This window comes from Sciurus vulgaris (genome assembly GCF_902686455.1).
Source record: "Sciurus vulgaris genome assembly, chromosome: 7".
NCBI classification, from domain to species: Eukaryota; Metazoa; Chordata; class Mammalia; order Rodentia; family Sciuridae; genus Sciurus; species Sciurus vulgaris.
In genome coordinates this window covers 138,834,262-138,978,440 of record NC_136467.1, presented here as the reverse complement: position 1 = coordinate 138,978,440, position 144,179 = coordinate 138,834,262, and the positions used below count along the sequence as shown (strand labels likewise).

Below are 144,179 nucleotides of genomic sequence, written 5' to 3'. Positions count from 1 at the left end.
CCCAGGTTGCTTTAGTCATGGTACCAAGACCTCTGCAGATATTGTTAAGGCTGACCTTACAGACTCAAAGCCATCCCCTTTTCCTCAGAGGAGACCCTAGGAGCTGCTGGGTTAAGACCTGGCCTATGGCCCCAGATATTTACTAATGTCACAGTTGGGAGTATTCAGGGGTAATGAAGACGAGTAGCTGGAAAACGCTACCAAGAGTTTGATAATTATTCTCTACCTTCTTAAGTGCCTGCGATTCTTAGAATCACAGAAGTTTATGGCTGGAAACATCCTGTAGAGGTGGCCTGGACTCATCCTGCCCTGGAGAGAGTTGAGACACAGGTGTGCTTTGTTCAAGGTCAGGCCATTAGTGCCGACCCAGGATTAGGTGTCCTGCTTCCTTGCCCAATGCCCTGTCTCCACATCCCAGCCCCAATGTTCACACTAATTTATTGCAGGTTCTATTGCCACAGTCCCCTCTGATTGGTTTATGCTCATGGACAGTCTCTTGAGGATAAGATTACACTTTTTTCCCCCACGTAATTCCCCACTATACTCCCTCCTTCCCGGCGCCCCAGTGCTATAGGTCACAGTCGCTGAGATTCTGACTGAAACCAGTCAGAAGGGACTGCTTGCCAAGTGGCTTTTGCCCAGGCAGCAGGTCTGAGGAGCTGGGTGTAAACGAGAGTCTCAGTTTTATTTTTTCTGATATGTTTTTTACATCACCCTTGAACTGACTTGGTCAGGGTCAAAAATGTGCCCCAGTTATTCTGCAAATGCTTAGGATCACCCAGTGTCAGGTCTGGAAGGAGATTTAGAGAGAATCTGGTCCTGTGGTTCTCTAACTGAGCTCCAAGGAACCCTAGAGAGTTTCTAGGAGGTACCTTTCATTTGACCTGGAAGAACAGGTGGGCTAGGGGGCTGAGCAGACCCAGGTTTGGGTTTTGGTCCCCTGTCCTGAATTCTTTTATTTGATTTTGGTTGTGTGTCAGATTTCTTGTGAAGAAAGGACTTTGATGCTAGAAAATGACTGAGAGGTATAGATCTAGTTTGTGGTCTCATTTTCAAGTTGAGAAAACAGGTTTGGGATGAGGGCCCTGTGATCAATACCCACATAACTGCGCACCTAGCTGATGACAGAAGCAGGGCTGGAAACTGTTGACAGATGTCCCCTCGCTATCCTGCAGGGATGGTCCTGGCCCTCCAAGAGGCTGTATTTGGGGCTTGATTGAGAGTTGAACTTCAAAAGCAAACTCTGTTTTGACTTTTCATCTGGGAAAGAAAAGGGACAAAATCCACACTTATTGATGAGTACTGTGTGACAGCCATGGAAAATGTCTTCACTGATCCTGAGCAGATGCCACCCCGCCTGTTGTGGGCTTTCTCTCCTTTAAGCCTTACCAGGAGCCTGCAGAAGCCACACCCCATTCGAGAGAGGGGAAGTGACTTACAGGGTAACACAACTCCTAAGTAGCAGAACCACATCCAAACTGACAACCTTTTAACTCCAAGCTGGCTGTGCAGTGCCACATCACACGCTAATACAATTTTCTTTCTTTCTTTTTTTCTTTGAGGCTCACGATGTCTGCAGCTGCCAGTTGCATGTAAGACTTCCAAAGAGTTGGACTCAATTGAAAACAAAACAGAACAAAACTTGAATTTCCCTTTATCCTGTTTGGAAAACCATGGGCACCCTCCCCGCCTGCTCTCATGGGGAGATGCTCTTTGCTAAATGCAGTGTGTCGGGTGTCCTAGTCTCTCTCTCTGCTCAAGCTTTTGTGACTCACTCACATGCGACTTCAGCTTGGTCTTCTGCTCACAGTGGAAAATGCTGCTCATCTTGCCACTCGGAGGCAGGGTGGGTCTTGGAGCAGCTGTCCCTCGGGGGCATGGGTGAGGCAGAGCTCTGTGCATGTGAATGCCAGCGATGGAGAGATAGCAAATGTGCCACGGAGGGAGAAATTATTCACATGCACAAGGATGCCAGCTTTCAGTGGTGCAAGACATTCTCAACTGTCCTAGGCTTTCCAAAGACACTGTGTCCCAGTACAGTGACAGCGACTTCTGAAGCCATTGCAGGTCGTACTCGTTGATCATATTTTAGGGTGCTTCCCTGGTGGGCTCTGGTCAGTTCCTGTTTCTATAAATAAATATTCTTCAAAAAGATCAGGAGTCATTTGGAATAAAATGGATCGATATGGTGCTGGGAGGGAAAGAGACAAGGGAAAGGGAATGGAAGGCTTTGAGGCAAGTTGTTTATTGTCTGTTTCAGTTTCTGGGTCTCAGTACTGAGAAATAAGATGGCTGCACTCTTTTGAATATTTGTGTTTTCAGCCTCGGTGCCCAGGATCTCTCCTCTTGCTCTTACAGGATGTGGTAGAAATTTAATGGTTTTGATACTGCCGTTTACTGGTGACGAGTTCTGCTCCCTCTAATGTTGAAGTTTGAACACTATTAAGCAGGTTTTATTTAAAAGTAGTAATAATACAGACTTCTCTGGGGAGGGAGAAGGGGGCCATGGCTGATGTTCTAAAGTCCCAAGAAGTGAGCACACCCTACATCTTTTATAGGTTAAGGTCTCTTTTGTTCTCCAGTCCTCTCCCCCCTTATCTCTCCTTCCTACCTACATGACTAGGCCTGGTTTTGCAGGTGAGATGCATAAAGTGAGAGCGAATGAGGCAGGGGGTGGGCCAAAGTGATTCAGCCAGGCAAAGGCCCAGGGGGCGTTAATTAGCAGCTCCTTGCTTGCAGTACTTGATAAGGGCAGGTAAATTTGGTAACCAATGGGCTCCCGAGATCCTTGACATTCCATTCTTCCAGGGGCAGTCTCCAACTTCCAGAGGCAGATGGCTGTCATGGCCTCCATTTCCTCGATTTGACCCAGTCCCCTATTTCTACACTAACTGCCTGTCCCCAGTTCTACCTTCAGTTTGGTTGTGACTTGGGCCTAGCCAGGTGTTCTGAAGACTGAGGTTTATATTTGATACTTTATTTCCAGCTCAAATCATAAGCATTCCTGCCCTTCAATTTTAAAATCAAATTGACTCTTTTTGAGAACATTTGAACTTAAATCATAAACTAAATAAATTATTTCAATCGAGCACAAAAATGATTAAGAAATTAAAACTACAGCATCATTTGGCATCATTCTCATTCATGTTGAAGTTATTAACTTCTGATCACATTCTTTCCTGAGGGAAAGGCATAATTTTCTATATTACTTTCGAAGAAGAATGATGCACTTTCCTCCGGGGCAGCGAAATATCTCAACATTACATTCTTGGAATAGAAGAAAATATTTGTCAGATATGCATCTAACAGAGGGTTAATATCCAGCATATATAAAAGACTTAAAAAACTTAACAAAATACAAGTGATCCCATTAAAAAGTTGGGAAATGATCCCGAATAGATACTTTCCAAAATAAATATACAAATTGCCAATAGATATTTGGAAAAAAATGCTCACTATCGTTAGTTTTTAGGGAAATGCAAGTCAAAACTACAGTGAGATTCCATCACATCCCAGTTAGAATGACTACCACCAAAGAAACAAAAAATAGCAAATGCTGGTGAAGATGCAGAGAAAAAGGAGCCCTTAGGCACTCTTAGTGAGAATAAAAATTAATGGAGCCTGTAAGAACTCAGGAAACCATGCCAGACACGGGAATTGACATAAGAGGGTTTATTAAGCAAACAGTGTCTCCCTGCAGGGTAAGAGAGAAAATGAGAGGAAAAGAGAGAGAGTATGCGCAAGAGAGAGTGTGAAAAGCAAGGGGGAGAGAGAAAGAAAGTGAGTAGGAGAGAGAAAGCATGAGAAAAGATGGCGGGGAAGCAGTAATTCCGCCAGGCTAACAGGGGACCAATAACAGAGAAGGATACTTGCAAGCTGACTGATGAACCAATAGCTAGCTAGGATGTTCACAGACTGACAGTAGTTGGGAGGCGGGGAAAATTAAGTTGGGGAGCAGCATTGTATTACAGAGCCACCAGAAAACAGTATGCAGGTTCCTCAAAAAACTAAAAACAGAACTACCATGGATCCAGCGATCCCACTCCTGGATATTTATCCAAAGAAAATGAAGCCAGCTACAGAAGACATACCTGCATGCCCATGTTTACTGTGTCATTACTCACAATAGCCAAGACATGGAATCATCCATCAGTCAACAGATGGTATATAAATACAGTGGAGTATTATTAAGTCATAAAGAAGAACGGAGTCCTGTCATTTGCAGCAAAATGGATGGAACTAGGAGATGGCATGTTCAATGAAATAAGCCAGATGCAGAAAGACAGGCATTCCATGTTCTCTCTCATATGTAAAAAAATAATTGAGAAAAATAAACGAATAAAAAAAGTTTCCCTGGAAGTAAAAGAGGGATGCCTAGGGACTGGGAAGTGTAAGTGGAGGTAAGTAAATTCCATTAATCTCTACACTAAAAATAAAATAATATTAAAAAAGAAATAAATGTTACATTCTTTCTTGTTGCTCCTTACCAAAGATGACCAGCAAAGACTCTCTGGGCGAGATGGACACCAAACACAAAAGTTTGGGAGACAGCTCGGCGTCCACAGACACCAGAAGGTGATTGGATCTGCTGCGTTTTTGGCGACAGAAGCGGCCCCTGCCCCCTGCATCCCCAATCTCATGTGAGCACACCCCTCCTCTCTGCCCACTCTCCTTTCCCCAAGGCTGCTCTGTGGCAATGAGGACACATTTCCCAGGGTAGGGGTCAGACGTCCTCCTGGCTTTATGTGCACCCGAGGGAGACGGGGGAGAACGCCCCATCAACATTCTGCCTTGGTGGGCTAAGGTTTGGCCTACAGGCTACTTCTGTGTGGGTTTTCTCACTTGAGGGTTTCAAGTGGAATCTCAGAGAGGACAGAACAGGTTGTCCCTGTCAGGGGACAGATGCTAGTTGTTAGTGTTGATATTCGTGGGAGATTCCTTCTGATTCTCGCTACTTTTTAATAATTGGAGTGAATTGAAGCATGGGGCCAAAAGAAATCACCTGGGGGCAAACCTTGCTTTTGTGATGTGCCACACAGAGGAAAGGTTTTCCTTGTTTGTTTATTAAGAGATGGCATCTCGGTTCTCTGGCCATGTGCTTTTTCACTCTCTCTGTCTTTGGTGTCCTTCTCTCTGAGAAAACCGTTTTACCTCACAGGACTGGGACTGTTAAAAAGGACACCCAGGAGCACCGGAATGGGCCAGCCTGGAACTCTCTGGGTAGCATTCCTGAGCTTAAGAGCTTAGAGGTTGGAACTGGTGGCAACTGGTAAAATTTTCAGTGTTTGGTAAACAGCCAGTATCCGGAGCTCTGGGAACAGCCTTATTTAGCTCTTTGTTTAAGTTTTGGGTTAGAGGCTCCCAAGAAGCTGGTGCATGGGAGACAAATTAACAACCACTGCTCGTTCACAGCTGGGCGGCCAAGTGGGCAACCCTGAAAGACTCAGGCTGACAGCAGAGAAAGGGGCCAACCAAACAGCCTTGGACCAACCTTTAGAGGAAAAAAAATTTTTTTCCACCCAACTGTTCTGCATCTGCCTGGAAGTAAGCCAAAGATCTGTGAACACTACAGCGTTGGTATGCTTTGGGTGAGGCTCGTGGCCATGGCGACAGGACTGGAGAGACCCAGCGCCTGGGAATGAGAAGAGTGGCTGAGATACAGATCAGGCGGGTGAGGGGTACGGAGGCGAGGTCAAGGTTGAACTTGCCTGAGGAATGGAGTCCCTCTGTGGTTGTGGGCAGAGTGCCTACAGTCAGGGGCTGTGTACGGTCCATCTCATGCTCCTCCCCAGCACCAGGTGTGCTCCAGTGGGGACCTTATTAGATTCGACGGCTGTGATCAAACCACTGACTAGTTCCTACCAGACAGAGTAAAGGAACTCTCTCAGTTTTGATTACATACCACTAACCTACAGTGGGCTTGCTCTGGTTGAAATATTTATTTGAAAGGTCATGGTCTCCCCATGAGAGGGTGCTTTTTATTTCCCTTGGCTAATTCTTCAATGAAGGGAAAAGATTAAAACATGCCCCAGGGGCAGAGATGCTCTGTATATGGACCCTGGGCTCAGCTTGAGGCAAACTCCCATCCCACAATGCCATCCCTGTCCACTCTGTGACCTCTGTGTGCCTTAGTTTCCTCACCCATAAAACAAAGGGGTTGGTGAGGCAAGCTACAGGACGTCTCTAGGCCTGACCTTCTGTGTGTATAGACCATAGAATGAAAGATTACAAGGCACTTTTATCGATTGAATCTTCTTTGTTTTCTATTTCCTTGAAGGCGTCAGCTGGGGTTGAGGTCATGAATAGATTTTTGTTTTAAAATAAAGGCTTTAATTTTTGGAGCAGTTGCAGGTTCACAACAACATGGAGAGACAGTACAGAGATTTCCCATGTAACCTCTGCCCCCATACATGCATAACCCTCCCCCATTGTTGACATCAGAGTGTACATTTGTTAGAACTGGTTCACCTGCACTGATGCATTAGCACCCAAAGGTCTTAGTTGACATTGGGGTTCTCTCTGGGTTTTGTTTGGTCTTTGGGTTTGAGCAAATGTATCAAGCTATATATCTACCATTAAAATATCACATAGAACAGCTTGTCTACCTGTGTTAGTTAGCTTTTTGTCATGAAGACAAAATACTTGAGAAAAACAACTTAAAGGAGGGAAGATTTATTTTGGCTCATGGTTTCTGTGCATGGTTGGCTGACTCCATTGTTTCTGGGCCTGAGGAGAAGCAGAACACATGTGGGCACGGTGGAGGAAAGCTCATCTCCTGGCTGCGGGGAAGCAGAGACAATGTGAGGAAGGGGCCCGGGACAAGATCTAGCCTTTCACCCCCAGGTCCCTGCTTCCTCTTACTAGGACCCACCTGCTGAAGTTTCCACCAACTCCCAATAGCCCATTCAGTTGTGAACCCACGGATGATTCTTCCTCTGGACGTTGCTGCACTGGGCTCCAGGACTTCAACACAGGAGTCTCTGGGAGCCACTCCAGAATCAAACTGTAGCACTGCCCTCGGCCCCACCTGTTCATCCCTCTTCCCTCCCGTCCCTCACAACCACTGATTTTTTTTCCTGTCTCCATAGTTTTTCCTGCCTCCTTTTCCAGACACCCTGCTGTTGGAACCCTGCAGCCTGTAGCTTTATCGAATTGACTTCAGTTGGGTTTCTTTTCCTTTCCTCCCTTCCTTTCTTCCCTTCTGACTCTTGCAGGGGTTTCCCTCCATCATGACTTGGTGGTTATTTTGTCAAGACAGGCCCTTGTAACAAGCCACTCATCTCTTGTCAGTCTTACCTGGTTACTTCCAGAATGGTCCAGAACTCCTTACGGCCTACCCAGACCTTCTGGCTCCCAGAACTGGCCATACATCAGAATCCAAACTATCAGGCCCCATACCTTCTTTTCCCCAGTGACCTTCGCCATAGACCCAGCATTAGCATTTGAGACTTTTCATCTGAGGCCATAATTCTCAACTACAGCTAGGTAATTGGATCAGGTGGGAAATGGAAAAGGAAATGAATGAATTCATTAGTTAACCCAGGCCTGGAGATTCTGATTTAACTGGTCTTGGATGAGCCTGGGCCATTGGTGTTTTCTTGTTTCCCCTATGATGTTAATGTGGGCTCATTCTGGAAGAGAGTGCATCTCCTGTTGTTGAATGAATGGCATCTTTGCCTCATGACCACGGAGGTTATTTTCTTGCATTCCGCTGTGGCTGCTCTGTTGTGGCATGGCTCTTAGCTTTGAGATCACTCCCTGAGGTTGGTGGCCTTGAAGAAGGTCCCCAGTCATCCCTAGTTCCTGGTATTCAGGGCCCTGCATAGCTCCATTCCCCTAAACCTGGGTGGCACCTAGTGGCTTACTTCTAACCAGTAGCACATAGCCGAAGCATGGAAGGTCACTTCCAGACTTGTTTGCAGAGTCCATGACTTCTGTCTTACCCTGCCTGTCTCTCCCCTCTCTCCCTCCGCCTCCAGAGCTCTTGCTCTGAGGGAGATAGGCTTATAGTTATGAGTAGCCCAGTGGTGGAGGATTGATGGCCTGCATGCAGTGAGGACTGAAGCCCCACTGACTCCCAGGTAAGTTCCTTTGGATGGGAAATGTCCCTGCGATGAAGCCTTGGAATGACTGCTGAAGATTTGATTTCAGCTTGTGTCAGAGTTACCAGGTAAGCCATGCAGACATCCCTGACCCACAGAAACCATGAGATAATAAATATTTCTTGTTTTAAACCACTCGGTTTTGGAGTCATTTGTTACACAGCAAAGATGGCTGATACACTTCTTGAGAGAAGAGGTAGCTACTTTGGACAGGGACACATTACTGGGAAAGGCAGGTTTTAAGCCACTTTTGAAGAGGGATGGGTCTAAGAGTGTGCTTCTGGGGGTGGCTATCAGGTGGGCAGGGCCCAATTTGCTGGGGTGGGAGGGAGTGGCCAGTAAGCAGCATCCTGGCTACACTAGTGCTTCTCAAGTGTGGGCAGGCAGACAGGCCTGGGGAGCCTGAAGATGCTCATCCTGTTTCAGTGGGTCTGGTGGGGCAGGGTTTCAAAAGCTCCCAGGTGATGCTGCTGCTGCTGCTGGGTCACCTATTAGGGGACAAGGAGCTATGATATTCGGAGTGCTTCTCTCTATGGATGCTTCCTTTTAAAATAATCCTCTGTGTTCCAACTCTGACCTCCTTGACTTCAGGAAGACAGGATGTTGCCCTTTGCCCTTTGGAATTCAGAAGGTGAAGCAGCACCCCCTTGAGGTCACAGGGTGGAGGATGTAGGAGGATGAGAATCGAAGATTTTGGGTGAATCACATGACGTAATAATTATGTGGCCAAATATTGGCAATTCATAAAGTCTCAGTTAGTAAGGGCTGAAAGTCTGGCTACCCATCCTCACCAGAGCCAGTCTTGAAGCCTCTGTTTTAATTTGTATTTATTTATTTATTTATTTATTTATTTATTTATTTATTTATTTAGATACTGGGAATTGAAACTGGGGGCGCTTAACTGATGAGCCACATCCTCAGCCCTTTTTATTTTTTATTTTGAGACAGGTTCTCGCTGAGTCGTTTAGGGTCTTGCCACGTTGCTGAGGCTGGCTTTGAACTTGTGATCCTCCCATCTCAGCCTCCCGTCGCTGGGATGACAGGCGTGCACCACTGTGCCTGGCTATTTGTATTTTTAAAAGGAGATGTTTCCTCAGCAGTTCTTCTCCAACTCTTGCAACCAAGTTGGTCTCACTACAGAGGGGCAGGAATCCTAGGAAACGAAATGAGAAAAGCCTGGGAAGTCCTTTCTAAAAACTGCCTATTTCATGTGAGATCGTGGAATGTGTCTATTGCAATAAATTGAATTCCCTCCCTAACTACACCTGTGGAATGCTGCCCCAGGAAGGTGTTCCTGCTCTACCAGTGTCTCCTGGAACCACGACTCTCCGGGCTGGAGGAGGGAGGCTCCGTGATACTCCACTCCCCCCAGGTCCGACTCTGGGATTCCTGCTCCCCTGCAAGGCCCCTCCACTTCACACCACCAAGTGCGTTCAGGGTCAAGCATTTGGGATATGCTGTTGCCAACCATGCCCCAGACCTCCCAGTGCACACTCTGGAGAGACCCCACCCTGTTCATAGACCCCCACCCTCCTGGAGAAACCTCCTCCTTGCAACTCCCCCCGCCCCAGAGATTCCTTCCCTCATAGACCCCACCCTCCTGACTGGACTCTAACTTCCAGGTAAGACTCTGCTCTCCAGGCTAGACTTCATGTGCAGCAATTAAACTGGCCACTGTTTTTCTCCTCATGGGCTTCTGGGTGGCAGTTTTGCCATGAAAGTTTTGTGATATGTACACAAATATATATATACATATATATGTATATACACACACGTGTATATATATGTGCATATATACAATACACATGTGTGTGTGTGTATATATATACACATACAAATATGTATATATATCATAAGAAAAGAAAATTACACATGCGTATAGAAAAACTAGCTGATTCCCCTCAACTTCACAATTTCCAGCCTCCAATGGGCTCCCCCTTTTGGGTCCTCAGTGCTTTCCCTCTTGACTTCCCCAGACGGTCCCTGTGGTCAAGTGCATCGGGAGACCATGCAAATGACACTGATTTTTCGTCCCATCCCAGTTCTATGAGATGCAAGTCCGGGGGAGTCTGGGAATCTGCACTTCCACACTCCCTGCTGGCGGCTTCTCTCGCAGGCAAGCTTGGGAGCACAGCTGTGGCGCAGCCCAGGACGCCCTATCCTAGATCCCCGGGTGGCCACCAGGGACTTCTCCAGCCCTGTCTCCCGTCAGCACCCGCCAAGCTCCGTGCCTCTTTCTCACTTGGAAGATTAAGGCCATCTGCTCTGTGCTTCCTATGCTTCCCACCCCACCCTAAAAAATTCTTTCCCATTCTTTCCCCTCTTTCCTCTTAGAAAATAAACATCTTCCCATGGCTGCCTTCTCTCCCTGGTGTGTGTCCCTCCCTGCCCCTCTCCTCTGGCACCAGGCCCTTGTTGACCCTCCCTCTTTCTAATTCATTCTTTCACCAATGGATGTTTCGTCTTCTCTTCTCAAGGAGCAAAATGTCTCACAGGAGCCTGGCTTCCCCCACGACCTACCAGCTCACCACCTCCTTCCTCTCCCTGGGGTCGTTTCATGTGTTTGAGTCTTGCTCCCCCTTTCTCTCTATGGGCTCATGTGGTGGTCTGCAGAGGGCTCCACAAGGCCTTTGGATGAGCCGAGGTTAAAGGCTGAGGAGGGTCCACCACAGCCTCATATGGCAGAGGTCGTGGTTGGAGAGTTGAGGACCAGGGACAGGAGGTGCTGCTCAGTGACAGAGTGTTTGCCAAGCATGCCTGAGACCCTGGGTCTGATCCCCAGCACATGGAGGGAGAAGGCTGAGCATTAGACTCTGGGCTTGCTCTTTGCCTGGGCAGACACATGGATTTTATTTTCCTGGCATTGCTGTTTTGATGCAAGCCTATATCCTTGGTGCCTTTCTACAAATACACAGGGTTTATCTTTATGTGTTAGTCAGATTTCTGTTACTGTAGCAAGATACCTGAGATAATCAACTTGTAAGGAAGAAAGGTTTACTTTGGCTCAGGGTTTCAGAGGTTTCAGTCCATGGTTGCTTAACCCTATTGCCTTTGAGCCTGTAACCAAGTAGCACATCATTGTGGGGAATGACTGGTGGTGACAGGCAAGGAGAGAGAGAGAGAGAGAGAGAGAGAGAGAGAGAGAGAGAGAGAGAGAGAGAGAGAGAGAGAGAGAGAGAGAGAGAGAGAGAGAGAGAGAGAGAGAGAGAGAGAGAGAGAGAGAGAGAGAGAGAGAGAGAGAGAGAGAGAGAGAGAGAGAAGGGGTCAGGGTCTCAATAGCCTTCAAGGGCACGCTCACAGTGACCTAAATTCCTCCATCAGTCCCCACTTCCTAAAGATTCCACCACCTCCCAACAGTGCCACAGGGTGGGGACCAAGTCCTAAACACACGAACCTTTTGGGGAATGCTGATTCAAACCATAGCAGTGTGCATAACTAAGGGGAGCCTACGGAGAGGGAGAAAAGGGCCTGTCTGCAGGGTGTGGAGGACAGGAGGTCACTGAGGCCTACAGGTGAGGTTCTTTGCACACCCTCTGGTGTAGGTCCCCAAGAAGGGCCATCAGGAGCTGCAGGGCACCTGGGCCAAATCCACCTCCAGACTGGGCCTCGGGACCCAGTGCTTATTATTCTCATTCTCACCTATGCCCACCAGTCTGACAGGCAGTTCTTGAAGTTAAAAATGGGCACTCAGCATTGCTCACCAGCCCTGGAGGTTGGTGTTTCCCACATTTGGCCAGATGGTGAGAACCTTGGGGATGGCGGACCAAGGATGACGGCTGGGCAGGAAAACCCATGTTGGTGGAGACGCCTGGCTGATTCTGACCAGAACCAGAGATGACAGCCAGGAAAGCCCCGTGCTCTCCTCTCTCCCCTTTGTTACTTCTGAAAGTCCTTCCGCAGCAGTTAGTTCACTGTGACCTGCTGAGGTGTGCTTGGGAGAATTTTCTGATAAGACTTTTTTTTCCCCCCCTGAATTCAGTTTCTGAAACAGAATAGGTATAAAGGAAGGCGTTGGGCTGACTGTTAGGTTCTTTTCTCTCATTTCATTTTTCTGACTTCAGAGTCCACTGTTGGGACAGATAGACCAAGGAGTCTCTTCCGTCTTTCCAAAGGCATCTTATGGAATCTTCAATCGAGAAAGAACCGACCAAAGACAGGAAGAAACTTGGATTTGGAGGGCAACTGACAAGTCTCATTAAATCAGGCCATTGAAGGAGATGTTGAAAGTGGATCAAAGACTTAGGCACTAGAACAGAGACCCTGTGTCTACGAGAAGGAAAAGTAGGCCCAACTTTCCACCATGTGGCTTAACAAGATGCCTAGAGCATCCTTAAGATGCCTAAAGCACAAGAAGTAAAATGAAGAATCAATGAATGGGATGGAATCAAACTAAACATCTTCACGGCAAAAGAAACAATCAAGATCATGAAGAGAGAGCCTTCAGAATGGGAGGAAATCTTTACCACCTGCACCTCAGATAGAGCATCCATCTCCAGGTCATATAAAGAACTCAAAAACTTAACACCAAAAAAGCACATAATCCAATCAATAAATGGGCAAAGGAACTTCACAGACACTTTACAGAAGAAATATAATTGGTCAACAAATATATGAAAAGATGTTGAACATCACTAGCAATTAGAGAAATGCAAATTAAAATTACACTGAGATTTCATCTCACTTCAGTCAGAATGGCAATTATCAAGAATACAAGTAACAATAAATGTTGGTGAGGATTTGGGGAAAAAGGCACACTCATACATTGTTGGTGGGACTGAAAATTGGTGCAACCACTCTGGAAAGCAGTATGGAGATTCCTCAGAAGACTTGGAATGGAACCACCATTTGACCCAGTTATCCCACTCCTAAGTTTATACCCAAAGGACTTAAAATGAGCGTATTACAGTGACACAGCCACATCAATGTTTATAGAAGCTCAATTCACAATAGCTAAGCTATGGAACAAACCTAGGTGCCCTTCAACAGATGGATGGATAAAGAAAATGTGGTACATATACACAATGGAATAGTACTCAGTCACAAATAAGAATGAAATTATGGCATTTGCTGGTAAATGGATGTAGCTGGAGAATATCATGCTAAGAGAAATAGGTCAATCCCCAAAAACCAAAGGCTAAATGTTTTCTCTGGTATGTGGATGATAATTCACAATAAGGGCAGGGGCTAGAGAAGAATAGAAGCACTTTGGATTAGACAGAGGGGAGTGAAGGGAGGGGAGGGGGTCTGGGGTAGGAAGGACAGTAGAATGAATTGGACATTATCATCCTATGTACATGTATGATTACACAACCAGTGAAACTCCACATCATGTACAACCAGAAGAATGAGAAGTTATATTCCATTTACGTATGATGTGTCAAAATGCATTCTACTGTCATGCGTAACTAATTAAAATAAATTTAGAAGATAAAAAAAATGAGTTGTTGCGTTTGCCTTTGCCACGAGTCCCACTGGGAACCTCAGGCAGAGCCATCACCATATGCTACTCATCATCCTTTTCCATGTCTGTCACAGAACCCCTCGTGGACCTCTGACCTCTGTGTGCATTGCTGCGAGTTTAGACAGGGAGTTTTAGTCAGGCCCTTTTGTGCATTATTCTTTTTTGCCTCTGTTAGTCAGTTTTTGATTTCTGAGACCAAAAAATACCTGACACGAACAACCTAAAGGAGGGAAGCTTTATTTTGGCTCACAGTTATAGAGGTTTCTGTCCATGGTCAGTCTGCTGCATTGCTTTGAGCTTGACGAGAAATAGAACATCATGGTGGAAAGGCATAGTGAGGAAGACTGCTCAGCTTGTGGCAGCCAGGAAGGGGCTGGTGGGAGAGGAGGTGGAGGACGAGGCAGGGAGGAGGAGAGGGAAAAGTGAGAGGAAGATACCAGGGAAAGGAAAAACCCTTCCAGAGCAAGTCCAGTGACCTACTTCCACCAATCAGATCCTACCTCCTACAGTTTCCACTGCCTCCCAGAAATCCATTCAGTTATCAGTGGATTAATCCAGTGACGAGGTCAGAATAATCCTGATCCAATCACCCCCCAAACCCTACATCTGAATATGATCCTCCAACACAGGAGTCTTGGGGGTACATTATACACAAGCTATTACAGTATCTATGCTATCACCATGCTTGCTTGTATTAGAGCAGGGTAAATGTTGTTAATGAATCCAAGACAGATGTGTACTTATTTGCTTTTGTGGATCTCTGTCTAATGTTAGCCAACACTTTAATTTTAAAAATTATGGCAAAATTCATGGCCTGGGAGAGGTATAGTCACTTATTGATGGATCACTTGATTTAGAGTTATGGGTAGACAAGACGAGCTTACATATTTATCTGGTGTCCTTACAGTGTGAAGATTCTTCTGGGTGGCCAGATTCCTCATGTTCCTGAAAAGGAGACTTGACTCAGGACTAGTGGAAAAGAATTTCATCATGTGCCAGAGATGCAGACAAAGGTTTATTTAGGCAAGAGAGACAGATTCAAGGGAGACTATGGACCGTCTTGAGAGTGAGAAGCCTCTCCTAGGCTTGGAGCTCCATTATTTATGGAGGGCAGTACTCAGGGTCTGGCCTGGAGGTGGAGCGAGGGTAGAGTAATTCAATTCAATTTTGTACCTGTTGCTGCCCGCAGCAACAATCTCATGGTAATTTATTGGAGGTGGACTGGAACTGAACTATTTCTATTATCTTTATTTGGGCTACTTCCTTGCTTGTTTGCTTGTTTATAGAGGAAGAGAGACTTTGCTTACTTTTAGTTTTAGAGGAAGAGAGGCTTTGCTTACTTTTAGTTTTAGAGGAAGAGAGGCTTTGAGAGGAAGAAAGACTTTGCTTAGAGGAAGAGAGACTTTGCTTAATTTTAGAGATGCTACTCTTTCAGAGAGGCTACTCTTATTAAAGAGGCTATTTCTTAGAGGTCTGCTTCTTCTTCTTAGAGGTGTGTCCTGCATCCTGCGTCCTAAAGGTGCATGCTAGAGATGCGTGCTATCAGAGGTGCTTTCTATCAGAGGTGCTTCTTAGTGGTGCGTCCTGTGACCTGCAACCCACGATCTAGAGGTGTGTTCTTAGTTCCACGTTCTGCGACCTGCGATCTGCGATCTGCGATCTGCGACCTAGAGTTGTCTGCTTAGTCCCGCGTTCTGCGAACTGCAACCTTCATTCCCCGATCCCCGATCTAGAGTTGTGGCTTTAGTCCTGCGTTCTGCGATCTGTAGCCTGCGACCCCCGCGTTCTGCGATCTCCTCCTAGGCCAAGAGAATGTCTTATACACCCTAAGGCAGCCAATCAGCTTAGGATTCAGTAGCACGGTTGGAGCATGCGCCACGGTATCAATTAAGAATGAGGAACATCTGTTGACCACTAGCGCAGAGGAGACGTTAACTAATCAGGTAAAAGTAGATCATGCCGTGTTAACACTAATTATGTGCCACCTCTTGGCTCAACGCCAGCCGCCATCCGAGGGCTCTCTGCATGTACCAGTTTTTCTAGCCCTTGTGCATTTCCCAGGGTGACCTTTGTAGGCAAGGGCATGAGCCAAGGGTGCAGGCTGGATTGCTCTGGAGTTGCAAAGGTTCATGGGTGGTTTTTTTTTTTAGGTCATGTCCAGCAACCATCTTTTCAAGGTCTTTATTGTCAATAATCCTGGTTAATTAATTGCATATCTCTCATGCAGCATGACCATTACTCATGGTGCCGTGGCTCTTCTGGACTTGTTTGTGTAGAAACCACACAGGTCTTCTTGCCTCTGCAGCTTCCCAATACCATGTATTTAATGGTGGTTAACTCATCACCCACGAGGATGCCTTGTCCTGTGTTATGTCTGGGCTACCGGCTTCCCTTGTCTCTCTCAAAGCCACTACTGTGCTTCATTAGTAACAGCCACCACAGGGGCAGAAAAGAGGGTGATCCCTTTCCTGTCCATCTAATAGGGTCACAAATGACAACCATAACAAAAGAAAGGTTAGGAAAAAGAATAATAATTTATTTAGACATAATTTTGTGTGACACAGGAAACTTTCAATGGAAGACTCAAAGACCCAGGGTGAAATATCCATTTTTATGCTCAAGTTCACAAAGTATGGACAGCCATGTAGAGGCATGACTGGACCAAAAAGGAGATGACGTATTAGTAACAGACAGTGGGAGGAATCCAACAAAGTCCATGTGTTCAGATTCTATTTTTTTCTTTGGCATTTTTTCCTTGGTATAAGGCAGGGCCTTTTCTGGGATGGGGGTCTTATGACCTAAAATCAAACAAGAAAGGTAGAAAATTCCTCCATGGCTAATGATTATACAGAAAAGTAGAGGAAACTTAGAGTAGGATTTTCAGGTTTTTATGGTTGGCTTTGAAGAAAAGGGTTTCTGGTTTCTATGACCCACCTATCTTCAGGGTACTTAAGACAGAAGGCACGAGAGTTCATATAGCCCTGAGGTGACACTCTGAAAATTGTTTTCTAACCTACACAGGTGCAAAATGTTTCTTATCCTCTTTTAGTTGAAAAGCACACATCTCCTAGGTCAGTGGCCGCACACCATGTCCTCAGGGCCTTATGAATCGGTTCTAGCATAGATACTATGTCAATGCATATGGAGTCACGGGCACTGTTTTTTAAATCTTTCTGTGGACTATAATAATTCTCTAGGATCTATCCGATTTCTGCAGAGGCTAGACTGGTGAACTAAAATGGAGATATGATCACGTTTCCACACTTGTATCCTTGAAGCCTTTAATGGTGGTTCAAATATCTTCCATCTTCCTCAGAATGTGGATATTGCTGTTTATTTACTTCCGTGAAGGATGCAGGTTTTTCCAGAGGTTTCTATTTGGTGTTCTCCATGACAATAGATCTTACATTGTGGGCCAAGGACCCAGTGTCAAAGCTAATCTAACTATTAGTACATCAGTTCCAACTGTGCTATTAGGACACAGGGTAAGTCCACAGTGTGACACCAGCCCAACTGTGACTTGGGCATTAGCCAACTGCACTTAGTTCCTGGCCCTGGGGGCAGCCACTCTAATGGGTGAGAGCACAATGTCACATTGGTTACCCATGTGTCAATGTCCACTCAGACTCTTCGTCCAGTAGCCTTTGAACTGTCTGGGTCTTCCCATTCTCCAGTGATCAATCACCTGAGCAAATGTCTAAAGGTTCCTTTGGGTAAGAACTATTGTAGGTTGAATTGTGTCCCCAAAAGATGACCCATTGAAATCCTAACCCCCAGTGCCTGAGAATGTGACTTTACTTAGAACTAGAGTCTTTGCAGATTTAACCAAGTGAAGAGGAGGTCATTAGAGTGGATCCTCCTCCCTAATGTGTGACTGGAGTCCTTATGAAACGGTGAAATTTGGACAGACTGTGCAGGAAGCCGCACGATTGCATGAGACAATGCCTGAGTGTGCGTTCCATTGAGGATGGCAAGTAAGTGCCACTCCCCTTCCCAGGCCCGGGGCACTTGTTCACAGTAGCATTTTTCCTTCAGGGGCCGTGATTCAGCCCCTGATCCATTCTCAAGACAGGAGAGCAAGTGGTCTCTGAAATGAGGTCTTACTCTCCAGCAGAACCTAGGTATGAGTCTGGCCCTCTGTCTCCAGAAAACTCTTTGTTGGGAGCACCTAGGCGTTTCCAGGGCCGATTAACTGGCAGCCCTGTTTAATGAGTCTACTCTGTGACTTCCAGGTATTCTGTTAGGACGCGCTTATCCAAACAGTCAAAGCAGAACCCGAGTTCACGGGACGACGTTCACTTCCTTGGGTTCTTTGCCAGTTTTTGTTTCGGGGAAGTAAAGGGTGGAGGCTTTGGTAACCATGGTGAAGAGAGGAGGGAGCTGGATGTGTGAGTGTGGCAACAGAGTGGGTGGGCAGTGGGGTGGGCAGAGGAGGGTCTGCTGTTCCACCAGGCGAGGAAGAAGGCCAAGGGTCCCCACAGGGTCCTGGGTCCCCGTCAAGTGAGTGAAGGTTGGGAAGTATTGCGTTACGGTATTCAGTCCCCAACTCTCCTGCTTTTAGGAGTTGAGTGAAGAGGAGGCGAAGGGAAATTTCTGTCTGCTCCTTTTTCTTTTTACCCTCTCAACAAATCAGACTAGCCCTGGGCAGCTCTGGGTACAATGCAAATAGGTTCTTTTCAGAGGAGTCTGTGTTGGGTTTCGCAAAGACAAGTGTTCGCACACATGCAATGGCCATGAACACTCATGTACGCGCGGGTGCACCCCAGTGTTTTTAGTAGGGTCCCTATAAGCAGTGTTGCAAAGAAGCCTGGAAGCATATAAACACAATACCAGGCTGTACTGGGCATTAATAGTTTACCAGTTGGTGTGCGCACACACACACACACACACACATACACACACACATACACACAGAGTATCTGATAACAACACCATCTTATTGTTTTATTTCAATATTTTTCTTTTGACAGAGAGAGGAAATGGACCATCTACTCCTTCCTGCCTCCTTCCTCCTAATTTGCTAACCACATGCACATTTCCCTTTTTAACTCTTGAGTGTCAAGAAAAGGGAATTTCTATGATTTTCAGGCATATACTCCTTCTGTGTCTAAGGCCTGTTGACCTTGAAAAAAATATATCCTGCTTGTCTTTGGTAGTATCAGGAAAACTTCTTTTCCTAGCCCTGACCCTTCCTTAGGAAGGTGTGTGTCAGGGATGTCCTTCTCAGTGTACACTGTAGGAGGTGGTTACTTGGATAAAAGTTGAGATTTATATGTTTTTCTCATGCTTCCCTTTCCTCCTTGGATGACATCTTCGGGACCTCGATTTCTTTGAATTATTTCCTATAAAGACCCTTCTGTATTTTGAGAGGCAGTAATAGCAGTGCTTGGTATTGTGTGTGTCAAGGAAGCAGGGAGAGGAAGGCATACAAGGGAAGAAAGAGTTTGCTGACTCCCTACTGGCCAGCAATTCCTTTCTTTTATTTTTTCTCTTCCCACATTTTTCATATCGGTGCATCATAGTTGTGCATGATGATGGATCTGTTACATATTCATATATGCACACTGTATAACAATATAATTTGCTCCAGCAATTTCTCCCAGTATTATGGATAAAGTATCCTAGGAAGGGCTTTCTAAGGTAGCGCTGAGGTGGAATAGGCTGCTGAGGATTTTGGCTGGGCTGGGATGCTCTGGGAAGGACAGAATTGCCAGGAGAGGGTACCTGTTACTGAGAACTGCAGGATAAGAGGTTTGCCTTTGATTGACGGTGAAGAGCAATGGAAGTGTTCAGGCAGGAAAGCCAGGTGCAGGTTGAGCTGGTGTGGGGGGAGCCTGGGCGTGGACAGGGGGCAGCTACGGAGATCCTCAGGCAGAACTGCAGTGGGGTGGAGGGAATGCCACAGCTCAGACAGATAGATGGGAAGGACATTTCAGAGCTCTGTGACTCATTTGTGACTGGATCAGGAATCCAGGAAGAAGGAATCAGACAGCTCCCAGCAAGAAGGGTGAGGTTTGGAAAGGGGTAGGACTCTCAGCCAGGAAGGTGAGATCGGGAAAGGGGTGGGGCCTGGAAGGGAACCATGAAGGTCAGGTAGAAGAAGCAAGCATGAGGGTAAATTCTGTCTTAGACTTGGGAGCTGACAGTGCCCAGCATGCCTGGGAGAAAGTGTCCAGTCTGTGACAGCAAACATCATTATGACCTTCAGGACAGAGATTTGGACTGAAGGTGTGGATAGGAGTATCTTCTCTCAGAGGCGAAAACTGGAACTGGAAGAGGAGATGAGATTTCCAAGGGACCACTAGTAAATAAAAAAATGAAGACATGTTCATTTGTTGGTTATGTATCTGTGCACACACATAGACACACATATACACACATATAATCTATATTAACATATATACACACATATATGCATACATACATACATACATATACATGTGGTATATCTCTTATGGGCTGATTCGTGTTCCCCCCAAAATTCATATGTGGAGGCCCTAACCTCCTTGTACTCCAGAATACAATCATAATTGGGGATGGGGTCTTCAGGGCGGTCCCTGATACAATCTGACTGGTTTCCTTATAAGAGGAGATTATGACAGAAGCACACAGAGGAAAGACTATATGAAGACGCAGGGAGAAGATGGTCAGGTACAAGCCAAGGAGAGAGACCTCAGGAGAAAACAACCCTGCCCACCTCTTGATCTCAGGCTTCAGCCTTCAGGGCCATAAGGAAATAAATCTGTGCTTAAGCCACCCAGGCTGTGAGATTTTGTGATGGCATCCCTGGGAAACCAGTGCCATACCCATACTCATTGCCACATCCATGTCCACACATACACACGAATAGCCGTAACACGCCCACATACACGTACACACCTATGTGGATGGATATGCATTAATATTTTTGCCTATAGCAAAGCAAACAATACTTAATGGTGTCTTTTTGGAGAGGATATTTAGGCAATCCAGGCTCCCAGGGACTGCCTGGAGGCAAGTGACCCAACAAGACATATCATGTTAGCTGAGATGATTTCCTGAATATGAAGGTAATTTAGAGTTTTCATGCTCAAGGGCTTTTCTAAGGCCTAATGCCCATCCTTTGAAGGACCTCACTCTCTTGGAATGCACCTTTATGAAATTAGATAGATGGGAAAAGTTATTGAGTACACCTGCCTATCATTCGCAACAGACGCATCCCCAAGACGTCTGCATCTTTTGGAATGAGGAAGCAGTGGTTGCCACAAAGAATGGCCATCTTCTCAAAAGGCCAGGTACTTTGGGGGTGGCTGTATAAAATGTCCATCTTACGCCTCACACTCAGCCCTCCTTGGGAGCCTCTAATTGTGGAGAGGAAAGATGGGCCCGGTTCTACGCGCCATGCGAGGCTGCAACCTGTGTATAAGCTCCACTCTGCGCATGCGCAGAAACCGAGCCCAAGGGCTATACCTCCGCGATCTCCAAAGGCCTTGATGGTGCTAATGTTCCACCAGAACTTAGGTTATTGGAAGGCGAGGCATTGTTGGAAAGGGGCTAGCACAGCACCCAGCATGTAGAAAGCCACTGATCAGTGCTAGCATTAATCATCACTCACCTCTTCCGGCAAGCCTCATCAGGGAAAGATTCCTGCAACCTTGGTGTTTGGACGCCCTACACAAGTCTGTCACCGAAGGGTCAACAGTGTGGACTGCAGAGGTACCACCCGAGGTGAAGTTGGATGAAGCAACTTTAAAAAGCAATGAGAAAAATTGTGAGTGATCTTCACGAACAATAAAGTAAAAATTGTGATTTTCTGACTTTCAAATTTTTGTCAAAACACTAAAACTTTTTTACTGTTGATATAAGGAAATTCAAAAATAGAAACATTGATACTTGTTTATTTATGAATTTGGCAGTACTGGGGATTGAACCCAGAGGCTCACTCATGCTAGGCAAGTGCTCCAACACTGAACTACATTCTGAGCTATTATTATTATTAGAATTAATATTTTAAAATTTTATTTGTTGTTTTAGATATACATGAAAGTAGAGTGCATTTTGATATATTATACATATTATAATTTTTTATTATTTTGAGACAGGGTCTGGCTAAGTTGCCCAGGTTGGCATCAAACTTGAGATCCTCCTACTTCAGCCTCCCAAGTAGCTGGGATGACAGGGTGCACCACGGCACCCAGTTCAAAAAATGAATATTTATTTAGCATGCTGTAATTTAAAACATTGGAGATATTGAGAAATAGTTTTATTTTAATTATTTATTTTCAAGGTTAAAAATCAGCTTTATTTTTGAGAATAACATAGTAGATAATGCAGCCTAGCTATGGTATCGAACCAAAATCCGAAATATCTCTTTTCAGTGCTGTCTCTTGAATGGTGTACCTGGTGGAATGCTTGGAAATACAGCATAGACCATCTCCCAAAGTGCTGCCTTATGTAAACACTCCCCTCCAGGGAGACAGAGAGGATTGGCCTCCCAATCTAGAATCTAGAATGTATGGTTATGTAGAATCTGGAATGTGTAAAGTATGACCATAATCTAGCAGGTATAATGTATATCTTGAATCATAATGTTTAACTGGGATCTGGCTACATATCCTCAAAAATGGAACAAAAGCTGGTAATACCATCCTACTCTCTGAACAGGCAGGTATACTACAGAGAAAGAAATGAATTGAGCCATCTGTGTTCTGTTAGAATTTTTTTTTTCTAAATTTTCCAAACAGATAAGTTACTCCTCAACCCCTAATGATAAGAATTTACAAAAGTTGGGATTTCCTTTGAAGAATTTTATTTTATTTTTGATTGACATTTAATAGTTGTACATATTCATAGGTTACAGTGTGATATTTCAACACAAGCATATAGCATGCAGTGATCAAATCAGGGTAATTAGCATTTCTGTCCCTTTGTCACTTCTCTGTTTGAAGCCTTTGTGTTCCTTTCTTCTAGATCTTCATAAACAGTAAAAATAGGTTATTGTGAACTACTGTCATCCCACTGGGACAGGGGCTGTAGAACACTAGAACTTCCTCTTTCCAACTAACTGTGTTTCTGTACTGGTTTATTTCTTTGTTTAAAAAAAATCTTATCAAGAGGAATTGAACAGTGCTTGCCTGCTTCTTGTAAAAAAAAAAAAAAAATAGCAGGAACTGAGTGTCTTTTATATGACTTGGCAAATTGTAGCACTCATTTCTAAATTTGGGTGAGTTTCCAGCATTTTATCCTTCATACTTTCAATACCATAAAACATCTCCAAGAGTTCCTTTAATATGAAGTTTTTTGTCAACATCTTCATCCTAAGGCAATCTGGCTACGCATTCAGAATCTCTCAAAGGACAGCAGCATCCACAATTCCACAGGAGCGTTTTCTTCTGCAAATCTATTTAGATCTGATTCAACTTTTACTTCCAGCATTACCATATTTTGTGTCTTTGTTTATCTTTGTTGGCAAATTCCCTCTTTTGGTTATCCCTGTTTGAAAAACGTCATGTGACTTAATCACTGGCAGACAAAGGGGCAGCACAACTACACTGTTTGCTGTCTGTGCATGAACTGATGGACTTTGAAGATTAGTCACTGAGCATGATGTGCGTTTGTCATTTGCATAGTAATTTGAGGTTTGAAGATCAAGCAGCAAAGTTTATACAACTGCTCACTGTGAATATGCACTGCTAACTGAAATTGGAACCCTGTTGTTGGGAACCAGTGTTAATTAATTTTAATTACCACCAAGTCATGGAAATTCATGAATTTGGGAAATATGCCATTGCCAGAATATTCCATAATGTGATATGTGTCTGATAAATGGTGCATATATTACCACTGAGATTTTTCATTAATCTTAACCTGGAATTTATAGTTCTTATTGATGGCATCAGGTTGTCTGTGTGTGAAAGAGCTTCATTCCTTTAAGAAATGGCATTCCTAATCCTCTTCTTCAAATTCGTTGTTCAAAAGATATGTGTGAGAAAATTTTATCCCATGCTTTCTATAGAAACTTTCCTGCGGCATTGCCCAGAGTGTGGTTTTACATGGTGATTAAGCATGGAAAGCAAGCATTTGAGTTAAAGAAGTTGCAGGCCTTCTAAAAGAATCAAATATATCATTGTGTATTGTGAACTTCCCTGAGACCTATCATGTTTCTTGGATTCTGAATCACTATCATTTTAAAAGTATTTCTGTTAGCTTTCTATCACTATGACAAAATAACTGAGATTATCAGCTTATAAAGCTCACAGTTTTGGAGGTTTCAGTCCATGGTCAATTGGCCCCGTTGTTTTTGGGTCTGTGGCAGTGCATCATGATGGAAACATGTGGCAAGGAAGGTGCTTACTTCATGGTGCCAGGAAGTCAAGAGAGAGAGAAAGGTTGGTGCACTATGATCCCCTCCAAGGGCATCCCTACCCAATGACCTCATATCCTCCCACTAGACCCAAACTCTTTAAGATTCCAACACTTCCCAATAATGCAACAGGATGGTTATCAATTTAGCACATGGGCCTTTGGGGACACTTACCTAAACTATACCAGTGTCATAAGGTTAATAATAGCTTTATAAGAAGTGCCTTTGCTTGTTATGGTTTCCATAATGAATACCACAGACAGTGTGTCATGAATCACATTTACCGTCTCCCAGATCTGGGTCCTGGAAATCCAAGATCAAGATGGCAGCAGGGTTGATTTCTCCTGAGGCCTCTCTCCTTGGTTTGCAGGTAGTTACCTTCTTACTGTCCTCTTCTGTCCCCACATGGCCTTTCCTGTCTTTGTGAGTATCCCTGTCTCTTGGTCCAAATTTCCTCTTCTTAGAACACCAGTCAGGTAGGATTAGAGCTCACCTTCATGATCTTGTTTTAACTTAATTGCCTCTTTAAAGACTTTTAGGACCTTTAAAGACTCCAGGACCTTAGATGCATTCTGAGGTGCTAGCAGCTAGGACTCCAGCATATGAATCTTGAGGGTGACATAGTCCACCCCATAACAAGCAATAAGAAAATATGGCACACAAATTTTAAGACGAATTCTGATTTTAGAAGCATTGAAGATGGGGGAAAGTGAATGTTTGCATGTAGTATAGTATTTGTCAAATTCATTTGGCTTTAGCACACTTTTTTCATAAATTGTCTCATTGAGGTGGCATTCTGTGGATCACACAATATAAAACGTTGAAGTGGCTGGTAAATAGAGAGTATGAAAAAGCTCCAATATTTTTGTAAAATGTAGATAAAATATTTATTAAAATAAAATTGTGTTTGGGGTTCTCTGATTGTCTAAATATGTTCATTGAGGTTAAACCATAGTAAGTCAGAAGTTCATGGTCTAGGCATCCAAACACAAGTTTAAAAAGGGCTCCTTCTTAATTGTCAATTCCAGGATGATCCTCAGGGTGCGACGGGTCCCTCCTTTTGTGTTCTTACTGTGTGGGCCTACTTGGGTGCTACATCCACACTCCATTAGTCTGAATTCTTTGGCTTTCACATGAAAAAAATTCTGGCTTAGAATGGTATAGGCAAAAAAGGCGATTCATTGTTTGCATATTGGATAGCTTATGACCTGGTGTGGTAGTTCATTTTCCATTGCAGAATACCTGAGATAAACAACTTACAAAGAGGAAAGGTTCATTTTGGCTCACAGTTTTGGAGATTTTGGACGGTGGTCACTTGGCCTCATTGCTTTTGGGCCTGTGGTAAGGCAGGACACCATGTCAGGAGCACACAGCGGAAGAGACTGCTCATCTCATGGTGGTTGACAAGCGTAAAGAGAGAGAGAGGAGGGCGTCGGGATCCAACATCCTATCCGAGGGCATACCCCCAATGACACGATGCCCTCCCACTAGGCCTCACCTCCTATTGTTCCACCACTTCCAAGTAGTGCCACAGGTTGGCCACCAAGCTCTGAGCACGTGGGCCTGGGGGAGCACTCAAGATCCAGACTTGTGTTTTCCTGTTTCACCTCTCATCTTGGCCTTGGCTTCACCACACTTTGTGCTGAGAGGTCTTCACCTCAACGTGGGCTGCTTTCAGCTTCCTACTGCAAAAGTCCTAAATTCGGGAGGAGTACCCTCAAGGACCCACCCAAAACTCTGCTCACTCTGTAAATAGAGCCAGTGGGGCTGGGGGCAGCAGCCAGCGGGAAAGCTCCCGTCTCTCATTCCCCAGGCGGATGATCCCCAAGTTCTGAGCATCCCAGGCTCCTTCTCCTAACAGTGCTTTGGTGGCCAGCTTGGCAACACATCCGCGCCCTGGCTCTTCCCTCACTCTCCTTCCGGCTTGCTCTTGGTCTTCCCAATTGAGCTTCCTGTTCCAGTTTTGCCTAAACCCCATCTAAGGCAAAAGGAGTTTCATGCTAGTCAGACCTGAGGCCTGGGCATTTGACTGGGGTCCTGAAATAGGAGAGGGGTGGAGAGGGTACTGTGGGGAGGAGAGTGAAGAGATGCAGGTGGCCCAAGGGACACGCACTCATTTGCAATGAAGTAGCCAGTCCTGGTGGGGAAAGAGGAAAGGAAACGTCTCAGGCCCACGGCTCTGTATCCCTCGTGCATGGACCAAAAATGGGAGTTGTGGGGGTAGATGGTAGGGAAAGAGGGAGGGTGGGAGGCAGGAAGCGGGAGAGAGGCGGGTAGGAGAGAGAGAGGGAAGGGGAATTATAAATACTTTTATAAAGGACTTAATGGTGGAAACCAGACTCCTAGGAATATGGGAGGGCCTGGAAGTTTACCCACAATTGTGTCCCTGTGGCATTTTGTATTTCCTCCACGTTCCATCCCACCAGCGAGCACAGGATAGCTGTCTTTCTCAGATTCTTAAGCCCCATAACACGCGTGAAGAGGAGGGGAAACCGAGGTAAAATTCCCATTGTAGAGAGGGGGAAACTGAGGTAAAATCAGTAGCTGACTTGCTAAAGCCAGACGGCAAGTCTTGCTGACTCTGGGATTATACTTCGGGCCTCCTGCCCAGTGCCGTGGGACCACACCTCTTACGGGAACCAACTCTTGGGAAGAAGGTCCGCTGGGCTTCCTGGAAGGCAGAGGTTTGCATCTGGATGCCGTGCGCCCTGGCATTTCGCTGGGTCCTGGAGAGAGTTGCAGCTCTGTGCCTAAAGACACGCGGGGACAGGAGGGGAGGGAAGCCCTCCAGCAGGCTGGGCTGGGGCTGTTCATCCCCTCTTCTGTGACTGGACTAGCTTCACCGAGGAAGAGCCTTTGACGCCATCCACGCACACGGTAGGGCAGGACTGGACTCATTTCTACAGACGTGAGTCATGTTCGTACACTGTTCTTAAAAAAGAACACTGGATGTGAAAAAGAAGAAAACACGAAATAAAATCAAAATCACCCTCAAGGTTAAGCGGTGGTTTTTGTACGTGTTGGTGAAAAAACATCATTCTCAAGAGAGTGGGTTCCCACCTGTGAATCCCAGTGAAGTATAGAGAAGAGCATGTGTCAGTGTTGTTTCTGTTTTTCTTCTTGGAGGGGTGGGGGCCGGTGGGCCTGACTTGCCTTCAGCCTTTGGGGTGATGTCTGGAACTGCACACGGAGCGTGGGAATAATGGGGTACTTGGTGTTTAATAGTGGTACTCGTGGGCATTACTTCCTCCTTATGACGGCCTGTGAGACACGTGCTACTACTGTCCTCCTCTACAGATGAGCAACTTGGAGCTTAGAGAGGTGAGGTACCGTGAGCCCTCACTGGGAAAAATAAATCAGAAAACCACCTTTCAGATCCAGCTGCGCCTGACCCCAAAGCCTGTTCTGTCCCCACCCCGCTGAGCCTCCCTTATTAATGCTAAGCATCTCATTCCCAGCATGGCTGACTCACTCTGCCCACCGGCTGGAGCTGTTCTGGAGAATTCACTGAGACAACAACCCCAAAGCATGGGCTTCTCATTTATTTTTTTGTAATGCATTTTTTCCTACTTTTTATTATGGATGCCAGCTTTCTCTCCTTTCCTAAAAGTTATCTTTGGATAACTTTAAATACACTAGTTGGCCTGTGTATAGCAGCACAATTCACAACAGCCAGACTATGGAACCAGCCTAGATGTCCCCTAATGGATGAATGGACCAAAAAATGTGGTAGATATACAAATGGACTTTTATTCAACCATAAAGAAAAAAAGAAATGATGTCATTTGCAGCACAATGGTTGAAACTAGAGACCATTACGTGAAGTGAAATAAACCAAACTCAGAAGGTTAAGGGTGGTTTGTTTTCTCTCATATGTGGAACCTAGAGAGGAGAAAGGCGGGGGTGAGTGGGGTCTCACGGAAATCAAAGGGGAGATCAGTAGAGGAAAGGAATCAGCGGGGGGGGGGGGGGGGGGGGGGAGGGGGACGTGCAGGGGAGCGATATTGGCCGAGTGATGTTGTTACATGGTGTGCATGTGTGGATATGTAACAACGAATCCCACCACTGTGTACAACTGTGATGCACCAATAAAACACATGGAAAGAAAAAAATAGTAAAAAATTTGAAAATAAATAAATATATGGGTTGGAGGGTTTCAAGGGAGAAGCAGAGGCAGAGGACAGTGACACGCACATTAAATTCGAGTGCCCTTATTTTATGGATTCTATCTCACTGTGCTTTCTCACTCTCTGACTGCTCTGATCTCCACCACTCACCTCGCTGTCGACTGGGCCACCCTGTGACCCAGTGGGTGCATCTCTGAGAACATCAAAGAGAACTTCTGAGAGTAGGTGTCAGAGGCTTGGAGGAAAGAGCACCAAGACCTCCCCAAAACTTTGGTGAAATCACCGGAGGACCCAGAGGACAACAGCGTTCTGGAAGACGTGGAAGTAAAAGCCGGAGACAGATCCATCCCACAGGGTCAGACCCTGAAAGCGAAGACATTCCAGGTACGCCTGAATCCATTGACTGAACCCATTTTTCCCTTTTGCATTTTGCAGAAGAGCCACGTGTGATGAAGCAGGTCCAGAAGAGCTCTTGCCACGGGTCTCAAAGAAAGTTCTGAGAGATAAGAACCTATGGGCACACATACAGGGAGGGATTGGGGTTTTTCCTTTCTTGGTCTTTCATTAAACAACCCCGCCTCTAGCCCAGATGGAGTTCTAGACAGCATGAAATACGGTAGTATTTGCGTCTCAAGTTTCAATAGTGATCAATCTGTTTCTAATATATTCGTGGCAAAATATGTGAGCCATCTTGCCACGAAACTATTTTTGAAATCTGGTGGAAGCCTGCCAGTGTTTCTCTCAGTGAGCTAAGAAACTCAGTTGCATGTGAGGGGTGAGGTTCTCATAGCGCAAGGCTTTATTTCTGGATTTTTTTTTTTTTGGGGGGGAGGAAGATTTTTGTCAATCCTGGCATTGTCTAGGGCACAAAATAAGTAAATAAATACATGAATCAATGAAAGGTGAGTGCCTTAAAAATGTTTGCATGACAAAATATGCTATCCAAGGAACAAAAAGTTAAGAGGGCCAAATTGGTAAGGCTGTTGTAAAAGCATTTAGATCAAAAGGCTTTCCTATTTGCTCCCATGTTGTCCCATGTTGATTGACTTATGATTAGGAATCTTTGCTTCTTTTAGTTCTGCTAGTCCGTCTGATGGCTGTAATAATGACCATATTTAAATGTACAATATGTTTTTTACTTTATCATTGGTGCTGCAGGTGTATTTATTTATATTATCTTTGCTTTTAGAAAAACACTATTATATCATAAAAATATTTCAACCTTGAATTCCTTCCCACAGTCTCCTGCAGCTCCTATCGAGGCATAAAGAGAAATCATATCTTCTGAAGGGCAATGGACTTTGGTTTCTGCCACAATTTTTCAGATAACAAATGCCCCACATAAAAAGAGACCCATTCTTTTCATTGCCTGCCATTCCCTTAGCACGGACACGGCCATGTGGACCGCAGACGGATCTGGGCCGATAGCAGTTTCTAGGCTTGCAGGAAATTGCACTTTCAAGAAGGCAGAATGCAGAGATCTGCAGGTTTATAAACATTTGCATTCAATAAAGTCCCCACCTAAAAGGGGACTGAAGGGGGTGTGGGGCTCCAGTGCCCTCTTGAACCAACAGTCCCTCACCCAGTCCCCGTGTCCCCGTCCACTCCCAATGTTGAAGCCACTAGCCTGGCCTGCACTCTCTGCCCGCTGTGCTGGGGAGCCCAGGCCCTTCCTTCTACTTCTGCCCAGCTCCAAGCTGTTCCCAGTCTCTGCAGCGCCAGGTCTGGTGCCCTGGAGACTGTTACTACTTTTGCGTTGCTTGAGCAGAAAAAGATGTCATTCTGTCCAGGTGGATCTCCACTGAAAAAGCCTTTACATGGCATCCTCAGAGCGAGGCCTAAACTCCAGAGTAGCTCCTTAGCTCCTTCACCACCTGATTGGGCCCCCTTCTCTCCCTGGTCTCCCTGTGGGTTCTCCAGCTACTTGGATGTAGCTCAGTTCCAGGTTTTCCCATCTCTGCACGAGGACTCATGTGGGTGCCGCTGGCTAATGAGGTGGTCCTGGAAACGCTACCTGCATAAGCCTCATGATTTGGATGGGAAAGCGCGTCCCAGACCCGTGTCAGAGCCTGGAAGCAGGGCCTGCACAGGCGTTGTTGAGAGTCCAGTCTGGGCTTCACAGCTGACTCCTTCCTGCTCCAAGACCCTTTTAGAGCTTTGGAAATTTCCACACGGGTGGCTCAGCCATTCTCTTCCTGCCTTGTAGGGCCTGCGAAAGTGGTTTAGAACAGGCCTGGGTGGACAGTGAGGAGCTCCACCTCAGTCCTAGAAAATAGCCCAAGTTCCCATGAGACTGTGGGGAAAGGACACGGTTGGTTATACTTAGAATCCCCAACCGTGGACACGTGGCTCTCCCACTCCCTCACAGAAGACACCTGGGGCTGTGGCGAGTTCATTCTCAGTAGTCAACGCATGTGGAATGGGTGTTATTAGCTGTGGCTTTCCATGAGTCCCCACCTTGCTCCTGACCTTGGCAGGGTATCTTCTCTTCCCTGGAGTTCAAATGTGAGCTTCAGCCTCTGCATCACCTCACAGTTTATGGTGCCACAGAAGGCAAGGACCCCTAGTCATGCTTATTGAGATCAGCAGGTGTTTTTTCTCTGACTACAATGAAAGCAGAGGCCTGCTCAGGGGAGCCGGGCACAGGGGGCCAGAGTCAGGGGTGCTGATTGAGAGGTGGCTGACTCCCAAGGGCCCTGTGCAATGTTTTCATACAGGTGAAAAAAGAGCTTTCAGGACATCTTTCCTGTGTGTGTGGGCGGGGGGATGTGTAAGCTGGTGGGTATGATGAGCCTCAGGCTCACTTGGCATCTTCTGGAAGTTTCCTCTGCCCTCTGACCACTTCCCTGCCTGTGATCCCTACTGCTTATTGGGCACTGACTTATGCATATGATCTCATTTCATTGTCACAACAACTGCCAGGTGAGGCCTGTTGTTCCTCTTTCACATAAGGAAATGGAGCTTCCAGGACTTTCCACTGCCTGCCCACATCCAGAAGTGAGGTCCCTCTGACACTATGCCACCTGAGCTGTTCTGCCATCCTGTATCTCCCCAGGACTCACAGGGACACGAAGGCTGCTTCCCTCCTGCAGAAGAGAAAGGAGCCTAAAGGCACATGATAGACTTTTCTGCAACATTCTTCAAAAAGTACTCAGAAATTCAGGAAAAATGACTTGGTGCTGAGACTCAAGGACAGAAAACATGCAACTTGAGACCTTCCAACACTTCTAAGTCCAATTAGACAGTTACTCCCCTGTTTAAGACCTGGTTCCCCTTAGGGTTGGGTCCACACACCTCCTTGTGGCTTCTCTTGTTCTACAGTTTAAAAGCCTGCAGTATTGCCATCGTAACCAAACATCCCTCAGGAAGCACTCTATGGAACCTGCATTTGCCTGAGAAAGGCAGTTGGGTCCTGCTGCTGGGAAAGCCTTTGGTGTGAGTGACTCAGGAGGAGGAACAACTCTCACCTCCACAGAGCACGTTATTCATCTCCTAGTTATTTCCTGCAGGATGCTTCCAGCCTCGACTTCACAGAGTTGGGCTAGGTCTAGCAGCTTGGCCGGGTACTCCCCCTTGCTCCTCCCTTCCCACCAGCCCGCGGGGGAGGTCAGATGGTGTGTGGGCTTCAGGGGCCCGGAGTTTTCTCACTGGGCTTCCTAGAATGCAAAACAGCCTTTTGCTGCTGAGAAAATATTCATCAAAGGTCTGGCGATAGCTGGGGGGAGTTTGACAACTCGAAAGGCCACAAACATTCTTTATCTGCCGGATGAGGTTAGTTTCTGTTTGGACCCGGTGTTTTTGAAAGAAGGAAATCATTTTCATAAGCATCCGATTAGATTCAGGAAGTGTCCTCCGGACAATGAGAAGTTGACCAAGGCAGGGAGTCTGGATTTTTGTCGTTGGTTTCTACCGCCACCTGCTGGCTGAACTTGTGAACTGCACGTCTCCTTCCCTCCCTGGCTCTTAATTCTCCTTGGTGCAAAAGGGAAAAGACAACAGTTGTTTTTTACAGCAGTTATTAGTGTATTGCATAGTTTCCATTATGATAAAGCAGACACAAGGAGGAGGAATAAAGCCACAGTGGACTTTTTTTTTTCTTTATTTTTGGATACTAGGGATTGAACTCAGGGACGCTCAATCACCAAGCCACATCTCAGCCCTATTTTGTATTTTATTTACAGACAGGATCTCACTGATTGCTTAGTGCCTCACTCTTCCTGAGGCTGGCTTTGAATTCGTGATCCTCCTGCCTCATCTTCCAGAACAGCTGGGATGACAGGCGTGTGCCACCAGGCCGGACCACACAGTGGACATTTCTCAGGAAAAAGTCCTGAGTCTCTAGGGCGAAGAATTTCTCAGGGTGATTAGTAGATCTTCTGATTTGGGCTTAACTTTGTCCAAAGTCACCGTTGAACCCATTCTGAATTTCTAAGAACGCTTTAGCAAATTTAGGGAGCTCGAATCATTTTTGAAATTCGGTGTAAAATCAATCCATTAAAAAGTGAAAATTGCAATATAAATATTATGGGGTCTTAGCCATCCTTTAAATTGGGTAAGAAAACATATAAGATTTGGAATCTGTTGTCTCCATTATTTCATGCTAGTTTTAAATATAGGCCCTTAATTTCCAGAAATTTAAGCAGCAGGTAAAAGATTCTTGTAGCATACATGTGATATGCTTGAACAGACAGACCTAAAATAGAATCTTCTCATTATTTAAAATTTATTTTGTGGGAAAATTTATATTTAATACTGAAAGAGCTGAGGTCTGTATGAGGATGATTTCAGAATCATGTTAGAGATATGAATACAGACTCCCCAGAATCTTTTCTTCTTCCTCTTGTTAAAATCCCAATTCTAGGGTCCCACATGTTAGTCTGAGTCCTCTGAGAAGAAGATGCTACCAAGGGATTAAACACGCAAGGACACCTGGAGAAGAGGGGGAGGGTCGAGAGGAAGGCAAGAAAGGCGACAGACCACAAGGTCAGACCTGTCTGACCCCAACTGCGGAGAGAGGGAGGGAAGGAAGGAGGGAGAGGCCGTCTGGATGGACCGTCTTTTGCAGAACCGTTGAGCATCCTTGTGACAGGCAAATTTCCAAAGTGACCCCTGATGATCCCTGCCTCCTGACAGCCTGTGCCCGGTGCCATCCCATCCCTTTGAGTGGCTGGCTTCTAATGAATGGAATTGGCAAAAGCGATGGCATGTCATTTCCACGCTGTCACCTTGCTGGACTCTCTGGTCTTGTTGCCCATCAGGGAAGGTTTACAACTCCCAGCAACAAGCTGACTTCGTATTCCTGATGGGCTCAGTTAGTGGCTGAGAGCGGCCCACACCAAGTGCCACCTCACTGCAGATGTGGTGATGGGTGTCCTCGCCCCCTCCCGTCTCTCTCTCTCCCCTCCTGCTCCCCTCTCCCCACTTCACTTCTGTCTGGTTCCCCTCCCTCCCTCCCTCCCTCCCTCCCTCCCTCCCTCCCTCCCTCCCTCCCTCCCTCCCTCCCTCCCTCCCTCCCTCCCTCCCTTCCTTCCTTCCTTCCTTCCTTCCTTCCTTCCTTCCTTCTTTTCTTCCTTCCTTCCTTCCTTCTCCTCCTCCTTCTTCTTCCTTTTCTCTCTCTCTCTCTCTCTCTCTCTCTCTCTCTCTCTCTCTCTCTCTCTCTGGACTTTTGCTGCTTTGCCCCAGGCTGGAGTGCCCTGTCTACAGGTGCAACCCCACAACTGAATGGCACATACAACCTCCTGGTACCCTGTCCCCTGGAAGGTCACACTATTGATGGCAAACTTTGTGCAGATAACCTATCAGCATAAGACACTGTAGCCCAGAACTTGCAATCCTCCAGCCTTAGCCTCCCTAGTAGCTGGGACCACAGGTGTGTCCATCTGCCCTGCTATGGTGAGGGATTTCGGAGAAGCTGCTGGGGCCCTCAGATAACTACATTCTCTCCAGTCAGGTATCTGAAAGGCATAATCTCATGGTTATCACAGACACTGAAAGCAAAGGTCACATTTCTCATTCTCCTTTGATACTTGGGTGGCTCGCTCTCTCTTGCTGAATTTTTTTTTCATAAAGCAGGCTGCCATGTTGGAAAGTTCCATATAACAAGGGACCTGAGTTATCTTCCGCCAACAGCCAGGAGAGACCTGAGGACCTCAGTTATCTGAGGTGGCCTTCTGCTATGTGTAGGTTGTATGTTTGACTTTTAGGAAGAGTTCCTAAAAGGAGGAACTCTTCCAGCCTTTCTTGCTGGCTGGAATATAATGAGATGGATCTGGAACAGCCATTTTGGATCATGAGGTATAAGCTGTGTGTGGAGAATGATGGAGCCAGAAAACACAAGAAATCCAATACCCAGTGATCGCGGGCCACCACAGACTGTCTAGATTCATAGGAGAGAGAAATAAATCTCTAATTTTCATAAACCAGGGCTTGGTTTCATTTCATTTTATTTATTTATTTTTGTTATATCAGAAGCTTCTCTTAACTGAAAAAAGAATTAACATTTTATTTTGAAAGTTTAAAGGAGCAAATATTTCTCAGATGGTAAATCATGGTAAAAAGAAAAGTATAATTATTCAGAACTGTTACTGGAAGATGATACTGCTCCAGGGGGTGGAGGTGGCTGTAGGTCTCCCCTCTCTGTTGCTACGTCGTGTTCCTCTTCATTAGCAAGGACAAGAGGAGGAAACCACTGATTCTTGTCATGGTGAGCTCTTTGAAAACAATCCAGGAGAAAGCAACTCAAACCCCCCCGACTGGGTGCCAGGCAGAGATCACTGGCCCCTGAGGCTTAGAAAGTTTGTTGAATGAAAGACCAAGGAGAAACCAGCTGGATTTTAATTGTCTGTCAAATCTGTTGTAAACACTTTCTCTAAGCTAATCCGTTTTGAAGCTTCCCAAGCTCAAGAACATAATAAATATTACTTTTGCTGGGCTTGTCATTCATTCAACCCAGCAGAGTTCTTTGGTTGTGGCATGGGGTAGGGTGTAGGGGGGATATTTTCTGAAAGGATACAGTTATCCTCTCTGATGACTTTCAAAACATGTGTTTACCCCATCAAGACTTTTTGGTGGACTGGGGGTGCTGCTCAGTGGTAGAATGCTTGCTTAGCATACCAGGGTCCTGTGTTTGATCCCCAGTACCAGGGAGGAAAACAACTTTTTGGCTGTTATCCACAACGTTTTTAGCCAGTATGTGTATTTAGTGTGTCAACTTAGAGTCAGCGCATTCTCGTTGTTCCACTGGTCAGGAGTCAGTGTTGAGGAGGGACTAAGGCCCCAGTCTGGAGTCTGGTTCTAGTCTTGACTCTGCCACTCAACATCTGGTGTCACTTTGGGTAAGTACTTAATCTGTGAGACTCCTTTTTTTTTTTTTATAATAGTCCCTAGTTTGGGGTTTGCTGTGAGGATTAATTTTGACAATGCAGTCAAAGTCTTAATGGCTCAGTAGAGGGTTATTAAGATTATTAATATTAATACTGGATCTCCAGTTATGTGCTATTCAATATGGTAGCCCCTATTCACATGCAGCCATTGAGCACTTGAAATGAGACTAGCCCAAACTGAGGTGTGCTATAAATATAAAATAGAGACTGAATTTTGAAGTCTTAGAATAAAAACAAGCATGTAAAATATCTCGCTAATACTTTTTAAAAATATTGATGATATGTTGAAATGATAACCTTCTGGATAGTTGGGTTAAATAAAATTTTTAAATATATATTTAAAATTTTAAATATATTTAAAAATTTATATATATAATATATAGTATATATAATATATAATATATTATATATAATAATATATATTATATATATTTTAAAATATATATTTAAAAATTTAAATATATGTTTAAAAATTTTCTCGACACAATCCTTTTGCATACTTTTGGGGTACGGTGTGATATTTGATCAGCACCTATTTACAGTGTGAGATCAGAGTAACTGACATACCCATGGCTTGAAACATTTATCATTTCTTTGTGTTGGGAATATTCAAAACCCTCTGTATTAGTTATGTTGAAATATACAATTAACTGTTGTCAACCATAGTTACCCTGCTGTGTTGTAATTGAAATAGTATTGTGCCATTATTAAAATTCATTTCACCTGTTTCTGAAATGTAGCTACTAGAAGATTTAAAGTGACCTGTGCAGCTTGCCTAATAGATTCTTTTTATGTAAGCGCTGACCTAGGCAGAGGAAGGGGGTGGCGGTGAAGTTAAACCAGGAAATTATGGTCCACCTTAACAGTATCTGGCGCTTGTTGGGGGATTGGACCCAGAAGATGGAGGTCCAAGGAAGGAAATCTACTTCTCAAGGGCACTGCAAATACTGTGGGATACATTCCCACAGATGTTGCCTGAGGTCGGGGAATGGTAGTCTCAGGGAATGGCACTCAGTCATGTCAGCGTGAAGATAGCCTGATATTCAGGTGGTTCAGACAGTTGGGGGTTTAGCAATGTGCAAGCGCCAAAACTCCAGATCCAAGGGAGGGGGTATCTCAGATCAGGATGGAGCACGTCACTGACAAAGGGCCTGTGGCAGGTAGTTATGGGGGATGCAGACAGAGGAGGCAGAGGTTCATTGGTAGGAGATCCCTTCCCTGAGGCACAGCTGGTATTCAAGTTCCAATCCACAGACATTGATTGCAAACCTACTCTGCTCCAGACCCTCTACCAGAAACTGGTGACAGCCTGGTTTTGCCTTCAAGGTGCTCACCATCCACTGGGGGAGACACGTAGATGAACAGACAGTGATGGGCACAGGGTGATCAAGTGCTGCGGTAGAATTTAGTGGGAGTTCACGGCAGGGAAAGTGAATCCACGGGGGGATAAGGGGCAGGTTCCTGCAGAAAGCAATGTCTCTACTAGGACTTGTGGGAAAGTGGCTAAGGAAAGAAGGGGGCTGCACGACCTGGGTTAGGGAGCTGCGGTGCCAAGGTTGGGAAGTGGGAGAGCACAGTGTGTGCCTGAGCTACATGGGGCTTGGTGAGGCTGCTGAGGATGGCTGGAGGCTGGAGAGAGGAGGCCAGACCAGGCGACGTGGAGATGGTGTCTCATGGGGGGGAGGGGTTCAGGGCAGGGGCAGGAGGTGCTGCACAGACTTTCATCAGTGGGGTGGGGGGGAGCATGCACAGACTTTCATCAGTGGTGGGGGGGGGAGCATGCCTAGATTTGTGTTTTAGAAAGACCCTTCTGCTTATATCCTGGGGTTCTGGTTCCAGGTATGATGAGTCTGCTCCTCAAAGCAGCTGTAAAACCTGGACAGAATGCATGCAGCAGCTATGCAGGACTCTGGAAATCAATAGTAGCAGGTGAATTGGGAAGAAGACTAGAATTTGAGGTAGTGCTGAACCAGTAGGATGTTTGCATCCTTTTTCCTCCAGTATTTTCTGCATTCAACACAGCTGGAAACCTGGAAGAGTTATCAGCACAGAGAAAGATCCAGGAGAAGCTCCCGAGGGGTGAGAAAGGTGCTTCCTAGTGCCAAGAAGGAGTTGGGGAGATTTCCACTTCTTCTTTTCTCCATTCTCTGGCATCCAGCCCCCAAGAAATCCAGAGACAGCATCAGGGACAGTGGCAACAATGGGACTCACAGAAGCCTCAGGGCTGGAGGGAGTGGAGATTTCTTCAACTGTGGAGACTGAATCCTTGTGACTTAAAAAAATTCTCCTTCCATTGCTTGGTTCCAGATATGGTCTCTGATGCAGCAAATATGAGACAAAATGAGATAAAACAGCCTCCAAATTTCTGGTGGAGACTGAAAAGGGAAACTTCAGGGAACCAGAAAGTATTAGAGAAGTGAGGAGAGGAAGAACTCAGGAAAACAACCTCATAAAACCATTTATGACCTTATGAACTCATCCCTGAGTTGCTAGTGCATGCATAGGACCCTAAACACAGTGTCATAGACATGGAGAGGTGAACTATGGGTAGACAACAGCCCCAAACACAGACTTACCACTGGGAGACACACATGTGGGTCACATCTAAATACTGAAATACTTTGGATATAGTACTGACATTGAAATCACATTAACAAGTTCAAGCCAGAAATTGCAACCTATAGCCAACAGAGTCTGCTAAACAAAGCAGTTTGCCTGCCTAAATGAAAACATCAACATTTTCCATAGAGTTTAAATAAGACCCGGAGCCTTAAAGCACAATATCCAAAATATCCAGGAAATCATCCAAAATCAGCATTAAAAAAATTTCAAATTGCCTAGTGGAGAAAACCCCAAAATACTATAGTAAAAATGTCACAGATGTTGAAATTATTGGACAAATAATTTAAAGTGGTTTTTACAAAAATGCTCCAAGCAGTAAGGGCAAACACTGTTGAAATAAATGGAAAGTTAGAAAGTGTCAGTGCACAAATAGAAGCATTCAGTGGAAAGAAATGAAAAATTTAAACATGGAAAATACAATAATAAAAAAATTTAATAATTAACTGGATGGGTTCATTGGAAAATGATAGGGGAAGCATAAGTGAACTTGAAGATAGATCAATAGAAGTGATCTAATATGAATAATGGAGAAGTTTTTGACATTAAAACTGGTTGAAGAGCCTGACAATAGAATGTAGGAAAAGAGAACATTTTCTAATATTTTTAGCTTCTATTTGGTATCTCAAGAATGATGCCTCAGAGTCTCAGATCTTAGAACTCATACCTTAGTGTAAAGAAGATACTTGTCTTAATAATGCAGCTGGGTAGAAAAAAGAGGGTGAATGCATCCCCTTTCATCCTGAGGGATAATTAGTGATAAATGAGGGAGAAAGAGACAGGAGAGTTTGACTATAAAATAAGCAAGTACATTTGCTTTTACTCAAATGTATAATTCATGAAATTATTTTTTCTAACAGTTGATCGTTTTTTTGTAGACTGAAGCTTGACCTCAATTTCATTTTGCAGATTCAAAAAAGACTGGAGCTTACGCATTTGAAGAATGGGAAGACAGAAACACTAAACCTCATGTGACACTCCATGAAGTGGGACTTTGTTCTCAGGCTGATAAATTCAGAAATTTAAAACCAAAAAAAAAAAAAAAAAAAATTGATGTTATTGGGGATTTAATCCAGGGCATTGCACATACTAGGTCAGTGCCCTACCTTTGAGCTACATCCCCAGCCCTTTCTATTTATATTGAGACAGGGTCTCACTAAACTTTCCAGGCAGGCCTCAAACGTGTGATCTTTCTGCCTCAGCTTCCCAACTAGCTGGGGTTACAATTGTGCACCACTGAGCCCAGACAGAAATTAAAATCTTGTCATTTCTTCCTGGAATAACCAGAACCAGAGAAAGTGGCTCATCTAAATCAAACTTAGGAGGAACCAGTTGATAAAAAGAATGCTGAGTTCATTTAGTTGGCATAAAAAATGTAACTGCTGGTAGACTGGAGTGCTCCTGATAATGTACAGAATGCACAAAGAGAAACTAGATCTAATGTAGCCCCAGAATCTGAGACCAGAGAAATAAAAACACACTCAAAGTTAGGAGCCTCATCCATCGCAGCGTTGGATCTCAAACACTGACTCGCATCCCTCTGCCATTTTGTATCAGGACTCTAGAAGGAGGACTCAACCTCATTCCCACTCCTCTTCTTGCACGTGAGAAGCCAAGTCACCACTGGAAAGCTGCTTCATGAACATGGAGTTAGACTATGAATTTATTTCCATTTGCTAAGCAAGGAATTCTCCATGGGCCCATTTTTCAGATACACAAATTTTGATTCCTCTTTGTCTAAGTTCCATGAAAAAATATTACTGGGTCTGTACTTGGGTCAGAATATGCTTACTGAAGGCCTGTTATTTCTGAGCTACAGGCTAAGCCTAACTGCCGTGGTAGGGATATGGCTTGAGTGTGTCCCTCAATCGGTCATGGCTTGGAAGCTTGGTCCTTAGTGTGCTGGTGGGAAATGGTGGAACCTTCAAGAACCTAGTGTGAGGTCATCTGGACATTAGACATAGGCCCTTGGAAGGAATTACTATTGTTCTTGCAGTCTCCTGGTTAGTTCTCCAGAGAAGGTTGTTAGAAAGGAGACAGACTGGCTCTCCCTCACTCTCTGCCTTCTTATCTTATGATGCAATCACTTCCCTTCTGTCACTGTGAGGTCATCAGCCACACCACTAAGGCCAGGCAAAACTGGTGCCATGCTCTTGGACCTTCAAAATCATGAGCTAAATAAACATCTTTTCTTTATAACTGTTCAGTCTCAGGTATTTTGTTATAGCAACAGAAAACTGAGACACCAACATACATCCTTGATTGGATTGAAGTATATTGTCAGTTGTTTAGTCATAACAATGCAGATCATTATGATTGCTTCTGTTGTTGAGCTTTTGCTGTGTCAAGTGTTGTACTGAGCACATTGTAGGCTCTGCCACTTTCTCCACATAGACATACAAACTGGTTCTTGGGGTGTACTAGTTTCCATTTCAGAATATGGTCTCCCCCCTTATTTGTGACCCTCTATATGTCTGTGTGAAGCTGTCTGGCTGCCACCTGGGACCCCACTATGCCTGTGCCTTTGGAGGACTCTGAGGACCTTGGGGACTCTTGGGAGAGCACCCTGCTCTGTCAAGCTGTTCTTGCCATTTCAGGGACTCGAGTGTCCTTGTTGGCTTGTGAATGAGCCTGGCAAGTGACTTTAGAAAGACTTCATCCTTGTTTTCTACAAAGAGCAAAGGCAGGAGGGAGGCACTAAATAAAATGGGGAGTGTTTATGGGAAATCTAATCTTCCGGAATACACACATCATAGAGCACTACAGGTGCATGCTTAGGATTTACGGTCCCAACCTTAAGATTTGGGGCTCTGTGGGTCCCTTCATGAGAACAAATGGTGGGAAAATCACCTGATGCTAACCAGAAGCTGTGAGGGAGGTGGACTGAAAGAGTGGAAAAGTACAGCAAAGGAGATGGGTGGAGCAACCGAACTGGGGTACTGGGAGACTCGGGAGGAAGAGCAACCAAGAAAAAGGGAAAGGAAAAGACAATCTGGCTTTCTGTCATCTCTGCCTGCTCTGACCATTTTGACCACAGCAGACTTTCGAAATGGAAGAACTGATAAAAATGAACCAGAAATTGATGAATGTACACTTCAAGAGAGCTTCTCTTTTCAGGATTTCTATCTCTGTGGTTCACATGAGAAAGAAAATCCATGAAGACTTTTCTTTATTTTGGTAAAATACATGATATAAAGTTCCCATTTCTAACCATTTACGCTTTGGTGTATTAAGTGCGTTCACAGTGCTGGTAGCCATCATGACCAGCCATCCCCGAAACTCCTCCAGCCTGCGAATCTGAAACTCTGTGTCTGTTAAACAACCCTTTCTTTCCCTCTCCCCAGCTTCTGATAACTATCATTCTACTTGTTTCCATGAATTCCACTATTTCAGGTACCTGTGTGAGTCAGCTATTAATTGCTGTGAACAAAACACCCAGCATGAGCAACTTAGAGGAGAAGTTTATTTTCGCTCATGTTTTTAGAGGCTCAGTTCATGGTCGGCTGACTCTATAGCTCTGAGTCTGAGATAAAGCAGAACATCATGGTAGAAGGGAGTGATAGGGAGAGTTGTCAGTTCATGGCAGCCACAGAGCAGAGAAAGAAGAGATGAGTCATCAGGGATAAAACATAAACCCAAAGACATACCAGTGAACTACTTCCTCCAGCCACAGTCTGCCTGCCTACAGTTACCACACAGTCCATTCGAATTATTAATCCACAGATGAGGTTACATTTCTCATAATATAATCATTTAGATTAGAACATTCCTGCACTTTTCTGAATTAACTTAGGAGCTTTTAAGGGATGCCTCATATCTAAACTATAATAGTGCCTCACATAAGAGGATTCATATAGCACGCCTTTTTGTGATTGGTTTATTTCACTGAGCACAATGTTTTCAAGATTCATTCATAGTTCTTCCTGAGTCAGAGTTTCCCTTCCTTTTAAAACTGAATAATGTTCCACTGTACAGACAGACCACACTTCTTTATTTAGTCCTCATTGGTGGGTACTTGGGCAGCTTCCACCTTTTGGCTATTGCAAATAATGCTGCTATGCATGTGGGTGTACAGATATACGTTCATGCTCTAATTTCAGTTTTTGGTGGGTGTTATGGTTTGGATGTGAAATGTCCCCCAAAAGCTCACATGTAAGACAATGCAGGAAGGTTCAGAGGAGAAATAATTGGGTTGGAAGAGTCTTAACCCAATCAGTGAATTAATCCCTGGATTAATTGAAGTGGTAGTGTGTGGCTGGAGGAGATTAGAATTGGGGCATGGCTTTGGGGTATATATTTTGTATCTGGAGAGTGAAGTCTCTCTGCTTCCTGAAGATGCAAGCTGCTTCCCTCTGCCACACTTTTCCACCATGATGTTCTGCCTCACCTGGAGCCCTGAGGAATAGAGCCAGCCTTCTATGGACTAAGACCTCTGAAACCATGAGCCCTCAAATAAACCTTTCCTCCTCTGTAGTTGTGCTGGTCAGATCATTTAGTTATAGCAGCAAAAAAGCTGACTAAAAACAGGGGATTCATACCCAGAATTGAAATTGCTGGATCCTATGGTAACTCCATATATAATTTTTTGAGGAACCACCACACAACGTGCAGAGTTTTATTCTTTGCCAGCCAGGACAAGAGAAACCTATTACCTTTCTATAACTGACTATGCACAATTCAAGATAATCTGGGACTTGCTGTTACTTGACAGCACTGAGCTTGAAAGCTTGAATATTTTAACTTAATGAGGGATTCATTTCCTTTTCTGAAAAGGTAGAAAGGGTTTCATCTGAGTTAGCCCCTTCTCTGACTTGTGTCTACCAGTCTGAATGGGTGAGAAAGTCAGAATATTGCCCCTAGGTGCCCAAAGTCCATATTCTTATCCTGGGCCCTATTACCTTGTCTAGCAAAGTGTTTGCAGGTGTGATCAAACTAAGGACCATGAAATGTGAAGGAGATCCTGAATTTCCAGAGGGGCCAATGTCATCATAAGGGTTCTTACAGGTGGACAGGGAAGCAGGAGAGACTCAGAGGAAGATGTGAGTATGGAGGAAAGGCACAGAGAGATGGAACATGTTGAAGGTGGAAGAGGGGACCATGAGCCAAGGAGCACAAGTGACCTCTAGAAGTTGGAAAGGGCAAGGGAATGGATTCTCCCTAGAGCCTTCATAAGAAATGTGACCCTGCTTATACCCTGATTTTCACTCAGCAAGAGCCATTTCAGACTTCTGACCTCCAGAAATGAAGATGATAAATGTGTGTTGTGCAAGCTATGGTTTGTGGTGCTTGTTACAGCAGCAATGAGTAGCTGATACAATTGGATACGATAGTGCTATGGTTTAAATGGAATTTGTTTTATCAAAACTCATACTGATGCTTGGTCCCTGATATAATGGTGTCAAGAGGGGATGGATCCTTTAAGAGGCATTCGAGGTCACGAGAAATCCAACCTCATGAGTACTAATGTTTTCCTTGTGGGAAAAGGTTATCTATTGTGGAATTTTGTCTCCCTTTTCCCTTCTTCTGCAGGTGCCCACTGCTCTTCCACCATGAAGCCCTCTCAAGAAGTCAAGCAGAGGGTGGCCCCATGTTTTTGGACTTGCAGAACCATGAGCTAAATAAATTTTTTTTCCTTATAAATCACCAGGTCTCAGGTATTCTATTATAGTGATAGAAAACAGACTAAGACATGTAATGTCCTTTGTTCGCAATCTGCACTCATTATGTGAGCAGACACTGCTCACACCAGATCCCTGCCCTTGTTCGTGCCTCACCCCCAGTCTCTCCATCAAGTGCTTCGTGGGAGAAGCTTAATGGACATTTGCTGAGGAATTCCAAGTGTCTGGGTTGTTCTGTGTGTCAGCACAGAGGGGACAAGAGCAAGTCAGCTTGAGCATGGGCACCCTGCTGCCCCCAAAATATACACAGGTAATGAGTGAGGCTCTACCTTCAGGATTGGGAACAGCAAGTCTGGTGGGAAGGAGGAGGCTGGCCCCTTCCTGGAAGTACACACATCTGGTCTCCATAATTCTCAAAAACATGTTAGGAATACATATACCTCCTTCAGTGACTGACCAGTTATTAATTTCAATCATGGTAAGTGGGCAATTTGTTTAACATCTTTCAACTTCATTTAAATGGGATAGTATTTCTTTATAGAGTAGTGGTGACTCTTAACTAATTTATGAGAAAGTATCTACATAAGCCTGTGATGAGCATGTAAGGATGGAGTAAATGGAATAAACTGCTTGAGGTGAATTCAGGCTGTGGGTTTTCACTGAAGTGTTATCTTCTGTTTTCACTCTTTCTAGGGCATTTGAGTCAATTTTTTGGTCTGTTTTGCATTAGAGTTCCCTGTTTCCTTCCTTTTCAGGGGTGGGGAGTGGGAGAGAGAGAGAGAGAGAGACAGAGAGAGGGGCAGCATAGAGAGAACCTTCTCAGTATTATGAGCACCCCCCGCACACACACAAGACCTTGATTCTGCATTTCTTTGATAGGAGATACTTTCCTGTTTCAGAGGTTCAACACTGTTCCCAGCCTCCGTTAAAGGGGCTGTTACCTTTGCACAGATCAAAGCATTTTAAGAAAAATTTAAAGAATACCTTTGAATGAGTTTTTATTATAGTGTCAATGTCTGCCAGCATTTCTGGATCAAAGTAATTTCAATAGATTTACACGATAGTGAATGCTTTGTAAAGGAAGTTAAGTTATCAGAAAGGGCATGTCAAGTGTGAAACATTCACAGATCCATTTTCTTTTTCTTGCCCACTACAGAAAATAAACTCAGAATAAGATTCTTTCTAGTTTTTCCAATTAAAACAAATTTAATATAAATGTTTCAACTACTTTGCATGTTGGTAAAATAAATAGAACATAAAATTGACCCTTTAAGCTATCTTCCTCAGCATTAAGACCCTCACAATGTTGTGTAACCATCACCAAGATCCATCTCCAGAACTTTCTCATCTTCCCAAATGTAACTTTCTAGTTTCCAAGATACAAGTTGCTTCAGTGAACTTAGAATTCACATTTTCTTCTTGACTATGTTAAAACTCATTCTCATGTTCTGTATATACAGCACATGCTTGTCTTAATGCAACCAGTAAAAAAAGGACTGAAAGGAAGAGGGAAGGGAAGAGAAGATTATATTTATTGAGTGCCTACCAAGAACAATGTGTCCCGTATTTCACACATGATCTGAGAGGCAGGGGCTGTTAGCCTGTTCTACAGATCAGGCACAGAAAAATTAAGATGCTCAGTGAAGGTCCTGCAGCCAGGAAGTGACAGAGCTGAGACAGACTGCCCTCAGTGACATCAAGTTCTCAAGTTTTGATCACCATTAGCAAAAGGAAGGAAGGGAGGGAGGGAGGGAAGGGAGAGGAAGGAAGGAAAGGAACACTTGACTTCAATCTGGACTTTAAAACTGTAGTTTTGCAACTTGCTGAAAATATACTTCCAAAAAAAGAGTATGAATTTCACTTTCTTAGGGATTTTCAAGGACTCCATTGCTGGTTATTCTTCTGCATAAGACATTTTTTTGCCCTAAAGGACCTCCGTCCTACTAAGGCATTTCTGTGATTTGTGGCCACGTTAAAGCAGCTGGTTATTCCTGGTCTTGGTGACACAGTGGCGATAGGGACACAGATGAGGAGGGACGGGTACAGAGACTGGTGTCAACAGAGTGCTGTGGCTGGGGGAGGTGTTCAGGCTGGGCAGCTGCTCCTGGACACTCCTGTTTTGCTCAGTATATTGTCAGAGCAGAGAGTGACCGGAGGCGGGGATGGAGGAGGACACAGATGGCTCTTTCAGGCATGAAGGACGGCTGTGCTTTGCAAGTCTCGTCCTCCATGGAGCACGAGGGAAGATCAGGCCTCAGGTTTGCTGCCTGCTGGCACAGCCCTGGTGGGGCCTAGCCAGAGTGAAATCATGGCATGATATTAGCTGATCTTGATCCACCTGTGTGTCACCTTATGTGGTAATTACTCTACTTGCATTGCATCCCAAGTGACAGGAAAGCCTGGTTCTGTAGTTGTCCCTACTTAGCAGATGAGGAACAGAGGAATTGTACCCTTTAGGTGGCAAGGTGAGACTGTCCTGAGGTCCATCCGTACCCCAAGTCCAAGTTGGTCTCCACCATGGTGTGCTGGTTGTCCAGTGTTGGAGCCATGCACATGGGCGTTGTACCTGTTCCACTAATTACTACTCTGCAGTCCCTGAGTCTCAGTTTCCTAATAAGATGAAAAATTGAAAAATTCAGGTGCAATGGAACATGCATATAATCCCAGGGCTTGGGAGACTGAGGCAGGAGGATTGCAAGTTCAAAGACAGACAGCCTCAGCAACTTAGCAAGGTCCTAAGCAACTTAGTGAGACCCTGTCTCTAAATAAAATATAGAAAAAATGACTGAGATATGGCTTAGTGGTTGAGCACCTGTGGGTTTAATCCCAGGTACCAAAAAAAAAAAAAGTAAGAAAGAACAAAAAAATTTGGAAGTAAACTCCCCACCTCATGGATTTCCATGAAGATTAAATAAAAGGACCCACTTGAAAATGTTGGTCTTTTGGTAGGCACTTGTTTTGGGGTGACTTCTCAGGTCGCTTCTGTCCCAGCAGAGGAGACAAATAAATAAACAAGCAAGGACAGTGGATTACGGCTGGTGTCATGCCGTGGTCAAGGCCAGGGAAGGGTGCTTCAGGGGCCAAGCAGGGTTCTTTAACTCAGCCTGAACATCAGAGGAGGGCAGCTTCTTAGAAGGAGCGATGTTTCCAAACCAGTGGGGGAGGAGCAGGGCCACTGGGGCGTGAAGAAGCTAATGAGTTTTGGCGGCTGTAGTGGAAGACATCCAGTTCCAGGTAACTATGGAAGCTGATGCAGAACACCCAAGACTAGAGGGAAGTCGTGTGTTTGTTCCACTGGATGGGTTTTCCTCCAGAATAACTTCTCGCTGCGATGCTTCCTTATTAAATTTTGGGGGTGGAGGTTGGTGGTGAGTGGGAGCTGGGGCAGGATGGCATAATGGCAAGATCGAGGTGTCAATCAACAAGCAGAGCCTGAAGTCTTCTTGAGGAAGAATAGTTCCTTTATTTAGCTCTCCTTCTGTAATATTTGTCGGGAAGATGGAAAAGGTTCCAAAGCTTCACCTGGACATCCAGGTTAGATCGTATAGGTCATGGCCTGCAGAAAGACCCCTAGTCAAGGGGACAACGAGGACTGAAATTCACCCACTTGCCAAGGCCATGTGTCCTGGTCTGCCTCTTTTCTTTGCTCAAAGGTACCATCTGCTTTCCAAGTTGTATGTCACCAACTTCTCTTCCAACCCAAAAGGCCACCGTTTTCTAATATACAAAGGTGCCATCTATGCTGGTGTGACTTAGGATCCAGTTGAAGGACCAAGCATTGTTTCATTGAAACAAAGGCCATCTACATGTTGGAAGGCTGCCCACGAGACCTGGTTGCACCTGGCTGTGTAGCAACACCCATGATATTCCCACCTCATTAGCTAAACTGCCATCTCCCAGTCCACTTGCCGGCTTGAACTTTCCTGTAGCTTTTGGCTCATGCATACAAAGTCAAAATCACATCTGGGTTTTGTGGAGTCTAGAGAGTCATGGGGTCTTGAGTAATGAACAAAAGTTCAAGTAATAAACTAATAAATAAATAGGCATGCAAATGAATATACCTATGTTTCTAGGACAATGTTCTCTACACATTTCCTTCCTGTCATGTGATTAAATGTCTCATACTTGGTCACCCTGAGTCTGGAGTTTCTTCTTGCCTAGACTTCTCCACAAATCTGCTTTGGGAGTAAGTGGACCAGACCATGCACACCCTGAAGGTCCCAGCGCTCATCACTGGAGGAGGGTGAGGAAGGGATCCTGTTTGTAACAGGGTGCTGCATCCTGCCTTTCTGAGAGCAGAAGAAAACGAGGCTTTGGGGGACAGGGCAGGCATTACGAGGAGACCCAAGTGGACTTCCAGATGGCCATGGAGGAGGGGACAGAAGGAGCTGGGGTGGAGTGCTTGGAAAGGAGATGGGATCCCCATTCTGGTGTGGCTCTGAGGGAGGGCGATCGGTTCACCAGCGACACTGGGAATTCTGGTGTGCCAATGTCTGTCCCATGAAGATACTTGAACAATAACAACTTAATTAAATGTCACTGACCTGTAATCCTACTTGCGTGTGACAGAAGCGCTTTAGGCCTCCCTCATATCCTGCCCTGGTTATTACGGGGACCCTCACAGCAGAGCTCTTCTTTCCTATTGCTGCCTTTAGTCCCTCCTCCCAGGTCTCTTGTCCAGGATCTTGCAGTTCCTTGACAGGAGGACCTCACTGGGCGCAGCATGGTGCCAGGCCCAGGTCTGGCTCACCCTCCCTCCCCTTTGTGTGGGGTCGCCCAGCTTCACGGAACAGCCTTGCCTTGTCCCACCCTCTGGCCCTTGTGCCATCTTGCCACCAGGGTGTCGTGCAATGCTGCAGCTGCCGTGGCATCTCTCCAAAGGCCCCATGAAGCCAGTTTCTGGAGACACTTCTCTCTCTTCATGGCTGTATTACAAATCTGGGGGCTGGGCCCTGGGATGCCAGGGTGTGTTCCCATTCTTTTTCTGACCCCAGGAGTCTGCCTCAGCAGGATGCTGACGCTTCCACCTTGAATGTTCAGAAGAGATGGCGCCATGTCTTTTGTCAAGGTGAGACTCAGCCTTCTTCAAAAGTTGTGCTCATTTTTTTTTTTTTTTTTTTTGCGGTGCTGGGGATTGAACCTAGGGTCTTGTGCTTGCGAGGCAGGCACTCTACCAACTGAGCTATATCCCCAGCCCAGTTGTGCTCATTTTTAATAATTTATTTCTTTTAGAACTCTTCAACGGGGACTCTTCTGAGTTTTTCGAGACCAAGAACAGGTTCAACTGAGCTCCCTATTGGTGGTTTCCTTCAGATTCCAAGATTCTGGAAACTGGAACATGACTGTGGACTACTGAAGTCTAAACCCATACACATCGATCAATGAAATCCAGTTACAAAAATAAACAAAAAAGTGAGCAACTTCAGACAGACAGCTTTCAGGGTGTGACTGTAGTGGGGTGGGGAGACTGACACAGACAAACAGTTTGCTACTTTGAGAGGCAGCTGGGCAAATCCAATGTGATAATAAAAAAATGTGACTCAGGACAAAGGCAAGAGCGACAGGTACCTTTTTCTCCAAACGACTTTGCTAAATGACTCTTCTGAATGTTATGGTATTTGCCTTCAGGCTTGAGAAAGAGTCCTCCCTCAGAGCCACAGAGGGGCAGGTCACATTGAGCGTCACACTGGTGTCCAAGCAGGGGAGTTTCGGAGTTAACCTCTCTCTCTCAATTCCTTTCATTTTGTGCTCCAAAATGAAGTGGGAAAAAGGAAAAAAAAAATAGGAGGAAAGAAGAGACGTTCTAATGACCACTACCCTGGTTCCTGGGAGGTTGTGGATCACACGTTTTATTTTTTATGAACCTATAACCAAAGCAGAAGAACAGAGTCCCAGATGGCCATGACCTGGCCCCGGCCTGTCCTCCTGCATCACGCCCACATCCAGGATCCTCCTCTCTACAGACCACCCTCTACACAGCAACTCTGGCCCTGCTTCTCAGACCCTCCAACCTCTGCCCCCTCCATGCAGCTTCTGTTCTGAGTTCTGATGCTACTTCTGTGTTCTGACACCCTTCTCAGGCTAACTGACCCTGTCCTCAGGGGACCTTCCACAGAGCTCAGCCCCACACCTTCTGCGCATTCCTGTAAATTCAGACTCTGTGAGTCAAATATGACAAGAAGGGAGGACACAGGAGGTCAAGAGAAATACCCCTGGCCAGGGAGGGGCATGGACAGTTGTTCAGGAGGATGATAAGGGGTTTATTGTCAAGGGACAGGCTTAGGGTGGCTTTGGGAGAACTGGGTTCTCTCTTGAACTTAATAGGTATTTGTCAATTCATCAAGTATTAAGAATCATGGCTAAGAATTAAGAGGAAGCTTTATTATATACTTTACTCTAAATTGGATTCATTGCCTAATGGTAACAGAAACACAGTGTGTCCCAGAACTTGAAACAGAAACACCAGGGTTGAAGCCTGGGGAGCCACAGCTGGGACTGCTTTCGGTTGTGGGCACCTCTAACAGCCCATTCATCCTTCAAGACCCAGCTCAGGAGCCCCCGACAATGGCCAAACCACCTGCCGTTCTCCACCTACAGCCAAAGATCTTTGTTGACCTCTGCATCTTACCACCGTGTCTCCACTATAAGAGATTTTTCTTTCTTTCCTTCTTCCCTTTTCCTAAAATATAAGCTGGCTTGACTAGGGATTCTATTACATATTTTTCATTTTCAAATGAAATAGTCTATATATTGTGCTTAATACAGTGCTCAAGGAGTAGTAGGCACTGAATATTTATGGATAGTTGGTGAGGGAGGAAGGAAAGAGCGAAGGAACTAGATTTGCTGGTCGGTTCTTCCAGGTGGGGCTGACCTTGAGTGACCTTAGGTTTTTGTTGAAGAGCACAGGGGAGTCCCTGCAGGTCACAGAACTCAGAAGTTCAACTTCATGATCTTTTTTCCTTCTGTACCCTTGCCCATGGGTTAGTCTCACCCTTTGTTAGCCTATTCTTGATGGTGGCTTGTTTGCTGCTTGCATTAACAAATTTGGTAAACCCACCACTAAAACAATAGGGTGCTTTTCTTTCTTCCTTAAAAGTTTTTTATTTGTTCTAATTGGTTACACTTGACAGTAGACTGCATTTTGACACATTGTACACAAATGGAAAATAACTTCTCATTCCTGTGGCTGTGCATCATGCTGAGTCACACCAGTAGTGTAATCATACTTGTATATAGAGTAATAATGTCTGTCTCCTTCTATTGTCCTTCCCATCCCCACCGCCCCACCCCACCTCTCACTCCCCTCTGCATAATCCAAAGTTCCTTCATTCTTCCCTACCCACCCTCACCAGCATCCACTTATCGGAGGGAACATTTGGACTTTGTTTTTTTGGTATTGGCTTATTTCGCTTAGCATGATATTCTCTAGTTCCATTCATTTACCAGCAAAGGCCATGATTTCATTCTTCTTTAAGGCTGAGTAATATTCTATTGTGTACATAGGGTGCTTTTAAACTATGTTGTCTCCAACCAAATAGCCTAGGCAACATCAAGTAGAAAGTGTGGATTCAGAGTCAGTTGAGTCCCAACTGAGTAAGCTCATGAGCCTGGGTCACATTGGGCCAGTTACACAACTTCTTAAAGCCCCAGCTTCCTCTTCTGAAAGGTGTATCTTTGTATTAGCCACCCATAGACTGTTCTGTTAAGTATTGACATTAAGTATTAAGATGTAGGTGAAACACCTAGCACAATGCCAGACACAGAGAAAATGCCTGAATTATTGTTAGCCTTTAAAAACATGTTTTAGCAGGGTGGGGTGGCACAACCTGTAATTCTAGCTCAGGAGGCTGAGGCAGGAGGATTGCAAGCTCAAAGCCAACCTTCGCAACTTAGGTCCTAAGCAACTTATTGAGACCTTGTCTCAAAAAACAAAACAAACAAACAAACAAAAAGCTGGGCTGGTGTTGTGGCTCAATAGTTAAGCACCTCTAGGTTCAATCTCTGGTTACCCCATCAAGAAAAAGAAAAGAAAGAAAAAATGTTTAAATGTTTTGTTTTTATTATTGTCATTCTGTCTTCTCAGATGTTATCTTTCTGCACTCACATTTTTTAAGTCACTTGAGTCCATCTTCATGTGGACTCCTGGGGGGCATCTATTCCCATTATTTTAATAATATTCTGTGGCCCCTTCTCAAAATTTCCTTCACCACTTTCAGGCAGAAGAGGAGGAGAAAAGTCACAATAAAATAATAAAGTCCTGGTTATTTTCTGTCTTCCTATCCTTGGTTGGATTTCAGGGAAATTAAAAAAAAAAAAATCACCTGGAGGAAGAAGTCATTATTTTTGGCCAAAGGAGTTGATGTATACACTGTTTTCCTAAGGAGGAGTGAAGAGATCAAGACATTGTCTGAGTCAGCTTTTTGTCACTGTGATGTAGTACCTGAGATAACCAACTTATAAAGAGAAAAGGTTTATTTTGGTTTCCAGTTTTGGAGATTTTAGTCCATGATCAATTGGCCTCATTGCTTTGGCTCTGTGGTGGGGAAGCACAAATGGGGGATGATTTAGAGCAAAATGGCTCACTTATCAGCCAGGGTGCAAAGGGAAAGAGAGCTGACTTGTTTCACATCCCTGATAATCTAAGGACCTCTCACTAGGCTCCACCATGTTCCAATAGCAACACAAGCTGGGGACCAAGTCTTTGGCCTATGGGCCTTTAGATGACACTTTCCAATCTACATCACAGGTAAAAGGAAAGCTGGGTTACAGAAAAAAAAATTCAGGGGGTAGCTGAAGCTTTCAGTTCCAAATTGAAAAACTGAAGATATATAAATCTAAGAGGTTAAATAACTTGTTCTTGACTCCTACAGACCCCTCTTTGCCTGATAAGTGGCTGGGAAATTAGGGGCACTGGTTTTGCCGACTGTGAAAAATCCAGCCAATTGAAATCTGAAATGAAACTGCTGAGATGGTAAGCTCTCTTCCCCCTCACAAGTCCAGATTATAACCAGGATGTGGTCCTTTCTGTTCTCTCACCAGCTATTTTGGGTTTTTGTTTTTTTCTGAAGGCAGACGTAATTGTTAAATTTGCAGATGTTACATTTAGTTCTTCACGTCTTGGCTGTGCGTCTTTATTTGCAGGAAACAAGTTTAATTAAAATATACACACATTTTCTTTCAAAGGCCCTTTTGGCCTGGTTATAGTGTTTCTGTTTGTGGGGAAACTTGTCCTTCTGTAATGCGAGATGTGTTTCCATTATGTATCTTTTAGAGTTATGACCCAAGCACAGAGCTCAGGGAGTATGCCCCCTCCCAGGTCTGATAAAGCTAGCTACTCCCGGAAGAAATCTAAGTGCCTAGGAACCTTTTGAGGACCTAGAAAGGAATGTGGGTTTCTGAGTAGGGCCAAACTTCTATGGTTGGTTGCCCCCAGATTAAGAGGACAGGAGATGGAAATTAGGCAACAGTGCTCTATCTGCATAGGAGAGCACCCACCCTAAGGTACTAATAGCTCACTTTTATTGAATAATGTGCCTAGAACTCTCCTGAGTGCTTTATATGCATTCCCTCATTTAATTCTCAGTTTCTCTATAAGTTTATTATAGCTGGAACTCAGAGATGAGGAAATGGAAGCTTAGAAAGTACATCACTTGCTCAGTGACATATTTTTATTAAAAACTGGCCTGATTCTGGACTTGTTCTCAATTTCTAGCACCCGCCTGGACTCCTCCAATTTCCACTTCGGGATTTGCCGGCGCCCCTAGAACTGACTCTCATTCTTCTGCAGGGGTGGAACATGTGACTTAGGCTAAGCCAATCAGTGCAGGGCCAAAGTGATTGGTCAGGAGTGGTCATGTTAACCAAGCCAGTCCAATCAGAGCGAAAGGCGGGGTTTCAGGGGAAAGGTGACTTTCATCCTCAGTTTTGAGGACAGAGTGGGTGTGAAGTCACCAACTGCTGAAATGTTTTGCTGTTACGGGGAAGACAGCTTGATGGTGAAGCCAATATTCAGGGAGGCCTGAGGCAGCAGATGGGCATAGAAATGGAGGTGAAGGGCTGGTGTCAGCACAACCTCCAAGCAAACCCTGGCAGATACCTGAGTCTCTTGAGGGCTCAGTGGTCACAGGAGCAAACCTAGTCTGCATACTTTTGAGCCAGGTTGAGTGAGTTCTCTGTTAGAGCCCAAACATTCTAAGTGATGTAAATCATGTTGTCTCAAAGTGTTTCTCCGCCTTCTGTCTGGATTTCTGCCTACCAAATTTTCCCGAGTATTGAATTTCCTTCAACATTATTTAAACAACGCCTTATAGACAGGGGTTGAAATTTCCCGCAAAATATAAATTGGGTTGGTAGGTGTCAAAATGATTGCAACTGGCTGATTTCCACGAGTTCTTTGGTTCTGGGGACATCAAATAATTCTGAACCAAACTCCACCCCCCCTTCACAAGCCTACTGTGAACAAATCTTTGTAGTTTTTTATGGTGATTTTTGAAACAATAGCAAACTGTGAGAAGGGAAGTAAATTTAGGTTATTTGATAGATTGACCCCCTCGCCACCTTCTGGACACCACCCAGATGGCTGGCCTGAACTTGGCTTGTGGTACCCGTTCCTCCTGGGGTGCCAAGTCCATAGTGGATCTTACTTACTCTGGATGTTCTGCTAGAGTGCTAACTACTGCTAATGACTGACCGTTCTTCCTATCAGTGAGGATTGTATTTTAATAGGAGACTCCTAAACACTGAAAAACTTCCCCAACTTGTAGGAATGATACTTATGAAAGTTAAGGCATATGACAGGGCATCAAGAAAAAAGCATTTTTGTGGATAGAGAAACATTTTCTTTTTCTCTTAAGTCACGTCCTTAGTGGAACTACATTCACTCAGCCATGCCAAGGGTCAGCTCCATGTATGGAAATTACTATTTAATCCAAACCTACAGTATCCAAATATCTATGCACTCACTCCCCCCCACCCCCACGTCAAATTAAGGAGAAGCGCAAGGATAGGGAACAGCTGAGCTCTGTTTGTGTCTTTGGAATCTTGTAACAGCTGTGCTGAGCTGTCAGAATGTGAGAGTACACAGAATCTCCTCAGGCCCTTTTGCTAGTGGTAGGAGTGTTTACTGAGAAGAGAGGAGGGTAATGTCCTGAGCTGGTGGGAATGGTGAAGGGGCAGAAGTTGCTTGCTGTTCTCCTGCATGACAGTGCTATTCCCCTCATACATGTGCAGAGATTTGCTCCTGAGCCAGGCACGGTCATATGTGTCTTTTATCTCAAGGATTACCACCAGGTGGGGATGCTACTACCATTTTGTCTATTACCCAGAAAATCTTGGATGCTGGTTTGGCAACCAAGAACTTACGGTTGGCCATTCCAGGTGTTTTAATTATTTACATATAGGAGTTAATAGCAATGAACATTCTTTGAACTGTGGGATGTTTCCTCTTTTAATTTCTAACATAGTGGCACTTTTGTGATTTGAAAGATGCACACGTGACAAAGTCAACCCACCCATCCTACTACAGATCAATAGCAGGAGCAAGAGGGCCAGACATTGGACCCAGGGACGATGGGAGGAGAGGAGTGGGGAGGAGGGAACAGTGTGTTGAAGGGACTGCAGAACCTGCCATGCCACCTGTACTCCAGGAGATGAGAAGGCGGGCTTCCGAGCTGGCTCTGGAAACAAGATGGACATCTTGCTCATTTATTGAGGAATTGAAGGTGTAGATGAGTTTGTTCACTACTGGGTATGTGGCTTCTTAATATTTCAGGAACTGCCTCTTTTAGGCATGGACAGTACCTGTTTTGTTCCCAGTGTATTCTAGGAGCACAATGCTTCATGTTGGGTGTTGAGCACTTGTTCCTTGAATGAATGAATGAAATGAATGGATGAATACAGGAATGAGTGACATCGTGTGCTGAGATCAGGTATAATCATGCTTTGGGGGATGCTCAGTTTGGATTGCGAATGTCCTCAGAGGCCTATATGTTGAAGGCTTGGTTCCCTGGGGAGGCACTCTTGGGAAGTAGTGGAGCCTTTTAGAGGTGGGGCCTAGAGATCTTTAGGAAAAATTGGAGGCGTGCCCTTAAAGAGAACTGTGGGACCCTGATCCCTCTTCTTCCCCTTTGCTCCCTGACTTGGGAGGTGAGTAGATTTGCTCTGCCATGGGCTCCCACCATGATGAGCTGGCTGGCCACAGGTTAAAGCAGCAGGGGACAACAGATCATGGACTGGAACTTCCCAAATTGGGAGCCAAAGTAAACCTTTTTTCTTTATAAGTCCATTGTCCCCGGTATTCACTGTAGTGATGAAAAGCTGACTGATGCAGAGGACGAAGGTGAAATGAGTGTTTCTTGAGGTTTGCCCAGTTCTGCACACTTCTCCAGTTCTCTAATTGTAGATGGAGCATCATGCTCTTGAATTTCTTAGAAGTGCTTGTGCTGTGCCAGCAGGTGACACCTGAATCTGGAGAAAATGACTTTTTAACGACAGTATTATACTTATTCAACTTATTGTTGAAAAATTCATGCTGAACAGTTGTGAGCTCGTTTTCTTTATTCTGGGTCACTGTGAGGAAAAGCTCCCAAGGAGTCAAGATGAAGGTGAGGCTGATGTGAGGTTACTAATTAGGGGAGGAATGACCCTGGAGATTGCTTAGTGACTACCAAGAGGCTCCAGAAGCCCATAATTTCCAGGGCTTCATTACATCTGTGGAGTGTGGGGACATCTGATCCTGGGACTAAACTTAGTAGCCGCACTGCTCAGGGAGCTTCTTCAGAGAGTCCCTCTGCCATCGGCTGGTTCTTCTTACAGAGCAGGTTGAGTCTGGGGACCTTGGAGTCCCCATGAGAGTGACCTTGCTGTGCTTTTGCCTGCAGGCCACAGTCAGGAGCAAATGACAGTGACATTGGCACAAGCCACGGTGGAACCGTTTTCATTATACAGTTTCAGCAAAACCTGGTGTTCTCCCTGCAAGAGACACAGGGTGAAGTATCAGGCATGTGACCCACACTTCCATCAGCCATCCATCAAATGCAGCCAGCCCTCTGGATCCAAGGTTTCAGCATCCAGAGCTTCAACCAACTGCAGACTGAAAATGTCTAAAAAAAATTTGCATCTGTACTGAACAGGTACAGACTATTTTCTGGTCATTATTCCCAAACAATACAGTATAACAACTATTTATGCAACTTTTTTTTCTTGTTGTTTTGGCACCGAGGATTGAACCCAGGGTCACTTTATCACTGAGTCACATCCCCAGCCCTTTTTTATATTTTATTTAGAGACAGGGTCTCACTAATTAACTTAGGACCTTGCTAAGTTGCTGAGTCTGGCTTTGAACTTGCGATCCTTCTGACTCAGCTTCCCAAGCTGCTGAGATTACAGGCCTCTGCCACCATGCCTGGCCTATTTATGTACCACTTATACTGTATTAGTTATTCTAAGTAATTTAGAGATGATTTAAAATATGCAGAGGATGTGCAGAGGTTCTCTGCAATATTACTCCATTTTACATAAGGGACTTGAGCATCTGTGAATTTTGGTATTTGAGGGGATCCTGGAACAAATTCCCCAGATGGACTGTATTTATTGAGCAACTCTTATATATTAGGCATGGTTCCAGATACTGGGGATGAAGTAGAACAAGACAAACCAACTCCTTGCCCTGCGGAGCTTTGTCTTGTTGGGAGGGATTAACATGCCGTACATTTAGGGACCACGGAGAACTTGTTAAATACCCATGCTAAGGAGAACAGGGCAGGAAGGGAGCGAATGGGAGAGATGGGTGGGGTGGGACTAATGCTGGTTTGCAGTTTTTTAAAATGTTTTTATTTGTGCATCATCGTTATGCAAAATAGGAGGCTTTGTTTTGACATAATCATACATGCTTGGAATATAATTTGCTCCTTTTCAGTCCCCAATGCTTTTGGTTTCTCTCTCCCCTCCTTCCTCTCCCTGTTCACCTTTCTGTCCTGGTCTTCCTTGTATCTATTTATTATTTTTCAAATTGATAAAATTCACTGTGGAATATAGCGTAATTTGGTAAATTTCTTTCCACTGTTCTTCCCATCCCACCTCCTTCTGCCCCTCCACCCCACTGATTTTCCTTCTCTTTTCATGGAATACCCCCACCCTGCCTTTCCCCCTTATTTTGTTGTAGCTTCTGCATATGGGACAAAACATTTGAACCTTGACTTTCTGGTTTATTTCACTTAGCATGATGTTTTTCAGTTCCACAGTTTCATCCACTTACCCACAAATGCCATAATTTAATTCTTTATAGCTGAGTAAAACTCCATTATGTATATATTCCACATTTTATTTATCCATTCATCTATTGATGGGCATGTGGACTGGTTCCATAACTTGGCTATTGTGAATTGAACTGCTATAAATATTCAAGTGCTTGTATCATTATAGCATGATGATTTTAGTTCTTTTGGATAAATATCAAGGAGTGGGATATCTGGGTCATATGGGAGTTCCATTTTTATTCTTTTGAGGAATCTCCACACTGCTTTCCAAAGTGGTTGTTCTAATGTGCAATCCCATCAACAAGGTGTGAGTGTACCTTTTCCCCCATCTCCTCAACTTTAAGGATGGTGGTCAGGAGAGGATCTACTGAGAAAAGGACCTTCAGGCAAAGAACTGAGGATGGTGCAGGAGGGTGTCATGCTGCTGTAGGGATGATGGCTCCATGTTTGAGGAACAGTCAGGAGGCCAATGGTGCTTCCAGGAGAGAAGGAGGGAGACCAGGGAAGACTGGGAGTCCATGGGAAGCCGGAACCTGAAGACATCACTGATCATGGTGGGGATGATGGCTTGCCATCTAAAAGGGACTCAAGTCGTGACCATTTTCTCCAGAGGAGTGGTTGCATTTGATTTATGTGTGAATAGACTCTCTCTGGCTGCCATGTTGAAAAGAGGCTGCAGTGGGAGAGGGTGAAGCCTTATGACTAGGAAAGAGAAGACTGCAGTCATCCAGGTGAGAAGGGGTTGGATTTGGGATAGATCTTGAAAAAAGAGCCCATATGATTTTCTGAGGAAACCCAAGTGAGCGAGAGGCAAGAGATGGATTAAAGGCAACTCCAAGGCTTCTGGCCTGAGCAATTGGGAGGATAAAGTGTCATTTGTTGAGATGGAGAAATCCCTGTGGGAGCAAAATTTCACAGCGTAGAACCAAATGCTCTAGCATGAAAAGGGGTGCCATCTCTCACGATTCCTTTCTAGCAACAGTACTCCAGAGGGCTCTCTTTATTTGCAGTTGGCATACAATCACTTAGAAGAGGCCATGGCAGTCATACCATATGAAGAACTGTGGGGATATCGCAGGGGTTGGCCTGCTTCTGTCTTCTCCTCTGCTTGCAGTGGTAGCATGTCTGTAGACTGCCCAGTCTGGAGGAGAAAAGTCTCAGGGTGGTGAGAGGTACTGCCAAGCAGAGCAGAGAAATTGAGAGAGAAGGGTGCATAAGAAATGCCAGGCACATCTTTGAACTGCCTGTCACCCAAAGGAGGAAAGGACTTTAATCTGTGTAAAGCCAGAGGGAAGGAATAAATCAGACCACTGGACAGAAGTTGCAAGAGAGGCAGCTTTTGGTAGCAGAGGGCAACTTTCTAGCAATTAGCGAAGGTTCAGGTGGAAATTGCATTTGAGAGAGGCAGGCTGTGTTCCCAGTGGTGCTTCGGGTGTGAGGACTGATTAGGTATGATTCGACCTGAGACTTCTGCAATTCTTCAGGTCACATGTCAAGCAACTCTAATTTTAGAAGCAGTGTTAGGAATTTCACCAAAGCAGTGTGAAAGTTCGAGAATGAATCATAAATAAAGGCCAGCTGAAATTCATCTAATGGTGTTTTTTCACCATCACCACCACCACCATCATCATCGTCACCGTGATCATCATCGTCTTTCTCTGCTTCTCTTTTAATTCTCCAAGTGCACATAAGCCCACAATTGGCAAAATGATTGAAAACCAAGTGAGTTTTTCATTATTGCTTTATGAGCCTAAAAGAAGATGGAGTATTTGAAGGCAGGTGCTCTAGATGATGCATTACAAGATATACATACTCTGGTACAACCTGGGAACAGGAGACGGAGGGCTGCAGTCTTTCTGCTCTTGAGGAGGGCACTGGATTTCTGAGTTAGGAATGTGTAGTTGCTTCTTTGGTAATAAATGGTTCAGATTGTACCTATAATTTGTTGTCCATGTGCTTTGGAAAACCAAAGGAATTCTAAATTTTAATGAAGAAAACAGAAGGCATGGACAGATATAATATTGCAGGTATAATATTTGGGCCAAAGGATTGGGTGTGTTCAATGGAAAGTAAGCTAGTAGAGATGGTTTTGAATGTTGCCAACACAAAGAAATGATAATATCTGTTTCAGGTGACAGATATGCCATTTTATGATAAACATTGCATACAAACATTGAAATATCACAGTATACCTTACAAATATGTGTAATTATTATGTGTCAACTAAAAATAGTATCTGCCCGTTTGTCTATCTAAAAAAGAAATGGAAAATAATACCACGGCACTGAATATTGAGCCAAGTTTTTGGTCAAACAGGGACCACCATTAACCCAGAGCCAGGTGTCTGCTCTGCAGGCATGGGCCTCAGAAGAGGAGAGGCCCAGGCCCAGGCTCAGGAGACCGGATTATGGCTTTGCCCTCACATCAGGCCGTGTCTTCTTTAGCACTGCTAGAGGTTGAGGAATGAAAGTACTGCTCTTCTTCTTAGCACAGCATATGACTGCAATAGGCTTGGCCCCTGACTCACAGTGGTTTGACTTAGGATGACTTGAGAGTGATATACATTCAGTAAAAATCACACTTTGAATTTTGAATTCAGATCTTTTCTTAGACTCGTGATATGCAGTACAATCCTCTCTTGATCCTGGGCACCCACAGCAAGCTGAGTCTTCTTCCAGTTAGCCACAGAAGCACAAGGAGAAGCAACCAACAATCTACAGTGTGCTGTGTGGCTAAGCCAGGGTGTTTGGTAGGTTAGGTGCATTACATGCATTTTTGATTTAGTGGTATTTTCAACTTACAGTGAGTTTACCAGGATATAGCCCCATTGTAAGTCAAGGAATACCTATAAGGCTTTTTATATTTCTGGTGAGTTTCTTTCAGAAAGGTTCTATGACTTTAAAAAGTCCTTTTCTATTTCACAGCAATTGTTAAGGGCAGCTAGTTAAAGAAAAAGCCAATTATGCAAAATGAAAATCAATTGTTAGCAACTTTTATGTCAGTCTCTTGTGGTGTATCAGAAGAAAAATGAGACAAGAAAAATAACTCAAATAGCAAAGATTTAAGGAGGAAAAAAATACTATCTGGAGGAATTTAGGCCTTGCATCCTAGAAGTGAAGAGAGATTGAGTTTTCCTTTCTTGAAAAAATTCTATAATATACTGAAAGACCTGAGGAGAAAACTCTGTAGAATTCCAGAAAAGAAAGCTGGGGTTTTCACCCCAGTTGTGAGAAAAATTTTAGTAGAAATCCAAGATGACCTCTGTTGTCAGATAGAAACCCAGAGGCTGGGACGGAAAGGAAGCAACCCAGAAAAAAAAGCTAGGTGGAGGTGATTCCTTATGGATGAGTCTGTTTTCTTGAGGTTCTTTCAGTTTTGGATGGCTGCTAAGATGAAGTTCAAAGCAAAAAATAATTTAAATAATTACATTTCCACAATTGTTTTCATGTTGTTTCATAAGATTCTTGAAGGAGTAGCCCATTGAAAATGTATTGCTGAATCAGTAAATGGGATGGATTCAAACTAAAAAACTTTTTTTTTTTCTCAGCAAAGGAAACAATCAATAATGTGAAAAGAGAGCCTACAGAGTGGGAGAAAATCTTTACCACATGCACTTCAGATAGAGCACTAATCTCCAGAATTTATAAAGAACTTAAAAAACTTTACACCAAAAATCAAAGAACCCAATCAATAAATGGGCCAAGGAACTGAACAGACACTTCACAGAAGATATACAAGTGATCAACAAATATATGAAAAAATGCTCAACATCTCTAGTAATTAGAGAAATGCAAATCAAAACTACCCTAAGAATTCATCTCACTCCAATTAGAATGGCTATTATCAAGAATACAAGCAATAATAGGTGTTGGTGAGGATGTGGGGGAAAAGGCACACTCATACATTGCTGGTGGAACTGCAAACTGGTGCAGCCACTTTGGAAAGAAGTATGGAGATTCCTCAGAAAACTTGGAATGGACCCACCATTTGACCCAGTTATCCCACAGTGATATCAATGTTTATAGCAGTCATATCAATGTTTATAGCAGCCCAATTCACAATAACTAGATTGTGGAACCAACCTAGATGCCCTTCAATATATGAATGGATAAAGAAACTGTGGTATATATACACAATGGAATATTACCCAACCATAATGAAGAATAAAATTACAGCATTGCAGGTAAATGGATGGAGTTGGAGAATATCACGCTAAGTGAAATAAGCCAATCCCAAAAAACCAAAGGTCAAATGTTTTCTCTGATAAGTGGTACATAACAGGGAGAATATGTGAAGGGAGAGGGTACGGAAAGAATGGAGGAATGTTGGATCATGTAGAGGGAAATGAGGGGAGGGGAGTGGGCAGGGGAAGGAAAGATGGTGGAATGAGACAAACGTCACCACCCTATGTACACGTATGATTACACAAATGGTGTGACTCTACATGGTGTACAGAGAAATGAAAAGTTGTACCCGTTAGTGCACAATGAATGAAAATGCATTCTGAGAGAAAGAAAGAAAGAAAGAAAGAAAGAAAGAAAGAAAGAAAGAAAGAAAGAAAGAAAATGTATTCCTTATGCCAAAGTGGCTTGAATTCAGACATTTTATAAATCACATTATGTGGAGTTTTAACTCTTAAGAAATTCTTGTAAAATTCTAGTGTTAGCTTTGAGTCTTGCCAGTGAAGGCCCAGGAAGTGAGCACCTTATTTATTTAGCTTGCTGTGTGAGGTTTGAATGTTCCCACTGAAACTTGTGTTGAAATTTAATCCCCAATAAAGAGATGAGATCAGGCAGGACCTTGAAGAAGTGATTAGCTTGTGAGGGTCTGCCTCATAAATGGATCAATAATCCATTCTTAGATTGATGGGTTGTCTGAAGAGTGTGTAAAATCAGTTTAGCTCTGTCTCTTCTATGTAGCATGTGATGCCCTGGGCTGCCTTGGGAACCTGCAGAGAGTCCCCACTAGCAGGAAGGACCTCACCCGATGCAGCGTCTTCACCTTGGACTTCTCAGTCTCCATGGACTGAATAAACCTGTATTCTTTATGAATTACCCAGTCTGTGGCATTCAGTTATAGCAACAGAAAATGGACCAAGACACAGTCCATGAATAACAGTGAAGGGATGGTAACTAGGGGGACATTTAAGCCTTTGTGGTTTTATGCATCTTCCTTTCTCAGAACTGCCGGTCTGTGTGTGGTGCCTCCACATGCCCCAATCAGTCCAGCCTTATGGATCCCCACAGACCTGGGCAGTCCTGGGTACAAGACTCCACATCCTTCTCAGTGGGGTTTGTGCCTGGAGGGTCCCCAAAGTTTCAATGACACATCGAATGGACATCCAAAAAGGCAAAATCATGCACCGAACACTGCTAAGTACCCACTATAAAGGACAGCTTTACTGAGAAAGGGCTTTCTTAATGGTGGCCTGTGGAAAAGTTTTAAAAGGTTTCATCCTTGCTTTTCCTCCTCCTCCTCTTCCTTTCTTCTCCCTCTCCTTCTACTTCTGTCTCCCTTCTTTACGAAATGTTCAGTACAACAATTAAGTAACAACAGAAAGCAGAATATTCACACCTTACCTCGGGAACTTCGAATCCAGCATTGTCAACAGGACCAGCATAGTAAACCTGCTCTGAAAAACAGACAGCACAGAGAACATGATTCAGCCACTTGACCCAGAAAGGATCTGCTTACACAGACGCGAAACATGGTAGGCACCAAAATAAGAGCAGCCTTCCACATAAGCATTGTAACTTTCTGATCCAAACCCTGCTCTTCATTTAGTTATTCATTTATGCAACAGCTCTTTGTTGGGTGCCTGCCATGTGGCAGACAGTGGGGATCCAGTGATGGTCTCTGTCCACATGTTGCTTATGTTCTAGTGAGGAGGCTGACATTACAGAAATAACTGAATAAGACGATAGCCATGTCATTAAAAGTGTTGAAAAGCAACGTGCAGGTGATGTGAGAGAGGCAGGGTGGTTTGGTGGTGAAGAGGCCAGACTGGAGCTGGGATGTGTGGGGTTCAAGTCTGAGACCATCTTCTATATTTCTTTTTTTTTTTTTTTGAATTTTTTTTTTTATTGTAAACAAATGGGATACATGTTGTTTCTCTGTTTGTACATGGAGTAAAGGCATACCATTTGTGTAATCATAAATTTACATAGGGTAATGTTGTTTGATTCATTCTGTTATTTTTTCCCTTCCCCCAGGCCTCCCACCCCTCTTTTCCCTCTATACCATCCTTCCTTCCTCCATTCTTGCCCCCCTCCCTAACCCTAACTCATCTTCTATATTTCTATTTGACCTTGGGCTTCTATTCTCTCTTCGGACTCATTTTTTTTTTTTTTTTTTTTTAAACTGGGAATTGAGCCCAGGGGTGCTTAACCACTGAGCCACAGCCCCAGGCCATTTTTATATTTTATTTACAGACAGGGTCTCACTAAGTTGCTTAGGGCCTCACTAAGTTGCTGAGGCTGCCTTTGAACTTGTAATCCTCCTTTCTCAGCCTCCTGAGCCTCTGGGATTAAGTTGTGCCACTACACTTGGCAGACTCAGTTTTTTAGTTTTAAGACTGGATTGATAATGTGAACCAAAGGGACCACTTTATAGGATTATGACGAATTAAAACCTTGGTAAATATTTGCAAGAAGTAGGCACTGGGAGATTCTGCATTTGCTAGGCTGTGACTGGTCAAGGAAGCTGTCTCTATGTAGGTGACACTTGAACCAAGTCCTCACTGGGCATTCCGCTCAGTGCCAGAGTACTTGCCTAGCATAGGTGAAGTCCTAAATTTGATCCCCAGCACCAAATAACAAAACAAAACAAAACAAAACAAAAACAAGAAACCAGGAGGATAATGAGCTATTGATACTGGAGTCATTAACATGTAGAAGGGATAAGCTGAGACATGGGACAAGATGAGACCCTCACTCTAGGAGACAAGATCAGCAGCAAGAGAAGGCGAGAGGGTCAGAAGCAGTCCAGAAGCCCTTCAAGGTTCAGAGGTTGGGTGCGGAAGTCCATCAAAGAGACCAAGGGACAGGCGATGGAGGGGAAGGTAACAGAGAGCGTGGATTCAAAGAAGCCAGAAGATGGTGTTTCTCAAACAGGAGGAAAGGACAGCTGGGTCCAATGTCACCACTGAGAGCTTGAGTAGAAGGACAGAATCGTGCACTGGATTTGGCAACGTGACCAAAGCACAGAAGGGGTGAAAATAGACCTAATGGGTGGGTCTAGAGTGGTACGCAGGTAAGGAAGGTAAAGCGTTTTCTGTCCAAGGAAGCAGGAACAATACATGGACGCTAACGGCAGGCGTGTGCGCGGTTGAGTGGTTTGCTTTTTAATTCAAGATGGGGGTGGCTGCACCACTCTAGAAGACTGAGCGCGCAGAGGAGAGGGAATAAGTGAAGGAGTGAGGGATTGAGAAGACAGGAGAGAAAGGATTTGCTTTTGTGAGAAGCACAAAATTATCCCCATAGTTGTAGGAGGGAAAACGGAACTGAGTGGGGACAGGTGTAGGTAGAGTTATGGATTGACCAGAAGACCAAGGGCAGGCAGGGCTCCTCTCTGACGACTTTCATTTTCCGTGAAGGTCATGGGCAGCAGATAGGGGAAAGTGGTAGGTGAGGGTCTGTGGTGCGTTGAGGAGCAAAAGAGGGATTTTACTATTCATTATGGACAGAGAGGAAGGGAATTACTTGAGAAACATAGTAATACTCCTAGGCACTGTTGTCGAGTGCTTTTTAGGTTGGTGGCCATGAATTCTAAGATACTCTGGTGATCCCAGCCCTACATTTTTCTCAGAAACATTCAACAACTCTGATGCAGAGTTGTAGTTTGGCTGCATTAGAGTGATAGAGAAAGGCAAGTCTGTTGGGGACAGAGGCAAAGGAAAGATCAGAATAAGAGACGATGGAATCCAAGGGGAGTAGGGAAGATACTGAGGGCAGGAGGAGGTGATCGATAGCGAAAACAGTGTGGTGGGATGCACTGAATGGGGGGTACGATGAAACCAGAAGGCAGAGTCCTGACACTGAAATTTCAGAAGTGGAGCATTTTGCGGCAGATGACAACAAACACCCAGGATTGTCATGAGAGACGACGGTTGAGGGAGAAGGTGGATGGTTGTCGGAGGTAAGAAGGTGAAGGAATGGAGGCATTGCAGTGCTGGGTGGCCATTCACGTGGATACTGAAGTCAGCAGGAAGGATGGAGCCTTGTCCAGCTCCTCAAGGGATGACTGCCTCCTCTGTGATTTGCCAGCTCCCTGAACTTAGCATGTTACAGTGGCTCGCCGCACAGACTCTGGGGTCAGATTCCCTGAGTTGAATCTTAGCTCTTCCTACCAGTTGGGCAGGTTATTCAAACGTTATGTCTTAGTTGCCTCATGGTAGATGGAGCAACGTCCCCGTCAGAGGGTGCTTGTGAGCATCACATGGGTCGATACAACATGTGACTCTTACAGCAGCACCAGGCGCGTGGTGAGCACTAAGAAATGCTTGCTATGATCATATTGGTTTATCAGCCAACACGACTCAACATCCATCCAGCACAGGTCAGGACTGTGCAGGGCACTAGTACAGCAGTAGTACAGCAGGTGTGAGCCACTTACGCCACTGGCCACCACAACTGGAAGACCAGGCTGTTCCCTGTGTCAGTCTGGATTCTGGCCTGTTTGCACACGTCTCACCGCACTGCAGAGTCGGTCGCTCAGCCGTGCGCAGTGTACAGTTATCCAGTGAGGCCAGGGATGAGGAGGGCGTGGATCTGACACCTGGCTTCTGTTTTGCTCCCTCTGCTCTAACTCTCCATCTGCTGGAAGAATCAGGGCCTGAGAGGGGCTGGCACCTGGGACTGGGTTAGGGAATAAGCCATTCAGAGCAGCCACGTTTAGTGATGACATGGAGGACCGGTAAGGGCGGTAAATAAACACTTCCTGGGTTATTAAATATGTTAGGATCTAAACTCTTTTCATGACAAAGTGACTTCCTGCCTTGCACAACACCTGGTTTTTCACAGCTGCTTAGTAAATACTTGGAAACAGATCAAACTGTTCCTATTCAAAAGGCCTTTGGACCAGGGGCATCATGGCTCCAGCTGAATGATATCAGGAACGTGAGGGCAAGTTCTCCTTTAGAAATGCCTCTCCATTTATGTATGATCTATCGAAATGTATAAATGCACTCGACCGCCATGTACAACTAATTAGAACAAAAAAATTAGACAACACAAAACAAAACAAAATGTCTCTGCAGGGCAAGCTGAGACCTGAACTTCTAACCAACCTGTTCCTAGGATGGATTTTGGCTTCTGCTAAATGCCCATGTCCTCAACAAACCTTTCTCTCCTTGGCCAATTCCTGGTACTTTACAAGTATAACATACATGCATGGTGAGTGTCAGATAGTCCTAGTTCACTGCACAACATGTCCAGATCTATTCATTTTTAAAAGAAAACATCTACGGTCATCTATTGCTGAATGATGGAGACATGTTCTGAGAAGTGTACAGTTTGCTGATTTCATTGGTGTATGAACATCATAGTGTACTATACAAATAAGACATCTAGACACCACTAGGTGATAGAATCTTGTAGATCACTGTTGCAGGTTGACTGAAATGTCATTTTGTGACACATGGCTGTATTTGGTTCTGGATACAAGCAAGAGTTTTATTGGAGACTGCTGTGAAAGTTCCATATTCTGTCTTTAAGGACCTTCCAGTATAATTGGGGAAGATGCAGTAACTAGTTATAGAAAAAGTTAATTGTATGAAGATTCACCAGATATGAGGCTCTGTACCTAAGTGCAGGGAGTCCAGAGGGGCTGCCCGATAGGATCCATTTGTAATGTTGGTGCTTTACATAATCTGAGGGCACACACAGTGTCCCCAGCAGGTGGGCAATGTAGTGGCCCTACTCCGCTACCAATACATTCATTCTTTTTAAAAATTATCTTATCCCAAGTGGATATTGTCTAATCCATGCCAGGATCATCAGAGCAGAGGGACAAAGAGACCCCCTGCCCACTCTGTTCTGGTGAGAAATCATTTTATTTCAACTCACCAGTCTCCAGGGCTACCTCCTTTCTGCTTGGCATTCCAGCTTACTTACAGATTCCATGCCTCCTAGATATACTTTCAAGAATTCCTCCTGTGTTTTAGATGAATGGGTCTCTGTGACCCACAACCCAAAGGTATGACTTCTACGGGCATGACCATTCAAAATCACTCCTGCTGGTCATCAGGGCTGGGACACATTGTGGCCCCAGAACAGAGTCCAGAATGAGGACTGGGTGTTCTAGTCTGGACTGGTCTGATTGGATTCCCTTGGGCATGTTTTATGCCCACCTTATGGTCCTCCACCTTGCCCTTTGGTGACACAGTGCAAACAACTTGACCTAGGATAGCAGACAGAGGGTTCAAGACCCAGATCTCCTACCCAGTAGCCAAGTTATGTGGGCAATTTGCTGAACCATATATACTCAGCTTCTGCATTTGCCTGCAGGACGGGAAGACCACTGGAGATCATGTATACAAACTCCGAGTAGGATGTCTCCCTGAAGGGTAGGAACAGAAGTTACTAGTTGAATTATTATTAACTCACTTGATGGGTGCTGAAATACACAGTGAGGCCAGATTTTGGAACTTCTTGGTCCAGCCATCATGCACAACAGTTAAGTTCGTACCCTCTGTTTTGAAAAATGTTTACATAGGGCTCTCTGAAGAACACCATTTGAATGGTATCTAATGTTCTGCACTGCTCATTTAATGCCCCAAGATTTGCTCATTTGTGCTCTTCACTATTAACGGGTCCTTCACTGGGGTGAGAGATTTTTATTAAATTGGTCTCAAATGGAGCTTTTTGGAGGCCCATGAAGTTCCTGAGAAGAGTTGCAAGTAACTCATGTACTGTTTTGTTTTTTTTTTTAACCTGATAACACAACACCTAAAATTAAGTCTTCGCTCCTTCCTTTCTCAGATCCTCTCTGATTCTGAGATACCTTTAATTAACATTCTCACACTCCAGTACTATAAAAAGATCCCCAGGGTATTCGCACTCACTTCTTTCTTTCCTTCATTTGAAATCTCTATGAGTACTTAATGTGCAGTTGAATTAAATAAATTCAACTCTCTGCTTCTGAACACATGAAGGCATTTCTGAGAATCAGCTTTTTTTCTTTTAGAAAGAGGAAGTTGATTTATATATTTTATTTCCTTTGCTTTCATTATTATTGTATTCATCATTTGAGTGTGTGTGGGGGGGGCGCCCGCATGAGCGCATGCGCATGCACATGCGCACAGAATCGGCCCTTGCGATGCTGAACATATTCTCTACCACTGAACTACATACCCAGACTTGAAAATTGGAGCTAGAAGGCCCAGTGCGGAGGCTGGCATGGCAGGGCTTGCTGAGAGCATGGATTCTGCTAGGCAGCCTTCTCCCCTCTTCCCAGCACTTGCTAGAACCTTACTGGAATTTCTTCCATATTTATTATGAAGATACCGCTAAAGCCAGAATTAAAGACAGGCAGTTAGTGTAGACAGGTGAACAGGTTGGATGGAGAAAATGGAGGCCGATTTGAGACTGGGAAGCTGGAGACCACCCTTTGGGAGACTGGAATGTCAACGTCTCCAGAGCACTTTTTGATTACAAAGGTTACCTGCCTCTCCTGTCTTCCCCAAAGTTTGCAGACAGGGAGTTGTTAATTAGTGGCCCCTAGACTGCTTCCTGCCTGGATCACTCCATTTGGCCCTTCCCCCGCCCTTCTGCTTCTCACCTTTTGGCCATCCCATTGGCAACTCCTGAGCCTGGTCACATATGCAGGAAAGAGAGAGAGGGAGAAGGGGGAGGAGGGGAGGAGAACAAAGAAAGTAAAAAAAAACATATAAAAAGGGACAGGCCGCTCTCACTTCCGGGATACCAAGATACCAGCTATAACCCCCTTCTCCCTCCAGGGAGAACTCTGTTACTATTTTTTAGATAAAACCTGCTTTATACGTTTGCCTTGGCGTGCTTCTGTAACGTTATGCTTCGACATTTGAGGAAGCAGAACTCGTCAAGATAACCGGTGATATCACCACCAATATTTAAGCATTATTAGGGTGCTTAACAATGAAAAAAACATAGAGTACCAATCTATGATGTCAGGTCATTCAGGCTATCCAGAACAAATATGTATTTTTAAAAATTGGTGCTGGGGATGGAACCCAGGGCCTTGCATGCATTGCTAGGCACATTTTCTACCACCGGGCTACAACCCAGGCCTCATGTATCTATTTTCTCAGCTTTCGAGCTTCTTTCCTACCACCCCATGGAGTAAGGGTGTTGGACAGGGAGGCACCCTCCACCATCCACCTGCTACATTGAGCGGTTGATGTACTTAAGGTGCACAGCATGGCTAGCAAACATATTCATTTCTGCACTTACTAACCATTACAAATTGTTTTCTTTTGGTGTGAGAACATTTGAGATCTACTCTGTCAGTAAATTTCAAGTGAACAATACAATAATATCAACTATAGTTACCATGCTGTGCATTTGACCCCCCAAACTTATAGCAGAAAACCAACACCTTCACCAAAACTTCTACTTGAGTTGACAAATTTGGGTTTTTTTTTTTTTTTTAGATTCCATACATGTGAGTTCATGCAGCTTTTTTCTTTCCACGTCTGACTCTTTTCACTTAGCATCCTGTCCTCCAAGTTCACTCATGTCGTTGTAAATGACACGGGTGGCAGTTTTCCATGGTAAATATAAACTACATTGTCTTTACCCATTCATCTGCTGAGGCTTCCACATCTTGGATGTGTGATACTTTTTGGAGGAAAAGGTGCTCTTGCACACTGCTCGTGGGAATGTAAATTAGTACAAGCATTATGGAGAACAGTATGGACGTGCCTCGAAAAACAATCCAGCCATCCCAATCCGGGTCTGTATATCAAAGGACATGGAATCCCTGTCTGGAAAGCACACCTGCACTGGGGAGGCCTGTTGAGCTGGGAGGATACAGTCATGCACTGCTGGAGCACAGTGGGAGGGAGCTCTGGCCACAGGGAGGTGATGGGTTGAAAGGGAAGTGGAGAGAATGTTCCAGGCTGACCGAGTGCACCGTCTCTGGAGGGGGAGAGAGGGCATGTATTGCTCCATTTTAATGAGCTCTAAATATCACCTTTTTCTTCTCATCGCCTCTGGGTATTTTCTGAGAGACTGAAATCTCTCAATGGCAAAGGCCTCATGCTCATAGTCCTCATGCTGTCCCCTCTGAGCTGCACCTCTGCTTTCCTTAGTCTTGGACATTCAGGACAGGGTGTTTCCTGTTACCTGACCATGCAGAGCTTGTTGGTTTGGGTACCTATTTAAGAGAATGATGAACTTGCCTGGGGTGGGCTTTCAAGAGTGTTTTCTGTGAATGTGGCTTTAGAAAAGGTCCCAGAGACTTAGATTTCATCAGGGACTCAGTGGATTCTGGGCCATATGGGCAGGTGGCTCCAGGTTTAACTCCACTGTAAGTTTTCATTATTTTATTTAGTGTCCTGATTTGGCAACTTCGTGAGCTCCCAGGCCTTTCTTTCTTTCCCCTTCCTTCCTTCCTTCCTTCCTTCCTTCCTTCCTTCCTTCCTTCCTTCCTTCCTTCCTTCCTGTGATAACTTAGGCATTCGTGCATTTCTGGACCATTTTGTCCCACTTGGAAATGCCCCTCCCAATCTCACTGGGGCATGACTGGAGCATTTTCTCAGCAGAGATCCTGCAGGGCCTCCTCATATGGTCCCAAGAAGAGTGTCTGGTGAGGGGTAAGCAGAAATCCAAGCTGTGTCCGCCTTGCAACCCAAGGCTGGGCTGGTTCCCACTGGCAGGTGATTTTGGTGTCCTGTGCCACAGATCCTCAGAGAAAACCCTGCAGTACATCTGGTACATCTCTGTGGCTTGGTGGGAGGCAGGGGGGACGCTGTGATGTTACCTCAGGTCATAGGCCTGTTATCTCTGCACCAGATTCTGCTTCAGAGCTGCCATGGAGGGCAACCTGGAAGTGTAGGGATATTGACTCCTGCAGGAAGTTCTTGACCTAGGAACCTTCTGAGCTTGACAAAGACAATGCTGAGGTTCCCACTGCGGTTCTCCAAGGGTCCCAGTGGAATGGAGCCTGAACTCCCCACACTGGAGGTCAGTTCCCAGATGCAGCCCTACTGGCTTTTTCTTCTGCTGCCCCCTCACTCCTGCCTCCTGGCATCATGTCCCACGACACAGACCATCTCCAAGTTCTTTTTTCCATCTTTGCTTGGAGAGCACTTCCTGGAAGAAGTTTCCTGTTATGGTCAGAACATGGTATGTCCCCAATGAAACTCATGTTGGGGCTTGGTCACCAGTGTCATGATGTTGAAAGATAGTGAGACTTTTAAGAAGTATTTGTATCCTGAGGCATCTGTCCTCATGAAGAAATTAATTCCATCTCATGCTCTCTAGGAACTTGATTAGTTATCATGAGAGTGGCTTTCTATAATGTTTGGGGGTATTCTTTGATTCCTCTTTTTGTATGCATCTTCTTGCCCTTCCCCTTCCCCTTTCTGTCAGATTATAAAGCAGTATGAAGCCCTCACCAGATGTAGTCATCCAATCTCAAATTTCTCAACTGCCAGAACTATTAGCTAAAATAAACCTCTTTTCTTTATAAGTTACCTACTGTCAGGTATTCAGTTATAATAACAGAAAACAAATTAAGATAGCACCCTTTTCTTAATGTGTACCAAGGCTATGTATGAGCTAGTGGTGACCCAGGAAACTTAACTGCTAAAACATCTGAACCTTTTTCTGATAATGGGGCTACCCAGTCTAGAAACTATAGGGAATGCCATGGAACCTTTTCCTTCCCTGACTTTTGCACCGAAAATCAGGAAGGAAGTTTTCATGCCCTGGTTTGCCCCTGTGAATTATCTGAAACTCACACTTTGGGAAAATATGGGGGCTTGGGGGGCAAGGATTTGAAGACCATCGCTGTGCCCCAAATAAGAGGAATAGAGACAGAAAAGGAAGCCACAAAGTTTAAGAAAAGAGGGATTCGAGGAAGGTGGAGGAGCAGGTCAGTCTCTCTGAGTGTCTTTTTCATTTTTTGGATGGAATTTTACTGTCATTACATAGCCGCCTTGTGGGGTATAACTTAAACACTGAACTCTAACAAACTGGATTTGAAAACTTTTGGATTCCTTGGCATGTTTATTGGGAAGATAATTTCTGTTGCTACTAGGAGATCAGTAAATAGAAAGTGTTCAATTTTACATCCAAATATTTCTTGGGTTCTGCATTTTGTTTAACCCCTTTGGCTGGGTGTAGGGTCAGTGTGTTCTGAGAATACTTGCTGTGAATCTTTTTAGAATCCCAAATACACTTTAAGGCTTATAACACTATAGTGAGCGTTTGGGTTATCTTTCCTCTACATGAATTATTTTAACTTGGTCTGAGTGAATGCCACTTTGATATCTTTCCCTGTGCATTCAACTGGGCTCATGAGATCTTCTTGAAGGCATTACCTAGGGACATTCAATGGTATTGACAACTTGAAAATATGCATTGTAAACTTGTAATGGATCATCTGTAAAATTATCAGGTGAGAATCTTCCTCGAGTTGGTTCTTTCATAGTTCTCTTCTTTTTCTTCTCCAGTGATTCAGAGATGTGTTCATTACCTGTACCCTTTTTTCCCCCATCAGTAAGCTAGTTTTCAAACAGGAATGGCTCCAACACATGGGCCATGTCATTGACTTCTAACCACATAGTTTCTCCTCTGGATGAGGGACACAGCAGGTGGAAGCATTCTGGAATCTGGGAAAGGGTGACAATAATGACCCAGCAAGGCGAGTCTTCAATTTGACTCTGATCTCTGATGTGAAGCAATGGTATGATGTCCTATCCCAAAGACTCATATCTTGCCTCAGGAACATGAGCAAGTGTATGATCTCTGAAGTTGTCAGAGTTGTTTGGCTCCTACGAGGGCATTTTCTATGAGAATAGAGTTTGTGGTTTCCTTGCATTGTATACAACTATTTGGTCTCTTCGCATGGCGTGCAGAAATCAGATAAGGTGTGCTAGTTTTCTGGTTGGAGTTGTGCAGGCTGATAATGGTTCTTCAAAGATGTCTGCATTTCTAATCCCCAGAAACTGTGTATGTGTCAACTTATATGGCAGCAGGGACTTTGTAGATAGAATTAAATTAAGAATTTTGAGATGGAGAGATTATCCTGGATTGCTTGGATAGACCAGCATAATTCAAAGGGTCCTATAAGTGGGATGCAGGGAATCAGAAGAAGAGGCCATGTGGAAATGAGAGCAGACAGTTGGGGGATGTGACTGTGGGCCAAGGAATGCAGCAGCCTGGAAAAACCAAAAAAAATAGGCAAGGAAACAGAGTCTCCCCTGAAGCTGACAGGATAAACATGGCCTTGTTGACACTTTGATTTTAGAAATCTGACATCCAGACTGTAAGATAATATGTTAGTATTGTAAATGGCTAATTTTGTGGTAATTTGTTATAGCAGCAATAGGAAACTAATACAGTGGTGTGATGGTTTAGATATGAGGTGTCCCTCAAACACAATGCAAGAAGGTTCAGAGGAGAAATGATTGGGTTTTAAGAGCTTTAATCCAATCAGTGATTTAATCAACTCATAGGGATTAACTGGTGGTAACTGAAGTGGTGGATGTGGCTGGAGGAGATTGGAACTGGGGTGTGGCTTTGGGGTGTATATTTTGTATCTGGAGAGTGGACACTCTCTTTGCTTCCTGATCACTGTGATGTGAGCTGTTTCCCTCTGCCAACCTCTCCTGCCATGATGTTCAGCCTCACCTTGAGCCCCAAGGAATGGAGCTGGCCTTCTATGGACTAAGACCTCTGAAACCCTGAGCCCTCAAATAAACTTTTCCTCTTATAAAACTTTTCTGGTGAGATCATTTAGTCCCAGTAGCGAAAAAGCTGATTAAAACAAGTGGCCTCAAATTAAGAGAGGAGAGTCCAGGCAGTCAGTCTGAGAATAGGCCATAAGTGGTGGCTTTGTTTGAACTTGTGTGTCCTGCATAGGGCCCTTCAGAATCACAACACCAATGTAATCTAGGAGTTGAGCAGAAGAGAAAGTATTTGGGTTTGGTTGGGCCAGAGCGTAAAATCTCCAACAAAAACTCATATAAATGAATTCAGGGTAGGCGGTTAAAAATAATTTAGAACAGTGTGAAACTACTAGGTCAGATCTGTCGAATAGAACATTCCACAAGGATGGAAATGTTCTGTGTCTGCCTCATCGATTATGGCAGCCACTCGCCACCTGTGGCTAGTAAGAGCTTGAAATACAGGCAGTGTGAGAGATGAGCTGAATTTTAAATTTAACTTAAATATAAATTATTTAAACAGTTACATGTGACTTGTGGCTATCATCGTGGATGAAGCAGTTCTGAGTCAACACTAACCGAAATATAATGTGAGCCATATGTATCATTTTTAAATCTTCTAGTAGTTATATTTAAAAAGCAAAGAAGACTAGTGAAATTAATTTGATGATGCAGCTTGTTTAATTGAGTTACTAAACAGTTATCATTTCAGCATGGAACAAATATAAGAAGGATTTACATTTTTTTCATACTTTTTTATACAAGTCTTCAATGTCCAGTGTGCCTTCTATACCTAGAGCACAGCTCACTTTGGGCTGCATGATTCAAGCGCTCAATCCCCAAGGGTGGCCAGCTCCTATTGCACTGCACAGTGCCAATCATTAAGTCACAGATGGGGAAGGGGGGGCCAGGAGGTGAAGTGACTTGCTTTCAACTTCCTTCTTCCTGCAAAACCTGTTAATTTTTGTTGCCCGTGTTCCCTCTGGGAGGTAACATAACTTAAGGCAGCCAGTCAAAATTCAAGGTTGTTTTTTTTTCCTCCTACCAACCTATGTCTGCTAACAAACACTGAATATGACACTCAAAATACAATTTGCATATTGGTGGACCGAGTGGATTCTCAGACATGGCGATGAAGAAGATGGTGATAGGAGGAAAGAGAAAAGGAGAATTTGACTTGATTGCAGAAACCAAGGGGAAGCCAGAGGGAAGAGTAGCTGCTTGGACATGCTAATTAAGCGTGGCAGAGGACCGCATTTCTCAGACTGGGGCGGGGGAGTCTGAGGGTCCACAGTGCCAGAGTTCTTGGGATGTTTAGTTTGTTAAAATGCAAATACCAGCAACTGCAAGGTCAGGTTCGGGTGGTATGTGGGAGCTGTGTGTTGTCCCTCTTAATTAGCTTCCTAAATGATTATTGCATGAAAGTGTGCAAGTCCCTGGGTTAGATTTCTGAAATTTCCTAACAGTCTAAGGACTTGTAAAGAAGCTGGTATTCGAAAATTAAAATTGCTTCTGGTCCAAGGTCGTCATTAGTCTTAATAAACTAGACTCAACAACAGAACGAACTGACTGATGTCAAAGGGCAATTTCAACATGATTGGCTCATATATAAATGCACTTGAATTTGAGGATGGAGGAAAAGCACGCAGGACTGTAGGCTTCCTTAAGGGACCCCGTATTCCTTTCATTCTGTTTAGCTCTAACTAAGAGTTCTCTTTGACTTGGTCATTGCTGGTGTCCTCTCTAGGGTGGTCATTATTTCTAGGTCCAGGTTTTGCCGTTCAAGAGTTGGAGTTTTTCTGCTGATTCAATAAGGAAATCATCGTTTTTGTTGATTCTCCATGAATTTGCAACAGCAGAGGTCACCCGATAATCACAAGCAGGAAATCTGCAGTTGCTTCATGTCTGCAAACAAGGAATAAAACATGAAGACAAGAAAGGGCCGAAGGTGAGGAGATGGTGCTTCACATTTGCAATTCCAGGAGAGATGCAAAGGGACTGTCTCCCCAGAGGAGCAAGAAAGCCAGGAAGATTTCACACTGTGGACCACAAGGGAATACGCAGGATTGGACCAAAGTCCTCTTTCTGGTACTCTCGAGGATAAGGTCTTAAACTTCTAAGCTTCAAAGTCTCCACTGCCTCTCCAGGTGCCTCGTTAAAGTGCACACTTCCACTCTGAGACTGATGATAACTTGAGGGACTCGGAGTCTTTGCTTGAGAAATCTGTCATTAGCTGCACAAAGTAGCTACCATTGATCGCTTATTGAATGCTTACTCTGTCAAATGCCGTTCAAATGGCTTTATGTACCTTATCGAATTTTATCCTTATTATCATCATCCCCTGAGGGTCACAAATATTTTCGTCTTTGTATAACAAGGAAACTGAAGCACACAGTCGTTAAGTAACTTGCCTGAAGTCATGTGAATGGTAAGTCAGCTCTCTGCCAGTCTATGTTCAAACCTTCTGTTGTTCACTAGAGTGGTGTTTCTCAAAGTGTGGTCCTGACCTGCATCATCAGCTTCATCTGGAGACTTGTAAGACATGCACCTTGTCAGGCTTCTCTCCACATGTACTGAATTGGAAACTCTGGATATGGGCCAGCAATGCACAGTGGAGTGCATCCTCCAAGAGTCCAGGATCGCTGGGCTGGATGAAGTCTCCTACTACCCAATGACGACGCTGCAGTGTGATCAGACACGAGGCAGAAAATTCTTCCCTTCTATTGGTTTTGGTAATATTCCCCTTGTGACCATAAAATAATAGTGGAGATCATGATGGCAAGAGCGAAGGAATAATTTCCACACATCAGAGAACCTCCACTTTCTCTGCGGAACCATAGGTTCATTCAAGGGAAGAGGAACCAAGATACCTTGTCATTTAGGGTATTTGCAGTTGTTGATAAAGGACAGAACCCAAAGGTGGAATTGGGAGAAACTGAGAATGAAGTACGGGACCACCAGAGCAGAAAGCATGTGGTAAAGGAGTTTGCAGAAGCAGGTGGTTCAAAATTGCCCCAGACACCACAGACAAGCAAATAGGTAGAAAGGAGGTGATATATTTAAAATGAAGGCTTCAGATAAAGCCACTTAATCCCCTTCTGGCATAGCACAAATCAATAGCTGAATTCCCAGGGCTTGCATTTGTTAGCGTGTGTGTAGTGAGCATTAAACAACCAAATAATGAGGCCTATGGTGGGGTAGTGGTGCCATATCTCTGGGCATGCCTTTAGGGGCTTGTCAGGACATCAGCATAAATCAATGCTTTTCAAGGTAGCACCTGCCTGGAAGGGAGTTTGTGCCCTGCCTTCTACTGCATTGGTGCAGGGCACAAGGCATTTTGCAGAAAGTATTTATGGGACTTTTTCCAAATCAAGGCAATAAACAGGTTGCATTTCTGTTGCTTATCCCAAGTTCCCTCTGTTTCATAGACCGGTGGAAAGGAACACATTGGAACAGAAATGGGAAGAGTACAGAAATCCAGCTGATGAAATTGGAATTATTGATCCAGACAGAACTGTCAAGGCTGAGTTTTGGATAGTTACAGACATTAAGATTGAGAAGACTCTGTGATTAGTGACACTTGGGGATCATCAGGTGCAGGTATACAGCAAGAATCCAGACCAGAAGGAAAGCACCCTGGTTAACGGAAAGAAAGGGAAGACAGGGAGCCAACACCAGTGACCCTACAGTTACACCTTTACTTATACGTATATGTAAAATCAGTTCCTAATGGAGTCAAATCTCTTAGTTGGGATAATAATTGGCTTATGGGCAATATCATGCCAGAATTTCAATATATCTCCCAGGGGGTCTACTCTGCTGTATATTGAAATTCACTTAATTATGATGTATTTCCACTTTGGAAAAACACTTAAAGTGGGAAAGTTCAGGTTTACACAAAAGATAAACCAGGGAGCAATGTATTTCCTAGACTAAAGAATTCTTCAGCTTGCAAGCGGTGTCACTGTAGTATTTTATTTAAGTTATGAGCTTTAAAAATTAATTCATTTAATATCAAGATCAAATCCATTCTCCCTTGTTGCTTACATAGTATATAAAGTGAGTAGTGCCTATGTTTGTAGTGTGTGTATTTTGTAATGGATTTTGCTCATATAATTTTTTTTTTTCTGCACAGGTACAGGTGCACCATGAGACAGCAGTTTCTGCAGGCATCACCGACTTCTGCATCTCTCTGAATTCTGACATCTTTAAGTTCTCTCAGCATTTCATTGTATTGCACCATGCCAATTATAAGTGTCAAGGTTTCAAAAAAGAATCCTTGAAGGACAGATCCCTTAGTTTGTGATCACACGTGCTCAGTGTATATTCACACGCGCACACACACAATTTATTTTGCTCTTCCAAATCTTCTATTTTCAGTTGGTTTTGGCAAAGGATTGGTGCATTAGTCAGTTTTTCATCACTGTAACAAATAACTGAGATAATCAACTTATAATGAGAAAAGGTTTATTTTGGTTGACAGTTTTGGACCAGCCAGTCCAGGATGGATTGGCCCATTGTTTTGGTGACACATCATGGCAGAAGCATGTGGTAGTGCAAAACATTTCACTTCATGACCAGACAGCAAAAAAAAAGAGAGAGAGAGGAGAGAAAGGGACTAGGGGTCCCACAGTCCCCTTCAAGGTCACACCTTCAATGATCTAAGGATGTCCTATGTGACCCCACCTCCTATAAGTTCATGCTTCCAAATGGCACCACCGTGAAACCTAAGCCTTTTAATAAGTGTGACTTTGGGGGACCTTCAACATCTAGAGTATTGCAGTTGGGTATAATTGATATCCACAAGTCCATCCATGAAATAATGTACAAATTATTTTTGGAAGTCGGTTACTTACATGGTGCTGTGAAACCAATGCCGCTTCACCTGAGGTGACCTGCCCTGGCCGGGATTCATAGAGGTTTGGCCAGAGCCAGGTTTAACAGTTGGTGTGTCTCATCATCAAGACTGAGAATCACGTTCATTCTGTTTACTTTACGCCCTTAATCCGACCCTTCATTTAGACCTCTCAGTCCATTTCCAGTTGAGAATCTGGTTTCTGGATGGCCTTACATAATATATTTTAGACAGTCAAAACACAAACCACCAAGTTCCTTTGAATGATTTCTCCCTGTTTTTAAAAAATTTAGGAGGAGCATGTCACGGAGGGGTTAGTTCCTGCTTCACAGGTGGACGATTAAGTTTCATGGTTAACAGAAAATCCTACATTAGTGTTTTGCTCTGTGTAACTCGCTGCTTCACTTTATCTTCCTGAGATGGGATAGTCTGAGAAACTTGTTGAATGGAAGGAATTCCACCCAGAACAGACATCAAGAGCAAGATGTGTTTAACTTTTTTTTTTTTTTTTTTTTTTCCTTTTTTGGGTGGTGCTGGGGATCGAACCCAGGACCTTGCGCATGAGAGGCAAGCACTCTACCAACTGAGCTACATCCCCAGCCTGCGTGTTTACCTCCTAATAAATCAGACGCTGAAAGCAGCTGAAGGGAACTTGACCCAGTTCCAAGCTGACAGGGCTGTGGATGTCTCTCTTGTGGAGTGGGGGAGTTATGGCAGAACCAGACTTTGGGGAAATTCCCTTGTGATACAGTTTGGGGATGGTCTTGTTGGGGGGGTGGTGACGGTGACCTCTGTTGATGGTGTCATGTTGTCCTTAGAGGAGCAAACATCTTCATGGACACTGATTCTGGGAGGAAGTCAAGTCCCCAGTAGGAAATGAGAACTTCAGAGGCAGGAAAGCAAAGTGGAACGGAATGACACCAACGGAAGACCTCTGCAGTCACTCATTGCTCAATAATGCCGGGACGCCGACCAGAGTGTGAGAGGTGACAAGCTGTCTGCCTCCCTGGCTTCTCCACTAGCCGGAATCCTTACTTCCAGCTTGTTCCTATGGGAGGACCACTCCAAGTTTAGATAGCAGCCTGGTGGGTCACTCAAGTTATTGGGTCCCCAACCTCAGGGTCCTTGAGATAGGGGAGGAAGCCCAGAGAGACTCATGGCGGCGACTTCCAGTGGACCAGGCACATTGCACATCTTTTCTGAGTCTTCATTTGCCCAAGAAAGAATTATGTCCACTCCCACTTAGTAACTGAAGTACCTGAAATAAAACGACTTTCCCGAAAGAAGGGCTTCTGTCCCCAGCCCATCAATGGCAGCTGTTGGGGACAAAAAAAACATCACTCTCCCTCTGTGTTTGTGTCACAAGGTCTCCTTGTCTCTGCTAACTAATATTCTCCCATTTTCCTGTTAGGTCCCCTTTGCATCAAATTTAATTTACTGGCTCGGGCAAAGAATAGTTAAAGCTAAGGTATTAACATCTCTCTAAGCAACTTGGATCTACATTTATGCTGAAACTTGGGTCAAATTTTTACCATCATGAGCACCAGAGGGTACCTGTGGCCAGAGATTTTGACTATAAGTCTGGAATTCTGAATTACCTTATGGTAGTGATTCTCAAAGTTTAACAGGGATTGGCAAGCTGTAACCTGGAGACCCAACCCCGCCCCATACCTGTGTCTGAGTAGCTATATGCTGAGAATGATTTTATATTTACCCTTTTAAATGGTTACAAAAATCAAAAGAAAAATAATATTTCACTGGAAAATACCTAATATTTAAATTTCAGAGTCATAGTTTAAGACTTAAACTTTCTTGGTCACAAAGTATATTTTAATGAAGGCTTCACCACAGGCCCCAAAACAATGGAGCCAACTAACCATGGACTGAAACCTCTGAAACCAAAACCAACCTTCCTTATTGTAAATTGATTCTCTCAGGCATTTTGTCACAGTGACAAAAATGTATCCAAAGATGTATCCAAAATACGATTTTAACAAAGCTGTTTTGAATGTGTCTACCACGTTTCAAGCATTTAGCAGAAATTCAAGCTGCAAAGTCAGATATTAATGGTATGTGGAGATGGGTCTTTTGGGAAATAAATAGGATTAGATGAGATTACAGAGGTGGAGTCTCGGTGATACAATTTGTGGCTTTATAATAAAAGAAAGAGAGTCTTGAGCTAGCACACCTGCTCTTCATGGGATGCCCTGTGCCACATTATGAGGCCACACCAGATGCTGAGCGGATGCTGGTCTGGTGCCAAGCTCTTGAACTTCCCAACCTTCAGAACCATGAGTCCAATTAACTTCTATTCTTTAAAAATTACTGAATATCGGGTGTTTTATTATAGCAACAGAAAAGGGATGAAGCAAACATAACCAATGTAACAAGGATGAGACATTTTGCATTCTTTTTATGTTACATCTTTAAAATTGTGTCGTAGTTTACACTTCTGACATAGTTCAACTCAGAGTGGTTATATTTCAGAGGGTCGGAAGCCACATATAGCTTGGGGCCACTGCAGGGGATAGCATGGGACTAACTAATACGCAACTGAGATCCACTGGAGTAGGCGCTGGAATATTCTGTAATAGCATGCTTCTTTGTCACTTCATACTATTCTGATAGTTTCCTGTAATTCAGTAATCTCCTATGGTATCATTTAAAATCACAGCATATTGTGTGCACTGTGGTTTAGCTAAACAACAACCTACTTAATAAATCCCCAACAATTAGTGACTGTGCACCAGACGTAAGCTATGTAAAAGTTTGACTGTTTTTAAGTATCAAGAGAATTCACAGTAGCTTCTCTCCTTAGGTTTACTAATTTGGTGTGGTCACTAAGAACTTTCAATTAATCTTGCTTTAGCCTTAAAATTGATGCCACACTTATAGATTTAGTTGTACAACCTTCAGATGAAGTGGAATGAATCTCTGACCCAATGCTATAAAAGGAGAGAGGGACTCAGGAAGTATTAACAGAGTAGAAGATATGATGTCGCCTGTTTTGTGACCTTCTTAACGAGCCCAAGACCTGGAGAAGTCAGGCTGTGGAGACTCTAGGGAAAGCATACAGAGTGGATACAAAGGATCCCTTGCCATTCTATGCCAGTCTTTGATTCAGAACTTTCTATGTATTTACCTTGAGGCACGCGGGCTTGGTTCCAGACCACAGCACTAAAACAAATATCACAATAAAGGGAGACACATGACTTTTTTTGGCTTCCTGGGGGATGCATATTAAAGTTCTGTTTATGCTGTACTGCAGTCTATCAAATGTGCAAGAGCATTATGTCTAAAAACACAATGTGAATTCCTCAATTAAAAATTACTTTGTGGCCAAGAAATTGTGGTACAGAAAGACAGAGCAGGCACATGCTGTGCCAATAGACTTGCTCCGTGCAAGTTTGCCAGAAGCCACCAATTAGTAAAATATGCTGTATCTGTGACATGCCATACAGTGACGTGTATAAGCATTCAACTGCAAATAGCATTCAATATAAAATAGATTATGATTCCTTCAAAAAACTCTTAGATTTACTTTTCAGGGTAAGAGAATTTGTCTATATTCTTTGCTACAATGATAAACTAACATCTGAAGCATAACCTTGCAAATTCATCATAAGAGCAAAGATTTCTAAAAAAAGACAAAAATAAAAGTCTTCAGTTCTGCCATTTAGAGAAAACTACTCTTCTCTCCTGAATGTATGTTCTTCAGAATTCTTTTGGTGTTAATGATTACACACATTTGAATAAAAACAGAATCCAATAGACAGTATCTGTGATAGCATACTTGTCACTTAATGATACTCTTTTAAATTCTTTTTATTTTTATATATTTTATTTGTTCTAATTAATTGTACCTGACAGTAGAATACATTTTGGCACATCATACATAAATGGAGTATACCTTCTCATTTGTACATGAGGTAGAGTTACACAGGTCATGTAATCATATATGCACATAGAGTAATAATATTCTTTTATTTTCATGTTATTCAATAATCCCTATGATAGCACTTAAAATCACAGCATATTATGTGCACCTTGGTTTGGCTAAATGATGATTATTATGGTTTGGATGTGAGGTGTCCCCCAAGAGCTCATGTGTGAGACAATGTAAGAAGGTTTGGAGGAGAAATGATTGGGCTGTAACCTTCACCTAATCAGTGAATTCATCCCTGATGGGATTAACTGAGTGGTAACTGGAGGCAGCTGGGATGTGACTGGAGGAAGTGGTTCATTGGGGGCGTGGCTAAGGTGTATATATTTTGTATCTGGAGCGCGGAGACCACTCTCTGCTTCCTGATCATCATGTGAGCTACTTCCCTCTGCCACACTCTTCTGCCATGATGTCCTGCCTCACCTTGAGCCCCAAAGAATAGAGGAATAGAGCCAGCCTTTTATGGACTAAGACCTCGAAACCATGAGCCTTCAAATAAACTTCCTCCTCTACAATTGTTCTAGTTGGGTCTTTTAGTCACAGTGCTGAAATAGCTGACTAAAATAAGACCTACTTAGTAATCCCCTATTATTGGACATACAGGTTGTTCCCAATTGTCAATCACACCATTACTAATGCTGCCAAAAGAGCATCGCTTGGTCTTTGGATCCAATGCACTTCCTGCCGTCGAGCTAGCTTAGGGAGGCACAGAGGAAAAGGAGACATAATTTCACACTTGTGGTCTCACTATGCCTAATTCGTTTTGTAGTTTTCTTGTGACTTGGAAGATAGCCAGTAGTGGCAAGGACACCAAACCTCTCAACTCTAGTGGACACCAGAATGTGCCACCCACAGTGGACACTGAGTTTTCTCACTGCTCTGCTAGGAAGGACCTGCAGGTCCCTGGAACTATTTCATAGTCTCTGTCACTGCGGCCTGTGCTTGGGTTTGGATTGACGTTGGTTGTCCCCGGTGTCATCTGGTGTCACATTTCCCCCTCTAGTCTTAGTGTTAATCACTTCTCTGGAACAGAATCGCTCCTGTGGTGGATTTGTGGGTGGGTTAGAAAAATTTAATAACTCAGGAAGCCTCTGAATTTAAAATTCTAGTTTCTCTGGCTTATGTAATTTACATAATTATTTGTTCATGCAACGTTTGTACATCACTCTTCCAATTGTTTTGCACTCTCTGAAATTTTCTGGCAATTCCCCAAATGCCAGCTCCTCAGCTGCCTATGCAGTATCATCCCTATAGCAATAAAGCAAATAAATGACTGCAGAGCTGCCCGGCATTGAGATGAGGTGAACATGAGCTTCTGAGCTGATGAACCAAACTGGACACCCCAGATTGTTTGAGGGAAGAATATTTCTTCTGTTTTATTAATTCTATTAAAACTACGAATAGAGGAAGAAATGGTAAAGTTTTCTTAAGCTTGAGGGGCCAAGCATATTTATTCTTTGCTTTGTATCTTGGTGCCATGAGATGATCATTTCGAGGTGGCCTGCTAGACTTGTATTCCAAGCCATCACGCGTCCCCATACAAATTCAGTGCAAGCGTTTACTATGTCATTCCTCTGTCAAATTTCTTTGCCTCATTTTCAGAAACAGAGACGGGTAAGAATCCCTGTCTCCACGGAGTTCAAAGGTTAATGGGACACACACACACACGAACACACACACACACACACAGACACACGAACACAATTGCAGCTGAGATAAGGGCTACAATAGAACTAGAACTTGCTGCTCTAAGAACACTGAGAGGGTGCAATTCATTTGGCTGGGGTAGGACGAAGACTCGTGAATACTGGATGACCTTATGCAAAGAGATATAATGCAAAAAAAAGACAAATACTATTGTCATTTATATGTGGAAGCTAAAATGTTGATCTCAAAGACGTAGAGAATAATAGATATTAGAGCCAGAGAAGAACGTGGGGAGAGGGAATGCAGAGAGGAGGGTCCGTGGGCACAAGGGTGCTGCTGGATAGGGGAATGCGCACAGTAGGAGAACTATGGTGGACAATTCATTGACTATTTTGAAACAGCTAGTAGAAGGGATTTTGAAAGTTCCCAGCACCGAAAAATGATGTGTATCTTAGGGTGATAGATGTGTCAGTTATCCTGACTCGATCATGACATTCAGTACATGTATTGAAATGCCACACTATACCCCATAAGTGTGTATGATTGCCATGTGCTAATGAAACTAAATGTATTTTAAAAATATTGATAAAAATGACAGACTTAGTCAGGCACAAGGGCACAGGCCTGTAATCCCAGCGGCTCTGGAGGCTGAGGCAGGAGGATTGCGAGTTCAAAGCCAGCCTCTGCAAAATGAGGTGCTAAGCAACTCAGTGAGACCCTGTCTCTAAATAAAATACAAAATAGGGCTGGGGATGTGCTCAGTGGTGGAGTGTCCCCAAGTTCAATCCCCAGTAAAGGGCCTCTTGAGGTCCTTTGGGCAGGCGGTGACATTATTAGAGCTATGCTTTGAAGATCTAGCTGGCAGCAGTGTCAGAGGTGGGAGGGAGAGCTGATCCTCGTGTCTGCCCTTTCTTGTTAAGTTGGTAGTACTTCCAGGTGACCCATCTCCACATTTGGGTTCAAGGTCACTTATTTGGAGAAAAATTGGAAATATAATTAAAGATAGGACTATGGATACTGGCTGCAGGTGACAGCCTGTAGGCCTATGAAAGTCCAGTCTTTCCTGGAAGGTTATTATTTAATTATCAGCTCAATATGATTTGAGTTCCTCCAGAACATTCTGAACAACCAGGTCTAATATGTTCTCTTTCATTATTATTTTAAAGATCTATTTTTGCATTTAATTGATGCATGGTGATTATACATATTTATGGGGTACAGTGTGGCATTTTAATATGTGCATGCAATGTGTCACGATCAGACCAGCGTAACTGGCATGTTACCACACACACACACACACACACATATATATATATATATATATATATATATATATAGTACATTTCATCGTCTTTTCTTTTTCAGAGTCCATTGCTCTACTGACCATCGAGAGGAAACCTGGAAATAGCATTGAATTTCCATGGATTCTGGGAAGCTGTTGGGCCCTTCTGCTGCCAGCCCTTTTCTTCAGGTGCCACCGTGTTCACAGGAACGATCGTGATTGGAAACCAGCTCCTAGATGACATTTCATTTTGAGGCTCCCAACAGCCCTGTCAGGAGGTGTTTCCTGTGATCTGTTTATAACAGGTGCTAATAAGTGAGGTTAAACTTGCCCCAGGATGTGGGGGGACAGCCGACTCTGGCCTGGGGTTCTGACCTCAGATGCAAGCCTTTAGCCAGGCAAGGACTTACCTCCTTTCCTTCTTCCACAGAAAGAAAACTTGGGTAGATCATCCTCGCAGACGGGATAGGAGAAATTCAGAATAGAAGAGCCTTTACTGCTGAGCTGGACGTCAAGGAACAGCTCGTGGATATCTTCCCCTAAAGAAGAGGAAGACGGTCATTACTGCACACTTCCACTGTAGCAGAGGAGCCGAAGGCGACAGCGTGAGACGAGGAGTGTTTCTTTCCATTTGTCTGCTTTATATGGAAAACAGATATATATATATATATATATATATATATTTTTTTTTTTTTTTTTTTTTTTTTTTTTTTCCCCTGGTAAAACAGCACTGAAGTCACAGTGAAGTCACAGTGATGTCCCTGGGTAGGAAAACTGGCCCATTCTCAAAATTTACCTCTTTGGGGGAAGGTAGCCCATTTGCTCTGCTGCCCAGCTTCAATGCCATGGGCCCCTTCACCAGGTGTCTGTAGGTCTGGCTTCTAGAACTGCCCAGCTACACAGTATCATTTATCTCCAGTGAGAACTGCAGGTGTGGTCAAGACTACACACTCCCACTAATGTTGCAGGCAGAGGCCACAAGAGGCCGCACACAGCTTCGGGGACCTCTGTGATTCTGGCTTCTAATTCTCTCTGCCTTTTCCTCTGTTCCTCCCTTGTGTGTTCTACCTATTCCTGTTCCTCTTTTGTCTCTTCTGTACTCTCCACAAAGTAATTCTTCAGCTGTTGCTAGAGTCCTGGCATTGTGCAAAGTTCTAGAAACACACAGTTGTGTGAGTTCTCAGGTCTCCAGGAATGTCCCCTCTATTTCTCCGGAATGGTTCCACATGCTTTGCTGATGAAATTCTTCTGCTCTGGTTTTGATAAAACTGCTTTAGAAAAGGAGATACTTTAGTAACTATAGCAAATATATAAACTGACTGTGAAGGCATGATCGAACAAAAATATAACAGAAATTGCTGTAGCTCATTGACTGGGTTGTTTAGAAAGATTGCACATCTCCTCTTTGTCTGGGTCAAGGTTTAAGAACTTATATTGGCGACTCAGGAAATGAAATCATGCAAATGGAAAACTATGCTGCTGATAATAAGGACTAGATTTTTTTGTGGCTCAAATTACTTATTTGGATCTCTCCTAGAGAGACATCAATACTTAGTCTCAAAGTATTTGCTTTCGTTCTTTTTTTTTTTTTTTTGGCTAGATTTCAGATGCTTATACCATCCAGATAAGTGTATAGAGTCTTCTTAGTAGAAAAATAGAACATTAAATAAGAGTTGTAGTTTACTTAGATATTACCCAGAAAGAGGATTGAAAATGAAGGCGGAAACAGAGTTAATTCCAGAGAATGGTGGAGGACTGGTAGGCTAGCCAGCCATTATCATTCATGCAAGTCAACTGGTGTGTGGAGCAGGAAGGAGCCAGGCCGTGCTTTATTTCATGGTAATAATTTCTACTTACTCAGAATAATGCCAAATCTAATGCTGAGTTTTGGTTTCAGTTTTTTGGAACACTCGTCAATAGAAAAGCCAAAATCCTGCAATGGATCTGCCAAGAGGAAAAATAATAAAATATTCATGAGTATTTTGTATACCTCTGCACACACATATTCAAAATTCACAATTGTGTTCACTAACATGAGTTTACTGAAATTTATTCAAAAGCATATTACGAAATACATTTTCAAAAACACATCCGTGAAGTTTCCACCAACAACTCCTGGTCTCTCCAGGGTCAATGTGCGCACTCTTAGAGCTGCTCTACTTTGGCTGGTCAATGTTGCGTGTACACAGACTGTGGGGTCTCAATCCATGGAATTAGCACAGCATCTTGATGGTTGGGTCACATCTTTGTATAGTGAACGATTTTGTCATTCAAATTTTGTCTTCTAAAATTTTTATCCTAGCTTGAGTTCTTTAAGCTCCTGAACTTTTGGCTTTAAAATTGTTCATTAATTGCAGAGAACGTTTCATAAAATATTGATGATCATAATGAAACAGAGAGCAAAGATGTGCAGATTTTCAAAGTTAAGAGCTGCCCTTGTGATTTCATTTCATCTCACCCCATCCCACCCCATCCCACTCGCTCCCATTCAGTGTAATGATCCCCCCTCCCAAATATTCCACTCTGTGCAGGGTATTGTGTTAGATGTGATAGGGGCTATCACATAATAACTTCTGCTCATTCAAAAAGCTCCAGTGACTCATCTATGTTTCAGAATAAGTACAGGAATGTTCTACAGGACCCAGATTCCATACTGCACATCACAAATCCACTCCTTGAGACTCAGTCTCATGCACCCTTTGAGACTAGGGTGGCCGCGTACACACTCATCCAATTCCCACCACACTTGGCTTGCCTGTGAACTGTCTCCCATTTCAGATGGTCTTAGTCTTTTGGCCATTGTTCAAACACTCAGTTCTGGCCCATTCCCATCTTTTGTGAGGGCTTCCCTGGTAGTCCTGAAAATATCCTTTTGTTTCTCTGAATTCTTAAAATAGATAAGTCTGAAATACTTTTAAAAGTGCATGCATATATATTACTTTGTACTTTGCTAAGTGCTGTATCCTACAACACTTAATCTAAATATGAGAATCCTATAGAGCAGGGGGCCAGGTTTGGGTTTGTTGGTTTGTTTTGTATTTTTTTTCCATTTCCTTTACCTTTATGTTTGCCACTGGGTCTAATAGAGGAGAGCCAATTTATTTTCCCATCCTTTTTTAAAAAATTGACACATAATTGTACATATTTCAGGCATATAATATGATATTTTGACACATGCATACAATGTGCAATGGGATCAAATCTTGGGCAAATCCATCACCTCAAATATTTATCATTTATTTTACTGGAAATATCCAAAGTCCTTTCTTCTAGCTATTCTGAAATATATAATAAATTATTGTTAATAGCAGTCACCCTACTGGACTATAGAATACCATAATTTAATCTTCTTATCTAACATTTTTCTATCTTCCCTCTCCCCTTCCCAGTCTCTGGTAATCACATATTCTATGAGATCAACTTTCTTAGCATCTACATATGAGTGAGTACACACAGTATTTGTCTTTTTATTCCTGATTTATTTCAAAACATTCTTTTTTGTAGTAACATTCTGTTATTATGAAACATTCTTTAGGTTCATCCTCTTTGATGCAGATAACAGAATTTCATTATTTTTATGAATGAATAATGTTCTTTTGTGCCATAACACATTTTCTTTATTCATTCATCCATGGATGGACTTCTAGGTTGGGTCCATATTTTAGTTATTGTGCATAGCACTGCAAAAAAATCACGGAAGTACAAATATCTCTGCACCTACTGATTTAATTTCTTTGTATTTATATACCCGATAGCGGGGTGGCTGGATCATACAGTGGATCATTTTTTTAGTTTTTTGAGGAATCTCCATACCATTATTCATAATGGTTACAGTAATTTCATTCCCACCAATAGTATATAAGAATTTCCCTTTGAGGAGAGTCACTTTTAGTAAGGGTCTCCTTCTGTGCACTTTGTACGTTTCCATTTCATTATCCAGACTCCCCAGCACCCAGCACAGTCTGACATACAGTAATCACTCCATTAATATACATAATAATTAGATGGATGCCATCTATTAACCTATCTGATCATCAGCTCCAAATCTACTCTCCTGTACTTGCTTTGTGAAACTGGCCTCTCTGCAACCCTATTACTCTTTTGCCATCTGCAAGTTGAGGTGTCATAGAGAGTGGACGTTGGAGTCAGAAAGGAAGCTTGCTTCTGGTGCACTTGTTGGGCGTGTCAGCAGCAGTGGGCATCTCCACAGGAATCAGCTGGTTCCAGTGTCCAGCTCTTGTTGGCATTTTCCAGAATCAGCAGGGATCAGCTCTGTGGTTCCCCAACCTTCTTCCATAACCGTACCTCACAGTGGTTCTCCCTTTCTTCTGCAGACTGTCTCACTCCGTCCCACAGGCCCTTCTTTCAAGCATGCAGTTTCCTATAACCCCAATTTCTGTCCTTTGCCCTCCCAGTCCTTGGGGTGGTGCTATGCCTCCAATGTCCTTATTTTACCCTTTTTATTCTCGGACAACTGATTAATCGATTCCCATATTAAATTCTTTCTGTTCAAATAACTGATATGGTCTACAGTTTTCCAACAGGATCCAAATTAGTATAATAAAGAGTAATAAGAGAGGGGGGGCGGGGGCGAAGATCTGATTTTCTTCATTTCTCTGGTGGGAAAATACAGACTCAGAGAGACTGCATTAAATGTCTCACATCCCAGCAGTAGAAAGTGTCAAGATCTAAACCTAGACTTAAAAACAAGCAAGGAAGCAATTTTCTGTCTAGTATTGTGCAGTGATACTCAAAAAGTAGAGCCTCAAATATATATGTCGACTATTGGATTTGTAAGATTTCCCAGAATATTTTCTGTGGTGGCATATGGCCTCGGGTAGTTCTGGTTTATAACTGATTTCTGGTTCAGCTTAGTTATGAGCTCCCATTTGCCAATGACAGTGTTCCAGACAGTTTGAGCATCTGCATTGCTGAGCTGGAAGACACATCTCTGTCTATGGTGTCTGCCTTAGAAATGATCAGTAGACAATTCCAGTCTTGCACATTTAACACGGCTGTACCTGCAATCAAAATCCCTTTGGACTGGTCACTACTTTTCCTGGGGGAAAACATCTTTTTCTTCTTAGGCTCATTAGATTCCTTCCTAAGCATCTTCATACTATCTCGGGGGCTTCTTTTAGCTTAGAAAAAAGGACCAGGGGAATGGAGACAAGGTTCTACTATATACTTGGTGCTCAGTATTGAAAGACACAGAGGCCAGCTAACAGATGTTCAAGAAGGTACATCTTCAAAGCTGTTGATTGATTTAAGTTGCCATCTGAAGCAAAATAGAAGAGACTCAGTATGCATTGTTGAGTATTTAGTAGGAACAGAATTCCACTGTATGTTTATCAATATTTTAAAGTATAGTTAGAATAAACCAAGGACAGAAGGAATGAAGCATTTCCATGGCATTAGAAAAACATTATTAGAAAAATAATCTTAACAGGGAACGAAACCACACAGAAAACAGTAGGTTGCTTTTCACTGAGAAAATGCATATAGAAGCACAAAGATGGATTACTTAAAAAGTACTTGGGGATTTGATGAATTTTCCTACTATTTTTTTAAAATTTATGATTTTATGTGTGTTTTTTTTTTTTTTTTTTTTTTTTTTTTTTTTTTTTAGTATACACATGCAGTTTGCAGACTACTTGGAAAAAGGGACCTCAGTTCCTCCCCATCCCCCAATCCCACCCTCATAAACTCCTGTCCTTCCTGGTATTTATGGTACTTATTTATATTTGCACTCAGGCACTTAGAAAGCTCTAGGTTACTTTTGTTAGTGTACCTCCCTCCTTCCTCCATTAGAGCAGCAAAGTCAGACTCCCCAGCAGTAGGGACATCATGTCTTGAGGGCACCAGGCCCCAAGCCATTATTCGCTCAGTGAATAATAAAGATCATTTGGAGTTGATTCACTGACAACCTTAAAGCAGGGTTTCTAAACCCCACACTGTCGACTTTTTTCAGTGATTCTTTTTGCTGTACTGGGGATTGAACCCAGGGCCTTGTGCTTCCAAGGCAAGCACTCTACCAACTGAGCTATATTCCCAGCCTGCTGTTGACTTTTTGTGTTAGGTGATCTTTTACTGTGGGGCTGTCCTGCACTGTGAGATGTTCAGCAGCACCCCTGGTTTCTACCCACTAGACATCAGCCACTCCTCACTCTTCCTGCCTGCCAGGTGTGATAACCCCACGTTTCCCACATTGCCGATGTTCCTCCGGGGACGAATTCACCCCTACTGGAGAACCACAGCTCTAAAGATTAATTTTCTCCATTACCATGCTAAAAATGCTTCAGGGCCACCTACCAAAATAAGTCAAAGTTTGGGTTATAATTTTTAAATAGTTCTTATACAGTATGAGTAGCGATTGGGCATGGGAGACTCTGCCTCAAGTGACTTTTAATATATATATAAACCAGATCATCTGATTCTGGATTTTCTAAAACAATAAAATTGAAAGCTTAATGAGAGTCAGTGTTCCTGGGCTTTGAGGGCAGGAACAAATTCCAAATGCCTCTTATAGACATTTCATTGTAGAGCAGCATATGAGCAGAGGGGGCAGAAATCAGACTTCATAGGGAAATGGAAGAGTTGTTCTTTCTGGGTATTTCTTTTTAACCTCCATGTTATATCCTCTTTCTGTCTGTTCTGCCAACGTGGATGACTCCAGAGTTGGAGAAACCAGCTGGGCTCAGAGGGAGTAGATTGGCTGACAACCAATTCTGCAAGCTGGTCTTCAGATTAAGAGTCCCATCTAGCTGTGCATTGATTTAAAAGTTTGCTTCTTGGGCAGCTGTTTTGATTGAGGCATCTTAATTTTCTTGTAGGAGTTCATGGGATAATATTTACGGGTCATCATGAATCCATCCCTAAGAGGATAATGCATAATGCTTTGGTGAAATTCCATTGCTGAATATCCATTACCAGCATGTCACAAAACTAACCTTCACATCTTCTGTTCTTTACTCCACTACGCTCCTTCTGTCCCCTTCCCTCTCCCTGCCAAAAGGAAATAACTTACAATGTGGTGAAAGTATTCAAGCCATGTTTTTCTATTATTTCCTGATCTCGTTTTTCCATCTGTCAAATCTTATTACTATAGAGTGGTACAGCAAGGCTCTGATGGGTCATTATTTCAAGTAATAGTAGTTTGACTCCCATTCAAGTTTGTTCTGCTAAGATTTCACTGGGATTTGACTCATACAGTCAGAGTTGTTTATATGAGACAGTTTCTTTTCATCTGAGATATGTAGATGCCTAAACATGGTTCTTGATAGCAAACATAATAAAAATGGAATTAACACCATCACAATGGAATATCTACTGTCGGTAAAATGAGAGATTAAGACCTCCAATGCCCTGCAGGCTGACTGTGATGAATTAATTTTTTAGTGTGAATGTATATTTGAGTTGCTGAATTGAAATTTGGGATCACTTATTTGTCTGCTTCCAATGACAAAAGAAATGAAATTCATTAATAACAGCTTTTTCATTGAAAAGTGTAGAAACATGCAACGTCCCTTTGGACTCTGAATCCATCCACCAGAATAACCCGTTTGGTTTTCATCAACATGGAAGATGGTTTTTGTGACCTAATATAATAGTCCCCCCTTACCTGCAGTTTTGCTTTCTGTGATTATTTGTGATCAAATGTAGTTATCCATGGTCAAGTGCAGTTCAAAGATATTGAACAGAATGTCCCCCAAATTTCAAGTTATGTGCCATGCCAAGTATTCTGATGAAATCTTCAGCCACCCCACTTGGGAGGTGAATCACACTTTTGTCCAGTGTATCCACCCAGTATACACTACCCACCCATTAGTCACTTAGTAACTTTCTTGGTTATCAGATCACCCGTGAGAGTATTGAAGTGCTTGTGTTCAAATAACCCTTATTTGACTTAATAATGGCCCAAAGCACAAGATTAATCATGCTACCAGTTTGGCTATACCAAAGGGAAGCCGTGAAATACTTCCACTTAGTGAAGAGATGAAAGCTTTTGACCAAATGAAAAAAAATCAAATCATATGCTGAGGTTGTTAAGATCTATAGTAAGAAGGAACTATGGTGTATGTGTGGTTTAGCACTGTGGTTTCAGACATCCACTGGGAGGTTTGGAATATATTCCTGGGGAGAAAGGAGACCACTGTAAATAGGATTGCACTGGACATGATTCTGTGGGTGGGATGACCTTTGCTACCAGTTCTCAAACATGGCTGCATGCTGGCATTGCCTGAGGAGTAGGGTACAAGTACCAATGCCCAAGTCTTCCTCCAGCCATTGTATCTGGAGGCTGCCTCCTAATTGAGATTTCTAACCCCTCCCCGGGTGATTTTATTGCCGCACCTCCCTTGAAAAACCATTGCAGTAAGCGATACAGGTGTTTTGCTAAAACTCTGGGCATATGATCTTTTGGGTGGTCTCCTTGCTCTACCATGCATCAATCAAAGCTCAAAATGTGACCCTTTCATAGATTTTCTAAGAAGTCTCTTTATAAACCATTCTGCACGTGTTAGAGAGTTTATGGTGATTTAGGGAACTTCAGGGCTACATTCCACCTCTCCCTCCCCCAAACACTTGCTTTATCTGTTTCTGGGTCCCTCCCTGCCTCTTTTTTCCCCTTCTGTCTCTAAAGAGGCAGTATGTTTCTTCTTGATAAGTGCTGGGGAGTGAGAACCACATCCAGCCCCTCTGGGCCTCCACAACTCCAAGTGGCTCCTCAAGAGTCCTTTCCAGAAAGGCAGGGCTCCGCTTAGCTGCAATTCTTGTAACAGTCTCCAAGATAATTTTTGTTTTTTCTATTTCACACATAATCCTACTTCTAGAAAGATTTGAGATGGGTGTCCAGGGACAAAGAAGATGGAACTAAAGAGACAGCTAATGAAGGTTTAGGAGGGGCTGGCAGAGGTTAAAATGTAGGATGCATCTGTTTAAAAAAAAAAAAAAAAAAAAAGTCCCAATTTGGAGAAGAATGTAAGAAAGCAGCAGAATTTTGGCAGAGCTGAGTGGGAGACACGAGGCTGGGAAAGCCACAACCAGAGAGGCCTGGGGCACACTCAGGAAAGGCTTGGGAAAAGCTGTGTGCTTGGGTAGAAAGCTATAGTTTGTGGCTGGGTTTGCTTGGGCACGCACAGATCTTTAGGTCCTAGAATTCCCTTTGGAAAGATCCTGGAGAGGCCAGGACATTGGACCAGTTTTTGTCTAAAACCAATAAAGCTGTCATGACTATTTATGTGTAGGTTTTTGTCTGAACATAGTTTCTGTTTCTCTGGGATAAATGCATGGTCATGGGATTTCTGTGTCACATGGTAAGTGTATATTTAATTTTATAAGAAATTGCCCGTTTCCCATAGGGACTGTGCAGTGTCAGAGGAATCTGGCAGGCAGCTCCCCAGGGAGAAGTCAGAGGGATCTTGTCCTGTGTGTGGTCCACAACTGCTATACCTACTCAGCCCTCAGGGATCTGGCCAGACTCCCTCTGTGAAATAATCAGTACCACCAGGAGCAAAGCAGCCTTGGCTAATTGTTACTGCTGTGCAGGGGAGGGGACAGCTTGTCTGCCTGGGACAGTGGTGTCTTTAATTAGCCACTTCCCTTCCTTCCCAATGGTTCCTTCTGGGCCTATGAGGTGATTTTCACCACACTCAGAGGCCTAAAGAACAATTGCGAATTCTTGAGATTCTTTTCCCCCCAAAGGCCTTCTTGAAGGAGATCAACTTAATATATTCTTCCTTCCCCTCTTGCTTACACGTAATGAGTTGTCTGCCACTGCCTCCAAGCCCCAACCAACCCACAAGAGGAAAAAATCAATTTACACTTTTCCTGGGAAGCAATCCTGCTGACAGAGATGACTCATAAAGGACCATCTTTTCCATGTTAGTGTGCCTTGCTGGGGCCCAGGACGACTTTGCTTCTGAATATAACCATCTCTGGTTTAAGAGTAGGGGGGTGCATGGAGGACCAGACGCTCAATATCTCCTGAGCACAAAATCCCAGGCTTCCCAAAGACACTGTGAAGCCTTCCAGAAAAGGCGATGTGGATGCCCAATGGGTTTGCCTTCCAGAGTGTCTTGGACTGAAATCTGGGAAATCAAATTCCTTATTCCCAAAGCCAGTTCACCACTTCCCCCCTGTATTTCTTACTTCAATGAGAAGAAACCAGAATGAGCTTTGCTGGATGCCCCGGCTCAGCAAGAGAGTGCTCCTTTCCAGGAAAGTGAGATGTTTTAACCCACAGCTGGAAATAGGATCTCTTGGACATGAATAACAAGGGATTACAAGCTTTTGCAAGTCAAGGCTGGAAGAGAAAAGAAGCAATTGCCCAGGCTTGACTCTTTTGCCAGCAAAATAAATTCCTAATCAAGGAAAGTACTCATTCTCTGTCTAACCTGCCTTAGTATTATACCCCTCTTCGTTAGCGGGTTAAAAATGGTTTGGCAAAAAATATGAAGAGAATCGTATTGAGAGATAGAAAGATACCATAAAAACTAAAATGGGAACGTGAATAAATAAATAAATGAGATGAGGGCACCTGTTGAATACCCACGGCCTCCTGCCCTCACCACCCCCATGTTAATTGCAAAGCAGGAGTTCATTTTCTGGTGCGCAGAAAGGTTGCAAGAAGCCTGTCTCAACACTACGCCCTTCTCCAACACCACTGCTGTAACTGTCTGGATATTGTTCAGCCTTTTCTTGCCATCTGTTCGTGTGTTTTCAGAACATAACATTTAAAAAATGCTAGTGTGTGTGGAAACATTACCAGACAAATCCGAGGATGCCAGAGCACTTATTCCAAATACCTTTGCCCGGGCTTGAACTTCAGGGATGGAGAAAGAAAGCAAAGTTCTGAGCTAAGAAACATTTCTGACATGGAGGCAGAAATAACAGATGTTCACAATAGTTTGTAAGGATGAAGAATTGGAAGTAATCTAAATATTCATCAAGAGGAGGAGGGATACTATTGCAGTTTATTCATATAATGACATACTTTAAGGCCATGAAAATGAGTGAACTAAAGCAGAGCAGGCTAGCTATCTCCTGGAATAATGTAATAAATTAGTTCCCAAATAAGTTGTTAATTTAATTAATTTCAGTCAATTGTGGGTTAAGTATTTCTAGGTAGATAGTCACATGGAAATCACATAAAAATATTTTTGTTTCCCCCCTTCAATTCCTCAGACTTCTGTTTATTGTTTGTTTTACTGTTCTTGGGAGAGCCTTCAGTGCAATATTGAATAGAAGTCATGGTGGGCCTTCCTGCCTCATTCTGAATTTTAGAAAGATTCTGATGTTTCTTCATTAAATATAATGTTCACTGTGGATCTAAACATTAAGTGCGTTTCTTTAGAGAGCAGATAGTTGATTTTTGATCTGGCATTTTAAATTTTGTTTTTTAATCAGGTTAATTCAGTCAATTTTTATTTAATAGAACCTCTAATATCTTTAGAACTATTGCTCATCTTAGATTGGGTTTTCTTTCATGATCTTTCTATGATCCTTTCCAACATGCTTTTGGATTTAAATGTTTTTTTACTAGTTTGGAAGTTATGCATTTCTAGTATTGTAGTAGTTACCCTTCTAATTTTAACATGAATATTTTACTTAATGAAGCTTAAAGTTTATATTTACTTTAAACCATATTCCCTGGGTATGTGCGTATGCCTTGGTTTATTTGCAGTGCAGTAAAAAATATGGCCTTAAATTGACCTTCATACCTATTTTTAAGGGTACAGTTCTGTAATGTTAAGTATGTTCACATTGTTGTGCAAAAGATCCCTAGAACTTTTTCATCTTGAATAACTACACATTTATCTTCACTGCCTTCCCTGAAGGACACAGGACAAGGACGGGGACATTTAAGTTCAAGGCTTTATGATCAATCACCAGTTCCATGTGCCACTGTTACCCCGCCCCTCTGATCCCTGCTCCTGGTCTTTGAACCCTTGCAACCCGCTTCCCTTGAGTGGCTTAGCGACTTGTAAGCGGTAGAACATGACAAAAGTGTTGAGATGATGCTGATGAGATTAGGCGACAACAACATGGTGACATCTCTCTTCCCGCCTTCTCCTACTCTTCCTCAGTGTCCTCACTCTGGAGGAAGCACGCTGCCATCTGAGTAGCCTGAGTAGTGGAGAGATTAACACAGCCAGGGACTGATATCTCTGGCCAACAGCTGCAGAGGACCTGATCCCTGTGACAGCTTGTGAGTGAGCTTAGGAGGGGATCTTCTGAGACCTGCCTGTGGCCATGCACCCACGTGAGTTTGGAAGCTTCTCTCCTGCCCATTCGTCGAGCTTACAGATAAGTGTAGCCCCTCTGGGTCACCATGCATCACAAATGTCCAACCACGCCACACCCACATGCCTGCGGGCCCCAGGAAAAAACTGAGATGATAACGTTTGTTGTTTATTAAGGGTAATTTGTTATGCAGCAATAGAAAATGAGTTCTTTCCTAGTCCAAATTGGACATTATCATCTTCGCATTTATTCTTGGTAGATTTGCCAATTTGTTGTCTGCCATGCTGGCTTGCATCTCAGGACTTACCTCTGGGATCATTTTATTTCTTTCTGAAATATTCTTTAAGTTTCCTTTAGTGAGAGTCTTTTGGTGGCAAACACTCTATATTTTGTTTGTCCAAATCTTTAATTCACTCTCATTATTGAGTGACATTTAGCTGTATATACAGTTCTCGGTTGATTGTTATTTTCTCTGAGGATATTGTTCTTGCTGCCTGTAAATCTACCCTCAGTCTCAAATAAAATTTTTGTTATATAATTTTTCTTGCTCCTTTAAACTACTTTCCCCCTCTTTGGTGATCTGTGATATTATTCTGATTGATCTGGCATAGAATTCTTTTATGAATCTGCATGGGAGTTGCTGTGTGTACTGAACCTGAAGATTCATACCATACACAGTTCTGGAAAATTTCCAGCAGTTTTCTTCAGAAATTTCCCTTTTCTAGCTTTTCTCCTGTAGTCGTAGCTAAAATTTTCCATTGCTTCATTTCTCCATGATACATTTTGAATAATAGATCCAGACCGTTCACCCAGTTCGATCTCTTCAACTACTTTGAAATCTGTGTTTTACTGTTTTTTTTTTTTTTTTTTTTATTTCAACAATGAAACAGTTTATTTTAAGGGGTTTTATTTTATTCTTTTTCAAATCTTCCTGATCTTTTTTGATATTATATATTTTTGTTCTCTCATGTTTTGAATTTTCTTTTATTTCTTTAATGTCATATATTCTTATTTTATATTCTGTATCTATCTTTCCAAGATCTAATATTTTTATCAGTATAATTTGGATTTTCTGCTAATTCTCCCTCATGGCATGTTTGTAATTTTTGGATTGTGAGCTCATGGCTGAATGTTTGGATTGTGAACTCATGGCTGAATCTTTAGAAATTCTGTGAAATATGAATTGAGGGTGTGTGTTCCTCCAGAGACGATGCACATTTCTTTCTGTAAATATGCCCCAGTTGTTCTAATCAAAAATCACTTTAATTGGTAGACTTTGTATTTCTTAAACCATGAACATAGTATATGCACATTTACACACACTATATATTATACCAAACTTATATGGAATTGTATCTGAAGCTACTAATTCTCAGAAAAACATTTATTTCCCTAGAGGCCAGGCAGAGTTAGATAATTCATCCTCTATTCTGCCTAAGAGTGTATTTATTTTCTGATCCATCTGGGGGAAAATAACCCATGTGGCTATAACTTTTAGAAAGTTGTGGTTTGAGCTGGGCTCCGTGGTACACCCCTATAATTCCAGTTGCTGGATAGGCTGAGGTAGAGGAGGAGCTCAAGTTCAAAGTTAACCTCAGCAATTTAGCAAGGCCCTAAGTAACTCAGCAAGACCCAGTTTCAAAATTAAAAAAAAAAAAATAAGTAAACAAACAGGGCTGGGGATGTGACTCAGTGGTAAAGTGTTCCTGGGTTCAATTCCTGGTAACAACAACAAAAAGCAACAAGAAGAAAAGAAAGGAGAGGACAGTAGGAGGTGATTAGACCACAAAGGTGGCCCTCTCATAAATGGGGTTAGTGCCTTTATAAAAGGAGTCTGAGGGAGCTTGTCTGTCCTTCCCACCACTTGAGGACACAGCTAGAAGGCACCATTTAGGAAGCACACAGTGAGCCCTCATCAGATGTGGAATCTGCCAGTGCCTTGATCATGAACTTCCCAGCCGAAACTGTGATCAACAACTTTCTGTTGTTGATAAATTTCCCAGTTTAAGGTATTCTGTAATAGTAGCCTGAATGGAGTGAGGCACAGGGCATTTATTCTCACCAAAGATTTCTCAGATGAGCACTATGAAGCTCTGCTTAGGGGTTGTCTACAGATGTCGAATCAGTTTGTCCCACTAATGTAGTTGAACAAGAGTTGCTGAGTGAGTCAGTGCCTTCTGAGAACATATTTTACCAAACAATACTCTGATTTCTCTCTCCTTCAAAGGTGGCACCTTTGAGGCCTGTTCCACAGGGGTTACCCAAGCTCCCCAGAAGGACCCAGCCTTGGTTCTCCTGGCGATTACTTGGATTAGCTCCCTTTTCTTCCCTGTGTCATTTCTTCACTCTCTTTTCTAAGGAAACCTTGGACTTGATACTTAAATCAATTCCTCTAATTTGTATTGAATATGAATTCTGTATACTCTGCTAAGTCATCAGATGTGGCTTTAACCTCCACAGTAATTTATACTAACTTTCTTGCTTTTGTGGACTCAAGAACCATTTTAACAGATTTGGGTCAGAAAATTGCTATATCCAGGTAGCAATTCCAAGTGCCCAGATGGTCATGAGGCTGGCATGAACAAGACATGCTTGTGTACCTGACTTTGGAGCTGGTGAGAATATTCCAAATAGTATATAGTATACTATATATAGTACTCCAAAATAGAACAAGTGGATGCATAACTTATGTATCTAGCACTCTTGGAGAGACCACTTTGATACTAAGGATGTTGATGGTAAAACTGACTGTGAGATGTTTCTTGGAGATTTGCATCAAGGTGAGAGGGGGTAGATTTGGGGTAGCATAAAAGGGTGTTAATCAACTGCACTTTCCCCCTCTCTGTAGCAGAGACTGCCAATTGGTGACTCCAGTGTTGAGCTAGCTTTCAGACCCATTTTGCTGGTCTGCACAATGTTTAAAAACAGGTAGACTAGTTGCCACACATATAAATTAGGAAGCTGCACCCGTAGATCAGGAACTCTAGGTTTCTTTTGAGCAATTAGGAGATGAGGCATCACTGTTCCACCAACTCACATGGCAATTCCATGGAGCTGAACAGTAGATTTCCTTTATTTTTTATTTTTTTGGATGCTGGGGATTGAACCCAGGGCCTTGTGCTTACAAGGCAAGCACTCTACCGACTGAACTATCTCCCCAGCCCCAGTAGATTTCCTTTAGAGAGATGGTGAACGTCAGGGCCCTTGATACTTTATATTGTAAATTATAACTGATCCTCTCCATTTGTTACCAATGCTCCTTGATTTATGATGAAGCTATGTCCCAATAAACCCACTGTAAGTTGAAAGTATCCTAAGTTGGAAATCTATATAATGTCCCTCATCTACTGAAATCACAGCTAAGCAACACAAAGCAGGGCATCTGAAAGGAGCCGTGGCTCACTGCCATAGCCAGCCTCACAAGGAAGTATCACTTCTCAGATTGCCTGCCCGAGAAAAGATCAAGACTCAAAATCCAAAGTGCAGTTTTTACTGATGTGCATTTATTTTGTGCCATTTGTGAATGGCATTGCATCTTTGACTTCCCTTTACCTCTGTTGGCATGGGTGAAATCTTTGTGATATTGTTTTGCAGAAAAGCATCTGTGGCTTCTCTCTCTTGCTCATTCTTCCACTGTTATTTTCTAGAATTTTGAAGGTTCACTGCCAAAGGAACCTGAGACCAGGTAGCATGCACAGGCACCTCCTGTTCATCATGTGGTGATTGACTCTAAAACCTCAGATGCATTTTTGTTGGGACAGTGGATACTTGCTGGCAAGCCCATGTCAGTTCAGGCACTTGTTCAAGCAAACCAAGAGCGACTGGCCGTTTTCTCTTTAGGTTTGAAAACCTGAGCACGTATTTACATCCAAGTTGTCCTTTAATTTAGTCACAACTGAAAACAAGTGCAAGGTAGAAAAAACTATTGTTCCCTCTAAAAAATGATCTTTCTGCCCACTCTCCAATCTACTTGGGCTCCAAACAGTTCAGTGTAGGTCATGGCTACAAGTTAGTCTCTGAAGTCTTGAAACTCCTAGTACTTCTCTTTCAGGTTCCCCTTCATCCAGTGATCCAGACCTGAGGCAGATCATCCCAGTGGAGAGGGAGGGAGGATTTTGACTTGTATCTGATGGTGGAAGTTGGTTGTCTGTAGCAAGCTCTTTCACGTATAGAGAAAAGACCAGAAGAAGCAGGTTTGGCATCAAGCTTTCAGGCTGTAGGGTCCCAGGTCATCTCTACCACTTTCATCAAGTCTCCCCAGCTGTGGTCTTCTGTTTACTGCAGGCTGTTTACTGTCCTTAATGCAGCTCATATCACAGAATGCAGCAGTCCTTAGTCTAAACAAGAGTCTGGCATTTAATGCTTCATGAAAACGTAGTAGTCTTTATCCGTGGCCTCATTTTCTACAGTTTCAGTTACCATCACAGTCCAAAAATATTAAATGAAAAATTCCAGAAATAAACAATTCATGAGTTTTAAATTTTAAGCCGTTCTGAGTAGCATGAGCAAATCTCATCCATCCTACTACTCTATCCCACCTGAGACATGAATCATCAGTTTGTCCAGTGTATCCACGCTCTATATACTACCCACCTGGTAGTCACTTAGAGCTGTCTTAGTCATCAGATTGACTGTTGGGGTACTCCAGTGCTTGTGTTCAAATTGCCCTTATTTGTCTTATTAAGGACCCCAAAGCCCAAAAGTAGCAATGCTGGCAATTTTATGGCTGTACATTTTTACTTCTATTTTATTAGTAATTATTGTTAATCTCTTATTGTGCCTGATTTAGAAATTAAACTTTATCTTAGGCATGAATATATAGGAAAAACATATAGTTTTTGATATTATTTATGGTTTTAGGCATCCACGGATAGTCTTGGAATATGAGTAAGAGAGGATTGCTATATGTCAATTCCCTTCGAAATCTGTAATAATAGTAATTCTATGGAATTGTTGGACCTCAAAATTATAACTGAGCCCCATGGATCTTTTGTGTATGCAAAACTCTTATATTATAGGGTCTTGGGCAAAAGGAGGATGTGAGTAAAACACCTCAAAAGAAAGGCTGCCTCAAAAGATCCTTTGCACTTTGGAGATGTGGGTATAAAGAAGGGGGCCTGGTTTTAGTTTAAGTGGTGTCTTTGACCTAAAATTGGATGAGTTCTCACTGTGGTTTTTAAGCTTGAAGAGGAAGCAGAGCTTGCCTGGGAGGGTCCTCTGGAGCCCTGCCTTTGGCGGGCTTTGCAATCATGGTTAGAACACACAGTCTTTTTAGCTCAGAGGTTTCACTTCTGAGCAAGGGGGCACTTGGGTTGAAGCCCTGAGACTCCATCTGGCCTGAACATCCTTCAGTTCTATAAAAGAACCCTTAGTCAGCCTGTGGGAAGGGCCTGGCAGAATGCCGACCCCTCCCTGCAGAACACCAGGCTTGCGGGGAGATTAGTCATCATGCAGCAGCTTCTCCTCGTACCTCAGTGTGTCATCGGAGGCACAGACACACTAGTCTGCCTCGTGGGACATCCAGCCAACACCCAGCCTCTGCTCTGGGCGCCACACCCCATGCTGGGGCATACTTCCTTCCTCTCCAGGGTCACCGAGAACTGTGGCCGAACTGGCCAAAGCCCTCCATGTCTACGGTGGCCATGGTATTGCAAACAGGCAGTCCTGTGTGACCAGTGACCTTCATCGTGACAGAAGAGTGGATTAGGAGTATGGATTCCAACATCCCATCCTTTGCTGACGGGGTGAACAGCACTAACAATACTAGACAGCTGCTGGGAAATAGGAGGAAAGACAGTGTCTGCTTTTCTGAGTTCTTGAAGACCTCACCTCCTGTGACTCCGTCTCTAGGAATTACTTAGCAGGCGTGTCCAGGTGATAACAAAGACAGAAGGAAACTGGGTCATATCTTAAGCCTGAGATGCTTAGGATGAAGCCTCATTCTTAGTTACTTAGAAATTCAGAATATTTTTATCCATGTGGGTAGACCAGAGAGAACTATGTGGTTTTTCTCTTTGTAAGTAGGAGTAAGGAAAAGGAGTTGTAAATGAATCCAACGGTCTTGGGACAAACAGAATGGAAGGACCAATCGGCACAAGTGGTTCCATGTAAAACCTCTGTAGAAAGCTGGACCACAGCCATATCCGTACCAGAAATCACATAGAATGTACAAGTAGAAAGATAGGTCAGTACTGGGTTCTACGATGAAGTCAGTGAACAATTCTAAAGACGAGTCTTTATTATTCAGGTGAAATTCATCCTCTACTCTAAATGATTCTTATGATTATATATATATATTTTGACTCTTCTGATTATATATATAAATATAAATATAAATATCTTGCAGGGGGAGGTACCTGGAATTGAGCTCAGGGGCACTCAACCACTGAGCCATGTCCCCAGCTCTAGTTTATACTTTATTTAGAGACAGGGTTTCGCTGAATTGCTTAGTGCCTTACTGTTGCTGAGGCTGGCTTTGAACTTGAGATTCTTCTGCCTCAGCCTCCCCAGCTGCTGGGCTTACAAGCATGCACCATCACACCTGGCTTGATTATGTGTGGATATGACCACGCCAGGCATAAATTCAAGGATGCTTACAGACCTGGGCATGGGATAGTAATGGTGGGACAACGAGTTACAAGACAGTGATCCAACAAAATAGAGAGAGCACATCATTTGAGGAAAAAGCACCAGAGTGGGGGCAACTTTGTAGAAGGAAGGGGTTCAAAAGGTCTTAAAGATGTAGTGGGCAACACTGAAAGACAGAGAGATCAATTTTCTGACTGAATGCCAAGCCCAGAATTGATGAAGTGTCACTCAAAACTCACATCCTGGCTTGATCTGAGGCAATTAATCTTTATCTTAAGTCTGGAAAATATTAGCCACCCAGTAAAATGAAGAAATAAATGTTACTACATCTTTAAAAAGATTTAAAAGTTATAGGTAAGCATAAATATCAACATAAATATGCCAAAGAAATTAATGTGAATGACTGGTAACAATATTTTGAAACAAAGTTTAGAAAAATACAAGTGGAATGATTTTGTGATAACCTGTGTATACTTTACTATTGAAGATTAAGAAAAATGTGCTGTATTAGATTAATGCTTAAGACCATCCTATTAATAAATCTGTGACCAAGCTACCCATCTGCAAAAATACGTAATTTAATTAAAAAAATTTTGTTGTAGTAAGTAGTATTTAATGGCTTAAAGAGATAAATTTAAAATACAGTATAAGAAGAATAAATTGAGTACTGAAACATAGAGAAACCCTTTGAATAAGAAAGAGCCCAGCAGTAGGAATGGATTCTAATGGTTAACAGGCAAAGGGAACCCTGATAGCTTTACTTTGGGTTTCTTACTGAAGCTGGAGGTATTTCTAGCCCCTGTGAGAAGGGAGATAGATGTCAGGTTTCAAATAAGGGAGCCCTTTGCTAGAACTCTGGCTGACCAGGCAGTGAATCTTAGAACTCTGAATTGTGCTTGGAAAGAAGAGCAGGGATTTCTGGGGTGGAAATCCTTTGCTTGGCCCTCCTAGCAGTTGGGTCGGTTACCGCTCACCTCTATTCTGAAGGCGGAGAGCCCTGGAGGGCCAACAGGCTAGGAATTTCAAGAAGGGACGCACAATGGTGCTTTCCTAGACACCACACAGGCCACTGCCAAGTGCTGATGCTTGCTACCGGCTGCACATAAATCACTCACTAGCCTCCCACAGGCTAACGCTTCCTGGTGGACCCCAGCATACTTCTTCTGCTGCCCACTTGGTTTCCCTAGTACCCCAGAACAAAGCTACTGGCCAGGGACCTGGAATAGTCCCTCACAGGGTGTCCCAGTGAAGGAACAAGCCCAGCCTAGATGGCATTAGTTCCTGAGCCTGTCATCCTTTTCTTTCAGCGTTAACTCCCACCTGTGGCGTGGTTAGGGAAGGAGTGGGGCCCCTGCGCTGTGTCTTCTGGCTATTGTCTACAGTACAGATGACCTCTGTCAACTGTGTGTTCCTGGTGGCCGGGCGCCCAATGCCTGCTGGGCTCTGCCAGGTGCTCAAGCGACACAAGCCCCAGTGAGACAGTGTGGGCTCCTCCACCTTTGCTTGCCTGGCCTCTGATGGCCGCCTGCCTCCTCCTACTGCAGGCCTGGCTCTGAGCCGGACCCAGGACCACCAACACTGGCTGCTGCCTGGGATTTTACTGTCTGTGTTGTAGGTTTTACCAAAAGAGCTGCTGGTCCCTCTTCCCTACCTCACCAAAGAGTCTCCTAAAAGATGAACTGAGCTAGCTGCCCACAGGGATTTCATCTGGAGATTGGAAAGGGCGTGAATAGCATTTCAGAAGACATTTCCTGCCTGCAGAAGAAGTCTCTAGAATCACAGACGCCTTCTTGGCTTTCTTCCCTCTTTAGGTCCCTATTCTCCAGGTTACTTAGCATCTCCTTTAAAAAGTGCTTAGGAGAATTAACACTGCTTTGGTGGTTTGGCTGCAAGATGGTCACCACCCAATGGAAACCAGGAGTAGTTTGGTGAATAGGTCCCACCAACACACACCTGCAAGGTTTGCTTCCCATCCAGCAGTTCACTTTCAACTAGCATTTAAAAGATCTGCATCTCCATGTTGACACCCTTGTATTTCTTTATCAATTTCCTATCTTTAAATTTGAGCCAAAAAGCTTATCCTGCTTTAAGCAGCCTGCTGTTCAGTCCTGCATGCCCAAAGCTATCACTTTGGAACTGCATCTCTGTCTCTGTGGGTATGTGTCTATTTTTCCTTAATTGTACAGTTTTATAGCCCCGTTAATCTGGGAAAATAAACTGAGAGAGAAATTGCTTTCTGCATGCAATATTTGAAAGCATGACTACATGGCCTGTGATTTTTTTTTTTTTTTTTGATGTTGTTTCTTTGCTCCAGTTACTTCAGAATTATTAGAGTCTCAGGAAAAATAATTTAAGATTGTTTTCTATGAACAATTTATAAATATGCCTGTTCATTGTTATGTGGTCAGGTCATTTGTGGTTTATCCTCTATTTTGGAGGAGATGTTGCCCGCATCGTTTTGCATTCTTAAAGTCTGATTAGTTGTCCTATTTGACAACCTTGATGGATTGATTATTCAGGTCCAAGTGACCTGATATAGACTTTGTAATTAAGGGACTTTTTGGAGGTCAGATAGAATGCCCATGCTGTAGCAAACTTCAGCAACATGTGAGCCTATATAGGCAGATGTGGACAAAGCTGATAGCCTTCAAGGACAGGAGAGCAGGTGTCAATTGCTATTTGAAGCATGGTGACTGGATGCCATGGTAACCAAACTCTGGAAACTCCCGGGGGCTGGCCAGGTCCCATAGGGTTCACCCACAGCATGTCTGCCTCTGTTCCCCACTCACCAACTGCACAGAGGAAGCCATTGTTGGTGGGAAACTGGCTTCCTTAGGAAACGCGCATGCCGACTGCGCAGAGCGCTCTGATGGCAGGCAACACTGCTCTTCATAGTTAGACTTGGCCCTTCCTTTGTCTCTTCGAATTTGGGAGATGGCATTTCCAGATGCCACCTGACAGCAGAAGAGAACTTGGTTCACGTGGCTGAAAACGGTAGAGGTGGAGGTCTCGCCCTGCAGCCACTGGCTGTTCCTGATGGATGCTGGAGAAGGAGGAGCCCCAGCAGCTCAGCTCTGACTGCGCAGAGAGGGGAGGGTCGGAAGAGAGGCCAGGGAGGAGGGGAAACCGCCCTTTAAACAGAAGACATCTCCCGCTCCTGCTTTTCTTCTTCCTCCTCTCCTCCCTTCTTCTTTTCTAGCCCACAGACTGCTTAGGGATTTTACCTGCTCACTCAAAGTCTTGTTTTTGAGTTTCATCTTCTCCCTGTCCCCAATCTACATTTCTGGGATCAGGTGGTGTGGATTGCTCCCTATTAGAATTCTATCCCACAACTCTAAATCGCTGGGCATGGAGTCAGAACCCATAGGTTTAATGTCATGGCTCAGTCAGGCTACCATATTTCAATACTTACTATGCATGTGCCTCAGTTTCTCCATCCAGAACATGGAGATGAGCAGCCCACTTACCTCAAAGGGCTGTTCGTAAGCATTAAATGAGGGCTTACAAATTTATTAAATTTGAAATTGATGTGTAGAAGGGAGAGATTATTGGCAGTGATTCTCTGAAAGGAATCCTACAATTTTCTTGTACTTATTGGTATCTTTTATAAGGGCACTAATCCCATTCGTATAGCTCCACCCTTGTGACCTAATCACCTCCCCAAAATCTTGACTCCTAATGCCATCACCTTGGGGTTAGGATTTAATGTGAATCTGGAGGAGACACAAACATTCAGCCCATACCACCTTCCCTTACTCTTCCCCACACCCTGTGTCTCCCACGGCTGCCAATTTCCTCTTCTAATCATGAGTCTTCAGTAATCTAATTCACCTCTTTATGTTCCAAAGGCCCCGTGAAAGCAGGTACATCAGTGGGCATTTATCCCTGGTCTTGTTTTATTGTCTTGCCATTGAACAAAGACAATGCTTTTGTTCCACCTTGGCTCTGATGAAGACTGTGATTCTCTTCCTTCTGCAGCACTGACATTTTGACTTCCTTCTGCTTTTTCAGAAACATTTTTGATCACTTCCTGGTTGCTATCAAGAGCCCAGAAACTGCACATGAGGCTACTTCTTTGTTAAGGATTTTTGTATCATTCAGAAATTTCTGGCTTATAGTCTCCCCCCCTGCCACTGACACACTGAAGTAAGGGATGAAAAGAAAAGCCCAAATCTGGAAAACAATGGGTTCTTTATTTTGTCAGAAGGCCTCTACTTCTGGGTGCATCGTGAGATCTAGAAGTCTCCAGTGGGCACTAAGGATGTCTAAACACCAGGTTGGACAGAATCCAGAGGTGTAATCGATGCACAGGGTTCAGGGGTCCACCTCCTTGAGGACCAGCAGCAGAGTGACAGACCATCTCCTTCTTGGGGTGGGGGGGATGTAACCATTCAGATCTGGACCTCAATGGCCGTGAGGAAATGAGGTACACCCAACCCTGCAGAAGGTCCCAGGACATAGTTTAGGTCCCTTCTACTGACCTAAAAGTGTACCAAAAATCTCCCCTGATATTAAAGCTGTCAAAATGGTGTTAGACTTTGGTGGTGTCTTTCCAGAATTATCACTCTTCCTGGCTGCACACCTTATTTCTAGCTATGAATAACTTCTGTTCCAACATCCATACTCCTATGAACTACCCAGAGGATCCTTCCAAAATTCAACCTCTCATTGCCAAAGGGAGGGAACTGCCCTGGTCTGGGACTGTGCCCACATTTCCCGCCTCATTTCTCACCCTGGCCTTGTGCCTTCAGCCCCTCTCAGAATTCTGAATGCTAAGCCAAGTCACATCGTTGTCTACCTGCCTTCCTACAGACTGTTCTTTCTGATAAAGTTCTCCTCCCTTTCCCCCCTCTAATCCATCTTGCCTGCTGGACAGACTCTCGACAGCAGGAACATTCAGAACACAGGATCTGAAGTCAGACAGGCTGGGGATCCATTTGTTTTAATTCCACAAACGTTTATTCAATGTTTTGTCTTCTCTGTGTCCCTAGGGGTGTGACTCTGCCACTATTAGCAGTGCGACCTCTGAAAAGTTACCTAACATCTCTGACCCTCAGTATCCATGTCTGTGAGAAGGATGCACACAAAGCTCTTAGCATGATCCCGGACACATAACAAGCAAAACTCCAATGACACTGAGACGGTAGGTACCACTGTTATTTCTTTCATTTGCTAAATTTCAATCAAGTTTAATGATTCCTTCCTGGACGACACCAACCTCATGCTCTTCTGACCATACTGTCCCTGGTACATGATGCCTGCCTCTGTGGCAGCCCTTCATACAAAAGATTCATTGCCTGATCCCCCCACCACTCTTGATGAGGACTGTATGTCCCCCTGTGGAGATCCCCCTGCTCTGAACTACTCTTCCATGTATAGAACATCTTTTTGGGCTAAACCTTAGTTACCCCATTTTGTAAAGTGGTGATTTCCCACCAGCTACTTCATTTGGAGTAGAAGCACCAAGGAAGAATGATTCCACACCTTGTTTGTACAAGTCAATAACCCCATCTGCCCTGCACCTCCATAAGGCACAGACTGATTTATACCTGCCAACTTATCAAATAAAATCAAGGAGTACTTGGACATGTGGACATCTTGAATCAGCAGGAATATCAGACACAGAAGCTTATCAACCCCACTAGGTGAGAACCCCTCACTAGAGACATATAAAAGGAGGAACCACAACAAACCTCTGATTTCCTGTCCCTATTGGGCTTCATCTAGGTGCAGTTTCTCCTGCTTACAAAGACCATGCGGAGCCCACTCCAAGCTGACACCTCAAGCTGACACTCTGAAATCGAAACTGCGGTCCATCTGGACCCTCTGCTTGGACAACACTGAGGAATTGGTTATTATTCTAATCTGACCACCTACAGTGGCCCTTTGATTCTGCATTCATCTCTCTTTCTGTCTGTGTTCCCTCCCAGCATAGCATCTTGTAATCCTGTCGCCATTTTAACCTTTTTTCAGTCATTCTGCGACCTATTTGTATATCATTGTGTGAAGCGTATGTGACTTGGGTGTTTAGATATTAGAAATTAGGATTGGAATAATAAAGAAAACTTGTGTTTCCCTGGCTGGTGACAACCAGGTGACCTACAAGTTTTCATCTGTCACAGATGAAAGTGGTGTAGCCTGTTATTTATTGTTATTCAATAAATTCTGACATTGTGGAAAGACACAAAGGTGTTTGATTTATGCTAATGACATAGCACACTCCTGACATCCCAGAGCCAAGAGCAGGGCTTGTCCCTGAGGCTTATTGGCTCCATGGAGTAGCCCCACCTCCAAGGGGAAGCACCACTCACTCCCAGATCTTCTTGATATTCCCAGTCTTCCTGCCTCTGGTGATAGTGATTTTCAAGTGTTGGTTTCTGAAGGTAAGTATGGAGTCAGACTAGCCCTGGCAACTTTTTATAGGATAATGAAATGGGAAGACATGTTCTGAACAGTCCACACATCTCAAGTCTTGCTATTATTCGACACCTTAAATGAAAAGGCTACCAATGGTCCAGTGTCCCATGGCCATGGCAAATCAAGAGTGACTGGATGGGTACTGGCACCATGAATTGTGTCTCCTAGGATTCATATGCTGGGGCCCTAACTCCAGGCTTCAGACTGTGGCTGTATTTGAACTGGGGGTCTTTAAAGAGGTGGTTAAAGTTAAAGGAAGCCATTAGGAGGAGCGTGATCCATCCTAATGGACTGGACGTCCTTCTAAGAAGAGGAGATGAGGACACAGACATGGAGGGAAGCCCACATGCAGACACAGTGAGAGAACAGCAGTCTAGGGCCAGGGAGAGAGGCCTCAGGGGAAACCAGCCCTGCCCTACCTTCACCCCCACACTTGCAGGCTCCAGAGCCATGAGGAAATGCTGTTCTGATGTTTCGCCCATGAGGTGTGCGGTGCTTTGCAGCCTTAGGGACTGAGACACACCCCAGTGGGCTGGTTCAGACATTTTATTCACTGGACTGTGACTTTTCTGTGGGTGGGCTGGTTCGGTCCCTTGGGGTAACACCTCCGTCTCACCCTCTTCAACACCACAGACTGGGCTCATAAGAAGAGAGATTATGGGCTTATTGTTCTGGAGTCTGCAAAGCCCAAGATCCGGTCTAGGGGCCTTCTTGCTGTGTCATATCACAGCAGAAGGACAAAGGGGTGGGGGAGACCAGATCTATCCTTCTGTCACTAACCCACTCCTGGATTCCTAGATGGGGACGCCGACCTACTTAGCAGTGAAGCAGGTCAGTCCCCTGTGGCTTCTTCACCCCTCCTTTTGTCCCATCTCCCGACATGGTTGCACTGGGAAAGAAGTTTCCAGCGTGGTGCTTTTGGAAGGCACATTCAAGCTGTGGTGCTCACTTGTGTTATCTTCAGCACTAGAGAAAACCCTGGCAGGGGCAGCTTCCCTCCAGTGCTTGCTGAATTAACCAGCGATCGAGCTGCCGGGCATCTCTGGAAGAGCTGGAAGGGGGATGCGGATCTTTGGGTGAAAGTGGATTTTTCACTCTTGCAAGCGAAACAGACTGGAAAGTGAGCCAGGTGCTCCATCTGGGAGGAAGCCTTTTGGAGGCATCTTTTCCTAATTTCCGGTGTGTGAGGTTCCATGATTTGTAAGACCCCTTGGTCATTTTGTTCTTTGGGGGCTACGTACTGTTAGTGGACTGCTGTATTTCGATGCTCGATTTCTCCTTCTTACTCTCGCCAGGCTCTCCCCCTCCACCCCTCCTTCTCCCGTGGGCTCTCAATGGCCCCTGCAGACTCATGGCAGCTGGAGAAAGCGTTCAGCTTGTCCCCTCTCCCTTCACCCACATCAACTAAGCACTTAAACAGCCCACATCTGTCGGCTTAATCTCCCCATAAACACAAGTGGACATTGGAAAGAACTTACCGCAGCTCTGGTAGAACACTTCCAAATCCTCGTTCCTGCAGGCCACGTGTGTGGGCCAAAGTTCCCCTCTGCCACCATGAAAGGGAGAAATCAGAGTCCAGACAAGGAGAGCAGCCGTGAAACCGTTCATGGCGAGGGCCTTGTGTGACCAACAGAAAAATAACAGGCCTAATAAAAGGGCTGCAAAGGTTCTTCCTCTCCCCTTACAAAGGGAGAGGCAAGATGGGTTTCACTTCTCAAATCTTAGGCTGTGAGAAGAGAAAGGCGGTGAGCAGAATTTGAATACAGTTCCCAGGGGTATCGCACAGGAATTGTCAGGTTGAGATGCGTCTGGGTCTGGCATAGGTTGGATGTTGACTTTCTGCTTTCATTGGGGGAAGACAAGCAAGTGGTACATGAAATTGTACCTTGGGTCCTCAAAACAGCTCTCCTTAGGGCCACCAGCCCCGGCTGGCGCCCTAAACTCAGGAAGGAGAAACCACAGGACTCCATGTGCTTTCTAACAGTAGCCCCAGCCTCTGGAGGCTCCTGAGGTGGGCCGTGGGCCAGGGATCTGGCTGGGACCTGCAGGCAGCATTTGGCATTTTGAGGACTACAGAATGATATTTGGAATTTGGAATGAGGTTTTTGCCCTACTGCCATTTTACTCTCTCTGGTTTTGGCTCCATTGTTGGGGATAGGATTTCAGCACTCAGTGGTCCAGCTATAGAAGATAGGACCTTGCTTTGGGAGCAGCAGACGTGGACACTGGACATGTCAGAGGGAATAACCTTGAAAGTCAGCCCTGTGCTATTTATGGATCTGGCTTGGTGGAAGGAACCTGCAGGGTGGGGAGGCAGGTTGTCCTCTTAAGTTTGGCTTAATTGGTTGGTCATTGCTGGGATCATTAATGTGACATTCTGCTTTCTTTTCAAAGCCAAGATCATATTATCCTTCTTCCATGTACGTCTGTTGTCCTTCCAGGACAGCCAAGTTCCTCAACCTGGAGGCTACCATCTTAGTTTAAGAGAACCAGAGACAGGGGACAAGGCCAGCAGAAGTCAGGAGCAACAGAGGACACTGTTTCCCCTGGAAGGGCAGGCATTTCGCCTACCGTGCTGGTCAGTTGACTGTTTCTTCCAGAGGCTGAATAAGAATTAGAGTCATCTTAAAACTGCTTTTGGTAGTATGTGGAAATTTAATTACCAATGAAGAAAAACGAACACGTTGAATTAATTGGTGAGTAGTTTGGATTTTTAGGGTGATATTAAAGAGTAGTCAATTGGGAAAGGGACAAGTCTGGACTATATTTTAAAGGTACCCATGTACAAATAATTCAGCGACCTTGGTTTTCAATGGTGATTCTCCAAGTGATCTGGGGAAATGATAGCATTGGCTTCTCCTGGGAACTCATTAGAAAAGCACATTCTGGACTATATGTAAGACCCACTGAATGGGAAACTCTAGGCTGGGCCCAGCACCCTGGGAGGGCCCTGCTCTCTAGGAAGTTCTGATGCAGGATCAAGTTTAAGTACCATGGGCTTTAATAGAGCCCAAGTTCAAAGACGAGTCCCAAGGAGAGGCGGGTCAGTTGCTCTTGAAGGAAACAAGGTAGCCCTATGCTATGATTTAGAGTGTTTCCCCCCGAGAGGTTCATGATTGACCCTGGGAAGTTTGGTCTTCAATGGTGATGTTGGGAGGTGGTATAGAATAATTAAGAGATGGGGACTAGTGGAAAGAAATTAGGTCAAAGAGGTCGCTGCCCCCAGAAGGAACTAATGTAGTTCTTGTGGGACCCTGGTTCACTCTCCAGAGATGGTTCTTATAAAAGAGGAAACACATCCCTCCCTGGTCTTTCCCTCCAGTTTGTGTGTCATCTTGTGACCCCTCCCTCTTGCATGTGCTCCTGCAATGATGCTACTCACCATACAGTGATATAGCCAAGGGGCCTTTATCAGAGATGGAACCATGCTGTTTGGACTGTGAGCCAAATAAATCTCTTTACTTATAACTTATCCAGGCTCAGGTATTTTGTTATAGTAATGGAAAATGGACTAGTACACACAATATAGTCCCAGGGAAGGGAGGTCAGCAGAGCTATGAACAGTATCTCAGGAGATGAGCATCTATCCATGGACCTTGGTGGAAGTGTTATAACCACTGGAATGTCCAGAAAGAAACAAATCAACTTTCCCTTGGGATAACTGTTCTAGAAATTGTTGAGACAGCACTGAGCATGTTAGTGAGGAAAGCAACTGAGGATAAGATCTTTCTTGCTGGTTATGGCATGACCAAGCCCAGTGGAAGGACCCTGGAGTATAGCGCAGGGAATAACATCCTGACTGAAAGCTATGGGCAGTGGAGATAGGAATACTGGCTAGTCTATTCTGATGGCTACAATAGAAGTACCATAGGCTAGATGGCTTAAACAAGAAGCATATATTTCTCACAATTGGAGGCTAGAATGTCCCAAGATCAAGGCACTAGCTGTGGTGTCTGGAGAGGACCCACTTCCTAATTCATAGATAGCACCCTCTTCTCTCAGGGTAGAGCAGACAGGGATCTCTCTATGGTCCCTTTTATGATGGCATTAATCCCATTATGAGGTCTCTACTCCCAGACCTAACCACCTCCCCAAAGGCCCATCTCCTGACACAATTTCATTACCTTGGGGGTAGAATTCTAATGATAGGAGGGACACAAACATTGTAGAAACCATGTAGTCTGAGGACATGGCCATAGATTTTTCATTAATCAAAAGACTTCACACTGGAAGGAATCTAATCCAAGGACTGGTTAGAAATATTCAATATTGCCTTTCAGAGACCTAGTGGGCACGGTGACCCTGGAACAGTGTTCTCAGACATAAACAAGCATCAATGTCAGCTTCAGGGCTTATTAGTATACACACTGCTTTCCCTATCCCTGAGCCTCTGATTCAGCAGGTATGAGGAAGGGCCTAAGAATGCGTGTTCCTGAAATGTTCCCAGGGCTGTTCTCATCCTGCTGGTCTACACTTGGAGAACACTTTGTTTTAGGTTATAGGACTTGATCTGTTACAGAATGTACTATCTGTCTGTCTATCTATCTATCTATCTATCTATCTATCTATCTATGCATACATACATTTATTTATTTTTAAATATATATTATTTTTAATTGACATAATAATTGTATGTACCTTTGGGGTATTGTGTGACATTTCAGTACATGTATATACTGTGTAATGATGAGATCAGGGTGATTTGCATGTCCATCACCTCTGACATTTATCACTTTGTGCTGGGAACGTTCAAAATCCTCCTAACTATTTTGAAATATATGATTAATTGATGCCAGCCATCTGTTACCTACTGTGCTATAGAGCACGGGAAGGTGTTCCTCCTATCCACTGTGCCCTGTACCTTCCGCCACTCCCATGTTCTGGTAACCACTATTGTACTATTTCTGTAAGATCAACTTTTTAGCTTCTGCATATGAATAAGAACATGTGGTACGTGTCCTTTTGTGCTGGCTTATTTCACTTAACATAATGTCCTCCAGGTCCATCCATGCTGCTGCAAATGACAGAATCTGGTTCTTTTTTTAATGACTGAATAAGATTCTATTTAAAATGAATAATTTAAAATAATCTCCTGAATACAAGGTTATTGTGTTATACAATAGCTGTAAGTTTAAATAGCATGTAGCACTCATAGGAAAAAAAGTAAAAAAAGAGTAAGTCATTTCCCCAAAAGAATTTGGTTTATTTGTTCTGTCTCCTGAGAATCAAGATTTGACTGAAAGCCCCAGTTATGACCCATCTTGTTTCAGGAATACATTCATAATGGTATCTTAAGCTCTTTAACCAGAGCTTTATATAGACAACAAAAATTTTTTTGATAATGTCTTGTTCCCTAACTAGGAAGAAAATTAGAATCTATTTATGATAGTTTGTTAAAATATGGTCGTGTCTATGAAAATGGAAACCAAATATATCATCAGACTCTGTGTCAATTTCTAATCCCTTAGCAAGTTGTGGCTAGAGAAGCCGTGTCCCTGGTCTCATCCAGATCCATCCTCGATGTTGACTGTCCTCTGCCTGCATGTCCCATGCCACACAAGTCAGGAGGATGATGGTGTCTTTCTTTTCTTGCAGACTAAGAATGTTATCAGAAAGGTTGTTGCTGAAAGTGTCCTTCTGAAGAGACTCTCGTGTTTGAGAAGAGACTTGAATGAAGGGTATGACTCAGAGCAGGAGGTATGAAGGTATGTAAGGATGACGCTACTGCATGTGAAAAACTAAGATGTCACAGAGGGGAAGGGAGAGAAGTGAGGAGTGGTGGGGGGAAAGGAGGGAGGTGAGTTGAATGAGGTTGCTGCTGGGTGGGGCGAAGCACCTGTCTACAGGTGGGATGAAACAGGCGTTTTAAGAACAGATTCCAAATTGTTTGCTGTGCAATATGCAGTGTGACAGCTATTTGAGAATCGTGCCCCTAGGAATTCTGTGTGTATGTGTGCATGTGTGTGCAAAGGGAAGATGTTCCCGTTTGCATCGGTGTGGTGTGCAGTGCAGGTTGTGGAGATACAGCCCCCTTGGGAAAGTGGTTGAACTTTGATGACGGTCTCAGCCTTCCCCAGGACATGGAAGGAGGTTTCCGCCAATTTTATTTCCATCTCGCATGCCAGCGGAGGGCAGATAGCCAGCTGTTCTTTAACACCAAACACTGGTGATATAACACCCTTGGTCTCCACTGGCAGCTGTGCCTTTGCTGTTATTTGTGTTCAGCTGTGGCCATCCTCCTCTAATTCCTCAGGGTATTTACTGTCAACACAGACCGTGCACATTGACATCGCTCCTGATTGCATCATTTTCCCTTGCCCTTGGTTTCATCCCATGCTCTTCTGTTCATCCTGACCCCTAAGTAAAGGAAATCCATTGCTAATGCTGCCAGGAAGAGGTCATCTTCAGTGGCTGACCTGGAAATGGAATTAAAACTGGTAAGGATCCTGAGGTGGAAATCAGTGACATAAGTTTCTTCTTATCACTCAGGTGGCACCCCATCCCAATGTAGCAAAGATCTTGAAAAACAAGAACCAAGTGTCAGGAACTGTTGAAGGATCTGCTTCACTGCAGGCAATCAGACTAACAAAACTTCAAGAAGGCCCTGTATCAGATATGGAGGAAGTTCTAATGCCATGGATTGAAGACCAGACCCGGGAGCACATCCCTCTTGGCAACACCAAAATCATGGCCAAAGCAAAAAGTTTGTTTTCAATGTCTAAAGAAAAGGCTGAAATCAGGGGTGGGTTTTGAATCTACTGCTTGTTCTTAGTTGGTTTAGATGATTCAAGGACCCTTACTGGAGGAGTTGTGGATCTGTAAGGGCTGATGTGAAGGCTCCTGAAGAATTTTGAGGAACTCAGATAAGCTGAGGGTGGAGGAGATCTATGTACCAGAGCAAATCTTCAATGCCATCTGGGTTTGTGGAAGTGCACTCTACGATATTCACACGGCTAAATTGCTTCATGACGAGTTTCTCAGATCAGGTCCCCATCCTTGGTGACACTGTGGTAGGCAAAAACTTCTCTGACTGGCACAACCCCTTTGCTCCTTTGCTCTGTGACTATCTCTGAGTTTCTTCCATATTACCAGTGGTTTTGATGTCATCTGCTTTTGACTTCTAGATTGAATGAGAACTGAAAACTGGTTCCCTATTGTGCAGAAGTCAGGAACCAGGCTACTTCCTGTGAAACACTGTTTAGCAGCCTCCTGGGGTGATTGCTGACATTACAGTTGTTTCAACACCTTCTATTGTGTGGGCTCTGTTAATATCTTGTAGAATTGGCACTGTCCTCCTGAGCTTTTCCTCAGAGTCTTTCTCATAGTCTCTCAGACTCCTGGGGACTCACCCATGAAAAGTGATGCCTGTAAAGTCCCTTGGGCTCTTGACGTCACATATTAGCTGTACATATCTGAGAAATGTGCAGCAATCGGCCACCTGCTTTCTGTACAAGTGGGAAAAAAAATCTGTTTGTCGACTTGCCTCAAATTTATTCAATTATTTATTCAACAAATATTTATTAAGCATCTCCCATGCCAGCTACAGTTCCAATCTGCAGGAACACACCAAAACAAAGTCCTCATTTTTATAGAGCTTACTTTCTAGTGGCAGGCAACAGACAATAAACAAATTTGTTTAGTACAATTGTTCAATAAAAGAAAAGAGACTTTGCTTGTTGAAAAATTGTTTGTATTCTACACAGAAAATTGGACTGAGTTTACTGAAATATTTTCAACTGACTCTTGCACATATGCAATAAACTTTAAAAAAAATTTCCCAGACCAGTAGCTCATCAGGATTTTCCAACACTGTTTTTGCAATAAACAAACTGGAACTAGCTTATCTGATTGGCTACTCTCTCCCATTTTCTTCTTGTTAGTCCATTTGTTATCATTATTAATGTTTAATTATTTCAGGGACATAATATGCAGAGTATCTGGTTTCTAAATGGGCCTATAAATTCTATGATAAACAACAAACAGAAATGATTTTTGTCTGAGGAGCACGTTTGCCAGGCCAGGAAGAGGTGGGCACCATAGATCAGTCTGATCAATTTTCCAATGATTTAAAGGGCAACAAATTGCAATATCTGATTAAAGTAGAAGAAATTGCTCTGAGTTCAGGGAAGGGAGGTTGTTTTAGTCAGTCTTTTCCTTGCTGTCACTGAAAGACCTGACAAGAACAATGTAGAGGAAGAAAAGTTTATCTGGGCTCATGGCTTCAGAGGTCTCTGTCCATAGATGGCCAACTTTATTGCTCTGAGCCTGAGATGAGCAGGAACTTCATGGTGGTAGCACATGGTGGAGGAAAATAGCTCAGGACATGGCAACAAGGAAGCAAGGCGAGACAGCTCTGCCCACCAGAGGCAAAATATAAACCCCAAAGGCACATCCCCAATACCCTAATCTCCAGCCACACTCGACTCATCTACAGTTAATCCATATCAGTGGATTAAATTCTCATTGTATAAAAATTCTCCATAGCGTGGGACAGATTGACAACTTACAGCTAAAATTCTGTTGCTCAAATTGAGATTTCACTCAAGATTTCATTTGGTTAAGATTGGATAAGATTAAAAGCATTAGGGATGAAATTAGGAATGTAGTAAAAAATGGGAAGAATTATTTCATGTAGTAGATCCCGTGGAGCTAGACCCCTAGGCTTTAGCTTTGGAATGTGCCTCCAAGTACAGAACTTCCAGTTTTCACTATGAGATTTGCACTGGTCACTTTTAAGCCAAATCCCTGGAGTGCCTGTGTTGTTGGACTGGCAGGTTGGAAGGTTGGAATCAAAGGACTTACTTTGGATCAGATCCTTGGGATTCTTTCCTTCCTTCCTTCCTTCCTTCCTTCCTTCCTTCCTTCCTTCCTTCCTTCCTTCCTCCCTCCCTCCCTCCCTCCCTCCCTCCCTCCCTCCCTTTCTTCCTTCCTCCTGCCCTTCTATCTCTCTCCCCCCACCTCTCTCTTTGTGTTGTGGATTGTACCCAGGAGTTTGAACTTGGTAGGCATGTGCTCTACCAGTGAGCTACATGCCATAATTTCTGTGGATTTTCTTGATCTCTTCCGGTGATGGCTACTGGATCCACCTAGAATTCTTCTGAAAATGGCGGGGAACTCTCTACTCCCTGGAATAGTAAACCTAACCAGCAGTAATTTTGACACATAATCTTCAAATAATCTTCAAAGTAGCCTGTATTTTTTTTCTCTTTTGTGATGTGTAAGAATAGCTAAAATCATGTGTCAAACCCAATTATGTGCCAGGCACTTTTTAAATGTCCACACACACACAACACACACACACACCCGCCCCCACACACACACCCACACAAACCCTGACACAAGTAATCCTTACAACAACCTCACAAGGTGGATCCAGCTCCATAAGTCACTCCTCCTACACTTTTCTTTCTACAACTCTGCAATTCCAAAGCCCTGAAAGAGCAAAAGTTTTCTTTTTAGTTGATTCTTTTGATGGAAAATGCCATCTAGGCCAATGATGCTATTTATAGTTTTAATATATCCCATCTAGATGAACCTTAATTTATTTCACTGCAAAAATAGTCATGGGATTGATTAGTGGGTATTGGGTCCTGTACCAGACACTGCTGTGTGTGATGAAATGCAGACTCCATTACCCCTCTAAAATCAAGAAACTAAGAAATCCTAATTTCTAAAACCCAAAGATATCGTTTTAGGAATTCTGGACCTTTTGTGTGATGAACCTCATTTTCTGATTGAGGAAACTGAGTTGGTTAGTAATTTGTCCGAGATCATACATGTGGTATTGTCATTGACTGGACATAGAGATTCCAGAGCCCAAGTTCTTGACCTATGAGAAATGACCTCTTTACAACTTGCTTATTGTGACTTGCTTATCTTCCCCCTAGTGATATCAAAGCAAATTATCCCCACTTCTTGAACACTACTGGGTGTTGGTCCATGTAGCTGCTAGGAGCAGGCTTGACCTAGGCTTCTGTCTGTTACATGGAGTAGACAAATTGGAGTCTTGCACATGAAGTGGGCTTTGTGTCCAGATAGATTTGGGCTGAATCTTGGCTCTACTCTGTGATATTAGCAGGTCTCATGATCTCCATGAATATAAATTTACTTAGCTATAGAAAGGTCCATAGTAATCAACAAATGGTAATTGTATTAATATTTTTATTTTTAGAGGAAACCAGATAGTTGGAACTGCCTTGAGACCCAAAGCTTCTCAGTCCTCTGGTTTGCCCACTCTGGTCAAAAGCCAAGGCTGGGTTGTGGACACCATGGGAAGCGACTCCGTGGATGGACCCCTAGATGATGCAAAGGTATATTCTCATAAGAAGTGCAAAATGGCAACAGAAAACTGGGCTCTGAAGGAGAAGAGAAAGGCCTTGAAAGTGGGGTGACATGATCAGCCCATTAAGAAATCCAAAAAAAGCTACCTTTCCTGTCTCCACTGGGTACTGGTGAAGCAGAGGGCCAGATATTTCATGGCAAGCTGCTGAATATTCTGATATTGAGCTTTTCCTTTGAATTGTGGATATGTCAGTTCCAGTTTTAAGGTTATCAGTAAATAATGAAGGCGAAAGCACTTGGTAATTTTTTCCTTGGAAAAATAAGTGCTTTCCATGCTGTGACCTCTACTTACCTGGAACTTCATTGTGTTTTTAAGTTCCTGGCTCTAAGTTGTCACTTCTTGCCCCTGAAGCTTGTCTTCACCCTGTTATGGCAATTGAAGTGTGACACTGGAAACTTCTAGATGAAGTCACTGAAAACAATCTGTTTCTCATAAATTGCCATCAAAGGGAAATTTTGAGTGAGGATCTCTCTTTCCATCTGTGTGTGTGCAGCCCCACTGGTGGCTCCCCAAACCAGGGTCCTCATGGTCTCCTGGTCTCCAAGATGCCCCCTCTAAATTCCATTTTCCAGCCCACACTTGGCAATATCCTGTTGGACTGTGAATCTGCTAAGGGAGGTCCTACCAATGCCCATCAGTGGTATCCCCTGAAAGTGCCTGCAAGGCCGTTCCAGATCTGATTCTCCCTCCGCCTCTTGATTCAGCACTCCAGCCTCTCTGACCTGTTTTCTCCTGTCCCCATGCCTGGGGATACTCAGAGTCACTCCTGTGTCTTAATGCTGACACTTCCTTAAGAGCTGGGTTCCATTCTTGCTTCCTGAAGAAGCTGCTCTGCTGTGTCTGGGCAACTTCTCTAAAATCAGCACGTGTAGCCCCGTGACCCTATCTTCTCTCAGCACTGCTCCTGGTCAATCATTCATTTGGGGTCACTGTTATGGTTTGAATGTTTGTCCCCAAGAATTCATGTCTTGGAAACTTAATCCTCAAAGAAATGTGTTCATGATATTTGGAGTTGGGACCACTAGAAGGTAACTGGGTCCTGAGGCCTCTCGTGAATGGATTGATCCATTTGTGGATTAATGGAATATCAAGGTGGTGGCTTTGTTATAACACAACTTTGCTCTGTCTCACATGTGATGCCCTCTGCCATGTTATGCTATGCCATCTTAAGAAGGCCCTCCCCAAACATTGGCACCGTATTCTTAGCTCTCCTAGTTTCCAGACCTGTAAGAAATAAACCTCCTTCCTTTGCAGATCACCCAGTCTCATACATTGTTTTAGAAACAATAAGAACAAACTAAGTCAGACTTCTCCATAATAGAGCAGGGAGTCTTTCTTCCTCTCTCTCTCTCTTTCTCATTTCTGTTTATTCTTGGATGCCCAGTGCCTAGCACACGGTAAGTACTCAGTAAGATATTTTAGATTGAATGTATGAAATCCAGAGGGTAGTGTGTCCCAACGAGCTCATTTTTTTGGCCTGGGCTGCTGGACTCCTGGACTCAGGGGCCATCAGAAGTAAAGCAAAGCAAGGACTTTCCCTCAACTTTCCCTGTGACCTCCCAAGAAAATAACCAAGTGTGTTGTCCTCCTTTTCAAAAGCAGAGCAGTTTCTCAATTTCTCCTTTTGCTTCTCATTGTTAAAGTACTATATTTTAATTGAAGAGCCATTGGGATATGTCCCTGTGGGACAGGGAAGCTGAAGAAAAGAGAAAAAATCATCACCAGTAATCTCAATACCTGGTAGTCACCTTGTGAACTGTCCTTTCACCACACACACACACACACACACACACACACACACACAAACATTCATATTGCATAAGCTGCACACACTAACATATGACATTACTTACATTGGTCATTTAGAATTCTTGGTTCTACAACTTTTAGTGACTGATTCCATAGTATACTACTCTATGGATTGACTATCAACTTATTTAATCAGTTTATAATTTAGACAATTAGAGAGCTGTTAATAGCAAAACAATAGAAGATAATTCTATAGCTAATTTTCTTATCGTTACATTCTACTTTAGCTGCAATTATTTCCTCGGAGTAAATCCTAAGAGCAAAATATTTGGTGAAAAGAATTACCAGATTTTTAAGGTTTTTGATATATGCAATTATATTTTTTCAAGTTACATTGAACAATTTCACAATCTCATCAGCAGGTAGGCATTATTATTTCAAAGTTTTTTGGTCAATTTGGTACACAAACATTGGTTTTTCCTTATATTTATTTGTATTTCTTTTAGCACTAATACAATAGGATTTTTTACTACGTTGTTACTTCTGTTCATTTGTATTTCTTCTTTTGCCCATTCTTGCACATCATACTGCCTCATTTTCTATTATGATACCAAATTTGAATGAAAGAAATTGCTGTTAAGAGTTTGCCGATTTAAATTCATGAAAGTTCCTTTCCACAAATGTATGTTATTGTGACCTCACTTTGCCTGGTGCTCTTTATCCTTGGATAAACAGTTATGATCTGATGCAGGTAAAGAAAATCCTGCCATGAGATATTTTGAGACTTAAGTTTACTCTGAGGACGATGCAGACTATTAGTAAAACACACTGTTATGGCTTAGATGTGAAGTGTCCCCCAAAAGCTCAAGTGTGAGACAATGCAAGAAGGTTCAGGGGAGAAATGATTGGGTTGTTAGAGTCTCAACCCAAACAGTGATTTAATCCCCTGATAGGGATTAACTGAGTGGTAACCGAAGTGGTAGGTGTGACTGGAGGACGAGGAAACTGGGGAGTGGCTTTGGGGTATATATTTGTATCTGGCACGTGGAGACCTCTCTCTCTCAGTTTCCCGGTCACAATGTAAGCTGCTTCCTTCTGCCACACTCTTTCACCATGACGTTCTGCCTCACCTTGAGCCATGAGGAATGGAGCTGGCCTTCTATGGACTAAGATCTCTGAAACCATGAGCCCTCAAATAACTCTTCCTCCTTTAAAATTGTCCTGGTCAGCTCCTGTAGTCATAGCTGCACAGAGTCGTGGAGACCAACAACCTGAGTCTGTGTTCTGGTCCCACCACTGACCTCTGTGTGACCTTGGCAAGCCACAGACTCTTGTCTATAAAGCGAAGCTTCGTTTTACGAATTTCAGATTTGAAAACAAGATGAGACTGAGTATGGATGGAAAGTGCTTGTTGCAGATTTGACACTGACGTCCTGGTAACCCTCGTTAGGAGACACTCTCCTCTGTAAACTAGGGGCTGGGTTTTCTATGTGGACAAACACAGTTCTTTCGAAGAAGAATGTTCGTGAATTCAAATATCAAAAGCACTGTAGTTTATAACAGTATCAAACAAGTTCCAAAAGATTTGAGCTTCTTGGAATCAGGTAGAAGACAGTTTTTTTTTTTTTTTTAAGTTAAATAAGAATAATTTCCTCCCCACATTGGTACTGATTATTGGACAGAATTGCTGAATCAGAACAAAAAAAAAAAATCCATGGATTTTTTTTCAGTCTGCTTGGTTGTGGTGTTTTGCCAAGGAAAAATGATTATGCAGTATAATATGAACATTTCCATAATCGTATTTGTATTTTTACCCTAGTTCTTGGCTGTCTTTTAGCTTCAGTTAGTTTCATAGCAGCCCCTTAGGTAGCAGTCAGGTATTACATCTGGCTTCCCCATGGAGGAAAAAGACTTGTCATTAGCTTTTGAATTCTTGCTGTCCTAGTCTTTAGAGCTAGATAATTGAACAACAATGATAATAAACAGCTACCATAGTCTTACATGGATTTGAGGTGGGTATTGCGCAATACTTCTCATAGAGATGAGGAAGCTGAAGTTTCAAGAATTAAGTCATTTGTTCAAGGTCTCATGATGACAGAACCACAGCTCAAATGTAATAGCAATGTCCAAATCCACTTTCTTCACCACGGCAATCTATTGCTCCAAGTAAATTGATAAAACAAATAAATGAGCTATAGGATAAAAGAGTAAATGCAGGATGAAGAAGACAATTTCTTGTCCAAGCTCACAAAGTGTATGACTGGTGGGTTTGGGACTCGAACTTTCCATTACTCCCACCTTCTTGCCTGCCTATTCCTGTGCCCTGTTCCAGTTGGAAGTGAGGAAAGATGACTTGACCTTACCTGGAAACACTAGTTCTTCTATCTATTCTTTGTCTTTGTAGTTTCCCGCCTTCTTCAGGATTAATAGAGTTATAGTGTTTCTCTACTATTCCGTTTTATCTCCTCTAGTGACCTTTCAGTGTTACCTCCTGTGTCGGTTGCTAGTTGTTGACTCAGGGTTGTGCTACTCCTTGGTACAGTCATAAGGTACGTTAGCACACAGATTATGACTGAAAGGAATTGAGAGGTGCTGATAGTTTAAAATACTCACTGAATTAGTATAAATAGAAAGAAACACACTTTATTAATGATTTTGATGTCGATTACATGTTGAAATGGCAATCTTTTGAAAATACTGGGTTAAATGAAATATGATACTAAAATTAATTTCTTCTCCTGTGTTTTTTTAATGGCTGCTAGAAAATTTGAAATTACATGTGACTTTCAAGTGTGATCCACACACAAATGTAAGCAATACATTTTCGTTTAACTGCCCTTATTCTTCATTCTGTTGCATATTGTGCTTCTACAAGTTATAAAAATCAACAGTACATTGCTTTTATTTATTTAGCTGAACCCATTCAAAACCATGAAGATTCTGAGACTATATCCTACTTGCAAACTAACAAGTGGACTTGTTTCATGGGTGCTGGTAAAAGACACGAGTCTCCTGGATCAGAGACTTTGTTACTCCCTGTTCATAACACGAGTGGCGTGAACATCCACACATTTACATTGCTTCCTCTTGCCTCCAAGTCCCACATGGACAATGTGATGGAACCAAGTGGATGCCATGCATGCAGAAGGTTTGTGTTACAGGTAAAGAAGCCAGAGTTGAAGGCATAGAACTTTTTTGAGCCATTAGTAACCACTGTAGAAAGGAGCAAAGAAGCCAGTCTTCCTACCATGGTGAGAAGTTTTCCTGTAGTCACACTTGCCTTGCTTCTTAATCACCTTTGTGACTAACTACGGAAGCTGCTCCTGATCAGACGACAGATAAGCCTTGTAATCTGGCACGTGCTACAAGAACTTGCACAGATGCATAACCTACCGTGGATTGCTTCTCCTAAAAAAAAAGCAGTTTCTTTTAAATAAATTAAAAACTTTGGAGAAATGATCATTTGCACTTACTTACATATTTACCATTTTTTCTGACCTTCATTCTTTTGTGAGAGATCTAGTTGCATCTACCATTACTTGACTTAAACTGAAGGACTTCCCTTAATATTTCCTGAAGGACAAATCTGCTTTTATTGCCAGTTTAGTGTACTGAAAATGTCTTTATTTCATTTTTGAAAGATGCTTTAATTTTCTATATCCCAATTCTAGGTAGCTGTTATTCACCTAGCACTTCAAAGAAGCCATTTCATTAGTTTCTGGTTAACACTGAATCTGATAAGCAGATAGAGATCATTTTATTATCATTCCTCTATTGATAACGTTTCTTTTTTCTTTCACAGCTTCTACCATCTTTGGTGTTTGTAAATTTGACTATGATGTGCCTTGCTATGGTTTTATTTGTGTTTATCCTGACTGGAGTCCTCTGGGCATGTTGGAGCTCTGAGTTGAAATACTTAAAAATTGGAAAATTTTAGGCTATTATTTCTTCAAATATTTTTTTCTGCACCATTATTTATCTCCTTTTTGGTAACTTGTATTGTTAGATATTATCACACATATCACTGAAGGTCTGGTTCATTTTTTCCACCTTGTTTATCTCTGTGTTTCAGTTTGGAAGGTTTATATTTGAAATTACAAATGTAACATTTTTAATTTTAAATACTGCAGTTTGCCTCTGTGTTATGGTTTGGATGGGAGGTGTCCCTCAAAAGCTCATGTTCTGTGAGACAACGCAAGAAGGTTTGGAGGAGAGGTGGTTGGGCTCTAGCCTTAACTTAATCAGTGAATTAATCCCCCAGGGGATTAACTGAGTGGTAACTGGAGGCAGATGGGGTGTGGCTGGAGGGGGTGGAAATTTGGGTGTGGCTAGGGGGTATATATTTTGTACCTGGAGAGTGGAGTCTTTCTCTCTCTGCTTCCTGATCATCATGTGAGCTGCTTCCCTCTGCCACACTCTTCCACCATGATGTTCAGCCTCACCTTGAGTCCCGAGGAAATGGAGCTGGCTGTCTATGGATTGAGACCTTTGACACTGTGAGCGCTCAGATAAATGTTTTCTCCTCTATAATTGTTCTTGTCAGGTCTTCTAGTCACAGCAGTGAAAAAGCTGACTAAAACACCCTATGTTCAGAAACAAGATACAAATTCTTGTTTTTACGATTCTATTCCACTTAATACCAAAGTTCTAGCTAGACTAATTAGGCAATAAAAATAATAAAAGACATTCAGATTAGAAAGAAAAGGGTTAGGAATGTGGTTTAGTGGTATCTATCACTTACCCAGCATGCCTGAGGCCCTTCTTCAATCTCCAGCATCACAACAAACAAGCAAAAACAACAAAGATAACAACCAACCAAACTGGAAAGGAGTGATTAAAATTATCTGTGGTCAAAGATGACATTCTTATCTGTGGAAAACTAAATATTACACAAACTAATGAAATTAATAAATTAATAAACTTGTTAATACATTAGTTCAGCAAAATTGCAGGATATAACTAAACAAAAATCTGTTGTATTTCTGTTCACGAATACTGAACAATCTGAAAAGGAAATTAAGAAATCAATTTTATTTACAGCAATATCAAAAAGAATAAAATAATTTTAACCAAGGAGATTAAAATCTTGTACACAAAAAACATTTTTGAAAGACATTAAGGGAAACATAAATATATAGAAAGAGACTGAAGTTCTTGGATTGGAAGATTTAATATTGTTAAATATTAAAATGTTACTACTACTGGAAGAGATCTACAGATTCAATGTAATCTCTAGGAGAATCCCAATGACATGTTGTGCAGAAATAGAAAATCCATCCCAAAAGTCATGTGAAATCTCAGATCCCGAAGAATCAAAAAAAAAAAAAAAAATGTTGAAAAGAATAGCAAAGCTGAAGTATTCCTACTTTCTGATTTCAAAACTTACTACAAAGCTATAGTAATTAAAATAGCATGGTAATGACATAAAGATAGGCATATAGACCAATGGGACCTAATAGTTGAGAAGTAAATTCTAAGATATATAATTATGTTAGTAGGGAAACCAAGTTCATTCAGTGGGAAAGGATAGCATTTTTCAGCAAATGGTGCTGGAAGAGCAGATATACACATACAAAATATTGAAATATATAACCTTGAGCTTATACCATATATTTAAAAAAAATCCTCAAAATGATCAGACTCAGACTTAAGAGCTAAAACTATAAAAACTCTTAGAAGAAAACATTGGGGAATCTTCACATCAATGCATTTAGCAATGATTTCGTGGATATGATGTAAAATGCAGATATAAGTCATATTCTTTCATTACGACAAAGTGTCTGATGTGGGTTAACTTTATAAAGTGAAGTAGTTTCAGTCACAGTTTTGGAGGCTTAGAGTCCAAACAGCATAGTGCAGGCTTGGGTGAGGGTCCCAGGGGTCACAGAGGAGATACTGGAACACATGCAGGGGAACACATCACATCTCCAACCAGGAATCAGAGAGAGAGAGAGAAAGACAGACAGACAGACAGATACCAGGCTTACTCCTTTTGTAACAACCCTCTCATGAGAACTGTGCAAGGATTGCACAAGAACTGTCTTAATCTCTTCCGAGAGCACACTCCCACTGACCCAAGGTCCTCTTCATGGGCTCCACTTCTTAGGTTTTCACCCCCTCCCTATATTGCCACTCTGAAGACCATGCTTCAACACATGGGTTCTTGGGTAACACTCGAGCCACATCCATACTACAGCAGGCAATAAAAGATACAAGTAGAAACATTGGACTTCATGAAAATCAAAAATTTGTTTATCAAAGGACCTTATCAACAGAATGAAATGACAACTCACAAAATGGGAGAAAATATTCACAAATCATATATCTGAAAAGGGATTAATATTCAGAATATATAAGGAGCTTCTACAACTCAACAATTCAGCTCTAAAATGAGCAAAAGTCCTGAATAAGCATTTCTCCAAGGAAATCTATAACACATGAATAAATCAACATCATGAGTTATTAGGGAAATGTCATTCAAAACCACAATGAAATATCATTACACATTTGCTAATATGCAGAATGAAGACAAGGACAGCAGAAAATAACATGTGCTGGTAAGGACGTGGAGAAAGCTGAGGTTTGAGTCATGCTGAAGAAATGTAAAATGGTGCGAGCATCCTGTATCACTCAACAGTTCCTCAAAAACACAGCCAGGTGCGGTAGCCCAGGCCTGTAATCCCAGTGGCTCAGGAGGATGAGGCAGGAGGATCTCAAGTTTGAAGCCAGCCTCAGCAGCTTAGCAAGGCCCTAAGAAACTTAGTGAGACCTTGTCTCAAAATAAAAAATAAAAAGGGCCAGTGTCGGTGGTTGAGCACCCTTGGGTTCAATCCCTGGTACAAAAAAAAAATTAGACACAGACTTGCCATATGATACAGAAATTCCACTCATAGGTGTAAATTGAAAGCAGGCACTCAGATATTTGTGTACCAATGTTCATAGCATTTTTGACAAGAGTCAAAAGGTGGAAACGATCCAAATGATGACTGGATAGACGAGATGCTGTGTGTCCATACAAAGCAATGCTCTTCACCCTTTCAAAGAAATGAAACTAGGATACACCACAGCATTTGGATCTTAAAAGCATTCTAAGTGAAGTCAGCCAGAGAGAAAAGGCCCAGAGTCATAAGATTCCACTTAGATTGCACCTGAAATATGCAAATTTACAGAGACTAGCAGTAGAGGTCTCAGGGGCTTGAGGGAGGGGGAAATATGGAATCATTATTTAGCAATTACAGTTTCTGTTTGGGGTAAGAAAAAAATTCCGGAAAGGGTAATGCTTATTGTCCACATAGTGAAGATATTTAATGGCACTGAATTAATTGTGCATTTAAAGATGGTTAGAATGTTTTTATTTTATTTTATTTTTTTGTGGCACTGGGGATTGAACCCAAGGCCTTGTGCGTGTGAGGCAAGCACCCTGTCAACTGAGCTGTATCCCCAGCCCTGGTTTTTTTTTTTTTTTTTTTTTTAAGTTGAACTGGAATTGCTAACCTTTTTTATTTGTTTGTTTTTTGCTTCCCCCCTGCTCCCCACAGTGCTGGGGATTGAACCCAGGGCCTGTGGTTGCAAGGCAAGCACTCTAACAATTGAGCTATCTCCTCAGCCCCTAACCTTTACTTTGTAAGAAATCACATTAGAAAAGAATTTTCAAACTACCGTCTACCATTACTGTAATTAAAGAAAGACTACTTTAAAGTGACCCCCCAAAGAGGAAAGATGTATCCTCAGCATCTCAGACTAAAGATGAGTTCTTCACAATCCAGACAGTCGGTAACCTCACTTAGACACTTACATTTTTCTTGGGCTTGATAAAGAACGTTTTCTGTGCCTCTTCATGTCTGTGGGCAGACATTTTGGAACCACTGCTTACCTCAAAAAGGTATTTTGGGGGTTGATGACATCAGGGTCATTTTATGGTGACAGAGCCAGGAGCGATGCCGGACAGTAAGGTCTAACTTCTTTACGTTATCCCTGGAGCATATGCTTGTTATGTTATGCTGAATTTTTTACATGTAATTTTCACAATAATCTGATAGTCTGTGATTTGCAGGGAAGAAAGGGGTGTTCTAGAAATATTCTTCTATAACATTTACATCTTTCACAAGGGCCAGAGAGCATTTGTGCAATTTGAAAATTCAAAATTAGTACTCAACCTGTTGGTGTGGAGTAGAGACTGTCACTTCCATTTTTAAATGTCATTTCCTCAAACCTTAAAGAAGCTCCCCGGGATCTTCAAAGTCAGCTTCCTGTCGTAGAAATCACCTTTTTGTTTTTTTCTTTAATTTTCACGCTTTCCCTGGCAAGAGGAGGATGTGAAGTGATCAGCTTTTGTTTTGAGTTTTGAAATGGGGACAGTTTTCTGCTCTGGTGCGTTATCTTTGTCAGATGATAAGATGCTAAAACAGATCTGTCAGGAAGTATTTAAACAAATCAACATGTCTCTGTTAAAATGTGAAATGTGGAAATTCATGAATCCTTCCTCCTTTATGGAATAAAAGTACCTCTCCCCTGAGCAAACCTTGAATTTTCTCCGACAGAGCTCTAGACAGTTGGAGACACACATGGAGGGATTGCTTGCACTTTACGCACTTAACACCAGATGTAACAATGGCTTTGTCCTTGGGGAGAACAGCAGAGTCCAATTCTTTGTGGAAGTTCAGATACGAGCCCATCAAATTTTTGATGGCTCTGAATGGTATCTCTTGGACTTGCCCTCTCCAGAGACAGGGGAAACCTGTTTGTATTGAGTACTTTTCTCTAGAAGGTCAGTTGCAACAAGGAATAAAAGCTGAAACAAACTGCTTTCTACAACGTTTTTGCAAGAGCCTTCATATGCAAGAACTGAAGACTCCACTTAATTCAAACTGGGAACAGATTTTAAAATGTCAGGGACAGCTGGGGAGTGATTCTTTCAAAGTCCCAGGGCTCAAAATACTTGTCAGCCTGAGAGAACAAGGAGAAAGAAGCTGTACTCCAGCTGTTCAAATAGAAATTGTTGCCTCCACAAGATTTCCTTTTGAAACAGGCCATTTTTCTTCTTCCCCCCTGTGATATTGTGAAATATATATTTGGTCTTTGTCTCTGTTTCTGTACACACAGCTCCTAAAACCCTTGGAATCTCCAGAGTGATGAGTGTCTTTTGTATGTGGCGAGATAACAGAAGATAACTGAGATAACTGGCGAGCCTATGTAGTTTCAGGATGGTTTAGGATAATTTCACTGGAAAGACCAAGGCAGGATTAGAGAAATGACTCTTTTTAAAAGATTTTATTTTATTTTTTTATTTTTAGATATACACGACAGTAGAATGCATTTTGGCATGTTATACATACATTATACATACGTGGAGTATAACTTATTCTAATTAGGCTCCTATTCTTATGGTTGTACAGGGTGCAGAGTTACCCTGGTGGTGTGTTCAAATACAAGTATAGAAAAGTCATGTCTGATTCATCTCCTGTCCTTCCTGTTCCCCTCCCCGCTCCCTTTCCTTCGTTCCCCTTTGTCTAATCTTTTGTCTTCCCCTCCCCACCTTCCTTTGTTGTGTGTTAGCATCGGCATATCAGAGAGAACATTCAACCTTTGGTTTTTGGCTTACTTCACTTAACATGATAGTCTCTAGTACCATCCATTTACCAGTAAATGCCATAATTTTATTCTTCTTTATGACTGAGTAATATTCCATGCTTGTGTTTGTACATGATGTGGAGAAACACTGGTCATGTATTCATATATGAACATAGAGAAGTTATTTCCGATTCATTCTAGTGTCTTTCCATTCCCATCCTCCCTCCCTTCCCTTCATTCCCCTTTGTCTAATTCAATTAATATCTCTTCTTCCTTCAGTCCCTTCCTTATTGTGAATTAGCATCTGCATATCAGAGAGAACATTGGAACTTTAGTTTTTTGGGATTGGCCTATTTCACTAATCATGATAGTCTCCAGTTCCATCCATTTACCAACAAATGTTACAATTTCATTCTTCTTTATAGCTGAGTAATATTCCACTCTGTATATATACCACATTTTCTTTATCCATGCTTCGCTATTGTGAATTGAGCTGCTCTAAATACTGATGTGGCCTTGTCACTATAGTATGCTGATTTTAAGTCCTTTGGGTATATGCTGAGGAGTGAGACAACTGGGCCAAATGGTGGTTCCATTCCAAGTTTTCTGAGGAATCTCCGTACTGCTTTCCAGAGTGGCTGCACCACCTGCAATGTATGAGTGTGCCTTAGAGAACCGACTCTTTCAGCCCACCTGCTAACCTCCAGGAGAGGGAGAGGAGCTAAAGGTTGAGTTGGTTACCAATGGCAAGACTCATCAATGGTTCCAGTGTAATAAAGTTTCCATAAGAACCCAAAGGACAGGATTGAAGGGGGGGATTCTGGATTGCTGACTCCTGGTGGTTCCTGGAGGCTGGCATGCAGGAGGAGGCAAGGAGACCCCATGGCCTTTCTCACATACCTTGTCCTGTGCAACTCCTCTCTCTGCCTGTCACCTGCATACTTTCCAATAGCCTTCATAACAAATGGGTCGACGTGTTTCCCCAAGTTCGTCAAGCTGCTCCAACGGGTTAATTGCTCTCAGGGAGGTGGTAATGGGAGCCCTGATCTACAGGCCACAGTCTGGAGATTGCAACTGGCGTTCGAAGTGGGAGACCGTCCTGGGGAGTGAGCCTTCACTCTGTGGAATCTGGGGCTATCTCCAGGTCACTAGTGCCAGATTAAACTGAACCAGAGGACACACAGCTGGTGTCCACTGAAGAACTGCTTCAGCACTGTGTGTGTGAAAAGCCCCACCCTTAGGTGTCAGGAATGTTGCACCAAGTGGCTGAGTATTGTGAGAACACAAAAGAGAAAAACAGTCTGGGTTTCTCCTCTTACATCCCCAGCATCTCTCTAGTGGATCTCTCTTTATTTCCACTCAACCTCGGCTTCATGGGCTTCAAACTTAGGAACTGCTCTCGACTCTACTTCTCTCTCTGCTCATACAGACAGTGTGGCATAAGATGGAAAAGAATATGCCTCTGGAGAGACCTGGCTTGAATCCTGGTGCCTGCAGGATTCACACAAAATCCCCTTATCCTTATATGGGTCATGAAGAAGGTGACCTCTGTTTCCCTAGGGTGGTTTGAAAACTAAGTCAAGTAGTAGGCCTTCCTGTTCATTTGTTCTTTAGTAATTTTTAATGAGCACCTACTATGCATTAGGCACCGTGGTAGCCACTGGCAGTACAATAATGAAGAAATAATTTCCTGAGTTCATTTTGCTTATATGACCTTTATTTCAATTTGCTTCACAATTACTTGGAGAAGGACAGAGGTGAATCCAGGCTGGTGGAGCTTAGAGTGTTTACAAATTTATGGGCTCTCTTGAAAAAAAAAAAAATACAGTGAATGTTCAAATTGAAAATTGAAAATGATGAAAACAAGCCATTAACTTTAAAATCATTGTATTTAAAGCACTGACAAATACCATTAACATTACAAAACACAGAAAAATAATATCTTAAAGAGTTAGATAGTAAAAATAATATTTTAAAAAGCTAGCTTTTCCTCTACAAGGACTTGTCTCTCTAGGTTTTTGTGTTTTGGACTTCTCTCCCTTAAGAGGGAAGTTTTGTAGTATTTTCCTATTTAGAGATGAGGGAGGTTTAATCCAGTCTTTCCTCTAGCATTATTGACTGAATTTGTTGTTATTATTATTATTGATAGTTGCAAAAACAATTTTTTTTCATTTTCCAATTACTTATTGGTAAATGTTTGGTATTCTTATAAAATTTAAGCAAATGTCTATTGAGTTTCTTGTCCCCACCTTTGGACTGAAGATTGAACCCAGGGGCACTTTACCATTGAGCTACACTCCCAGTTCTTTTTATTTTTAATTTTGAGACAGGGTTTCACTAAGTTGCTGAGGTTGATCTTGAACTTGTGATCTGGCTGCCTCAGTCTCACAGTATTGAATTTCTTTCATCCAAAACCTGTGGGGACTTTTCAATGCTTCAAATATACTGATTAATCTCTAACACATCTCTGAGTTGGTAACACCAATAAGCCATGTTGTCACCAAGATCCTCATTAAACAGTTTCTTAAGTGTTCTGGGTTATCACTGTTGGTATGAGCGGCTGGTGCCAATTCCCTGAGTCCTTAATATTTCTCTTTTTGCTTACAGGACTCACTTTTCATTAATTAGGATATCAAACAATCTAAAGAGCCTCGTCTTTCCTTCTACTGAACATCTATCGCTTCCTCTTAATGAGTTACTACTTTGGTATAGTATAAAGTTTTTTAAAAAGATAGTTTTGAATACAATTTACTTTCCACTATCAGAATGATTTCTACTTAGCCAGATGCAGTGGTGCATGCCTGTAATCCCAGGGACTCAAGAGGCTGAGGCAGGAGAATCACAAGTTTGAGAGCAGCCTTTGCAACTTACTGAACCTCAGAAACAGTGAGACTTTGCCTCCAAATTTAAAAACAAATAAGTAAATGAAAAGATCTGGGGACATTTTTGAATGGTAAAGTGCCCCTGGCTTCAATCCCCAGTACAGAAGAAGAAGAAAAAGAATAATAGTAGGAAGAGGAGGGGGAGGAGGAAGAGGAGGAAGAGGAAGAAGAAAAGAATGACTGGACGATTCCTCTTCGATGAAGTGCTCCTTTTTATAGTTTCTGTTTTATATTCCACTAATTTTCAGCTGAATTTTTCTCTCAGCTTTTAAAGAAATAAACCTATATTGACAGCCACAATAGATATTTCTTTTCTATGCCTAAGTTGGAATCGGTAATTGCTCACTTGCTTTATCGATACATTCCAAAACCTCTTCCAAATTGCAGGTTGGACAACCCTTCAAGCTTTATCAAAAACCACATTCTCTTCACAAAAAGGAAAAGGAAACAGGGTCTGTTCACACTTGGTGTGTCCATCAACTTTTTGTCACTCTGGCACGGACCTGGGACGTGACTGGACTGTGAGGACTCTGACTTCGTGAGTGAACGAATCCATTCCACATTCATAACAATGGGCTATTGGAAGGTGGTGGACATTTAGGGGGTGGACCCAGCTGGAGGAAGCAGGTCCTTGGGGCATGCCTTTGAAGGGGATGTTCTGTCCCTGGACATTTTTTTCTCTCTCTTTTATTGCTCTCTCTCTCTCTCTCTTTTCTGCTTCATAGCTGCTGTGAGGTAAGTAACCTCTTCCTCACCATAAGCCCCTCTCCCCAACAAAAAAACTTCTGTGCCAAACATATATTGAAACCTCTGGAACCATGGACTAAAATAAGCCTTTCCTCCTCTTAAGTACTTTTCTCAGGTATTTTGTCACAGTCACAGAACGCTGACCAACACATCTCCTGGTAGCCAATTGTATGTGTTAGCCTTATGCTGACCAGTGAAGCCCAGAGTTCTTTAGCCCAATGCTTTTCAGAGTGAGATCTGTGGAATGGCCTCATCAGTCACCTGGAGTTCACAAAGACACAAATTCTGGGGCCCCAACCCAGTCCTACCAAATCAGAACTGAGAAGATCTTTAGGTTGTTCTGATGTGAACCAGTATGGTAGCTAGTAACCACTGTTAAAATGAAAAGGAAATAGAAAGGGAAATTTCTAGTGCTCAGTAGCCACATGCAGCTACCGGATATCATGTTGGATAATGAAGATACTGAATATTCACCAGCGCAGAACCTTCTATTGGACAGGGCTGCCCTAGGATCTATATTATCCAGGTTGACCCCATCTGGATCCTTCCCACTTAGGGCCCAGTTATATATTTCCATTATAGCACTTACAAGCTGAATCCACATTATTTATTTACATGTGTACCTCTCTATAAATGGTGTGAGTTCCAGGCTTCTGTATTATTTATCCCTGTAGCCACAGATTCTGGCCATGAGTCTAGTACATATTGGTTGTTAAGTGAATATGTGTGTAAACAACACAGAGATGAAATATGCCAAGATAAACTATTTTTTTTATCAAAGGATAAAGAAGTTTTGTGAAGTTTCTTCTGTAATTCTAATTTGTATGCTTATCTTGTCTCATATAAGAAGGCTCTAAATTTATTATGAATGCTCTAAACTTATTATGAATGCTCTGATTTGGGGGATACTAGGTCTATGTTCGTTTGATGAAGGCCACTGGCCTCAAATTTATACTTTTCCAAAGGGTAAATAGGAGACCTCTATTTAATGACAACAACCGTTTTGGAAATACTCCCTAGTGAAATAATCTCTTTTCTCTCTCTTTCGCTCTGCAGAAATGCTAGGTTGTTTTTGAAATAAATAACACAGCAAGGAAAAACATTGATGATAATGCTATTCGCTCAATAATACTAAGATAAGAGCCAAATTATTCCACCTACTTAAATCATTTTTATCTAGCTCATGAAAGGAGGATAATTTAATTTCAGGAGATTGGAAGCATTGATTGAGCTGTGAGTCCCTAAGGCATTTATTAGACAAATGAGACCAATGAAAAAGAAGTGTATTTTTCATCTTTAATTTCCATGAAAGATTTATAGCCAAACTCAGGAGAGTTGATATTTAAAACATAACATTTCCCCCCAAAGTTGACACCCACAGGCCATCGTAGCCAAAGACATGACAGAGGAGCTGACAGAAGGTGGCCCTGGGTTTATGCTGTATCATCATCACCTCTCAGACCTGCAGTCTTTGTTCTGAGGCCAAAGGCTGCAAAACCAAGAAGCAGCTCTATCTCCAGTCAATTGCATTTCAGATTGCAAAGACCTTCACATATTAATTACATCCATTATGATAGGGCGCACCAGCTACGCGTGATTTTTTCCCTTCAGGATGCAAGAGATTTTAAAAATTAAATTCAGTTTTAATAAATGTCTCAATTTGGGCTTAGAGGAGATGAAAATGGAGGAGAATTTGTCTCTGTGCATTCCAGACTTTCTCTCTGTGGAATGACAAGAACCAGGAGCAGGGTCCCTGTGGTGCCCGCTCGCCAAGTCGTATCCCCACCAATCTCACCACTGTTTTCTGGCAACCTCACCTCTTGTGATTTTGTCCCAATCACATTTATGTTCCTGTATTTGTTTGTGCCAAAGGCAGAGGAATCCTCAAAAAGGGCGGGGAAGGTTGGATAGAGGACACAGAAGAGGATCTCATGCTTCCACCATATGACTCCGAAGAGATGACAGGGGATGGGCAGATTGAGAGGGAGACTCCTGGTCAGCACGGCTCAGATGAGTGCCAGATCCTGCTCCTTTCAGGAGAGGTTGGGGTTTCCTTACACTTCGGTGCTTAGCCGACACCTTCCCTGGTTTCAACCTAGATGCTTTGCTGTTGCCCACATATGAACAAGGAGGAGAACCTGAACGTGAGAACCAAGTTCAATTCTGCTCCATTGCCAAAAAAGTGTACCTTCCCTGAACCTTAAAGACAGTCTAGACCCATTCAGGGATGGTGAGGAGATGCAGTGAAAGCAGTGTGGATTTCTAGGAAGGGGAAGACCTCGCAGCTGAGCCCAGTTTTGCCTCTTGGGAGTTGTAACTGGTCTCCGCAAGCCTCAGTTTCCCTAGTTGTGAATACTGAAGTAGTATAAAATAGTTACTGAAGTTTATGGCTCTATGAAGGTGATGCCCTTCCTCTTCTGTTCAGTTAAAGTTTACTCCTACTATTGCTCCACAAATCTACTCTGGTGATCCACAGGTCATGTTGAACTTTTTGGTCACTGGGTCACTTCTCATTCCTATCTCTGCGTAATCCTGCCAAGTGTGGGCACACCGCCCCTTGGCACAAGCACAGGGACTCTCTAGGCCCACCGATCCTCAGTATGGTCTCTGGACACACCATACAGCCCCACGCAGGCTTCGGAGGAAGGTGTTCAGAACTGGTGGAACTCCTTCTACGAGCTTCCCTGCATCTGGGACTGCCTCTTCCCAGGATTTTTATGTTCCCAAAGAATATCTGGGAGACTTCTTGTCCAGATGAGATGAATAGACCCACTTCTCCTTTCTCCTTCTCACTGAAACAGAGCTATAAACCCTGAAGCAACGCAAGAGAAAAGCACAGGAAAATGCTGAATGAAAGAAGATGGATTTGTACCAAATGCAAGAACAACACAGGAGGGAAGGTCTTAGGCTCCCCAGCCAGCAGAAGAAGGCCTCCAGACCAGGCCTCTCGCCAATCCCAACCCAGCAACGCGAGGTCCATCCTGGGATTGGATGGGAGTCTCTCTGCTGGGCCAGGTGTGCCCGGCACCACCAGCAGCAAGATGTCCCAGCCACAATAAGGAACCAGAGGAAGTGCTCTTTCCCAGAAGAGGTTAGAATCACGACCTTGAGGACAGAACAAAAGAATTCACCCAATTTAAACAACAGAGAGAAAAACAGGCAAAACCTGAGTAGACCTCTGGGCTCTGTGAGCCAGGAAGACCCGATTCAGCATGGCTATCGTTGAGCACAAAAGGAAGAGAAAGCCAGGCTGTAAGAGGATTGGAAAAGAGAATGGCTGAAAGAGTCCAAATTTGGCAAAGGATACAAAATAACAGATCTAAGAAGACCAGAAAACCCTAGTGGAGTAAACTAAAAGAAATCTATGCCAAGACATGTTTTAAACTTTGAAAAAACCAAAGACAGAGAGAAAGAAAGAATTCTGACAGCGACCAGAGATGCTAATGTTACCCAAATTAAAATATCATTCTAAGAGCATCCCTATCAATATCAGCCAGGTAACTTGTAGAAATCAACAGGCTTATTCTGAAGTTCATATGGAAAAATGCAGGACCTAGAATAAGTAAATCTTGAGAAAGAAGAATAAAGAGGAGAATCAGTCAGCTTGATTGGTGACCCAAACTATGAGCCATTGGTGGAGGGACAGACATATAGATTAGTTTTTACTGAGACAAAATATCTGTACATCTTTATGGGGTACGTTATGGTAATTCAATAAAGACATATGGATTAACAGAATAGGACAAAGGACCTGGGAATAGATCCACACAAATCTGATCAAGTGTCTTTTGACAGAAACACAAAACACTTCATGAAGGAGGGGTCACTTTTCAGTGGCTTTGGAGCAATTGGACATCAATAGGCCAAAATAAGAAATTTTGACCTAAATCTCATGCCTTATGTAAAAATTAATGCAAAATGGATTAAGGAGTTACAGGGAAATATAAAACTCAAAACCTATTAGAAAAAACTAATAAAATGGTTGGGACTTAGGGAAAGGCAAACGATAGACTTGTTACTACCAGCACAACCTATAAAAGGAAAAATTGGTACATTGGATCTTATCAAAACTTTTGCTCTGTGAAAGTCCATGTAAAAGATGAAAAGACAAGCTGTGGTCTTGGAGAAAATATTTTCAGACCACATAGGTGAAGGATTCATTTCCAAATTATATATAAAGAACTCTCAAAACCCAATAGTCAAAAATCAATCCAATTAGAAATCGGGTACAAGGTCTGAAGAGATGCTCCACCCAGGGGAGTCTGTGGTTGGAAACCAGGCACCTGATCATGCCAAACATCATCAGCCACTGGTGCCAAACACTGCACCAGCATTCACATCAGTTTTAATGGTCAATCTTGAGTCAGTTGCCTTGGACTTCAACAGGTGCATGGTCAAACACACCGGAGGGTGTACAAACCGTGGAGCAGAGCGGGCAGCCCAAAGGAGAGAACTATGGACACGTTCATGCCTCAAGTGACTCTCCCTAACCCTGAAAAGCAACACACTAGCTTCTTCCATTTACATAATGATTTTTTTTAATGATGAAATTTTAAAAGTGAAGGCAGGAAGGGAGTTGCCAGATGGGGAAGTGAAGGGAGGCGGGTGGTTATACAGGACAACAGGAGGGATCTTTGTGGCATTGGAAATGTTTAACCTCTTGATTATGGTGGTGAATGCACGGATTTACAGGTGATAAGACTGCACAGAAGTAAACACACATACACACAAACACGCCAATACAAATAAAACTGGAGAAATAAAATAAGATCACGGATTGCATACTGGTTGTCATATACTCTAATTTTGGAAAACGTCACATTGGGGGAAATAAAGTATGTCTAGAACTGCTTGGTCATTGACTAATAATCAATGAAACAGTTTTAATTAGTATTCATACTCTATTAAATATGGCACATGAATCTGAAGTTATTTCTAAAAAAAATATTTAATTTTATTAAAACCCCTACCTAACTGAAATACTGTCTTTGGGTCTCACAAGACTCCTGCTTCTTCAGGGACAGAATGCCCGGCACCCTGCATTTGTCAGGTTTGAGGGCCATTCTGGTGGCTGCCTTAGGAAAGTTTTCTGGGAGGGCTTTGCTGTTGCCCAGTCCCAGTTGGGTTGGATACTACTGGCCAATGTTAAATTGAATTTCTTTCCAAAAAGCAAACGAAATAAAAACAGTTTCTTTCAAAGCGCCTGCTACATTATCACTGTTTTCTAAATCTTTGTGGAAAGAGAAAACAAGCAACTTGGTTGTGTGGAGCATACCAGAAAGCTTCAGGGTCTGAGCCCTCTGGTCCCGACGTGTTAGTCGGGAGCCCCCTAGTGGCTATCATGCCGGTCTGCAGTTTCCCACAAGGCTCCCAGAATTTGAGCAACCTGTTGGAGAATCAGGTTAAGGAATAATTTAGAGAACTTTTCAGTGCAGGTCCTGCCTGAGTCCATATTTAGATATAGTAGGGAGAAGCAATGGGGATTAATCAAGAGGAAAGTTTTATTGGCTGAGTTTGTCCATAGCATCTGGCTTCTGTGTGAACACTGCAACAATTGGCTGACTGAGCACACACAGCCCCTAGGGTTCAGAAAGATTTTCTGCAATGAGGCAACAGAATAGAAATTAGAGTCCATGGATTGTGCTGCTACATGGACGGAAGGTATCTATTCACCAAGTTACATGAGGAAATCCGTCTAACTTTGGAGAAGATCGCTGATGAAACACATGGAAATTCTCCAGCAATATATTCACTGGACATCGGGCAGAGTTGATGTTATTGGGAATAATGTGCTGGAAAGATCCTGGCAGAGGACAGATGGAGTGGAATGGCAGAACCTGCTTTAGTCCAAAGGGCAAATAAAGGATTCTGGTCCAGAAAGGAAGTACTATTATTTTCTATTCCAGAAAATCATCTGAGAGCCTCTGAAGAGCATTTGCCATTCTCAGCCTATCTATTTTGGTACATTTGGGGACAGTCATCCCAAGATGCTATTTTGGCCATAGGAAGCCAGATGGACCTGGTAAAGGACAGAGAGGTGGCAGTGTTAGAAGGGAGCCTGTGAGTCACTCAAAGTCTCCTCAGGAAGAGTTAGGAGTCCTCGCTGAAGGAAGCTCCCAGACCGGGTGTTTTCTAACAGCTTTGGGAGTAGCTGGCCGTGTCTGGTGCTGCGTGTGTGGGCTTGAGTTTGGTGTTATTATAATGAATGAATCATAATTAGTGTACTATATGTTGGAAGCTGAGACCAAAGAGTTCATGAACTTCATTGCAAAAGTGTTATGGAGTTGCATTTTAAAGGGAAGCGACTCAGTGGGAGCCATGTTCTAGCAAGTGCAAGAGTTCTGTGGAAAGCAAAATAAAAATGTGTCAGCCGTGGTCTCTGCCATCAGAATCTTCCAACGTAGTAGTTGAGAAGATGCACGAAAGAAAAGCTAACTAGAGAAACAAGGAGGGAGAAAGGCTGATCGAATGCCAGAGCAGTGGGCACTGTGGGCCGGATGAGGGGTCATGCACGAGGGAGGTGTGGTCTCGAGTAGGATCGAAATGATGGCTGAGAAGAGGGAATAGAGATGTTCAGGTGGACAGCAGCTTGAAACTGTGCAAAGGCAGTGGAGCACTTGGGAACTGCATTGGCTACAGTGGCCAAAGCCCAGGATGTTGGCTTAACCTGATTGGAGTATCACTTTTCTCTCGGATCGACAAACCAGCATGGGGATAGTGGCTCCATCATGCCATTGGAACCCCAATCCCCTCCTGTCTTTCTGCTCATCCATTTGGGGGTGCATGGTTTTGGCTCCCAAAAATTTTAGCTTTATGTCCATAAGATGGCCAGTTACTCCAACTTGGCTTGGGGATGGGAGGACAAAGGATGGACGGACACACCCATGGAACAGGCCCTCTGTAGCGACCCTCCATGGAAGCATCACCCAAAGAATGTGTCATGTGGCACACCCACACCAGCTAGAAGGAGTTTCTGTGCACCATGTCACCCAGAACAAAACAAAGGTTCTAGTGGCAAAGAGGATGTAGAGATTGGATAGTGACCTGGGTAGGTATGCGCATGAAAGACAGGTTGGGAGGCTAAAATTTGAATGGGAAAGAAGTCTGTGCAATAATTTCTGCATGGGATAGTTAGACA

At 43.2% G+C, this 144,179-nt stretch overlaps 1 protein-coding gene across 1 annotated transcript; it reads right to left on the bottom strand.

Moving 5' to 3' along the window:
* Positions 1 to 54,752: 54,752 nt before the first annotated feature.
* On the bottom strand, positions 54,753 to 113,437 carry LY86 (lymphocyte antigen 86). The gene is made up of 5 exons (XM_079148147.1): positions 113,230 to 113,437; positions 88,361 to 88,447; positions 86,914 to 87,042; positions 63,486 to 63,538; positions 54,753 to 56,620 (listed from the first exon to the last, which is right to left on the bottom strand). The coding sequence occupies exons 1-5, from the start codon at positions 113,357 to 113,359 to the stop codon at positions 56,537 to 56,539; spliced, it is 483 nt and encodes a 160-aa protein (XP_079004273.1). The 5' UTR covers positions 113,360 to 113,437; the 3' UTR covers positions 54,753 to 56,536.
* Between the last annotated feature and the right edge of the window lie 30,742 nt (positions 113,438 to 144,179).

What these genes read in the sequence shown, in the direction of transcription:
- LY86 (XM_079148147.1), bottom strand. Translation starts at nt 113,359, where the DNA reads ATGAACGGTTTCACGGCTGCTCTCCTTGTCTGGACTCTGATTTCTCCC. An exon ending in TAGATTTGGCATTATTCTGA is followed by an intron (nt 87,043 to 88,360) that starts GTAAGTAGAAAT and finishes CCTCTTCTTTAG; the next exon opens with GGGAAGATATCCACGAGCTG. An exon ending in CTGTGGAAGAAGGAAAGGAG is followed by an intron (nt 63,539 to 86,913) that starts GTAAGTCCTTGC and finishes TCTGTTTTTCAG; the next exon opens with AGCAGGTTTACTATGCTGGT.